General features: G+C 36.9%; 10 protein-coding genes, 6 long non-coding RNA genes and 1 other non-coding gene across 21 annotated transcripts; 11 read left to right on the top strand and 6 right to left on the bottom strand.

Moving 5' to 3' along the window:
• Positions 1-8,714: 8,714 nt before the first annotated feature.
• On the top strand, positions 8,715-11,928 carry LOC124645217. The gene is made up of 3 exons (XM_047184999.1): positions 8,715-8,771; positions 9,130-9,291; positions 10,070-11,928. The coding sequence occupies exons 2-3, from the start codon at positions 9,132-9,134 to the stop codon at positions 10,219-10,221; spliced, it is 312 nt and encodes a 103-aa protein (XP_047040955.1). The 5' UTR covers positions 8,715-8,771; positions 9,130-9,131; the 3' UTR covers positions 10,222-11,928.
• A 4,317-nt stretch (positions 11,929-16,245) lies between these two features.
• LOC124645112 lies at positions 16,246-18,035 on the top strand. Its single transcript, XM_047184859.1, has 2 exons — positions 16,246-16,521; positions 16,888-18,035. Exons 1-2 carry the CDS (start codon positions 16,368-16,370, stop codon positions 17,361-17,363), a joined length of 630 nt encoding a protein of 209 aa, XP_047040815.1. The 5' UTR covers positions 16,246-16,367; the 3' UTR covers positions 17,364-18,035.
• Positions 18,036-20,232: 2,197 nt separating this feature from the next.
• LOC124645280 (protein PXR1-like) lies at positions 20,233-21,907 on the top strand. The gene is made up of 2 exons (XM_047185079.1): positions 20,233-20,361; positions 21,081-21,907. The coding sequence occupies exons 1-2, from the start codon at positions 20,355-20,357 to the stop codon at positions 21,431-21,433; spliced, it is 360 nt and encodes a 119-aa protein (XP_047041035.1). The 5' UTR covers positions 20,233-20,354; the 3' UTR covers positions 21,434-21,907.
• Positions 21,908-23,945: 2,038 nt separating this feature from the next.
• LOC124645499 lies at positions 23,946-24,278 on the top strand. The gene has a single exon (XM_047185318.1). The coding sequence runs from the start codon at positions 23,946-23,948 to the stop codon at positions 24,276-24,278; it is 333 nt and encodes a 110-aa protein (XP_047041274.1).
• Positions 24,279-31,882: 7,604 nt separating this feature from the next.
• Positions 31,883-33,871, top strand: LOC124645225. The gene is made up of 2 exons (XR_006986189.1): positions 31,883-32,013; positions 32,106-33,871. It is a non-coding gene; the product is annotated as an uncharacterized LOC124645225 (long non-coding RNA).
• A 2,931-nt stretch (positions 33,872-36,802) lies between these two features.
• On the top strand, positions 36,803-38,869 carry LOC124645248. Its single transcript, XM_047185041.1, has 3 exons — positions 36,803-36,876; positions 37,443-37,664; positions 37,739-38,869. The coding sequence occupies exons 2-3, from the start codon at positions 37,445-37,447 to the stop codon at positions 38,038-38,040; spliced, it is 522 nt and encodes a 173-aa protein (XP_047040997.1). The 5' UTR covers positions 36,803-36,876; positions 37,443-37,444; the 3' UTR covers positions 38,041-38,869.
• Positions 38,870-40,895: 2,026 nt separating this feature from the next.
• On the top strand, positions 40,896-42,513 carry LOC124645036. Its single transcript, XR_006986140.1, has 2 exons — positions 40,896-41,044; positions 41,460-42,513. It is a non-coding gene; the product is annotated as an uncharacterized LOC124645036 (long non-coding RNA).
• Positions 42,514-44,859: 2,346 nt separating this feature from the next.
• Positions 44,860-45,742, bottom strand: LOC124645138. Its single transcript, XR_006986164.1, has 2 exons — positions 45,500-45,742; positions 44,860-45,268 (listed from the first exon to the last, which is right to left on the bottom strand). It is a non-coding gene; the product is annotated as an uncharacterized LOC124645138 (long non-coding RNA).
• Positions 45,743-50,419: 4,677 nt separating this feature from the next.
• Positions 50,420-53,092, top strand: LOC124645130. Its single transcript, XR_006986159.1, has 2 exons — positions 50,420-50,598; positions 51,769-53,092. It is a non-coding gene; the product is annotated as an uncharacterized LOC124645130 (long non-coding RNA).
• Positions 53,093-55,792: 2,700 nt separating this feature from the next.
• Positions 55,793-58,572, bottom strand: LOC124645246. The gene is made up of 2 exons (XR_006986191.1): positions 58,461-58,572; positions 55,793-57,171 (listed from the first exon to the last, which is right to left on the bottom strand). It is a non-coding gene; the product is annotated as an uncharacterized LOC124645246 (long non-coding RNA).
• Positions 58,573-60,705: 2,133 nt separating this feature from the next.
• LOC124645242 lies at positions 60,706-63,183 on the bottom strand. Of its 4 annotated transcripts, none has more exons than XM_047185037.1 (3): positions 63,160-63,183; positions 61,157-62,807; positions 60,706-60,800 (listed from the first exon to the last, which is right to left on the bottom strand). In XM_047185037.1, the coding sequence occupies exon 2, from the start codon at positions 62,803-62,805 to the stop codon at positions 62,281-62,283; it is 525 nt and encodes a 174-aa protein (XP_047040993.1). In that variant the 5' UTR covers positions 62,806-62,807; positions 63,160-63,183; the 3' UTR covers positions 60,706-60,800; positions 61,157-62,280. The 4 variants fall into 4 exon arrangements, with proteins under 4 accessions (XP_047040993.1, XP_047040991.1, XP_047040990.1 ...); XM_047185035.1 differs by lacking the exon at positions 63,160-63,183 and adding an exon at positions 62,898-63,070 and having other exon boundaries at positions 61,157-62,828; XM_047185034.1 differs by lacking the exon at positions 63,160-63,183 and adding an exon at positions 62,898-63,070 and having other exon boundaries at positions 61,157-62,822.
• Positions 63,184-63,970: 787 nt separating this feature from the next.
• On the top strand, positions 63,971-76,067 carry LOC124645239 (serine/threonine-protein kinase prp4). 2 transcript variants are annotated; one of them, XM_047185031.1, is made up of 10 exons: positions 63,971-64,140; positions 66,658-66,698; positions 67,684-68,743; positions 70,085-70,225; positions 70,534-70,863; positions 71,427-71,515; positions 71,983-72,129; positions 73,058-73,326; positions 73,806-74,182; positions 74,481-76,067. In XM_047185031.1, the coding sequence occupies exons 2-10, from the start codon at positions 66,688-66,690 to the stop codon at positions 74,685-74,687; spliced, it is 2,631 nt and encodes an 876-aa protein (XP_047040987.1). In that variant the 5' UTR covers positions 63,971-64,140; positions 66,658-66,687; the 3' UTR covers positions 74,688-76,067. The 2 variants fall into 2 exon arrangements, with proteins under 2 accessions (XP_047040987.1, XP_047040986.1); XM_047185030.1 differs by having other exon boundaries at positions 63,971-64,168.
• A 2,534-nt stretch (positions 76,068-78,601) lies between these two features.
• LOC124645244 (succinate dehydrogenase assembly factor 3, mitochondrial) lies at positions 78,602-80,620 on the top strand. Its single transcript, XM_047185038.1, has 3 exons — positions 78,602-78,762; positions 78,992-79,173; positions 79,531-80,620. Exons 2-3 carry the CDS (start codon positions 78,997-78,999, stop codon positions 79,714-79,716), a joined length of 363 nt encoding a protein of 120 aa, XP_047040994.1. The 5' UTR covers positions 78,602-78,762; positions 78,992-78,996; the 3' UTR covers positions 79,717-80,620.
• Positions 80,621-81,323: 703 nt separating this feature from the next.
• On the bottom strand, positions 81,324-129,904 carry LOC124645241 (calpain-C). Its single transcript, XM_047185033.1, has 14 exons — positions 129,801-129,904; positions 113,988-114,126; positions 104,808-104,877; positions 89,470-89,581; positions 88,836-88,976; positions 87,587-87,755; positions 87,050-87,115; positions 86,846-86,943; positions 86,291-86,523; positions 85,543-85,762; positions 84,549-84,888; positions 84,093-84,357; positions 83,657-83,715; positions 81,324-83,226 (listed from the first exon to the last, which is right to left on the bottom strand). The coding sequence occupies exons 2-14, from the start codon at positions 114,123-114,125 to the stop codon at positions 83,200-83,202; spliced, it is 1,938 nt and encodes a 645-aa protein (XP_047040989.1). The 5' UTR covers position 114,126; positions 129,801-129,904; the 3' UTR covers positions 81,324-83,199.
• Positions 97,517-100,849, bottom strand: LOC124645240 (eukaryotic peptide chain release factor GTP-binding subunit ERF3A-like). The gene is made up of 2 exons (XM_047185032.1): positions 100,753-100,849; positions 97,517-100,645 (listed from the first exon to the last, which is right to left on the bottom strand). The coding sequence occupies exon 2, from the start codon at positions 100,634-100,636 to the stop codon at positions 98,459-98,461; it is 2,178 nt and encodes a 725-aa protein (XP_047040988.1). The 5' UTR covers positions 100,637-100,645; positions 100,753-100,849; the 3' UTR covers positions 97,517-98,458.
• Positions 101,781-103,879, top strand: LOC124645245. The gene is made up of 3 exons (XR_006986190.1): positions 101,781-102,014; positions 102,427-102,836; positions 103,558-103,879. It is a non-coding gene; the product is annotated as an uncharacterized LOC124645245 (long non-coding RNA).
• Trnad-guc lies at positions 111,253-111,324 on the bottom strand. The gene has a single exon. It is a non-coding gene; the product is annotated as a tRNA-Asp (tRNA).
• Positions 129,905-130,984: the final 1,080 nt, after the last annotated feature.

Below are 130,984 nucleotides of genomic sequence, written 5' to 3'. Positions count from 1 at the left end.
GTACAGCGGCGCGTCTTAGGGTGGCCAGTTCATTTCTACAATGGACTCCAAAGAGGAAACATCACTGTTGCTCCTCCTTTTGTTGGTTCTCCTTCGGCGCCATCGACGTCGCATTCATAAAAATATGATCACGTCTCTAGCTTTCGCAGCACTCTCAAGTGGCTCCCAATTCGACTTCGCCGGAACACTCGCATTTTGTGTTTATTATTCAACATCCTCTATAACCCTAAATTTCCTTCGTACCTTCGAGAGCGGTTTTCCTTCATCCATTCTAATGATGCGCCTTGCAGGTCACATTTTAGAACGATTCTAAAATTCCCTTCCCATTCCACCGACTTCTATTCCTATTCCTTTACCGTTCACGCTGTTCGGTTATGGAATTCCCTTCCCCATGAGATTAGAGATTGCCAAACTGTTGGACTTTTTAAGAGAAAAGTTAAAGAACATTATCTGTCCATTGCATCATAGTTATTTTATTTATTTATATATGTATCTAGGTATATATTATTTTATTTTTGGGTATATATTATTTAGTAGGTATATATTCATTATTTATGTATTGTTTATGTAGGTATAATATACAATATACTGCTGTTTTCTTCCATTTTAATTTCTGTTTCCCTTGCTTTTTACACACTGTCTACATCTCTTTTATTCTCTTTTTCCTTTCGCAGGTATGCTGGAAGAGATTTCTTTAGAAATAAGAATTACCTTTGTAAATTCTTTCTTTCCTGTCATCTTTCTTTATTATGTGTGTGTACAAAAATTTGTAAATTAATAAATAAAATAAATAAATAAAAAGAAAAGAATTTTCTGGATTGATCCTTTATTTAGAAATCGACATGTGAATAATGATTATGTAATGATATTCAAAGTGTTGAACTAAGGTAGTAATAAAAAAATCTTTAATTACGTCAGAATGTCAAAAAAGTCTTTTGGTGAGTATTATACCTTCTTAAGAGTAGTATTGAGCGCCGCCATTTCGAAACAGCATTTCCGCAGAAGAAAGACTTGTATGTAATAACACTAAGGTAAGCTGGACGTGTTTGAATTTAATAACAAAAATAATCATATCACCTCGAAAAAAAGGCCATGAAAAAGATTTACATTTCAACACTTCTAAAACGAATTCTCCTGCCAAAATTACCTTACTGAATTATAAATTATGTCATTTTCTTAATTGTAAATTATGTCATTTAAATAGTTATGTAAATTATGTAAATTATTTTCGTTGTATTTCATGTCAATTTTGATTTTCTTGACTGTATAAAACATATATTTTTATTATTTTTAGTATATTATTTTAATAAACTCTTTTGCAAAAAAAAGACGACCTAAGCAAAATCTTGGTTTTAAGGACTATATGAAAGTTTCAATAGGTTTTAATTACTGGAATATTTTACTAGCATCAAAATGGTGAGCTAAGTATGCATGAGAGTGTATTCTAAATTTGAATTTTTGAAGAAATGCTAAGAAGGTTTGTAGGCGTTTTGAAAAGTTTTCGAGTTGACAGTTTTTATGTAACAGAAAGGTGCATTCATCATTAATTAAGTTTTCTGAAAATCACGTAAAAAAATAACATACAACAATACAAAAATAACTTGCCAAGTAACATTATTAAAAAGTAACTATTTTTAACTGAGGTATGTGTATGGAACTTGGTACTTATTCAGATCTCACTTCTTTTATAGGCGAAGGATTTCCATATTATCGAACTTGGCAGCCTTTCGCATTTTTGTTTTGGGTGGGATTTCATTTATTTTTGTAAGGTTGTTTATTTTATTTCTTTCTTATGATTAAGTTACTTAAGGAAATGTCTCATTTATACTATCTTTCAGATTTTTGAATATGCACTATGCTTCTTACAAAGAAATAAACTAGATTAACTAAATGGACTAGATTTACCAACTTACTGACATGACATGTTATCATATATTATGTTCGTGGATCAAAGTTACACATTCGTTATTTTCGAAAGTGACTCACACTTGGCCGTTTTCAGATTTTTACTTTGACTAAATACAAACTTTTGTAACGAATTTCAGATCGGTACGACCATTCGAAGATATATTATATAAATATAGATAAATTTAGTTCGTTTTAGTTCCTTAGGGGTATAAATTTACACCGGGTATACACCTTCATTATTTTGAAACTGACTCACACTTGGCAATTTTCAGATTTTTCCCTTTACCTTGACATAAAGACCTGCCTCCATGCCACAAGTCAATACGACCATTGGAAGTGGTCTAGGTTTTTGATGAGTGAGTCAGTGAATCAGTCAGTCAGTCAGTGAGTGTATAGTAAAAATAGCGATTTTCTGACGTCAATATCTCGAGACCTACAATAGGTATATTAATGAAATTTTGTATTTTAGATAAGTGAGGGGGTCTCAACAGATAGAAAGGACATTGTTCCGGCTCCATACATGTTCTGCCTAAGAACCGTTCGAATGGAAAGTGACTTCTATAAACTCTTAAAATTATATGGAATCCTATGAAATAAGTTTTCACGAACGGACACTTCAGGAAACTAAAATAATTACGAAAAAAGTTAATATTTTGAGGTTATAAATAAAAAATAACCAAGCTTGCGTGAAATATCAGAGTAGTATTATCAAACTACACTATACAAAAAATCAACAATACTATGTACAGCTCTATATGTTCTCTTCTAGATCTAGGAAAAGACTACTCTACTAGATACTAGGAAAAGAGATAGTAAATAGTCAAGTTTAAGATAATTCTTTGACAATGATCATTTTATAAAGTTGCATTTTCTGTCTGTCCCTTTGAATGCTTTAGATCTTTAAAACTACGCAATGGATTTGGGTGCGATTTTTTTTAATAGATAGAGTAGGTCAAGAGGAAGGTTTACACCAAGGTTTTACATTGCCACCGTGCGAAGACGGGGCGTGTGACTAGTTTTCATAAATGCTTAGAATTTTTATGAAAAACAACTACCTAAACGCTTTTGCTTTCAACGTTACGTTTCTTAATATATAGTGAATCCACTTTGGATTTGTGATAAAACGCATAAGTTTCCAAAATGGAAGAGTTCCATTCACCACAATTCATAAAATATCGATATTATTACGATGGAGAATTATTTATTTAAATGATTGTTACTACTTTTATATTAGACAGTTACCTAGCTATCTACATGCCATAAGGCGGGAATCGAACCCGCGGTCTATTACCAAGAAGGCACAGACCATACTAAAAATGTCATTACCACACAAAATAATTTAACAGTTAAAGTAAGGTTTACCAATAACAATGAAAGAGGTTTTCGAGGATGTGCAATAAAAACAATATTTATATTCAATTAAAGGTTTTTAATCATCAATATTTCTCAATAATATATCTAAGAACTGAGCTTTGGTATCTCGCCCAGCTTAAATACCAGATAATAGTCATTATGTGGGCACAACAGCCCACTGTTCTACGCCCAACGATACAATTGCAACAGTATGCCTGATGGTAGGAGCTTCTCACAAAGTACACAATTGCGTCCAACAGTGCATTGCATCTTATTATGCTCGACTGCTTCAGACCAACACGTCGTACATATAAGGTCATGAGCTTCAACCTGTAATAATAAATACAAAAAATCATTAGTAAATATCAAGTAACTTGCAATTGTGGCAATTGATTTGAAAACCGAGGAATTGTGTGCTTATGAAAACATAAGTAGGTAGTAACATTCTTATCAAAATTAGAAAAACACTTTCGTAGACCACTTACCATACGGGGAACAGTCCATTGTTGTATGCAACGAAGTATATCTTCGTTTTCTAATACCAAAGAACCTCCAGCAGATCCACAATTTATACAATATACTATATTCTGCATCCATTGTTGTAATTATAATATAACTAAATTCGATCACAGACAGAGCAATATCCGAAAATGCTAGTAAAATCCAGTTCTTTACACAAAGCCGAGTCTACCAAGTACGCAATCTAATCGGAGTCCGTAATCAAGCCAAAGTTGTTAGAATAAAACCATGAAACGCATAGAAAATCACAAAAGAAACGATAGTCGCAAAGCAATCAAACCAATCAAACTGACTTCTAGCAAACTGACTGAAGTACACCAGTGTTGCCAATTACGAAAACTATAATCCTACTCGAATGCCAAGCTAGAAATTCGCGATTCGCTCAAAACCATCTTAAAACATTATACAGAATACTAGCTTTTTTCTAGCTAGTCAGTTTAGGTATTTAAATGAATAAAGTGTTACCAACTAATTTTAATAACCGACTTCGGAAAGTAGGTTCTCAATTCGATCCGTATTTACCGAAATCCCGAAAACTTCCGAAACTGGCAGCACTGGCTGACGGAAACATTTTATAAGGCATCAATAATTGTGACCCTACTTTTTATTTGGAATTTATTTATTTGAAGTGTCCGTGGAATACTAAAATATGTTTCAAACAATATAAAAATAAATAAAAATTATAGTATAATTTATATTCACATCGGTTCTTAGGCCAAAATTGAACAATGTCCTTTGATATGCATAAATAAAATAGATTTTGAGTTATAGGGGGGTCGAATTTGGCCCGAAATGGTTCGTGTAATATAACCCACGGCCGGTGTGTCGCTTTTTTTGCTCGAACTTGGCGGACACACTGCCGTGTGTCTAGATACCCGAATGACAAGTTTTTACTTGATATATGCCTACAATTTTTAAGAGTTGGACCCGATTTTTTAAGGTTTCCATCATCAGACCCTGGAAAGGATGATAAAGGGACCATTTGGGAAGAAAGCCCTTTGGAAAATGAAATAATTGCTTAAATCGTTTAGGTAAACGCCGGAGTTATGCGCGTACAAACGTAAAAAGAATATAAACGAACTGAGAACCTCCTCCATTTTTGGAAGTTGGTTATAAAAAAGTTGTCGTATACAACACCTCGTGTTTGTCAATTAATATAATTCATTTCAATTAAGTTAGTATAAGTGGAATAGTTAAGAGTTCGTTAGCATATTTTTCGTAATATTGAGCAAGAGTCAAATAAGGTCTGGGTACTAATATAAGCCTATAGAACAGTATACACTATGCAGTAGGTAATTGTGGGCAATCCTTGAGCCCAACTTCCATACAAAGAATAGCATTGTCCTTTGCTCATTGTAAAAACGTTCTATTGCAAGACTAGCTCCAAGTCGACTGACAGCACACGGCTGCCGCGCTTCCGTCCAGTATGGACAATCAAGTGTCGCGCGGCTGTCGCGCTGCTCTTTTTAGTAGGTATGGAATTTAGCCGCCAGCGAACAGCGCGTCTGTCGCGCTGCTACAGCCGCGCTGCTGCCGCACTACTTGCGACTTAATGAGAAGGCACACTAAACGTACAAGCGGTCAGTTTTGTACGAGTCGCTATGGGAATTTTCTTCCTTGCTCCATGCTATTAAAATCTGTGTAAAAATTAACGATATTCCATGTACGACTCATCGCTATAATAATAATCAATTTTATTTATTCAGATAACTGAGATCCATACAGTAGTTAGGTACACAAACAATATAATTAATTTAATTATAATTAATATACAATAGTAAGCAGGGACTCGACTGTAACATCGTCAAATTTCACATCGAGGTATCCACTGCTCGACTAATCGAGAAAAAACTATATACTTACAAATCCTACTAATATTATAAATCCTACTATTTATATGTAAATGTGAAAGTTTGTGAGAATGTATGGATGTATTTTGTTATTCTTTCACATCAACACACCACGCGGGCGAAGCCGCTGGCGGAAGCTAATATAAATATTATTCAGATAGCTTAATAGGCCAAAACTATCCGGACTTACGGTACCGGTATGATGGTTTCCGAAGAGCTCTGACCACTGAGCTACAAGGTGCCTAGCACTTTCAGTGTCTTCGTCTAGAGGTGTGGTGTCCTCGACTTAAGTGTAAAAACATTTACCACTTTACAGGTGTAATTAAAAAGGATAGTGAATGTTTTTATGTTAGAAACTGTTTACAAACATTTTCTAACGATAATGTGTGAGCAGCCTGAAGATAAAAAATAAGAACCATTCAAATCACGTTCATGTAGATTGACGTTTAAAGTTCTTTGACGTGTCGAGTTCCTGCGGAGTTTTACATGGTGTTTCACGTGCTGGTGGAGGCTGGTCGCTCAGCCGTGTTCATCAGGCAGAGCATTCATGATGAACGGTATTGGTTCAGAAATAAAAGAATTTATTTGTTTTACTTATTTATTTAATATTTTACAAAATAATATAAACAGATACTTACCAATAGAAACCTTGGCCGCAGGGTAAGAATATACATAAAAATATTCATTATTGATCTATATTTAGCATTATCTACATTAATATTATATAGAGGAAAAATGTTTGTTTGTTATGGATAAACTCAAAAACTACTGGACCGATTTGATAAATTCTTTCACTGTTGGAAAGCTACGCTCTTTCCTAGCATCATACTAATATTATAAATGCGAAAGTCCGTTTATTTAACATAGGATGGTATGTAATATATACCTACTTTATTGTATGCTAGCCTTTTCCCGTGGTTTCACCCGCGTCATCTGAGAACTACTGCACGTACCGAGATAAAATATAGCCTACTAGTTGCCGCAAGCGGCTTCGCCCGCATGGTGTGTTGATAACCAAAAAAGTAAAGTACTAGGACAGCATAACTTACATGATCATATCACTACTCAATGCGATCGATAATGAATATGACACTACCTAACCTACTTAATATTTTAAATAAAATGAAAAACGTAAGTAAATATTCAATTCTTATTTGTGAATAAAAAACTAAGTGTTTTTGACTCTTGTCGATTTTGAGCAATGAAAAATTTCACAACTACCAGATCTATTTACGAAATAGTACAAAATATATCCACATTAAAAAAAATATGTATTTCAATTCCCTTTCTAGGATGACAATATCAACTGTGACAACAAAAGGGTTGAAAAATACCTAAAATATTGACAGTAGTACCACGGGTAAATTTTTCTTCCCGTAGTACTACCATGCGGTCTGGTAGTACCACGGGCAAGAAAAAACTACCGTACTACTGGTAGTACTATTGGTAGTACCACGGGCAACAAACGAACATACGATACAATATTGTACTCTTATTACTATTACTTATTAAAGCTATTTTTTTTTTGTTTTTCTTTGTTTGATTGAAAACACCTTTGAGAATCGTGATGCTTATAGGTACCTACTTCAGGCGTATTACCAGCAACCAGGTTGACATTATACACAATAGAAATAAGAATATTTATTTACAGAGACACGGTATTAGGTACAGGTGTTTTGGTAAAGTTACATAAAGTACATGCATATCTCACCGCTCCAAAGAGTAGACTGGTACATACTACATTGACATACATAAAAAATAAATATTATAGTGTCATATAAAAGTGTAATTTCAAACAATTCGTTAAAATTACCAACAATCAAGAGAATACAATTACAATCTATTTAATTATACATAACACAAATACATATTAAATTAAACAACGAACAATCATCATAGTGTGTTAGACACTTCTTAAGCATTGTATCATGCTTTTTTGTGATTAATAAATTCAGAAATCGTATAAAAACATTTGTCAAGTAACCACTTTTTAAGTTTGATTTTGAATTTGGATAATGGGAGTTCTCTTATTGTCTTAGGAATTAAGTTAAAAATCTGGATCGTCATGCAGCTACAGTTTTTCTTATACAGAGTTGTTAGAATTCTCGGCAGAGCTAATTTTGTTATGTCGCGTGATTGGTACCTTTTATTATCACTCACTTTTTCAAACAATTGACTGTGCTTTTTAACAAATACTCTTATTTCATAAGTATAAAGGCTACTTAGGGTAAAAACATTTAATCTTCTAAATAGTGGTCTGCACGACTCTGTTGGACTAGCTCCACAGATAGCCCGGATACATTTTTTTTTGAGATATGAATGCTTTACTGACTTCTGTAGAATTACCCCATAATATTAACCCATACCGGAGTACCGAACTTACATAATCGTGATGCGCTAGTAAAGCCGTTTTTTCACAAGTAAGCTTTCTAATTTTCCGAAGGGCATAAACAAATTTATTTATGCGAGTGCAGACACTCGCTACTTGAGCTTTCCAGTTCACTTTTTTATCTAGTGTATAACACTCCTAGAAATTTGGTTGTGTCCAATTCTTCAATGTTTTGTCCGCAGTATTCTAATTTAATATTTGAGGCCACACTATTATAATTTCGAAATTGTATTACTTTTGTCTTGGATATATTGGGAATAAACATTTGGAAACTTCTAACTACAGCAATTTATACTTACTTGCGCGTAAAGCTAAGAAAAGTTTGCATATAGGTATAACGTGGAATCAAGCAGTATAGTCTCTATGTAAACCTTCAATAGCATATAGTCTCATAAAAATTATCAGATATTGAAATAAATAATTGCAGATGAACAATTAATCCTTCCCCTACATTGAGCCAAACCCACAGACCTGCCAGTTGAAGCCTAATTTATGTTGGATACATAAAGTAGAATAACAACTTTATAAGTACATTCGGAAATGTGTATTTTCGGCGGCAACAGATATCATAAAGGCTTAACAGCCAGTCGGACTGCACTTGCGCAGTTCAGCAGTCCATCAATCAATAAAATAATTTCAGTTCGCTGCAGCGATAAGGTGTCGGGCTGTCTCGGCGTTCACTTCAAAGCTCCGGAGAAAAACTTATCGTCACGCGAGTACCTGTTGAGTGTGAGTCTAAGAAAAGATTAGCGGTGAGTACGACTCCTTGTATATTTATTAGTGCTAGTAATAGAATTTACACCATTCTGTTATGTGATAATATTGTTCAAGGAACAGCCTAGAAGATCGTTTTGTGAGTATAATATTAGGCTAACACAGGGTCAGTGAAAGTATAGATGTGACCTTAGTACCTACACTGACGATGCTGTGGTATAGTATGCCCCTAGAAGCAAATAGCGTTGATTGACGTCCTATCATGACGATCTATTTTTAGTGACACAAGAGTTGGTCACACAAGATCTTGACCCTACTTTAGCATAATTAGGTCACAAAGTAAAATATTCTCACTACCTATATAAGTTGTTTAACAATCAGCCTCTTTGTTCACAGCAATGAACTCGGACGAGCTGAACGATCGGAAGCAGAAGCTCAACAACATCATTAAGAAGATCACTGAGAGTCAGCTCCTGAAGATTCGGGAGGCAGACTCCAATGTCCGCACTGTCCGCCCCGACTGCAAGTTCACCATGAACCCTCAAGAACGAGATAACGGTTAGTACTATTTATTTGCTTATTATTATAATCAGGCAAGGTCACAGTTCCAGAAGGTAAATAAGGCATTCAACGTTTGTAGCCACCTCAAACTATAGCAGCCTTGATGCTCGTGTTACGTAAGTAAATCCACAACTGGGCTCATAACATAGTCATAAGCGGATCGATAGCAAATATGGCCTACGATGCTACGCCGCCGTAGCGGATACGTCTACGACGTAGCAACAATTATTCTGAACCGTTTTTTGCTGGTTACTTCTGACAGTTACTATGATTTATTTGTGTAATTTTACAATTTCATGGTGGCCTAGTGGGTAAAGGACCAACCTCTCAAGCATGAGGGCACGGGTTCGATCCCAGGTCAGGCAAGTATCAATTTTTCTTCAAAGCAACTCTTCTAAGTTTGAATGTACTTACTAAGTATATCTTAGACACCATTGACTGTGTTTAGGATGGCACGTTAAACTGTAGGTCCCGGCTGTCATTGAACATCCTTGGCTGTCGTTACAGGTAGTCAGAAGCCAGTAAGTCTGACACCAGTCTAACCAAGGGGCATCGGGTTGCCCGGGTAAATGGGTTGAGGAGGTCAGATAAGCAGTCGCTTCTTGTAAAGCACTGGTACTCAGCTGAATCCGGTGAGACTGGATGCCGACCCCAATATGGTTGGGAAAAATGTTCGGAGGATGATGATTTGTGTAATTTTGATGGTATTTTGTGAGGAATTTAAAACATATAAATGTAATGATCTATATTAACATTCTGAATGGTAACGTTTCAGAGATGCACAAGGCGATGTCTACGAAGATGATCAACGACAAAGAGCTGTGTCACTTCGCGACGAGCAGCGTGTCCACATTCAAGAGTGAGGTGGGCACGTCCGAGCTCCCGAGCGCGCTGCCCAAGCCGGTGGGGCCGGGCGTCACGCTGTAGCTCGCGCAGACACTGAAGCTGCTCATCAAACATGACGCTTCAGTACCCCGCACCGACGACAACTAAATATTCCTACAACTTTGAATATCTGCCCCCAGCGATGTATTCCATCTTTGTGTAATGTTGTAGTTTATTGTGCGTCCCCCCAAATGTCCTTAGCTTGACCAACACCGTTGGAAGGAAGTTTAAATTAGGTCTTTAGACTACAGATGCTCTGATTTAGATTCTCTTTGGGCTTCACAGTTCTATTTTGCCGTCGCAACTTATCAAGATTACTAAACTCAATAATATTAGCGAAATTGTTACAACAATACAGCGGTTCTGGTCAGGCTACATATAGTACGGTTCTCTGGTAGCTAATTAAGTCAAGCCATTGTTAATGTTATGGCATATCCCCATTTGTTGTGAATCATTCATCCTTTGTGTGAATGTCAAACGTTCTATCAAAAGCTTGCTAAAATTGTATTCTTTTTTTCATAGTGCCATTCAGAATTAGTAGAAAAGAAGTAGCGTCACAATGACTAGCAAAGCCCACAATAGTGGTTTGTTTTTTTTTCTAAAAGCTGAGCAAGATGTATGATAAGCGCCCCGCGATGGCTCAAGACAAGCTTCTTTGCAGTTTTTACAATAGGGCTCGCTGTTAAAAGTAACCTTTTATTTAATTGCGCGACCCCATGGTATCTCTGTGTTTAGTGATTACCCAAATGTACTAGAAAACTCATATCTGATAACTGAAAAGATATTATAATTTAGGCACAGTACCTATGTCATACTTTTTTTGATATTTCGAATACTATGCTTGCACTATATAAGAGGTTACTAAACATAAGCTTTATTCAGTCCTGTTATTTCGTTTCAGGCAATTTTTCTGATATTTCTGGCGTTGAGAGCGTAAACAGGGATTAACTATCAAAATTAGAAACTACGTTTAGACTCAATAATTTCAAAGCTTTGCATGCAAACATCATTATATGTGTATCAACATATCCATCGACTGAGTTTAATTAGTATTGTGATGCATAACATTGAAACCGATCCTGCAGTCCAAGGTATCAGTGTTGTTTTCGAAAGAACACGATATTTTCAAATAACAGGCCATTAATTTAATTCTTATAAACTAAAGATGAACAATTCCATACACATTTATGATGTTTGTATGCTGCATGTCCAAGAAACTTGCAGACATAACTATTTAAATAAATCACTTTATTTTATTTTACAAGCGTTACGCTTTTGTTTACATCAGGTTCATATAAGATTTAATTATAGTATTTCTCGGAGATTATTTCCTTGGTTATATCAATAAGTTTCTTGTGAATATCTGTCACTCTAAAGACATAACAATCACAGTGATCATTAGCTTCCTATTCGAATTAAGTGGAGATTTTGAGACTGTTTTACAGTTTTCTAGTAGCATAGGTAATGTTTAGACTCGTAAGTGACGTCCATTGTACTGTACTGAGCTTATTTACAATTATTTGCACCACAGAATTGTGTAAGAATATTGTTTTCGAAACTTTACGCTTATTACGACCTAAATTGTGAATCCGTGACTGTGTTAAGCTAGGTTTACACTGCGACAGAACGTGCGACACCACCAGATGTAAATGCTGCAGAGACTTCTTCATAAATGTCGTTGTAGACCTACCTGCATACATACATTTCATATACTAAAAGGCCGTGGGATTCCTTTCCCGTGGTTTGATTACAAAAGGAGATGGCCAAATTTTCATAGTAAAAAAACCCAGAATCGACAGCAACGAAAGGGGTACCAATGGGTTCATTATGATAGACCTTTGATGGTACCAAAAAATCCAGTCTGAAATCCATGGGGTATAGGAGCTATATCATATTTTCACAAAATAGGTTATGTTGAATTTATGTTGATTTTTAAGATCATTTACATCAAGGCACATAAAAAACAAGGTATACTAACATTATACAAGCCAATATTAATATCTCCATAGTTACAGACTTTGCCTAGAGATTAAAAGATCTTGATTTTGACCCCTACCCATTGCACTATTGACATGAACCACTCCAGAAAAGATTAAACACCGACCTTATCTACTTGGAGAGGTTTCCTAGCTATGTGCAACCTTCATAAACTGGCAAAGGTAAATAATAAAAATAAAAAAAACTATTATTATATAGGTGCATCGGCCCAGAAGTCAGTGTTTTTATAAAAAGTAGTTTAGCATATTCAGTCATTGAGTTCCCTCGATCTTCTCTTCTCTCCATCATCAAGTCAACTTAAAACCTCCACTCTTGTATAGTGCTTATAGACATACAGCTGAGTGTCAAGTTTTTACCCCATGCACGCCTACAACTTCGTAAGTTGTCCTCGATTTCTCAGGGTTTCCATCATCAGATCCTGACCTGACGACTATGGGAACATCTGGAAAGTATACCCTATCAAACAAAAAATAATTTTGCAAATCCCAAACGTCTAAAGAACAGCAAATAGTAAAGGCAAACTTTTTCATAACCTAAATTCTTGATCGAAAAACCGTTATAAAAAGAGAACCCCATGGTTTTCGGATGATATGAAATACTTTTTTAAATCCACACATTATACTGAATCCAATGATACATGTAAAGTTTCTGTCGACTCTGGGTTTTTTTTTGGCCATCTCCTTTAAAATCGGTTTATGAAATGCGCTCATATTAAGAAATTATCGAGCATTTCACGAAGAAAACCTATGACATACTCGTTCATGACATAGTACCCGAGTCGAAGTGTGCAAACCTAGCATTGTGTAAAACATTTAAATCATTAAATTAAATAATTAATGTGGATAAGTGTTATTTAATATGTGTATATTAAGTGTAGGAATATTGTTATCTGTTTTGTGTATGATTATGTTAGAAACGAAAGGGTTTTGGGAACGTTACGTTAAGCTTTATTAAGTTCTTAGTATTCATATCCTTGCCAACAAATAAACATACCTATAGTAATAGGCATGATGACAAATTTTTAAATTCCTTTGTATGATGTAGGTATACATCTATTTTATATGAAAAATTATTAATTTTAAGAAAATGCGAAGTTTTTTTATCAAATAATTGCATTTTTCTCTGTCCACTTTGAATCCGGCGCGAAAACGCTTGTCAGTGTCATGTCGTCACTTGTGACGTCACGACTGAAATTACAAGACGCAATTAAACAACGCTCGTGCAATAATTAAGTTTTTTGTGTTATTAAATATGAATTCGAAAGGGCATAGGTGTTGTGGGGTCCCCCAGTGTAAGAACACATCCAAAACAACTCCTGATAAGTTATTTGTGTACGTTCCTCACAATAAAAAAATACGAAACAAGTGGTAAACTTGCAAGGCGAGATTCAAAAGCAATATTGCCCAGGGTACAACTTTATTTTTGTGAAGATCACTTTGATGTAAGTTATTACATAGTTCTCTAGATTCTAGCATAGTTTATAATGTAAATAACTATTTCGAGGTTAGGTTTCATCTCTCATTGTTTTTTAATTAAACTAGTATACATACATGGAAGTTTTAACATTTCTAAATTCAGCTGAACAAAAATCTTTATTTGATGCCAAAAACTTTCCCAGCATTATGATATCAATTGCCTTGATGAATCCGGGCTCCATAACTCGTGTTATAAACAATTAATTAATTAAAAACAAAGATCGCAGTGGAAGTTCACAATAACGAAATGTGACGTTCGCGCGCTTTCGCGCGAGTTGTTTTGAGAGATGACGTCACGAGCTCTGATTGGTGTTCAAGATATCATGGCGGATTGCCTTATTTCGTAATTTTATTTTATAAAAATACATATTAATCACATTATTAATAAAGAAAACAATGCGCGTTTAATATTCCAAGCTTCAAGTTTAATTTAACAAATATATTATTTTAATGATTTTTGATTACTGTCATCATGCCTATTGCACAGAAACATAATGTGATGTTAATACTCTTCGAAAGACCCGTGAAACATAAAATATAATGTATGATTTCAACAATGACTTATGACATCACATTTGGTGAAAAATGTTTATATGTTGTAAATTAGGAACGATATACAAAACACATTGCTTGCATTATAACACCTTGTGTCATCATCTGCCTAGCCCTTTCCCAATTGCATTGTGGTCGGCTTCCAGTCTCACCGGATGCTGCTGACTACCAGTGTTTTACAAGGAGCGACTGCCTGTCTGACCTTCTCAACCCAGTTACACGGGCAATTTTCTTAAAACACTCATTTCATTTTCATACGAAAGGTACTGTGATCTAAAGATAATTCAGGTTTATCCTAAACTAAAAATTCCGTTCAGACAACTTTAGCCATAATTTCATTCACGTTACATGCGTTAGTAATTATTTTGTTGTCTGTTATGTTTGATGATATTTAATGTAAGAAGTGTAAGACTGCATTCCTTCGGTTCTGGCTCAAAACCGCTAATGTTTTTTCTTAACACACCAACTCGTATTTGCTAAATCTTTTGCTAAATCGTTGTGTACAAAATTCACCATTCTTCTTAATTTTTATGGTTTTTGTTACGATATTCCTGTACCTGTCCATTTACTACTCCTAGTACTTTTAAGGTTGTAGAATATTGATAATGAATGTACATATTTGATGCATACACTTGTGAGATATTAACGAATTAATGTCATATTTTTTGTCGAAATAAATGTTTATTGTGAAAAAGATCTTGAATTATTTATTTTCATCATCATCCTTTAAATTGTCCCACTGGCAGCAAAGGCCTCTCACACAGAAGGATTGAGCGGTGATCGCCACGCATGCTGACTTTACAGTACAGATTTCCTCGAGATGTTTTCCTTCACCTTTAATCAGTCATTTGGCGTTTAAGATATACTTAAGAAGTACATACAAACTTGGAAAAGTTTTATTGGATCTTGCGTGACCTTTAACTTTTTCGTCTACCCTCTCTTCATATCACTTTGGTGCAACTTTTATTGACGTTAGGTAGTCTGACGGCTAATCAACGGCGTTGTCTGCAAAAGTAATTCATTTCAAATGTGTTCACACTGTTTGACACTGATAATAACCTTTTTGGTTTTGTGATTTGATTTGATTATTAAATATCAAGTGCTGTGAACTATCAAGTGGACAGTCGTATTGAAATGTAAGCAAGATTAGTAGTAGTTTAAGTCTTTGTAAACATGTGTGACTTTGTTAGATGCGTAATTGTGAATGTCTCAAGCTGATTATATAAAGGTTTTTACATTATGATTAGGACGATATTTTTTGATAGGCATATCATAAAACTGCCAAAGGACAATGGGCACAAATATATGGGACCTGGTATACCCCACCAATAGGAATGTCATATATATCATTGGATAGGCCTTTTTATGTAGGACAAGATTTACTATGACAGCTTTGCTGAAATGTTTGTCCGTTCTGAGATATAGATCAAAAACTGTGCTAAAGTTAGAACTAAGTAATCTATTGATACCTCAAGTTTTTAAAGGAAAATCTAAGTACTAATAACTTTAAGTCTTGTAAGTACTACTGTGCCCGTTAGGATCCATAATTGTTACTATTATGTAGCATTTCAACCTTTTATTGTACCAACTGGATGTTGGGCGTAGTGAGAAACCGCACCAATAGGAAAGTCATACATATCATTGGATAGGTCTTTTTAACTGGTACAACATTTACTATGACAGCTTTGTTCTATTGTTTGTCCGTTCTGAGATATAGATAACAAACAATCTTAAAACTGATGCTAATCAATACTGTAATCTGATTTTCTTTCATATACAAGACTTACACTTAGTAGTTCTTAGATTTTCCTTTAAAAACTTGAGTTATCAATAGATTACTTAGTTCTAACTTTTGCACAGTTTTTGATCTATATCTCAGAACGGACAAACATTTCAGCAAAGCTGTCATAGTAAATATTGTTCTACATAAAAAGGCCTATCCAATGATATATATGACATTGCTATTGGTTGGGTATACCAATCTGCCCATTGTCCTTTAGAAGTTTATATTGATTTTAGGCTATAAAATTAGTTTTCGAATCAAATTATAGAACAAAGGATTTTGAAACAAAGGAAATAGTGCCGACTCATCTGAGCCCCGGCCAAAATCTAGGTCCACAGGTAAAATAGGTCACAATAAACAAAAATAATTGCACTTGCGCAATGAAGGTTTACGACCATCAATCAATATGTTGCAAAGTGGGAGCCCCAGCCAGTCCGACGCCAGTTGCAGCTGCCGCCAGACGCGCTGTCCTCTCCTCCCTCAAAGTGGAAGGCACCTATCTCTTTGTCTACGAGTGGACTCATAGCCAGCACGGTAAGGCACAGTCACATAGCTTATAATTTAACTTCGAATTAAGTATTACTGATTAAGGTCATTAGGTTTCCCAAGATCATGAACATTAATTAATTAATTAGTGTAACAATGCTAAAATCAGTGCAGTAGATACGCCTACTATTAGTACCGTTTTTTTCGCTATTTTGAAACATACGTAACTAAGATATCCGGCTAGACTAGAGCCGATAGAAAAGGCTCGGGAGATGATGATGATGTAGGTACGATAAACGTGAATGGGTCTGTGGATGGGACTGTACGTTGGATTTACCGTTGAAGCCTCCAGCGAAGCCTCCAGTGGGTTCAGTTAGTAGTAATTACTTTCTTATGATGAAATTATTTTTCCAGAAATGTCGACTGCTGGTGGTGGTGACGAGCCGCCGATAGACCCTCCCTTCGGAGATCTGTGCCCCAATCTGGTCGAGTGGGTAGAATCCGTCTTTGAAGATTGCATGTCCTATGACCGCACCATCTTCTGTTCGTGTAGACTCTGCGAGACGCAGTTCGGTAAAGGAAGACCTGTTGTCACAAGACCTGTTGTCCCACGTACGGATACGAGTTTGGAGGAATTTTACGACGAGCCTCCCGAGAAATACAGTTACCTCGGCTTTCTGAACGCTCGTCGCAAGGCCGCGTGGCAGCGGGAGATCGATCGCATGGATGGTAACGCTGAAGAGGAGAAACCCGCAGCAGACGAAGACGAAGACCTGGGGTTGGAGGCCTACCTCGAGGACGACGACCCGCAGGATGACGCCGACATGTCCGAGTCAGAGACATACGACCCGAACGACTTGGACAAGATAGTCAATGCGATACACCGTTAAGCTGTGTACTCATTGCAAATGTGGCGTACCCCTACGATTATAATTTAAATTGTCACTATGCATTAGATTTCAAGTTAAATATAGTTTACGGCTTGTTAGGTACGTCATATAATTATTATAAAAGTAGCACCGTGATTCTATGAAGTAGTTATACGCTTTAAATGTAATACCCTACCTACTTATGTCAAATTAATTCATTGTGTACATTTTGTTAATTTATTTTTGAGTAGTTTCGTTTACAAAAAAAAGTAGTTTTTATTGATTATTGATTACCGTCAAACGGTTAGTATAGTTTACTTTAGAAGAAGCTTTAATGATAAACTTCAGGTCCAAAATTTCACTATTAATTCTCTAATTCTGGATATATTTTAAACAAAGTTTTTGTACATCGGTTTTTCGGCCTAACTTTAACTATTGATCAATACAAAAACGAGCTTATTTTTAAAGTACCTGTTATAATTTAACATTAGATAAGAAATTGTGATGCCAAATTTTATACTGCTTAAACTTAAATCAGGATTGTATTACTGAAGGGAGAAAGGTTTATTAATATTACTTTAAAGATTTTGGACTATTTTCTATCTTTGTATTGATTGTTAAACTTACACTGTTTATTTTTTTACTATTGTGTTACTCCTTTGTGAATTAAATGTTGAAAAAATTGATGAAAAATTGTCGTTTTATTCCATCCCGGTATATTGTCTCCAGAATACAATATTAATAGTAGGCTTTATAAAACTATCAAGTTTCAATTAAGTAGTTCTTATACATTAGATTTCATTGACATCTAAAATACCCCAATTTCGTAAATGATGATCATCATAAATATTATGGTCAATGAAATTATAGAAACCTGAAATTTGGTGTGTACTAACATTAGCTATGTCAGTACAGAGATTACAAAAATATAAAACATTGAACTTTTGACCTCAACCCGTTAAATTAGAGGGTTACAATTTGTATGAGACAAATTTTGGTGCTAGAGGTCTGAAAATTGATGGGGTCCTTGTTATAAATAATAATAAACGTATTTTAGGATTTCAAGTAAATCAGCCTCCATCCGTTAAATTCAGTTCTGATTGATTTCGGTTTTCCTGAGATCTTTGGATTTGAGAAAACTATCGCTATATATAGAAGTATATCTACATTATCTCACAAATCAATAAAATAATATAACTATGTAGGTACAGATGACATTTGATATTAAAAAAAACATGATTAGTTATTTTTTCTTCGTTATCCAAAAAATATATGAACATTCCCTCTTTTTATCGGTTTCTTATAAAATTGTTATAAATATAACTCAGTATACTTAGGAAACGTGGAATTTAGCAAGTTACAAAAATAAATTAAATCCCACAAAAACATTTTCATGTAAAGGGTTGCCAAGACGAGACACTGAGAGACGCTCGCCATGACAAAGATCAGAAGAGATATCCCGCAGAAAAAAGTTTCTAATATGTCTACTAACTTCTAATTTTACACTCGAATCGCGGTGAAATACTTAAGAGAAAAATGAAATATAGCAAAACCAATGCAAAATAATTCATTCATTTAGGTCATTAGGTATCCTTAATGACAGCCAAAATGTTCACATCACAGGAATCACCAATATGTCAAGCCTTGCGTAACACGGCAGTCCAGATTTTTCCAGGATCCCGTTTTCTGTAGGATCCTGCAAAATGCTGTTCCCGTCGATTTGTGCAAGTCGGTTCTGTCACTTGAAACTGGATCGTTCGTCCAGTAAAAAGCGGAATCCCGTTTAATGACACATATATTTCTATATCAGTGTTCACACGGCTTCCTGCGTGCGGTTTTTTGCCGGATACTGTATTTTGCGGGAAAGTGACTTACAAAAATACCTAAAGTCGAGCGTTGTGTCACGGTAGGATGAACCCAGAATCTTCTATTTCGCTGCAAACGACGCCGATAATACCAATAGACTAGCAAAGTATTCACGTCCATTTCGCCTGATCAGTAGCGTAGCAATGGTAAAAAAACAGGATACAGCCCTTTCACACGGTAATCCAGTTTTGCGGGACCGGCCTTCCTGCAAAACTGAACTACGTGTGAACACAGCGTCCGTTTTTGCAGGATCCAGGGAAATGCCGGCCCGGAAAATCTTCACGTGGTGTGTTGACGACATGATAGGGTACAAATTTTGAGTTTCACCAGCTGGACACATTTGTGGTGAATTTAGTGTGGCAAGATGACGAATAAGCCAAAAAAAAAACGCGATTCGCGGTTATAGCTGCAATCCATCTGGTATATCTCGGTAACAGCTGCTTTTTCATTCATATTTTAAATATTGTTTACCTTTACATCAAAACCTCCTAAAATCTTAATGGATTTCAAAAATCCTCTAATCAAGGTATCAGAAAATTTACTGGAAGCTGTCTTCACAAACAAGAAATCCTTGTTTCGCGAGGCTAAAGCTTAAAGTCGTGGTTATAGCTCGGTCATAGCTGCATTCGCCTGAATTATTGTGTGCGAATATTTTAATGATATATGATTAAATAGTTTCGATTTCTGGCCAGATCTAGAATTCATCATATTCATGTTAATAGTATTTAATAGAAAATTTATACTCTTAGGACGCAGAACAGAATAAAGCAGGTAAAATCTCAGCTCAGCATCCCTAACTATTCATATTAATTTTTAGCCGTTCGTCTTTAAAAAGTCCCCAAAACAAACCAATTACATTTCAATTCACGCGGCATTTTCTAAGCTTCTCATATCAATGTTGCATTAAGATAACAACCCATTACCAGCTATTGTAGTCATTATTTTGTTAGTGGCAACCTTCCTTAGTATTTAAATCTACGTACAATAGTAGTATATGCACAACTCCGTACCTACTGCAACTGCGCGGTTCAGGAACGGACAAAATCAATAAATTAATTTTAGAAGGCGTTGTCTCCGAGGGCGATTCTGATCAGCTCCCGACTTTTGGTGTCCATTTGCTGTTAATTTGCAGAAAACCACCGAAAAATGTCCGGTAAGTACTTATTGTGTCTTTTTTAATACAGCTGTGCATAAGTTGTTAGTTATTCGATTAACTTGTAAAAATATGCTCGAGCCATCTCAGCCATCATTTTATATTGCCCTTGCGAGTGGGGTAAAACGCGAAACTTTAAAGTAGATGAGCATTATATGAATATGTACGTGTCGTTTGGGATTAGGTCAGCTATTGTACCAAAATAAGTATTTTTTGCCTAACAAAGAACTATATTGTATGATTAGGATACCCTGCCTCAAACTGTAAAACTGCCGCGGCGAGGTTTTCTTACGGCGAAGGATTCTGTTTAAAGTGATTAAGCGATAATACTAGAGTACAATGTGCTTCGAAAGCGCGGCCTCGCAGTACACGCCAAGTGCGATTTTCAGTTCTTTGTTCATATACTCGTAACATGGCGGAACCTAAGATGGCGACCACGCCTCTTTTGCGAAAATATTAATTAATATTAAATATTATTTCCGAATTTCCAAATATTTGGGTCCTCAATTGACTTTGATACTCGATTTAGAATATTTTACAATACAATTTTGAAATTATTTTGTTTGGCGAAATTTTCCTGAAACAGTGCTATTGAAAATAAATACCGCGTCAATTATAACTAACAACAACAATCTTTACATTATGAGTCTCTTCATTTTTGCAGTACTGAAAAGTGGTGAATGTTCAAATAACTTATCCAAAATGTAATGTGATTCCAGATAACGCGGAGAGTGTGGAGCAGTACGACGTGATAGTGGAGCAGGGGGTCCTGGACGAGGGACAGAGAAAGATAAAACAGAAATACGCAGTAGCTCTGTGCGTGGCGGCCACCTACGTGCCGGAGACTCACAGCATCCTCATTGCTGCGGTCTGCAAGGACACCGATATCCCTATCCCGCCGAAGGACAAGAAGGAGAAGAAGGAGAGGAAGGAGAAGGATAAAGATAAGAAGGAGAAGGAGAAGAAAGAAAAGGAGAGGAAGGAAAAGGAGAGGAAGGAAAAAGAGAGGAAGGAAAAGGAGAGGAAGGAGAAAAAGTCCTCAAAGAGAGGCAAGAAACACGGATCGCCCTAAATAATGTCGATGTGTGTGTGCGTGTGTGTATGCTTAAACGTTGTCTCGCAGAGTACGCCTCTTCCATGTCGTTATATTTCTTTGTTTACTAACACTTTGGCAAGCAATTCATAATTATTTCAGATTGTAATTAATTCACCTTTCTGCTATCATTGCTATCTAACACTAAAGTTGTTTCATCTTTTCAAAGAATGATTGTACACATTCTCGACTACGTCGTCATTTGCTCAACTAACAAAATTCATGTCAAAAATCGAATTAATTTGAACATATCAAGTACACAGCTTTTCTTATTCTTAAGTATATTAGAATTAATTTTAAGTATTATCTCAACAACCTAACAGGGTGTAAAATGGACTACTTACTTGTATTTATTATACTTTAAGATAACCTTGATATTTTTTTAGAAAAAAACTTTTTTGGTGTTTGTTATCTAATGTTTTCTAGTCGCCCTAGACCCTAATTTTTTTAATAAAAAAGGCGATACTCGCATGGTTTTATTTTGTATTTTCTAACCTTTCCCAAGGGTGGCGAGCAGGATGTAGGGATACATAAATACACTAGCGTAAGTAGGTAAGCATTCATTGTCACATGACAAGCGGGTGGTGTGCCCCTGCATGCACTAATCTTTAGTGCAAGTGACAGACTCAAGTGCAAATAAGCTATCCTGCTTATTATGAAATCATGGCTAGCTCGCTATACCTACTTTTGTTGTGTTGAAAGAGGGTTATAATTTTTATGATCTTCAAGTTAATTTCAATGAACAGAAAATGTAACCCTATTAGACGTACATAATTGGTGGCAGCAGTTACTTGTAAGTAAGTATTATTAAGTAAGTATGCGATGCCTTTATACCAAAATCTCAAGGTTTTCTTGCAATCTAATTGGTCAAAAGTATGATGTAATGTTGGGATAAATGTGAGACAGCTTATGGTGTCATTCTTATCAGTGACCACAGTATGAACAGACAGGACATTATGGCAATCTTCAAATTACTGGTTGGTAATGAAAACAAAGGGAAAGTAAGTACTGGAAAATGAATTTAGAAGCTGATCATTTTGAGTTATAGCCAAGTAAGGAGATGTTGAAGCTACTTTCATGGCAAAGTTCAGTTTTTTTGTCTATTAGCCATTGGAACCTGTGTCCAGTGTATAGGTATGTTGAGGAGTACTTGGAGATGGGTGTGTCGGCTTCCAGTCTAGCTGAGCTGAATTGCACTTGCGCACAAAGTGTGTGCATCAATCAATAAGAATTTCAAAACGCTGTGATTTAGTGATCGCTCCTCTCTTCTTTACTGAGTTTTTAGAAAGTATTTTTTACTTAAAAATTAACTCGTGTCTAGATTAAAAAGTGAAACGTTCAGCGTATTCAGTAAGTATACTTGTTTTGTATTTTGATCAAGAGTTGAGTATTCACTGTCTCGGCAGTGCTAATGTTCCTAGATCAATTAATCAGTATTGAGAGTGGTGTAGAGTGAACGTTAATTGCAATATGATTGAAAGCAAATTAGTGTTCGTGTAGTTGATTGTGACTGAGATAGGGGAATGATAGTTTCAGTTCTATTAAAAGAATAAGTTTTAAATTGAAATTTATATTATTGTTCTACTAAAGTGACCCGTTGAGTTTCTATGTGCAGATTAATAATGTTAATATTTCACTTGACATTAATAGGTAATTAAAGTTTGAAAGTTACTTTTACATTTTGAATCATAAAAATATAAGTTTCTTAATCAATTAAGTTTTCAGTAAATATGTATGTTAAATGAGAGAGTTAGAGTTGGATATGATGAGCCTCAAATTATAGTTAATCTTCAAGAATGAAAGTATTAGGTGTAACTGTCTATGTAACAAACACCTGGTACAACAACATTCATGTTACTAACATTTCCATCACCATCTCCTAAGCCTTCTTCCCAACTATGTTAGTGTTGGCTTCCAGTCTGACCGGATGCAGCTGAGTACCAGTGCTTTAAAAGGAGCGTCTGCCTATTTGACCTCCTCAATCCAGTTACCCAGGCAACCCATTATCCCTTGCTAAGACTGGTGTCAGAATTACTGGCTTCTCTAACGACTGGCAATGATGTTAATTGACAGCGGGACCTAGAGTTTAACAGGCCCTCTGTAACACAGTCTTTGTTGTCCAAGATATACTCAGAAAGTTCATAGAAACTTAGAAAAGTTGCATTGGTACTTGCCTGACCTAGAATCGAACCCACACACTCATAATTGAGAGTTTGGCTCTTGACCCATTAGGCCACTACGACTTCTTGACAATAACATTCTTGTGTTATACTGCTAATATTATAACTGCCAAAGTCCGTTTGTTTGCTATACTTTCACGCAAAAACTACTTAATCGATCATCATGAAACTTTGTACACATATTCTTGGTGGTACTAGAATGAATATAAGATACTTTTTATTAACACACCACGAGCCGCGGGCGGAAGCTAGTTTTATATATGTAGAGTATATGATAATTGCTAACAATGTCCAATCATCTAATTCCAGCAATGGGCACCATAACGCACCAGGACAACGTGAACCGAAGGATCCGTACCCAGGAGTACGCGATGAAGCACATGAACAGAACCGATGCTATCCAGGACGATGCCTTCAGCTACCGCAGTGACGTCATCCAGACCTCACTCTACTGCGCCTGCAAGGACTGCCTCAAATTCTGCTGCTACTCCAAGCCCATCAAATGCATTGATCCTTACCTCATCGATATGAGGTTCACTTACTGGATATATCAGGGACTGGTAAAAGCCAGCAAGACGCAGACTGCAGTCTCAGGGCCGAGTGCCAACGAGGACGAGCCAAAGGCAAAACGCCGTAAGGTTTAAAGAATTTTCTAACTTTTTTGGTGGCACGGGCAAGATGTTGTATTGTGGTTCTTGTCTTTTTCTATACTCGTATTTATACTACTTTTATTAAGAACTGATGACGTAAGGGACGCGTTTATGTACTCATTTTTAAAGTACTGAATGGGATTATATATGGTTTTTACTAATGGGGCTGATATTATTTTCATAAGAACCTACTGAAATATATAATATATCTCACTGCAGGTATAATAAGCTACGTGTTTTATAATCAACTATATTGAAAGGAACCTTTTTAAAAAACTCATGGTAAAAAATTGACACAACCGAATTAAGATTTGCTCCGCTGATATGATATACTTAGTGTCAGTAAAACGATTGATTTCAATAAAAGTAATATCCATGCGGCATTTATTGGGTATTTAAAAAATATTTTGGGTGTATTGTGACAATCAGGGGATTTCTGAGCATAACGCAATTAGGATTAAGATTTTTACCGAATTTTATATACTTATACTCATTTAGGATTTAAGTAATTTTTGCCATTAGCGTAGGCAATATGTGTGTACTTAAGGAAAAGCAATTTGTGGTTTTAATAACGAGAATGCTGTGAATAAGTTTTATTGTATTTTTAATGGTGATTCACTTTCTTAAGGTATTTCACAATTATGTTATTTAGTGTTTATTACGTAAGTGTTTTAAAAATATTCAGTGGACTGTATCAAATGCACAGTGATTTGTTTACGGGTATATTAATTTTAAGAAAACGAAGTATTTATGTTGCTATTGTTTGTTAAATAAATTTTTTTACAGATTTTTTGAGTAAGATAAATGTTCGGATAAGGAAAACTTTGCATGTTACTGTGAACACTTTTTATTCTCATAATTGTACGACAATGATGTAATTTTTATATCAATAAAGGATTTTGAATTTGGATTTTGAATGATTTTACTGATCAATGGTTGTTTCAATGGTTGGTTGTTGACAACGGGTGAGAGACCTGTGGTGTGTTGAGTAAATAAATAAAGTCTGGTCAAAGTAAAACAGTGGTTTGTTGTTAACAACTGTATAGAAGGAGTCACCTCTAATAGTGTATTGTGTCTGTAAATAAAATCTAGTAAAAGTAAGACAATAAATGGGTGTTTCTTAACAATCTGTAGTATGTATCAAAACAATAAAACGACTGATTATCACATCAAGATATATTTCAAAACTGTCAAGAATATTTTAACATCTTAGAGCAATAGATAGACATTTTAATAATGTTTAAACAAGTAATAAATACAGTAATATTCAACTATTAAAACAAAAAGGATCACAATAAGTAGGTACATCATGGCGATATTCGAAGATAGGTAATGGATTAGATACAATATCTTTTTCTCAAATTTCTAATTGAATAGATATAAGCTCAATAAAACTCCTCTAAAAGACCGAAGATACGACACAAACATCAAACACATAAATTTGACAATTCGAAGAATCATCAGTTGGACCTGCGCCTGGTTCAGTAATCCTCGCTCAGGGTGTTAAAGTAGATGATAATCTTGGAGCTCAAGATCATCTGGAGGAGGTAATCCAAACCGAGGAATACTATCAGGATGATCAGAATAACGATGAGTGTCTGCACATCCTGAGGATTGGCAGTGAAGTACTCAATGACGCGGTCCAGTAGGAACACCATCCTGACCGATCACTGACTTCAAAAACAATAGAGTTCGGCTAGGCCTACGTTGGTTTACATCAAAATGACAGAAGATGACAGAGTCAACACAATATTACACAATATAAGTATAGTTCAATCACTGTCGCACAACACCACAAGACCACAAGAGTTCTATATTCTTGAACACAAAGTGAAGAGCTGGTCTGGTTTCTTTGTCCAGGGCCGGAATTTCGAAGACTCCACAGGTGCGCTTTGTTTCGAACTCGGTGAACCAGTCGGCAGTCACGAAGAACCGCGGCGGTCCTCGGGTGGCCTCACCACTCTGTCCACTCAGATGTCGTGAAGGGCAGACGAGACAAAGGGCCGGTGATGTTGAAGCTCTCTCAGGAGGAACAGGGTGATCCCGGAGAAAGTTAACGAAGGCTGAAGATCTGATAGCTCTGCACTCTCCAGCAGTCAATCCGACGACAAAAAGCAAGAATTTTCAAGAATTTTCTTCAGATTTAAATAATACAGCGCTGAGATGGTCACTCCACGAAATTCGGGCTTTCAGTGAAAATTCGCGCATGTGTCCTGTATATCTATGTGTAAGGGAAGTAATGATTTTGCATCGTTACTATTTATATCAACAAATCACGATCGTTTATATTGACGTCAGTGCACAGTGATTGGTGTTCGTGAGTCACGTGACCTTCTGGAACATTCGGGAAGCTTCCAAACTATAGGTACTATAGGATTTCGCATTATGTATATAATTTTCCTGCGTAGAAAGTGCTGCCACACCGGAAATGCGGGGGGTTGTTGAACAATATTAAGGTGATTTCGACAGGACCTCTGGTTTTAGGGTAAATATACAAGGACTGTGACGTATTTATTGCCAACCCTGAATGTACTTGGGTAATCTTTTATGAGACATCAGCAGATCAAAATTAAATAAGAACAAGTCTCTGATGTTACTATACTCCTGTTTTGTTTAAAATGTTTTATAAATATTTTTATAGTCAATGATAAATCCAAAAATGTTTTAAACACTCATTACCAAATTTTGTATTCCGATTTACCCACTGACAAAACTTGATGGGTCAAACTTGCCAACCAGGATGACCAAAATATTAATGCAGTTGAGGGGGGCGCTTCAAACAAAAACATATATCACACACGGCCAGAGACACTTCAGAACATTTAGTTCCGGTTTTGGCCACCTACCTGTGTAAATTAGCATAAAGCGAATATTACCAGTAGAAAAAATATGGATTTCATTTTTCTGCCTAAGGATTCTGTAAATGTGAAAAAAGCATTGACTTATAAATGTTTTATTTAATCACAAATATTTTTTTTCTTATATGGGTATCTTAAGCCTATCAAATCAAGTAATTAAACCAAAGTTTGGATTACTTATTTTGATAAAAAGTTACAGCTGTTGAACTTTTGTATTCCTAAACTTTCATAAAATACTGATAACATGCTGTTCCTTCCGCGTTCCAAAGGAACTTGTTCCCACATCCAGAAAAAAAGTAGCCTATATCTTGAATCCTAGACTATCTTTGTACAAATTTCAGCCATTCAAAGCCGGGCAGGAAGATAGGGTTACTTTCATATCAAGTGCATAATGATTTGGCTCCTACAGACGACAGTATTTTAAGCAGTCTGCAGATTTTTGTAAAATAACTCTGAATAGTAAAACCATACAGCAGAACTCGATTTCGCTTATGCAAATTTTCATTTCATCTGATCTGGACTGCACTGAATTAGATTCAGAAAAAGATCTTTTAAGCAGCTTGTAGGGGAAACGCACCATATGCATGGCAGAATGCAAGGTGAGCAAAGTCGTGTGAGAGCGTGATATATGCGAGGCACGGACAGTTACTGCGCGCTGGTATGAGTGGACAGTTCGATCTGGGGGTTTACGCGAAATATATCCGGTATCCGAACACGGTGTTTCTCTCAACCCCCTGCGCCCCACGACCAGAGGTAGTGCTCAATTAGGGATCCATCCAACAAACGATCGCTAAAAGTTCAAGCTTGAAAGAGTGGCCAGTAATTCTAACCAAGTATAAATAATATACCAGTAGAAAGTACAACAGCCACATCTGGCACATCGTTTAGTATTATCGAGTCAGGCAGTTTTTAATGCATGCCACACTGATTGTAGAATTAACATAGGGTCTGCACTAGCCAAGCGCTACGCCCACAAATCAATAACAAGGTGTTTTTTGGCGAGCTTCGCGGCAGTCGGTGTAGCCAACTGAACTCAGCATACACTTGGCTAATTAAACGGATTTTCAGAGTGAAATAAGGTAAGCAAAATATTTAACTATCACAATTTTTTGTCATTAATGTAGTATTAAATGCTTAAAGATAAAAAATCCCTAGTGAACCGTAATGGTACATGATCGCTTTTTTGGAGTCTTTGACTAGGTCTGTGTTCCATCTTTTGAGCTAAATAATTGGGACTGAATTTTTTGACCTATACAATTCTGAGCAACTTGTGTCAGAGCTGCTTGTGTTCACAACAAAGACATAAACAAAACAAATGAACTTTAGCATCTGACCCTTTAAGTGTTTCATTTCTCGGTTTCAATCATCAAAGTCAAAACCATTTTTTTTATTTAATTTCATCTAGGTAGGCCTATTACAACCCTTTCGAAACTTCAAGCTAATTGCAAAAAGTGGGTCTCATGGAGAAGAACTGACAGACAACTCCGTAGCCTAACAATTAGGTTTAACCATTCCTTAATTCTCATTCCAGAAATGAACCTGGCGCAAGCAAAAAAGAAGGAGAAAGAGACGAAGGAGAAAGATATGGAGAAGAAAACCAAGGGGAAGAAGGGGGAGAAAAGAGCCAACTTCCATGTGCTGGTGGCTATGATATCACCGCATGATAGGGATGAAGATTCCGAGGTTGTTCCTCAAATCATCAAACATAAGGACGAGACGCAAAAACAAGAAACCATCAAGAATGATTCTAAAACCAAGAAAGAATAACCTCTTTTGGCGACCCTTTTGACTGACTCAATCGTTAAAAATGTTGCTTTTTATATTCCATCTTATTCATCGTATTATGTTGGTTGTGACTTTTTAAAATTGTAAGTCAATGTTGGTAAAACTTCATATCAAATTAAACCATATCAAAAACATAATAAAAAACCGTGAAATTTTGATCTTAAACGTAACATTTGCAACAAAATATGTAAGTTAGTAACGCACAAATTCAATAGTGATACGATACAGTTGTGAACCAATTAATCTAGGCACATTTGTCTGACTTTGACTTGTTCTAATGGCTACATTGTAATTTTATTGTCATTAGAAAAAACATCATCGTAGAACATCATTCTAAAATCATCCATCACTATGACTACGTTTTTCTTTTGTGTTCCTTAAGACTGCATCCTGTCCGATCCTCAAAGACTGTGCAATTTTAACCCCAATCTTTTACATTTGATATACTTTTTTTAATGTTTTATAAAGATTAATTTGTTGTCTATTTCTATAACGTATGTCATTTAAGACTATTAAGCTCATTTACTAAATGTTATCGTAATAAAACTCTTCAAAATCACTGTGTTTTCATTTACCTTACTTAATGGCATCTAAACAGATAGGTACTGAAAGAAAGACAACAGACTCAATTAGTACAACGCTGACATCTTTGTCTCACTACAATAGATATCTCTGATAGATATATCTGAGTGATAGGTTTCGTCTCGTGGTACAGCGTTAGCTGTATGTGAAACAAACAGAGCTATAGCTATGCTCTCAGTCAGCAGGCATGTAGGCAATAGCTCCAGAATCGATAGATATTTCGTGTAGGTGTAAAGGCTGTGGTGGACGCCATTTGTCCAACCTTTCCGTCTAGCCTACATCCCTGATACGATGTAAATAATTACAAACTAAATAGGTAGCAGTTATTGACGCGAGCTTGTTTATGTCTAGTATATATTTACGGGCCCTGATCAGTGGAAGAAGGAAATAATTTGCACTTGCGCACAAATACTTAGTGAATCAATGAATAAATAATATTCTAGTGTCTTTATTTGGGTGGAGCTGTGATCATGTTATTAAGAATAAACATTTCAGCAAGAATTTTGTCTAGAAGCAACCTGTTGAGTGAAAGAAGCCAGCCCTTTATGAAAGTACGACTTTTTGTTGACAATTTGCTCGCTGAAACGGCGACTTCAAGTGATAAAAATACTCCGCGAAACAGCCCTCCTACAGTAAGAAATTCATAAAACATAAATTAATTCTGATATAATTCCGATATAATTAATTAGCTATGGAAATAAATTAGAGTGTTTGTGTTTATGCACTAGTGCTATTCTGAATTTTAGTTTTCTCGAAAATAAACATTACAATAATTATTTCATAAATGCAGTATACGCTTGATGTTTCAAGATGTTTCAAAATGTATGGAGCCCCGGCCCACTCTTTGTACACCATTGTACAAAATAGGGAACAATAATTAAAACTGTTTTCGATTAGACAATTAATTTGTCTTTGTTTGGCTGAAGAACACAAAAATATGATACACTTGAGATTGCAACACCCAACACAAAACATCATGGCGGTAGGATAAATAATATACGCGGGATGTGCCAAACATGTGAAACGTCATTAATCAATTTACCTACGTCAATAACCGTCATTAAATTGATTAATGACGTTTAACATATTTATTTGTGTTAATTGTCAAATCTATGGATTACTGTCAGTTTTTTGGTCACATGGTATCTAAATTGCCGAGACGCCATATTCAAAGTCAATAAATCTCATTTTTTTTGTTTTTTTTTTTTTCAATGTCAAAATAATTTATTTACAAAGTTATATACATATTTACAACACAAAAAAAACTTTCCTAGTAGAACAATAAATCTCATTGATAAATAAGTAATTATTACAAGAAAAGTACGCATTTAAACAAATTTATCTGTATTTTTCCCGAATTCCTTAGAACTTTCTAAATTTTTACTGTACATATAGTGTGCCGTATTTAAAACATCTCCTTTACCAAAACATGTGGAAATATTCAGATTCTACTAGCATTAGACTTTTATCAGAATAAGATAGCACTGGTAAATGTATGAAAAACTAAGCACCTGTAAGAAAATGTAGCATAAAGGTGTGAATAAAGGTTCTTTATTTTCTTATCATATATCTTTACAATAAGTAAGTACCTAATCATCATCCCGATGACTTTGATGATGAGGTTGTATATAAAGCTTTGTGTAGGTATCTGATTAACTACAATCGCAACCTTTAATTTCGGACCTTCAGGTAATGCTTTAAAGATCAATTTTAATAAGTTTGTAGACAAAGCGACAGACAAAAGAATTCTAAGAACGGCGCTTGACATTCGGCGCCGTTCTTAGAATTCTATTGCCTGTGTTAAAAATGTACTGTTATTAAAAAGTAAATTATATTTGAAGCAAGATCCCTAAATTAATAATCCCTAAAATTTAATAATTGTTAAATCATCTTGGTAAGTTTTTTTTTTTTTTGTAAAATGGCTAGATAATTATCGACTAAACATAATCGAATTTGTGATTTTTTTTTCAAAAATTCAAGTTATGATGGGAGCATGTATGTTTATGTGTTACCTTTTACATTACCATAAATATATACAAGACACAAAAAGGACTAACCATTAAATTAAGACAGCTAAGTGTTTGGTTTACAAAGTTACTAAAGATTCAATTGTCTATCAATAAATTGTTACTACTGTATTTACATTTTCGGCTAGAAGTATTTTAATTTAAATCTGAGTTTTTAAATTAAAAGTCATAACCATACATAAGTGTCTATTCTATTCTATTTTTGTTTATGGCAAAAACATATCTTAATCCTACCTACTCGCTACGCGAGGGAATACACAAATACCCGCTTTTTTATTATTATATTTTATAAATGTGTTGTATTCCTATTTTAAGCAAACTTCATAACCTGCAACGTCATATTCGTCGTTTTTATGTTCACCATGTTATTCGTCACAGTATTTTGAATTTATTAGTTTTTGAATAATAGTTTGTGTACATCGAATAGGTTCCAGAACTACTGAGCCGATTGAAGTTATTCTTTCACTGTTGGGTTAGGTTAGTGGCTACACTCTCTGCGCTGAACATATCCTGGGTTTTATATTTTATAATTTGCCAGCTAACTCATATAACGACATTTCGTTTTACAGATCAGTGGTGTTCGTAAGGTACGTAGGATGCGTTCAAGCGAGAACGCGAGGAAGGAGATGTTGCCCTTTGAGGTGATTGTCACGACAGTGTACTGCAACTGTAAAGCCTGCGTCAAGTATTGCTGCGACAAGGAGCCAGTCAAGTGCATCGATCCGCGTCTCATGCACATGTGGAATACCTGCTGGATCACCCACGGTCTTAAGACCACCTACAAAACTAATAGGCCAAAAAGACTCAAAAACAACCTGAATCAAAACAAATCAAAACGTTTTAAACCTGAGCAACAACAAGAGAAGTGCAATCAATCCAATGGAAATTGATATGGCCTTGGTGTGTGCTGTTGTGCCGAAAAGAGAAGACCCACACACTGCAGACTAAACAGTCCACCATTTGTTTTCCTAGAATATATGGATTCCAATGAAGGTGCGTGAACTACAATTCATTTTCATACTTATTTATGATCACGAACTATAAAAGTTTGCAGAGTAAAAGAGTGCAGTACGGTAACAACGGGCTCCAATCATTAGTTTTATATTGCTATGTATTTTGTGTTTTTGTTTTTACAAATTTTATATTTTTTTACGCAAACTAGGTATGATAAAAGCGCTCGCTAAGCAGTATTTATCGCAGTTTTGTTAGTTCTAAGGTATATTTTTTGGTTTATTAACGTTGTTTACAGTTTTTATGTGAGCGAGTAGGTTTTAGTTTCTTTTATTAAGTAACTATATTTATATTTTTGCGAGCTGTTAGTAAAATTGTAACTATAGGTATATTGTTATTGTTGATACTTTTTATTGATTTGCATGCAAGTAATGTAAATAAAAAAAGTAATGTAAATACAAAACTTTATTCGTGTTAAAAAAATATTTTTTTTTTTTATGAGCACTAAGATGTTTCTACAATTTGAGGTTAAAGGTAAAGCAAAGAGTTAAGGTAAGATATGTCAAACTACATAGTATCTCAGATTTCCCGCCTTTAATGTAAACTTTCGAAGGGCTGATCAATGATCTCAGTCACAAACATGTAAGTTATTGTTAAGTAATGTTATGTTTATTGAAACCGCTAAGTTTGTCGTGTAACTGGTAGCAGTTTTACCTGTCCCTAAGACTGATTAGTTAATTTTAACTAATGTTAATTAGTTTATACTAACGAAAATAATCCGTCAATGTCCCTTTATGAATATTTTGTATGTTGTTTACACCACTAATGTACTAAAGGGTTAGTTAAGTATTTACTCTGTCTACTGATACAAGACATTTAATAATGTCCGTCTGATGTACCTGCAATTTTCATGCAAATAGAACAAATTTATTCATATACATATCTACACAGTACTCATTAAGATTTAACTATAACTGTCTCACTATAACATATGTCTTAAGAAATGAAACTTGGTTCTCTCATATATGACATATCTGATTTTAAACTGAGACTTTTAAAATTTTAATAGATTATGATATCACAGATGACTTTCGGTACTCAATAATGTAAAAAGTAATACTAACATTCTGTTGAATAGTTTTTGTTCGTTTTTTTTAAATCCAAATCAAATGGATCCAAATTTAGAACGAATTATTATAAAAATCTGTAAACCTTAATTTAAGCAAAAGTTTGAAATGTTTAGTCACATTATATTTTTGTGTAACTATTTTTAAAACATTATATATATGTAAATGAACATAACATTTTGTCGTTGATGTTATCTGTTTCAGCTGTGTACTGAATAAACTGTTGTTACTGCATGGCCCTTGATGTGGCAAAAAGATTACTATCGTTTTATTGCACCCTTTACGTTCTTCCAATGATTTTAAACGAATATTTTTTTTTTAAGTCGTGGTGGCCTAGTGGGTAAAGAATCAACCTCTCGAGTATGAGGGTGTGGGTTCGATTCCAGGTCAGGCAAGTACCAATGCAACTTTTCTAAGTTTGTACGTACTTTCCAATATATCTTAGACACCAATGGCTGATACAAAGGTGAAGGAAAACATCTTGAGGAAACCTGGACTATTAAGTCTGAAATCACCAACCCGCATTGAGCAAGCGTGGTGATTAATGCTCAATCCTTCTCCATGTGAGAGGAGGCCTGTGCCCAGCAGTGGGACGATAAAAGGCTGTAACAGTACTTAACAGTACAGCTTTGGTTTCCTAGGAAAGCGGTACCGTCACATAGCGGCCGTAATACAGCGGTGAATGACGTCACCAGAACGTTGTCTATGTAAACGAAATGGGGCGGTTTCCTAGAGAGCGGTAACTGACGCCGTAACTTCAAAAAGCGGTGCCGCCATTTGCATGACGGCCGTCTTGACGGTGTCAGATAGTTTGGTGAACGTTTTATTGAAAGCGGTGAAGCTTTTTTAATACGTATTTGTGTGTTTTTTTTTCGGAACAACGTCAAAAATTAGTTACAACTCTTGGAGCAGCGGGAACGACGAAATTTCCTCGTTATTTCGTTCGTAACCACGAAGCAATATGTAATATAAAAAGTAAAGATTACAGAAAAAGTCAACTAAAACAGAATTGGTGTCGTGAAAGAGAAATATTAAATAAAACAGGTTAGTAAGTATGATACAACTAACAAAAAGTTTATGACGGTGTGTTAAAACGGCCGTGGAACTTTCCACATGTCATCACCGTAAAGACGACCGTCTATTTGCGTCCGTAATATGACGGTCGCTATATGACGGCACCGCTTTCCTAGGAAACCCAAGCTTTATGATTTTAAACAGTTTAGTACTAGGCAGATCATCTGCCTAGCTTTTTTTTTGGTGACATTTTGAGTGAGTACACACGTTATTCGATGACCATTAGAGGTGATTTTATATGTTTCAGATTAATAGCAAACATGGCAAAATTAATTTAAATTAATATTCGTAAAGTTATGAAATGACAGGAGACAATTATATCGTTATACTCCAATCACAGTTTATTTACACGACTTTTTAACTCATCACTGGGGTTTTCATTAATCAAGTTACCTATGAAATAGTAGTAATATATTTATTAATTAAATAGTTGTTGGTTTCGATAGCTACAAATACTTTTCAACCGACTTCCCAAAAAAGCAGGTTCTTAGTTCAGATGATTGTTTTTTATATTTGTTCGTGAATGTCTCCGTCGTTTACCAACATGTTTGAAATGTTATTGTTGAATTTTTCAAACTTCCCAAATGATCCCATTGACATCAGGTCCAGGATCTGATGATGAAAACCTTGAGAAATCAAAGGCAACATGGGGTTACAACTTGACAGTCAGATGTATGTCTGATAAAACCATGAAGCAGTGAAATTATGGAGCTGACCTGATGATGGAGAGGAAAGAAAGTCGATTGAACTCCGCAACGGTGCGTATTAACTACCTACCTCGTTAAGGTTTATTTTATTCATATTCATGAGAACTTTCCACTAATGTGTATAATGAGAACTATACACTTATATTATAACAGAAAATTACAAAATAAGAAATCGGTGTCTAGAGGATGCAGCTATTTTATTTTTATTTCATTTAGTTTTTTCTTTCTTTTTAGTGTTTTAGAAAATGATTTTATTTTTGCAAAAACTTTTTTTATTTAGTTTTAGATTTTAATATGGAAGTTGGAAGCTAGATCAAATATTCTTATCATGAAATGTAGGTTGTATAAATTCCATTTGATAACCTCTTAATAATAAATAAATAAGAATGCCCCGCAGGGCATCTGAGGCGGATGACGGGGAGTAGCGACCCCGCGGGGCTATATATCCGAGTGCTCCAGGGAGAGTATACTGTCCCCCATCTCCGGCCTGCCGGAGTGAAGCATGACGGGGGATAGGTCTCCCGCCTCTTGGCTTGCCTTCATCGGCCGGTCAGAGTGGAGTCGCTAGAGTAGGGTTAGCAGTCCACTCGGAGGGTAGGTGCCTCGTGGTAAGTGGCGAGTGGGCCGGTGATGCTGGATCCACAGGGAGCGCGTGATCTGCATTTAAAGTCCGCCGAGGTATCCTCACCCTTCAGCCGCTCATGTACCTGTTGCCCTCTTGTTGCTATTCAGTGACTGATTCCCGAGGGCCCAGTAAGTGAGCTAGCGAGTCTCCACCTGCCATTTTTACATGTGCAAACATTGTTATCGGCAGGTGCCATAGTTCCCATAGTCTTCCCATTCCTAGTCCATTAACATCCCATCACAATAGCCCAAGTAGTTTTCTTCCATAGTTAGCCATAGTTTAGCACAGAACCGGGGATTGTCGTTGGGTACATTTCTATAGTGTATACAGGGATAATCGTCGGTTTTGTGTCGCCATTTCATTAAAGTTGTCTCAAAAGGGCTTCAGCGTGTTGGCTTCGGCCCCACATTCGCCTTCCAAAAATCCGGGACTCTGTAGTGCCGTAGTCGGTTAGAGACATACAAGTTTATAAATAATTAAGAATAATATGTTTAAGAAATATTGAAATGTCCTGATATGTTTCCATGCCTGAAGTCCAATTTGACTGACAACTTAAACATCCGTTTTTCTTGAACGACTGTTTACTTTGACAATTGACCGTAAACAGAGGTTTTAGGAAATCTGCCGTTCAAGTTGTTGGTGAACTTCGGCCAAAAAGAGCTAGATGTTTCAGTGTGAGCGAGTGCTGACATTGCACTTGCGCAATACTACCCTGCAGTAATCAATGTATTGATTGCATAACGGGGGCAGGTACGCCTTTCAGTGCGCCGCGACCTCCCATCCGCCCGGACATAAACGCTTCCGTGCGTCCAATTAATAGCTTCAATTCATTGTGACTTGATTGAACACCCACCAGGTAAGTGAGAAAGCCCCGTATCATCACTAAGACAGCTGAGCCCTATCGACAGCGACACCATAATTTACTGATACATAATTTTGTTCTCTGCGGCTGAAACCTGTTACTCCAGCAATTGACCCAAATTTTATAGAACAGTTTTTTTATTTGGTGAACAAAATTTTTTTTTGTGCCACGCAATAACTGATGACGGAAAATTAAGCTAGCGATTACATAACAAGCAAAGCACAGGACATTGGCAATATAAGTGATGCCTTGGGCGATGATTGATTCATTTGTCTTGGGCGACATTATTTCTTGTAAATTGCGCCGGCTCGCGCGAAGTGCCTCAATATTTTGGCACTAAGCATTGCTGTGTCAATATTCATATGATCCGGTGACCCAAAAAATATTGATTATGTAATAGCCAACTGTTGCGCACAAGCTACTGCTAGGCGATTTTTCTTAGTCTCTTCAGCGTTTAAAAACTTCAATATATTAGCTGTTCCATCAAAAAACACGTCAGTTCTTAGAGGTGTAATGATGACTAAATCAAAATATTCATATAGATTGTTTGTAAATTCCAGACATGAATAATCACAACGCATCAAGCGTGGCTAAAGACACCCAGTGGCGTCACGAGCTCATGATGAAAACCATTGAGCAGATAACCCACCCTGACTTCATTCGCGAGAATCAACCGAAGTACCAGAACCAGGTGCTCGCCAGCGCCGCGGTGTGCTGCGACAAGGCCAACTGCGACCGGGAGAAGATAGAATCCATGCCCGAGCACTACTTCCGTGACCCTGGTAACAACACTTCCCTATCACAGACAATGTTCTAATATCGTCGTGTGAACATTGGATTACACATGTTTGTATAGACATCATATTTGTTGCAGCTCAACCATTCGGCGTGACTGCTGCCTTCCCGCCCCCGGGACATGGCCCCGCGCCCGAGCGCGCCCCGGCTCCCGCTCCAGCGCCTGAGGTCCCGCCGCCTCCCAAGAAAGAATCGCAGTGCATGGCCCTGGAGCCCTACGTTCCTCCGCCACCATTTTGCCCCTGCGTGGTGAATAGGGGCCACTTGGTTACTATTTGCTGCCACCGCCGCGACTGCGAGGACTCTTCAAAGGTTCAGGGGCGCGAACGCAACAACAAGAACTTCAGCCACTTCAAATATTAAATTTCTCTCTATCGGTGTTGTGATGTGAAAACCCCATCCCTTTACCTTAAAATCACGCGCTGTTTATACAAAATTACAAGTTTCGGTAGGAAGGCAACTAACTGTGCACACGTTTTCGCACACGTACTTGTTAATATTTAGGCAAAGGTTGGAACCAAAATTCAAGGTCGTATTGAATTTAGATGAATCCTTCTATTGGGGATTGTCACACTCTTTACAAGTCAGGGGCATAAAGTTTACTATTAAATTCTAGGTAGGTAACTATAATTCAGGGTTCACTTGTTAGACACAATTGAAAAAGCTTCCAAGCCGGTTTACGTTTCTTTTGTTCCTACAGATGATGCGGTATGAGTCTCGGCATTCTATCCTTTGATGTTACTGGGTGTTGTTGTGTCGTATCGATGTTTTCTGACCGTATATTGAGAGTCAGGTTAGGATAAGGTGACTACATTATTAATTTGGGTTGAAGTTTGATGAGTAGGGTGAACTGCAACTTGAGAAGCCCGTAGTAACAGAACCGTGGTGTAAATCGGCCTACTCGGCAATGGAGGCAAAGGCTTTACCTATTTAAACTTTTTCGACCACTTTACATTGAACCTAAGAATCTCTTGTAAGCTATTTTTAATTGTATTTTCAAGTGTTAAATTTAAGTTTGATTTAATTTATCATATCATTGTTATTTATATTTAAAAAAGAACAAGTTTATTTTTACTCTTCTATAAAGGTATTTTTCTTAGAAATTTTACTGAATGTTGGTATTATTAGTATAATCCACAATGTCTACACGTATATACCAATTGTAGTTGTGGTAATAAAAATAAAAAAAAAACCGGCTCAGAATTATTTACCCTTGTCATAAGTTTTGGAAAACTTATTTAAATTAGGTAGTATTTTCCGAATATGGTAAGTTTGTTATGGTGAGTATGAAATTAGAAGACCCAAATCGACCGCCTAAAATACAAATCTGCTCTAACACTGCTAAAGGTTTATGGAGTTGCCTGGGCAACTGCTTGAGAAGGTCACATAGGCAGTCACTCCATGTAAGTACTCTGCTGAATCCGGTTAGACTGAAAATGTACACGAACTTTGTTGGGAAAAGGCTAGGCAGAAGAATCAGGTTTAATCCCCTAACAAGCCCTGATGTTAGAGTTTTCTCAAATCCGTCTACCGGTCTCTGACGTGGTAATGTAGGTGAATCAGTCAATGTAGGTTCAAAGCTATTAGAATTTTCATGAAGCTAAACAATGACAATATGATGGCACAGGTTAGGAGCAGGTTGTTATTTCCCATTTTTATAAATTTTGGAGTTTATAATGTTCAGTTCATCGAGTTCAAAGAGGAAGGAGTTTTGTTTGTTTGACATGAATAGGCTCCGAAACTAATTGACCGATTTGGAAAACCCAGCAGTTTTCATTAGCTAATAAAATAATACTAAATTTGTAGTCTATATATAATTAATTGAAATAATATGATTTCTTATCATTGGCAAACAAGGACGACCATTTTCATGTCCTCGTTAATTTTCCCTCATATCAATTTCGACAAATCAGTGGGATGTAAGTCATAAAATATTGAGTCTTATATAAGTACATTAACAAAGAGCAGACATCGTGCCAATCAATAAATCCCGAGGGGTATCAGGGGGAGGTAGACCCTACCATCAAGGACGAAACATCCGCATAATTGTTCCATTTGTACTCAAAACGCCATTAAAATATTCGATGCCACTCTTCCTGCATTCCAAAATCATAGGCATGAAAGAGATGACTACACCCATTTATGTTTTGATTCATAATGCACATACATTGCTCGTTTTCAATACAATTTGTTTGCAAATCCGGCTTGCAGTCTATCAATGGTTGTCGAAAACCAGCCAACATTTGGTCCAAGGAGGGCGTTGTCTGCTGCATTTCATAGACAAGGCCAAAAATGAAGCGCGTATTTACAAAGTTGCAATATGAAAAAAACATTAAGTTGATTTTTAAGATAGGTTCAAAAACCTGACTCGAAAATTTTGATTAACTGACAGCTAAGCCGTCAAGAGAGTGAGGTATACCCTGGCAAAAATATTATAGGGGCTTTCGTAGTACTTTAAAGTAGCAGTACTTCACTTTAACCCGCTTTGAAAAACAGTTAGTACTTTGAAAAAACAAGGAAAATCTGTCAATACCTTGTCAAACACAAGTACCCACTCATGTCCTAGCATGATATAATACCACTTCCTTTCAAACTTTTGAAACGGGGAAAATATCAAAAGAAACCCGTTTTCTGCAAACTGACCGTATATAAAAAGTTATTTTTTAGGACTGGATCGGGATGGATAAGATTAATTTAATGCACTAGGGCAAGTAAGGGTCTTCATCTGGCCTGACCTGTATACAAAAAAATGCTTTGCTTTCACATTCGAAAGAGTTGAATTGTGAGAACTATTACAAAAGGAGATGATACAAAAGACGATGGGAATCAGAAGTTGGTGCATTTGAATTATAAAAGCAAAGCATAAATCCCTTTAAGTAATGACCCGCAATGCAACACATATTCAAACAGCCAGGCACAGAAGATTTTAAATCAAAATATTTTTCAGACTCGAACTAGCATGTTGCGATTCTTGTTTCAGAACGCACCAAAAATCACCTCTATATAGATTTCCAAATGCGCACCCCAGCCAGACAACAAAGACTTTAACATACATCAATGCTTTAGTATGCCTTAGGAAGCCTAACTGTAATAAAGCTAATAGCAAAGCTTCAATGTACATCAAAGGCCGCACCCATTTTCCGTAGGGCGTGGTCGTTAGGGTTGCCAGGAGCGCCTGCATTAGTGCATAGATATAAGACCTATATGCCTAGCAGGAAGGGGTGGTGCGCGAATCAATGGCGCAACTCGACCTTTCGATCCTGACTCGTCGGCCTGAGCAGACGAACTCGGAGTCATCGCTTCGAAAAATAGATTTTCGAATCTAAGTGCAGCTTTCTCGAGTCTGCGAGCCACCGCATCACCACCAGTAAGTACGTAGGGAACAATTTTAAATAATTTCCGAGTTTTGCATAATTTTAATACAAGACTTGTTAAATAAGTCGGGCACACCCAGAGTTCATGGGGAGCCCTTTGTATTGAAAAATTACGCAGTCACTTTTTGAATATCATTGCCTATTGAAGTGTTATGAGTCAATTAAAACGTAAAATCGTTTTTTTTCCTTGCCGTTATTCAGTCACTTTGAACTATTTTGTTTATATTTAACTAACTATCGTCTACCCCGGTTTAATCCATTCCAATACCATTGGTAAAATACGTATTTCGATATCCGGGAAACCATGCTTTCTGGAAATTTCGGGACCACGCCCTTCACCGACGCCATTACCGTACCATCCGCCATTTTGATTGCGTATGACTAATGGGTTTTCCCATCTCATTTCAGGAATGAACCAGCCGTCCGAGTTGCCCACCAAGTCGGCTACCCACGACTACACCGTGGAGAATCTGCAGAAGTTGGCTGAAGAAATGCTCAACGATCCGGAGTTGGGGTGTCGCAGCCGCGTGGTGTCGGCCTTCAGCGGCGACGGGGGCAGCTACACGGCTGGCCCCAACACCGATATGATGCCGGACAAGCAGCTGTACGACTTTGATTATATCATCATGTCGATCTAAATTATTATCCATGTAACCGTAGGTTTTAAGTAAGTGTCGTCATGTGTTTTGATGTTGTCTTGTGATCCATGTCATTTTCTGCTCTCACTTAGTATTAAGTCATATCGTTCCATTGTATTAGGATTAAGTAAGTACGTACACTGTTGCGCTTAGGATTAAGGATTGATGGTGTCGAGGTTCGGAGGTTCTTCATGTATTTCACATCGTGTCATGTAAGGTTTCTGTGTTTTTAAGATATCTCGATGTAATGTCTAGGTTTAATATTGTCGTGTATTTGTACTAAGGTATTCATGTGGTTTCGTGTTGTGTATCGTCGTCGTCTTTGTGAACATTTTTCAACTCGTTTATTATCCTTACTTTAAGCGTGTGCTGAGGTGTTTTTAATGACTTTATTAAGTGTAACTTTTCGTCGTCTCTAGGCAGTGATTGTTGTACCCTTGTCAAATCAGTATTACTATTAATAATTTGTATTAAGATTGATCATGGTGGAGAGTAAGGATTAAAATTAATTGAAAGGAATCGCGTTAGGTCTGAGGTTAAAAAAAAACAGAAATGGGTTGAAATTATTGTAATATCTTGCAATTTTGAATGTATTAGGTCTAAAGTTAGATAAGGGTTTCAATGATTTTCTAATCGTATAATATTGTTGATATCTGTGCCAATTACTTTAATTATGTAAGTGTCGTGTCGTATTTCGTATATGTGTCTATATTGTATTGGGGTGTTCAATGTGCGTGTGTTTGGTGTTTCGGTGTTGTACTGTCCAGGGACTTATGTATTTGATTATCTTTTTCTATTATGTGGTAATTAAATTCTTCAAAAACCTAATGGCCTTTCATTTTAGATAAGGACCTTCCTGATTATAATCTTTCTCGAAAATTACTGATTTAGTTAAAATTTTGAGAGCAGCAATAAATACATACCTATATAAAGAAACTCTGACTTTGTGGGTTTTAGGAAAAGTTTCACAAAGCGGCCCGGAGTCTGGGCATTGGTCGTGAGAGACCCATATCATGTTAAATACGTGTATAAGAAAGTGTAATAAAAAAGTGTAAGACTTGCACCTGATATCTCTCCGGTCGTGTACGATTGGAGTACCTAAGATAATGAGGATGAGGGAATAGCAAAGGCCTAGATCTGCCTAGCCTTTTCCTAACCAAATTGGTGTTGTCTTCCAGTCTAACTGGATGCAGCTGAGTACCAGTATTGAACACGGGGGGACTGCATATCTGACCTCCTCGACCCAGCTACCTGGGGAAACTGATACCCATAGCCAGGGACTAAAGTCGCCAAAGGCAAAGAAAAGATGGCAAAATATTACATATTCTGGACTGATAAGTCAAAATTATGATAAGTTCATATGCTAGTTAAGATTATAGAAGAATTAATAACCCCACAAAAAGTTAGCTTTTATCATACACTAAAAACGGCGACATGTTTTTGTCCTATTGATTTTCCAGATTTTGATAATAATACAAGGCCCTTTCGACTGAAGAAAAAAAAGTAAGATCAAAATAGTAGTATATAATAGTAGTAGTAAGAACAAAAGATTTTATGTACATTTCATGTTCGCCTGAAGTATTTCAAAACCGATGTAGAAAACAGAATAGGTATGTCACGAAATCGACATTGTTGTAACACTTGGGTGATTAGTTTTTTCTAACCCAATGTAGATGGTTGAACATTAAAAACAAAGAAGTTTTGTGCCACTCATCTTTTATGGGCATTTATACCTAGTTCGGGCATTTTAGTGACTACCATGACCACTTGTTTCATTTCCATATGAAAGCTGGAAGTTTTTTAAACAGACGAATTGACAAGAGTTCATTGTTGTACGTTTATCTGATTGTAAAGTCACAAGTACGGTGTGGACGGCACTTTACAATTATTGCACTTGCGCAGTTACGAATCCGAGTGCGAATCAATAAGTTTCCTGAAAAAGCGTCAGATACAGTGGGAGTGTCGGCGAGCGACCCATCTTCTCATTAGCTGCGAAGAAATCAGGCTCCGCGACTATCAACTGAAATACAAGTAAGTACAATAATCCTCAATAATACATTGCACGGACTTTCTTTTGTTTTTCTTAATGATTTTAACTTTTATCACCCGTAGCCTCCGCCCTTTACCGTAGCAAGATCTCTTCCAGTTACGTAATCTTAAAGTTAATAGAATCAAACATTTTTACGTAAAACGAATTTAAATTATACTACCTAATCACAAAATATTGAACGAGACAAAAAATCTTTGTGATCCCAACTTACATCAGGGCTTAACGCTCCCCTTAGCCTTGCCCTTCAAAGCCGGCTGGGGTGGCATTGATCTATTTAACATCTTCACCGACTACCCCAGTTCGTCCCCTACCCTTATGTTACAAACGAGGGTCATGAACAAGGTCACTGCGTGCCTTATCTACATCCACTTGAACGAACCCACTAACATTACGTTCCCTATGAATTTCAGGATGAGCTGCAGTGACCAGCCAAACGAGGACCCTCAAAATCAAAAGCCGTACCAGAAGATCTACACTATAGAGAATCTCAAGAAGCTGACGGCGGAGCTGATGATGACGGACCAAGATACGAAGTACCGCAACTTCGTGGTCTCGACTGCGTTCAGCGACATGCGTCCTCACGAGGACACTGCTGACTATGGGCTGGAACAATTACACGACAAACCACGCTTCGACCCCGACAAGGCCATGATGTCTATCTGAATGCCCCGATCTCACACGTCTTCACGTTAAATTGATGATTTGATATACACTTACTGATTCTACTCTACTGCTCTTGCCTTCTGGAAATCTTTACAACTGTTTCATGTCAAGCTGTCAATTTAATACACAAATATATTACTCAGTAGTGATTGTAGAATTTTGAACTCGTGCATTGTAGCAAATAAAAAATTGAAAAATGTTGTCTTATTTTTATTGTGTTGAATGTAGATTAACCCTGGTTCAAAAGGTAACATCTTATACCTATATTACCTACTACTACTACTTTTCAAAAGTAACTATAAAAATAGTAGGTAATATCATGCATATTACCTACTACTTTTACTATGTGCCTAATCATGTTAAGCTATTTAGGGGAAAGGGGGGTAGCCCCGGCCAATTTTGTTTTTTTGTTATTGTGATTAAATTATGAAGGGAAATACAACGAAAACTACGAAAAAATAATCAACACAATATTTATTCGTATTAGAATATTGAAAATTTGAACAAAAATAATATCCAATACGTTTTAAACCTACTTCAAATAGTGGTCAAATTTTGATATCTTTTAAAAGTGGCGGGTAGCTCCGGCCACCTACGTAATTAGTGGCCAAATCGATTTTTGGCGACACACACATCGTAGTTATAGTACAAATCCGATGGATTTATATCTACACATGCCTCGTGAGCCCAATCTAAATCCAATCTTGACCCAATCCTGCAGAGAAGTTCGTGGAACGTCATACTGATCTGCGGCAGCTCTCTCAGAACATTTTTTCTCAAGCACCGCTTGAATGGCTTTTTTCATGTTTTCTTCACTCCAGTTTCCGCGATTCGTAGTTCTAGTTTTAAATTTCGGCATTGTGACACTGAAAAAAATATATTTTTTTAAATTAAGACTTAAAATATTAACCTCTATATAGACTAACATATGGCCGGGGATACCCCCAAAACTAATGGCCGGGGTTACCCGACATGACTTTGTTCGAAAAAAAATAAAAATAAAAAAAAGCAGCTAATTATACGTTGAAATAAACTTCAAAGTCCAAAATAGAATAGTATTCCATTATGTAAACAAAATCAAATAAATAATTACTTACCTTTATCCAGTGAATAACGGTTTTCGAAACAATTGAAGTCACGCGGCCGTCGATGACGAAAAAGAAATTCACTCTATCACGCCCGAACGCAGCGGTCAATCGACTTCAACTGTTTGCATTTGACGAATTACTCTTAAACGCACATGGAGATCACACGAACTTCAAAGTCACGCCGCGCGAAATACTAATATTTACTATGGCCGAGGCTACCCACCGGCCGGGGCTACCCCCCTTTCCCCTAAATAAAAAATATTGGTAAAACGCTTGTGATTGCTAAGCTTTGCTGAGCATACATTTCATTACATTCATTTTTAAATATTTTGTACACGCTGAATCATGCCAGATACCCCTCATTACTCTCAATGGCAAACTCAATAAATTAAAAAAAAACATTTTAGTAGGTGTTTCGGTTCTTTGATGCCTAGTACAATATATTATCTACCATAATTAAGCATTGTAGGAGGTACGTTATCCGTACGTGTCATAAAAAAGGATCATACAATGAGCAATCCCAAACGTGCGGCCATATTAGACAATTATTGATTCTTCAAATATTAATTGATGTATATAATAGGTAGGTACAAGGCGTGGCAAGGCGTGTTCGGAGGTCAGACCAGGTACATTTTAGCTTTATATCATAGTCCAGGGCAACTTTCGAAAACTAGGCATACGCAGGGTGAAAACTTGACACTAAGGCGAAAATCTCCTGACGAATAATCGAAACTCATACGAATAATACATATAAGCCCAAACACGAGGTAGTTTACACATTGAGTTGTCGAGTTCCCCCGACCTTCTCTGGTCTCCTTCATCAGGTCAGCTCCAAACCTTCACTGTTGCAAAGGTCTCGTCAATACGAATAATATAAGTCCAAACACCCGGTAGTTTACACATTGAGTTGTCGAGTTCCCTCGACCTTCTCTGGTCTCCATTATTAGGTCAGCTCGACAACTTCACCATTGCATAGTGTTATCAAATATACACCTTAGTGTCTAGTTTTCGGTGATCGGTTAGGTAGTTTTTTCGCATTTATAATATTACTAGCTTCCGCCTGCGGCTTCGCCCGTGCCGAGTTCGGTTTTATCGCGTTTTCAAGAGAACTCTTCAAAAGACCGGAATAAAAACTATTCTATGTTCTTTTTCACGTTCAACTCTATTTCTGTACCAAATTTTATTGAAATAAGTTCAGTGGTTTAGACGTGAAAGCGTAACAGGCAGACAGAAGAGCTACTTTCGCATTTATAGTATTAGTAGGGATAGAAGGATTTTTAAATTGTGGTGGGGGCTAACCTAGTGGGTAAATCATTCAACCTCTCCATTCTCATGTATGAGTGTGGTCGATTCCAGGTCAGGCAAGTATCAATGCCTAGGTTTGTAAGTACATACTTTGTTTCTACATCTTAGACACCGATGGCTGATTAAAAGGTGGAGGAAAGCCTCTCGAGGTAACCTGGACCATAAAGTCTGAAATCACCAACTCGCATTGAGCAAGCGTGGTGATTAAAGCTCAATCCTTCTCCGTGTGAGAGGAGGCCGCAGCCCAGCAGTGACACCAAGGGGAGAATGGTATTCATTGCATATTTAACATAAAAACTCCTGAATTAGTTCGTACGAGGAGAAGGGTGCAAGATGCTATACATATTTCATTATTTGAATATAATCAATGTAATTGGTTTATAATTTTTATAATATATCTAATTAAAATTATGAAATTAACAAGATGCACAGTTGAAATGTATAAATAAAGCCTGTCATGGTGGAAAGGGTGGAGTCATAAATTATATTGATCTATGTCGGACCTCCTGCCTGCCTCCCATGCCCCCATGGGAAGGGCTCATTGCGCAACTGCAATCCCCAGATTTTCTAAGGACTAATTTACATGGGCTCCAATTTTAATGTATGTAGTAACCCGCATTATTTAATAATAAATTTAATGTCTTTAGGGTTCCGTAGCAAACTTATAGTATCGACACGACATGTCTGTCCTTCCGTCCGTGTTTCATTAGGGTTGTTCTATACCTAAAGTGGAGAGTTTGTTTTTTTTCATTTCGCCCCCTAACGTGTGATATATCGTTAGATAGGTATTTAAAATTGAATAGGAGTTTGCCAATATCATTTTTTGATAATATTAATGTTTTCGGAAATAATCGCTCCGAAAGTTGAAAGTTCACGCGGAATAAAGAGATACAGAAACTATTAAAATGTGATTTTTCGGCTCAAGAAAGCTGCGTCAGAGTTCATCTCTCGTCAACTCAATTTAAATTCCCAAATAATACAACTATGACTATAAAGAGGAAACATTTTTGTATGTTAACATGACATGGCAGACAGGCAACCATATACAACCTGGAAATTTTCCCTTGTTGTTGAACAACGCGAGTGTGGCGTTCAATCGGTATAAAACATTATTAAGTTTTGCATCTCTAAATAAAATGATGGATGGTGTCAACAATTAAAACTATGAATTCATTATGATATGAAACTGTCATTTGTTTATCTCTTTCACAGGACTTAATGGGCCTGTAAAAACTTTGATTATTTCACGATAAAAAAAATATATATTAGTGCTTCTTCTTATGAAACATAGCTTCCATCTTGTCCCAATTGATTATAGCGTAGGGTAGTCTTCAATAAGCAACCGATAAAAATATGATAAAACTGAAACTCTTGCAGACCTACTCCAAAAGGTTAAACGAAGCTAGTGTTAGCTATTTATTCTATTATTACTATAATTTTTTTATTTTTCAATTGTTGAATTAATGGATTTGATTTTAAAATAAACTGTTAAAAGTTGTGAAACGATGACACTCGGTCGGCCGCCATCTTGTTGTTTACGTCTATAAAAGCAAGCGGCACAGCAACCGAGTGTCAAAAGTCCGGTTAAGCAGTACACGGCCTCCTAGGCTGAACTGCGAGATGCCATACCAAAAAAAAAAAAAAGAACCGAGTGTCATATCGCATAGACGGCACTCTTTCTTCGGCCCACCCTATAAAAGCTGACGTCCCACAAGGCTCGGTACTCTCCCCCATCCTTTTCACGCTATACACTAGCGATATTCCTAAGAACAAGCATGTTCAATTAGCCCTATTCGCCGACGACACGGCAATCTACTGCTCAGGCCGCAGCCCAGCCGCCATAGTGAGACATCTCCAAGCCTATTGCAACACCCTAGGTGTCTGGACTAGGCTATGGAGAATCGAACTCCACCCCGACAAAAGCCAGGCCATACTCTTTTCGAGCCCTCGCCGTAGGCTTCCTCCCGCGCCCCCGTCAGTCACCATGTTTGGTAGGCCGATTCCTTGGAAGGAGCATGCCAAATATCTAGGTGTAATCTTAGACCAGCGCCTCTCATTCGCCGAGCACATACGTAAGGTGCGCTCTAGAGCAGCCTTTGTGTACGGCAGATTGCACTTCTTGCTCAATTCAAAGAGCAAATTATCTCTTAAATGCAAGTTACGCCTCTACGTATCGTGCATACGCCCCGTCATGATGTATGCTTGCCCTGTGTTCGCACAGGCAAGCCATCGCCGCCTTCACAGAATGCAGGCCCTTCAAAACCGTGCTTTACGGAAAATCACAGGAGCTCCCTATTATGTTCGAAATGAGATTCTTCATCTCGACTTAAAAATCCCTACCATCCGCCAGTATATGAAGCGTGCCGCCATACGGTACTTCGAACGCGCTGAGAAACACGATAACTCACTTATCGTGTCAGCCAGTAATTATACTCCCTCCCGCATCAGTAGAATTCGCCGCCCTAGGCATGCCCTTCTAGAACCTGACGATGAGATAACTGTCCTCCAAGAGAGTAGTAAACTCACTAGCACCCTACACAAACACAAACCGCGTTCGTACAAACCTCGCCGCCGAGGTCCGCCGCGACGTCCCGTTCTCTGTCCTCCCGACCCTTGCTCATCGAGCCAGCCCGCGAGCTGAGCCAGTAGCTTTAAATTCCCCATTTAATAATAATGATCATATGATCCAGCCTGTCCCTTTGCTGCCTCCCCAGCGACGCCCTAAGCCGAGGTCCGACCCCACAGGGGGTACCCTTAGCGCAGTCGCTTAGTTTATAAGTTGTTTTACGCCCCTGGCTGGAGGCCTTAAATTCTAGGCATCCACAGGGAAAAGTCCGGTTAAGCAGTACACGGCCTCCTAGGCTGAACTGCGAGATGCCATACCAAAAAAAAAAAAACCGAGTGTCATTCGTTACTTGAGCGTCGCCTTGTACACATCTCGTAAGTACTTACTTTCTTTGTTTTGCGTCATTTATGCTGTTATTTAATAATCACCTAATATTAAACTATTTATATTATATTGTATTAAACTGTTGCAAATAGATAAATAAGTGTTATTACTAGCTTAGAAATATATATATATTTTATTATTTTACCATCTGATCACTTTTAAACTAAGGGGTCTGACAGTAGGTACTATTAAATAATTATATATTTCAACAATTTCAAATTAGTATTAGGTAACTTTATTGCCGAAAACCCCAATGATATGTTGAAAAAGTCGTACGTTTAAATATGTTACTGAATCACTAGCTTCTATGTACACATCCTAAGAGTACCCGCACACTGCAGAGTAAATATTCGGCCCATAGTTGACCCGAGACGGTTGGCAAATATTTTGTTTAAGAAAATCTTGATTCTTATCAAAGTTTTCAGTCGGTCTGGTACCAGCTAATATTTGTAGTGTACTAAGTACCATTCATCTTCATACTGACTTATGATCCCTAACAAACTATCGGCCGACTAAAAGTTTGCAGTGTGCTCTTTTTAGTCGACTATTATTAGTCGATTTAATTACGTTTACTAATATTATTTGTACCTACCATACTTTTCGATATTGCCAATTCTTTCGATTATTTTTTGGCGGAAATCACATTTAAAGTTATAAAAATAATGCTGAAATTATAAAGGTTTGAGATGTTATATGATATTGTTTCAGATTTCACTGCACTTGCGCAGAAGTTCGGGCGGGCCCAATCGATACTGCAGAAAGTCTACCCGTGACGACGGACGGACCTCTGTTATCTGAGTAATTAGAAAAATTGTTTTCTTGCCGTGTTTCGCCGTTTCGACCATTGAAAAAGGTAGGTGCAGCTAGGTACTCCTTCTCCTAACGTTTTCGCGATCCCAGTTTTGATTACTTATTTAAAATCAGGACATTGATATATTTCCTTTGTTCACATCTTTTGATAAATATTCTTTGTGATTAAATTAAGTCAAAGTTTGCTTTTTCTAAATAAAGGTATCGCGTATTAATGTAACAATATATCAATTTTACGAATTTCTGGTACTAGTTACCTTTTGAGCCGCGACTTTATTTGAATAACATACGAGCTCCCGGGGTCTAGATTTCGTCTGTCTAGAAAGTTCTTTGAAACGTATTCAGATAGATAATTGCCAATAAGACAGTTTTCTTAATTTCCAATATTTCATGACACAAAGAGGACCACGCCCATATCAATAGTACATGGGCGGAAAAGGATTCCATGACCTTATTTAGAATTTTATTACTAAAAATAATAATAGATATGCAAATTATCTTATGGATCTCTCATATTTACGACGTGAAAATAAGATTTCTTAATATTTAATTTGGATGACTACGTACGCACTTCCTGTCCGCCATTTTGACATGGGCCTCGTCTGTGCTATTATTATTATTTTATTAAAAAAATATAAAGAGAAAAGATATTATTGTTGGCTTGTTTTCAATCGAATGAACTCCGGAACTACTGACCAATTCGAATAATCCCTTCGTTTTTAGCAAACTATAGGTACTGTCGATATGTTTTATCCGAGTACGGGAAGATATTCCCGGGACAAGGGTGAAACAGCTAGTAGATTTATATTCTTCGCTGGTTCTATTCCACATGTCCACATCCTGAACTATCACTACAAATAAAACAAAGTCGCTCTCTCTGGCCCTAATAATCCTATGTATGCTTAAATCTTTAAAACTATTTACGCAACGGATTTTGATGCGGTTTTTTTTAATAGACGGAGTGATTGAACGGGAAGGTTTATATGTACATACATATAATATATAACATCCAGCAACACCAGCAAAAAAGACGTTACACAATGTGCAAAATCGAAATAATCAATTAACTTTAAACTAACTGCACTAGTTTCAACCTGTGATAGTTCGACAGTTTTATTTAAAATTGACAATCCTTTTACCTCTAAAACGAATCCTATTTTATTTTTAAATGGAATCCAAACGATAATCTGACATGAACCTATTTCAATTCCAGGCGGATTCCCCCACTACTGCTGATGGCATAATGTGCTATCGGATTCCTACAGAGCAGATACCGATTGGACACACTGTGATCAGCAACTACACCCCAGCCCCGCGACCGCGCAGCGTGCTCGTGAGCATCTACTTCGGCGAGCCGCAGCCCGACGCCCTGCTGGGAGTTCGCGAACGCAACCACCCTCGGCGTGAGTTCCAAGGCCGCTGCTAACTCTTCGCTCCACCCAACACTAACTACCAACATGCCTGTCGCCACAATGGTGCGTGAGGCCACCCCCCAAAATGAGGGCATCTGGGCTTGCATCAAGGCCATGTTGGAGTCTTGGAAACAAGAAATCATTTTCTCCTATCGTATCATTCAAAACAATTACTCCCCCTTCACCCTCATCTAAATGCTCACTTGAATCCTACCTTCATCATTCATGTTATTATTGTTTATCTAGACTCAATTTGTATCTGTCAGACTTACGAAAACAATCTTACCTAATAGTTCAAAAAAATATTTCAAAATTATTTATTCATCGAAAAAGTTACATCGTATTCCAAAGCAAAGCAATTTCATCTTCAAAATTCTAGCGGCAGTCATTATTCGCAATGAATTAAAAATTCCCATTTTTTGAATGACGTAAGTCTGACAGATACAAAGTCTTAGCTCACCCTAATATTCCTACTCACTCCTATGTGTTAGTGTTTCAATATTTAATGTTCTTCTTACGATGTTATGATAATTGCATTGATTTGAGTAATAATGTTATGTTAATTATGTTACTAAGCTAATTTACTTAAGTAACAACGAAATAATTTGGACCGAAAGAGATATTGATAGATCAACCCGTGTGACCGACGTAAAGAACTGTGACTCATTTTGTGTACGTAAATAGTTACCAAGACCTATCAAAACCTGTTTTCGCTATGGATTGCCGTTGGACAGAACACATTAGTCAAAATATTACCACTTTATTACCACTCAAAATTGTAAACATGGAAAGATGCATTGTAACATATTGGCTTTCGCTCTCATTGCCGATGGGCGCAAAGCAACTTTTAACTAACGCTAGGTCATTTGTAAAATTGAATAAAAATATTCAATTTCAAACATTCGCATTTAGGTTTGATGAGACTGGTAAGATCACAAAACACACAACACACACACACAAAAATGAATAAAGCACGCTAATAATTTTTAATTTTGTTTAATCGATTTATATGATTTGTTAATATTTAAAATACTTTATAAGTTATCTGTTGTAATAATTAATCAAGTTTTTGTATTTTAACTTTATACCTGTTTCAAATATACTTGTTAATTTTCTCTATCTAAATATACTATTTTATTTCTACCTTTACCACTACGCACCACTGTGCTACTTTCAGAGTAAGTATTACCCGACTTCGTTAAGGGGTATAATATTTGTTTAAAGTAGCCTTAACAAATAAATATATACCTTAACTGTGTTTGATATTTTATATCAAAATTCGTATACAAATAACTTCTAACGTAATGTAACATATAATACTAATCGCACTCAATATTATAGTACCTACACAAAAATTACATAATTAAATAGTATAGATTACTTACATTACTTCATAATTGGAGTAGCTTAGAAAGTTATAATATAATATTTTAAATAAAATATATTTTTATATAGAGTAGGATTTAGTTTGAAAGACACCATCACTTTGTCACCACAATTGTGATAATGCACCACCGTGGTCGGTTCGAACCCTTGGGGTGCTTGCGAGCAGGCAACTTGAGCAGCCTTGTGCGCAGTCGTGAGAATTTATTTGGGCCATGTATTGATTAGTGACAAAGAACCGAGCATACTTAAGTATTTGCAACTTAGCAATTTTTTTTGCAGAATTCTTCGTTACACTTTACCCCGCAGATGCGGTATTTTATCTTCATCGTAAAGATCAGCTTGTACCTGAAAACATCTAGGTTCCTAGACTGTGTCCTAGATTTTGTCAGGTATGAGTGGCCAAAATTATCAGTGTCCACTGAACAGCATTGTGTGCATAATGTAGTAAGTATATATTTTTATATGTAGGATGTTTATGTTTTATTTTATTGTACTTTGATTTGTACTTACTCCATATGGAAGTGTCATGGTTTCAGCAAAAACAGGATAATTATTAACCCTCATATATTTAGGTATTTAATACTGGAGAAACGCATAAATAATTATATAGGGACTTTCTTTTGTGAAACAATAGGCATTTTTTACTGTATTCTGTAGATGTCAACATTTGTAAGCCTGACCTTAATACTTATTGTAGGTACCCATATTCACACATGTGAATGTTTATTTTTTGCTTATGTTTAAGTAACAATTTGTCCTATCATAATTAGCATCAACGGAAACTATTTTCAGAGACATAGGTTATAATATTTTTTTTTCTAATGCAAAAAGGAACCTGAAGAATGTCCCTGATAGTATTTAGCTAATCCACGCATTACATTGGCGCAGTGCGCATGCTCGATGTTCGGCGTTGGCACTAGTCGGCAGTCCCTCAGAGCGTGCGTCAGTCAGCCCATAGATTATACACTATAATACTGAGTCAGCCGATAGCATGTGCCCTGGACGGTCACACATGCTACCAGCTGAACGGCGCAAACATCTGACACAACTTACCCTAGCTTTACCTACTGGTCATATTTTTGGCACATCCTTGGAAGTTAATTCGTTTGGATATATCGAATGAAAATATATCCATATCGAAAAACCACACTGCACATTTTGTTAATATTTTCATGATTTACTTACAATTTTGTTCTAATTTTCATTTTTGTTAAATTTATCTACTGTTTTACAAAAAAAAGCCAAAAAACTCAAAACTTTGATTTCTGATGAAAGATGTCTTCATAAGCACCAAAATTTAGTTTTATGGGTATGTATGTAATTGTTATGTCTAAATTAGCATAGTAATATTCCGTTAAGGTACCTATAATATAGTCATACTCCTATTTTATGATGTGACTGATCCAAGCATCACAGGGACGCAGTGCGCATGCTCGATGTGCGGCGTCGGCAGTCCCTCAGAGCGTATGTCAGTCAGCCGATAGCATGTGCCCTGGGACACAGATTACTATAATAGTTACTACGCCCAGAGCGTGCGTCAGTCAGCCGATATCATGTGCCTTGGGGCCCGATTCTCCTAGGTTAATATCTAATGTCATTTGCAGACAAAATGATTCATTATTTATTGAATGACAGAAAAGGATAAAAACGTTTATTTAAAGGAAAAAAAACGCTTCAATCGTAATTGAGTCGTGATTGGATCTCAGTCGAATGTGAATCGTGTGTCGCTTAAGTAAAATTAGGAGAATCGGGCCCCTAGGCTGAAATTCAATGTCACTATTTCTTTGTATAAGTACAGTATCTACATTGTTGTCTATTGATTTATGAAGTGTGCCTTAGGTACCAATTATTTGCTGCGGGTTGTTCGAAAGAGATACCGCGGCCCTGGTACATAAAAGGCCTATGACGGAACACGACCGTTTTTAGTCAGTAAGAGTCTGACACTCCCTCACCGCTGCTAACCCACAGCGGGAGGTCTGCGTCAGGACCGCCGTCACAAATCACCGATCCTCTCGAAATACATATAGAGAGTTGCTACCTAATTGCTACCAGCTACCATTAGTTGCTACCAATTGCTACCCTCGTAGTTTAGAAGATATTCAGTATCCAAAGGTGAGATGACAGCCATTCTGATATCAGAATCAATCAGATATGAATGGCTGTCATCTTTGGATGTTGAATATCTTCAAATCCACGAGGGTAGCAATTGGTAGCAACTAAGGGTAGCTGGTAGCAATTAGGTAGCAACTCTCTATATGTATTTCGAGAGGATCGGTGATTTGTGACAGCGGTCCTGATGCAGACAGCGGGAGGGGTCATTTGATGATTTTTGACGTGGTTAAAAAAAAAGGTACCAATTATTACACCGCAGCACCATTACCACCAGAGGGGTCAAAGGAATAAGGTTTAGGTGTAGGTGAATAAAACCAAAAACACCAATAAAAGAAAGACGTTTACTTAAATCAGAAGATATTACTAATCTAATACAGTAGACATAAGCGGGACATAAGTTTTTACTACTACAATATTCCATCCAATCTTAAACGAGGCATAAACCTTATAAAAATTACCATCACGCGTTTTTAATTACATTTCAGTCTCGATAATCACAATCCAATATACACATTTATAGTTACAAGTACCTACGATAAGTTAGGAAATCTTAGCTTAGTACACTGAGGTTATAACCTACTCAATATATGGCCACACATAAAGAGAATACATTCAGATAATATCCAGAGTTATAGAACAGTTGCCAATAACATTTACGAGTATTTTAAGAAGATATCTTAGTGTAATTAAAATTGTACTTCAATCCATGCTTGTGGCGCAGATTTGTTACCATCCACCGAAGTGGATGGAAATTCAAAGATTTAGACTTTTCCTGCCAGAAAGAAAATTTCTCCGTCAGGAAAAATTCTACATCTTGTAAACTTCAGTCAGGCTACAAATTATATTCCTAAAACCAAACTTACATTCAAAATAACTGTTTGCGGCTTTTTTAGATAGATAACTTTAATCTGCAAAATAAGTTGACATATTTTATTTTAAAAATCTGCCAAACTGGGTAACTTATTATTGATATTAAAGTTATCTGATGACTAAAAAATCGCATTTAATAACTTATTAATACTAAATTAAGAGTAGATTTTTAAAGTAATATAACACAACCCATTTTTCATACAAACTTAACCAAATGAATATAAAACGCATATAAGATCAAACTGATTTCCTAATCATGAAATAATTAAAATTATACAAACTGGACAGGAACATAGACATTAGAAAGGTGCACGTTATCACAGCAACTGTTTGGCCCATGAACAGTCCATTCGTTTAGATATTTAACTAATATGAACCCACTTTCGAAAGTATTCTATCTAGTCAATTTGATAGGTACCTCTTACAAAGGAGGTGGTGGACCTGTAGGTAGATATTTCATCACAGAAGTTAAATAAATCTAAATGAATGGATCCTTTACTGTCATATGGACGACACCCAGCCACCGACAACATGCGTTTGAAATAAAAACGACACAACCGATATAAATCGGTCAAAAACAAAAGCCAATCGATTGGGATAGTCCATTATATCATTGCCTGGGTCATAGGGAAAGCAGTTTCGTAGGGTCTTTGGTGAAAAAATAACAGAACTAATAAGCCTTCGTCAGTCATTCTTCTGAGCGGTGAAAACGTGGCGACGGTAGCAGAGGCTGGACCAGGGATCTTTGAGTAGCTTTCCAGTCTGTGGGTTGATATTCTTCACCGCACCTTCCGGGCGAGCCTTCACTGGTTCGGTGCAAACTGATGCCTCCATACCTGGAATTGAAATAAATTATGTGTGACAACCTGATACTGACTGCACTTACACACAATACTTTTGAACACCCTACGCCCTTACTATCAGTTTTCTTTGCTCACAATATGACAACATGTCACCAGGGGCCCGATTCTGCTAAGTTAATAATGTCAAAATTGAATAGAAATTGAATCGCAATAGCAGTTTTAACCATATCGGGCATAAAAATTAACCAAGTTCTGTATTTACATATGGACTCGTAAAGGTTACAAATTTTATCAATTTACGTTGATAAGTAATATAGATATTTTTGTTGGAAGACCATTTTAGAGGCAAGTCTAAAATTTTTTGTATCGAGAAAATTTTGCGAAAACGTGTTTTGAAATTAACAGGGTTCTCAGAAATATGCTCAAGATTAACATATACCTATTTTTTTCGCCGTCAAAAACTGTATAGTTTAGGCCAAAAAATTGTTTGAGACAAGCTAATTTCGACATTCAGCCCCTTAAGTAAAATTAGCAGAATCGTGCCCCTGATGATGGAGACGACGGAAAACAAAAAAACTACGAAGAACTGCTGACTCTCTAAGCTACAGGCCCACACCTAGGTAGCTTAGTCAAAGTATTTACCTTATGTATATTTGTGACCATAATAAGCCTAAAAATGAAAACTATGAACATGTATCATGGTTTTCATTCCTTTATGAAAAAAGCCTGATTCAACACAGATAATTGTAACTTTTGTCACAAAATTACAACGAGAATTCATATATCCTGCGTCAACGCGGATAAAGTCGCGAGCGAAAGCTTGTCAGTTACAAAAAACTTAATAAGAATTTGCTCAATTGCATTTGCGAGAAGCTACTGAATTAAAATTGTGCATTTCGATTGATCTATTGATCGAATGAGTCACGACAAAATGGCGGATGGACAACGCCCTACTCATATCACAGCAAAGCATGGAAGTCGTCTCGAGTCGTTGCGATATTAGTTAAACAGCTAGCTTTAATTAATAGAGTATCTTTTTAAAATTTATAATTGCATCACAATACTTCGCGGCACAGGCCAAATGGCAGGAGCATAAAAAATATCCTAATTCACTATTGCACCATTTTCGCCAGTTCTACCCGACAATAGGTCAAAGTACCTAGGTACTCATTTACCTACACACCAATAAGAAAGACACTTGGCGTCAAGAACCCAAGGAAAAGCAAATGGACAGGTTCACTTACCTGAAACAGTAGCCATACGTAACACCTGACTTCAGCCAATTTAAGATCTAGAAAAAAAATCAAAACAATTCAACTTACCCGCCGACATCAAGGACATCGAGAAGGCGTTCCCTCTCCTAACTTCGTTCAGGCTATCAAGGCAGCAGAAGCAGCAGCAGTGGACACGACCGGTCGCTCCAGGGGCAGCCGACGAAAGGACCCATCGATTGCTGCTCATACAAGTACTGCGCAAGTGCAATACTGTACTACCTAGTTGTATGTAGCGTACCTACCTGTAACGGAGACTACGCACTGGCTTTCATTAGGTACGTACGTAAAGAAAAAGGAGCTTAAAACAGTTGGGTTTGGACCTATAATTGGAAATTAAATCAAAATCGTTTAATCAAAGGGCTGAAAACCAGTTCTTTTCGAAGTCAGAATTACATGAGACAGTCCGTTAAGCACTCACCCTTCACCCCTTCCCATGTGCTGTTACTGCGAAGAAGAAGTAGCTCAACTAACTCCCTAGCAACACCGACCGTCTGTCTTATACAAAATTATGTCACTCATAATCTATTAGCAAAAACTTGATGTCAAAACAACTCCAAGTGAATTTACCAGTTTTCTTCAGTCACGCTTTCCTGTATCTTGGCTGTAGCACCCTCGTTCGCTGTCCGCAGTTACCATAAAGTGTGCCAACATGCATTCTGCCTCGTTAGTCTAGTGGTCGCAGGCACGACTGCTGTGCACAAGGTCTCGGGTTCGATTCCTGGTGCGGGCCGAAATCGCTTTGCAAATGCAGCTCGAAGTCGCACGCTGGAAGTTGTTGATTGATACACCCGTGCATCTCTTCGTGGTCGTGTCTTATTTTCTGCCCCATTGGATTATGAGAGTGCACTTGTGTCTGCGCAAATGCTGGTGGTACACTATAATATGTCCTGCGCAGCTGACAGGAATCGACCTTGGTCGCCGTTAATATTGACGAATAAGTTTTCACGTTAAAACAGCTGAACCTATTAAAAAAAAATAAGTATGTAGGGCTGATAATGATAAGGCGTAACTGTAAGAAACAGCAAGTAAAATATGGCACTGTCTAAAAATATTGTAAGTTTACGTAGGTATCGATGAAAGGTAACTTCAGATACCTTCAGGTACCTATAGGTAAGTTTAACAGGGGCGATGTAAATGCTTCTTTAGAATGCATTACCCCACAGGCGAGGGGTTGGGGCCGCTCCCTGCTTTTAGGTTTACTAGGTACCTAAGCTTATACTCACTAATATGTAGGTACTGTCGGCCAAATCATAAATATCGCGTTTTAAAAAATCAGCGATAACTTCTCTTGTTTTGGAGGTGATGATCACTTTTTTAAATAAAATATTACATGTTCTCTTTAAATGACATGCACCCAGAGAATAACGTTGATTAAATCTTAATGTATTTTCAGTATCAATTGAATATACCGACAATTTCTTAAAAACACAAATTTCAAAATTTACTTAACACCCTAATGTTCAAAAAAATCATACTAAGGTAACATTACGATGATTAGTAGTTTGGAAATGTAGATTTGTTCAGCTACTTTTGAAGCTGACTGTACAGTCAACCGCACATCAGTGGTAACTGTCATGCACCTTAACTTAATAGTAATAAGTACGATTTTCCTATAAAACTGTTACCACTGACCTGAAGTTGACTGTACCTCCTCCAGATATCGATTCACTGCAATACCTACGTACTCCAGGGGCACACTGAAAGCCTCCCCCCCCCTCCCCCGCCTCGTTTCAATATTATGTGCAATTAATAATTATTATTTGTGTGAGAGATAAAAATAAGTCCAGCGATATAGAGCGAAAATAAAAAAATTCAATTATTTGATAATGACAAAAATATTTGTCTAAAGTACAATAGAATAGAAGTATAATAGAGGAAACATTTTATGGTTTGTTTGTACCCTAAAGGCTCCGAAACTACTAAAACGATTTGATTTGATGAGATTTGAAATTCTCAAGTAACATGGGCATTCATTCTCATACTTCGTCCCGGTACTTGCGAAAAGGGCTAGTTACTTATACAAATATAAATTATTGTTGTGTTCCATAATCTGTTTAGCCTTTTCTTTTTCCTACCATCTTACTCCACTTATAAAGAAACAGGTAAGTTGAGACAGGTAAACAACCTGTTTCTTTATAAGTGAGTGAATAGGATTGTATTGAAATATTATACCTGCACTGATCAGTGATCAAAGAAACCTGTTTCTTTATGTAAGCACCCTTAGATCGGCTTCCAGTCTAACCAACTACCCCTAACGAAGTCTATACAATTCTAGTAGAAATTAAACACCTTATTATAATAATAATTCCTTTATTACCTCTTTGTACAAAAAAGCACATAACTCACATCAGTTTTGTCAAAATAATACCTTCACCAATACAATATTCACTTATAATACCACAAGAGCTTCAAAATTATCGGGTATTTTCCGATAATTATGAGTCGTCAAGTTTTTCAGGAAAAATCACTCGCGCTTCGCGCTCGTTATTTTTTAACCTGAAAAACTTGACTCCTTCATTTGTTTGCAACGAACCTATCGGAAAATACCCGATAATTATGAAGCTCGTGTGGTATTCGGGAGATTATTTTTCCGTCCCAAATGTCGGCCACAACCTGTCAGTTTGACGTAGCAACGACCAGAGAAAATATTCAAAAAATTTTCAGTATAATACCATGTAGGTTGTACCACGTGACGTCGAATGGTGCAATTCTATTGGTCGATATTTGGGTCGGAAAAATAATCAACTTAAAATTAAATAACACAGAAACATTATCTATACATATAATAATCATAACTATAAAATTTATTCTTAAGTCAATAATATACAGGGTGTTACAAAAGTATTTAAAACGATCGTGGTCAAAAACATCGCCAAAGCGTAGAAAAGATAAATTACTGTAACAGAGAGGTTATCCAGCAAGGACTTGCACTTTAATGAAAAATGTTTGTTTCGCAGTATGCCAAAAATCGATATTATGATTTAAAAACAATATTAATTGACTCCTCATAAAGGGTACTTTTGTAACACCTTGTAGAAAGACTCCAACCCTGTAGGTGTCAAAGACTAGTTAATGTATTTTATTTAGGACTTCTCCGGCATTCATAGTTTTTATCTAGGAATGTGAAGCCAATAGATGCAGATAACACGTGGGTAAAAATTACACTTTAAAAAAATCATCATCTGCCTAACATTTTCACAAGTGTATTGGGTTGGCTTCCAGTCTAACCGAATGCTGTTGAACACTAGTATTTTTCATGGAGTGACCGCCTCAATCCAGTTACCCGGGTTAACCAAAACGGTTCGTTAAGAATAATAAAAAAAGACAAAACAAAGCAAGGCTTAGCCCGAACATTCATAATTATAATGGAAATGCCAACAGAGGAACTTTGTTATTTAAACTGCTTAAAACTACAGTTACTGTTCATTATTATGTTTACAGCTCCTCATTATATTAAATGGTGACATTAATATTTTTAATATGCCTTATTCGGTTGAGCTGTGTAACTATGTAATGGAATCTAAGTAAAATGCATATCAAATAATATATCAGTACAAGGCAGAGCCTAGTCATTTTATTGCTTGGTAAGAATGACAAGTTATGAATTTTTACCATCTATTTGCTTTGGAACTATTTAGAGAAAATTAAGCTGAATGATTGATTCAATCATAATCTTCATCATAAAATACTCAAGATACTAGAGTCCTAAATTGCATATAATTAGTGGATATTTAATTAGTCTTTAGTCATGATTAGCTTATAGCTCTAAAATACATCCACAAGTGAGATTTCTCAAAAGGGTCAATAAACCACTTGATCTTATGAAATAATTTATAACCCACACCAAAGGTTAAAAGTAAATGTGTAATTAAATTGTTAGACCCCTAATGTAACCATAACGGTTACGTCTCTGGTCTTGTAGCTGACCGATTTTAGATGCAGTGTCACAATCCCTGCAAACGCCACAGAATGTGCTCGTGACTACATGAAATGGGCTTCGGTAATACAAATTGGGATCTTTAAGTGATTTATTCTTTTTGTGGCAGCGGACATGCAGAAAGATCTCCAGCATCATGAGAATAACGCAGAAAAGGCCTGAGAATACCATCACGGAGGGTATTAACAGCAATCGGTGGCTGATTTGATTGGAACCAGCAATAATGTTAGCTTTCAGAGATTGGAACTTCTTAGTCTTGCTCATGTAGCCGCGGGGGAACTTCATATACTTGGCCTCCGGTTCCGGTGCTTCTACAGGCTGTCGCACGTCCAGCGGTGGTGACTTGTTAGCTAGTAGCAACTCGCCAGTCTCCTCGTTCACGTCGTATGTAACAATTTCCCCAGTTTCGTCATCATAGCAAAACCTCCGCGCAACACCTCTGTTTGTTGTATTCATCTCTGTAAATAGTACACCTTTTACTAAATTTAAATAAAATATGCAAAGGCAAAATATTTGTCAAAGTAACTTGGTTTCTGATAAAAACTTACTTGTCTGTCTTTTACTAACTACTTAATCCTCTGCGCACGAATTAAGTTAACTAGGTAATGGAATTAAAATACTCGCATGTAAAGAATGAATTTACAAATTACTTGTGACAAAAACAGAAATTAAATTATTAAAAATGACAGAACAACAGAATTGACAATTTGACAGGGAGACATTACTTCAAAGCATAGACAGGAGGGATTTTATTTTTATTTTTTTCTACTTGCCAATGGCTCACGTAGGTAGATGTAAATCCTCACTCACACGTAGTAGTAGGTCCAGCATCTGGCACTGAGTTTGAGAACTATTTTTTTATATTCTCAAAAAGAAAACTTGGCATAGGTATTGACGCTATCATAAAAAAGCATTGTTCAAAACTACAATAAAATATTGAGCAATTATTAAAATCAAGGTGCAATCTTCAATGTCAACCTCAAACGTCAATTTTTTGCACTATGTAAATATTTATCATTGATATTTATTGGTCGTAATATTGCGCCATCTAAGGAGTGATTAAAACTAATATCAAATGTTGCTTTACTTAGCAACATTTACTACATACAATCGTTTTATTTTATTGTTTACAGCTTATGAACAGTTTCAAATCTCTTTTTTTATTTGTTTGACGTACTACACATATAAGCGAAATATTACGAATTGTGCAAAATTAAAATTTGAGTAATATCATATGTAATTATTATTAAAATTAAACTAAAATTAAAAGTAAGAAATCTACATATCCTAGGTTTTTATATTGATGACTTCTAGCGAACAAAATTTTAAATGCTTACCGTCTTACCACAAAAACTTTTAAATGTCAGTTTATGCCTTGTCTAAAAAAATGTCAAATTATGACGTTGACATATGGTTCATTTTGCAACCAACATTTTATTAGACAAGTGTAAAACAGGGTTTAAAGTTTTTGTAGTAAGGCCCTTAATATTTTCATTGTCACATTGCGCAATATTGTTGTACGTCTGGGGGTCGCCTTAGAATCACATGCTACAATATATTTTTCTATTGGCATTACAAGACATTTCTTGTGCCATATTCACAAACAACGCTCAAAAGAAAAAAAACTTCTTCAAGCAAGATCTTTATGGGACAGACAAGATTAATGTCACGTTTATTAGTTTTTGTGAAATGCTTTTGTTAATAGTAAAATATATAAAAGTTGTTTAAGAAGTAAAGAAAAAAAACTATTTATAAAACTCTGAAGAATAAGTCATTCCCGACGAATAACTGGTAAAGACAAACAATTTTAACTTGAAAGGTACTGACCTTATATGTTTGGTGAAATTTTCCTAATTTATTGTATTACATTGTAAATATTCAGTTAATATAACCTCAAAACTATTATTTGAGCATGTTAGTATTGTTATTGTATAATTGACAATGCGTTAAATACAATTGTGCTATTACTTTGTTAATTTCAGTTGTGATTTAGTTGTATTACATACTACATACTCCTCTACTTTTCCTGTGTTCAAGTGGTGCTCACAAAAATGATTCTAACTCTGCTTCTATAAATTCTATTTCATCTATGCTTGGTAATCATCATCATCTCCCAAGCCTTTTCCCAATTATGTTGGGGTTGGCTTCCAGTCTAACCAGATTCAGCTGAGTGCCACTGCTTTACAAAGAGCGACTGCCTATCTGACCTCAACCCAGTTACCTGGGCAACCCAATACCCCTTGGTTAGACGTGTCAGACTTACTGGCTACTGACTACCCGTTACAACTGCCAAGGATGTTCAATGACAGCCGGTACCTACAGTTTGACGTGTCACCCGATACACAGTCATTGGTGTCTAAGATATACTTAGAAAAGTTGCATTGGTACTTGCCTGACCTGGAATCGAACCCACTCCCTCATACTAGAGAGGTTGGTTTGTTACCCACTAGGCAGCCGTGACTTTGCTTGCGTATTGTACAGCTTTATTTTTAAAGTACAATTTGTTTCTGGGGCCTGATTCTCTTAAGTTAATAATGTCAAAATTGAATCGCAATAGCAGTTTTAACCATATCAGGCATTCTGCTACTAATAAAAGACCAATCGAAAGCCATTGAAATACGATTGGTCTTTTATTAGTAGCAGAATGCCTGATATGTTAGTAGGTTAGAAGGAGTATGACCAATCATATTCCAATGGCATTCGATTGGTCTACCATTTGGTCCTTTACGGTAGTTTGCTCTACAATCATATTGTTATAGTAAATAATTTGTAGACAATATGATTCATTATTGAAATTCATTATTGAATCACAGAAACGGATAAAAAATATTTCAAATTGGTCCAGTAGTTTCTGAGCCTTTTCGTTTCCTATTTGCTGTTCTGCTTTTTATGAACTTGGCGTTTCATTTGTATTTTAAGTCTATATTTTAGCCATCAAAATTATTTTTAGTTGTTTAAGTTTTAGACAGCTTTATCAAATTTAGTTTTAAAATATATTAAGTGTATATTTTAAACTGGTCTAGTTGTTGCATACTGCAAACGCTTTGCACGATGTCTTGGGTTCGATTCCCGATTCAGACCAAAATTGCCTTGTGGGTTGTAGAGATGTCTTGACAATACATTCAATGAAGCACCTTTTAAAATGTAAAATAAGAAAAACCATTTTATTTTAATTGTGAATGATGAAATCTGTAGAATTGTGACCAAAAAAAGGGTTTGCTACAAACATACTACAAGTTAGGCTGTGTACTTATAAAATTATATCGTAACAGCCGCAATTCCCCTTCCCCTTAATGATATGGCTTCCTTAAAACGTGATTTGAATTTTGATTTAAATGTAAAAATAACAGGAAACAGAGAAATCACGTAACTTCGTAATAGTTACTTTCGTTATTTGGTTCTAATCTGATCGATATGTTTTGACTTCAAAAGATAAAGAACGTGAGCCTAATGAATACTTTTTACTTTAGCTGTATGCATAATCGCATTTTATGTGAATTGAAAACAGGCTTACCATACGAGCGGTACTTAAAAACTTTCTGGTTATTTACTTATATTTGCTTTGCGCTTCATGCTGTGTTGCTTTTTGCGAAAAACTACTATAACAAACTTACTCTGCCCTGCGAATCATTTCATATAATCTTACTAGCGACCCGCCCCAGCTTCGTGCGGGATAACAGTATTTCCCCACTATTTAATGAGTGTTATTATACATAATATATAAACCTTCTTCTTGAAACACTATCTGATAAAGAAAACCACATGAAAATCGGTTGCGTAGTTTTGAACATTTAAGCGTACAAAGGGACATAGGGACAGAAAAAGCGACTTTGTTTTATACTATGTAGTGATAAATGCGACTTTTACGGATTTATGCAAGTGAAGAATCACATATAGCGTTGTGTTTATCCGTGTGCGAAAAAAACTTCCCTCTAGAAGAGTGTGTGGACTATTGTCGTATGAAAAACATTATAATAGATAATGCATTATGAAGTTCCTTGGGTTTCTAAGTTTCTATGTACTTTCTAAGTATATCGTGGACACCAATGAATGTGTTTCGGAGGGCATCCTTGGAAGTCGTTACGGGTAGTCAGCCTGACTCCAGGCTTACCAAGAGGTTGCCTGGGTAACTGGGTTGTCTGAGTAACTGGGTTAAGGAGGCCAGATAGGCAGTCTCCTTGTAAAACTCTGGTACTTAGCTGTATACGTTGAGACTGGCCATAACATAGCTGGGAAAGGGCTTGCAAGATGATAAATGCTCTACAAAAGCTGGAATTGGTTATAATACAATTTTTATCTGTGTTTCAGAATTGTCCGGATAGTCAGTCATAGAGGAAAATGGGAAAAGAGTAAGTCAAAGCCTATTTACAATTATGTGTTCCACTATGATTAATTATTACGCTTTAATAGTTTCATTTTCATTGCCAGATTTCCGGGCTAAGATTAAATAATTGTGCTCGTCTTATTGTTCTCTACAAAAAGTTAGTAGATTAGTTTTATAGCCTCTTTAGTGCTATTAAAAACACTTTTTAATGTTCTATGTTGTCTGTGACGATCTTTTTGACAGACTTCAGTTGCACTTGACATTTGTAACTTTGTGAAGTCCAAAAATCCACATTTCTTAAAGTGTAGTTTATCAAGCAACGCCATGTAAATAAAATTCCGACATGGCTCTCAAACATCTAAAATAATAATTTCCTTGCCACTATGAGCGAATCAGAATTTATAATAGACATCAACATTCAATTAGCCAATACACCTAACCTACACGCAAGGTATCTCAAACTTTGTCGGTTACGATCAACGAACGTATTTTATTTATAAAGTATAGTCATCATAACATGTTCCGGACATGACTGCATTGCAAATAATGCAAAAATATAAAACTAATTTAGTACCGTCTTTAAAAACATTTTTAAAGAAAGTATTGATAACTGTTCAACTTGTTTAGAATACACGAAATCAATAATATTCTACCGTGCTACCCTGGTTATCATCTTATGTCCTGTAAAGAATACTAATGTTTGATTCTGAAACAGACACCGCTGTGCTACCTTGTGCAGTGTGCACCCTTCTATTCAATATTTACTCCTGTGTCGAGATGAGATGAACGCAACTTCAGCCAATCGAGAGCTTTATCAATTTAACGCAGAGTTCTTTATTCTCTTCGTCTATTCAAACGTCGCTGTATCGTAACCACAAAGTTAAGGTTAAGTGAACCATCGCTGATGTGCTCATACGTTGCAGAATTATTCGATATGTTGCGAAGGAAACAGAATTGGAAACCACTAAAAATACAGAAGTAGTAAGTATATACCAAGTCCTTTATTACAGAAAGAAAGCAGAGACGGAGTCTGCGAATGGCGACGCTGTGTACGACGACAGTAAAAAGAAGAAGAAGAGCAAGAAGCACAAAAAACACAAGCGCGACGACACCACAGTCGATAAAACGATCAAAAGGAAAAAGAAAACCAAGAAGGAAAAACATAAGAGCCCTAAACAAGAAAGTGAAACTTCTCTATCAGACGTAGAGGAGCTGATACAGAAATCGGGACGACAGCAGATCAATAAAAGACCTCCAATCGTAATATCTAAAGCCAAAAATGGTGACGCATCTCACAAGGGTCATAGTAAAACTACCTACGTTAGGAAAGTGGAAGACCAAGAAACTTTAGAGATTATTTCTTCTAACTCCGAGACTGAAAATTATCAAGAAGACTGCGCAAGTCCAGAGCTAACGCTTATTGAAGATGACTTAAACCTTGAAGACCTCATGAAGCAAAAGGAGTTACTACAAGCTCGTCTCGTCGCTTATTACTCAGAGAAAAGTGACGATGAATCAAAAGATGACAAATATAACGAAGTCACATGTATAAACGATGATACTAGATCACCCATTCTTAAAAGGCCAAGGAAAGATAAAGATCACGACCATAGAAGGAGCAGTAAACACAAATCGAGCAAAGATCGGTCATCTGAGAGAGACAAATATAAACCCAAGAGACAAGAAGAAGATTTAAGAGAGATAATTAATAGAGAAAGTAGAAAAGAAATGGAACGGCGACTAGAAGAAAGGGAGTATAGAGAAAAAAAGGAGAAGGAGCGTCGGAAATTAGAAGAGAAGGAACGGGAAAAGAGAAGAGAACGAGATAGAGAAAGAGAAATCAGGGAGCGTGAAAGGGAGCGAGATAGAGAAAAAGAACGGCGATCTATAGAACAGCGGAGAAGAGGGGATAGCAGGGGAGACCTGTTGAAAATAACGCGGAGGTCACGAGACCGTTCGCCGAGGAATGCGCGCCGCGAACATAGGCACGTGGATCGCGAGCGACGTTCCCGAGAGCATCAAACGGGCAGGTGGGAGAAGCAGTCGCGGTCCGACCACAGGTCTAATAAGGTACAGACGATCAATACAGAAAATGTAATAATGGTTCATTTTTTTTTTGTATGAAGTTTTTTAATTTCTACTAAAGATATTATTTTAACGATATATTATTTAATGGTGTTTTTGAATTGCTTGTCAAGATTTGCACACTTCATGTCGGCCTGCTGCATAAATCTAAAATAAAAGAAATCCATGCAGTGTAGTTTATCTATGCATACACTTCGCCGAGACCCGAGGCGCACCACTCCGCCCCGCTGCTGTCTAACATGATATGCACGAATCTGAAATCTGCTTTCTTTTTCATTACTCTTTATTTGTTTATTATTGTCCGTGCGTCTAGAAAAGCGATTTTCTACTAGCAACATTTTAGCGAAAGTAACAGTAAGTACGCGAGATGATTTTGCGACAAAAGTCACGCGTACATGCGAGTCTGAAACCGCTCCAAAGGTGACATCCATTTTACAAGCTTTTTGTAACCTAATCAGTGAAGTCAGTCCGAAATCATTCGAAAATGAGTTATCAACATCACAATCACAATGTCATAGTTGACTTTTCGCTTTACGGGGACGACATTACGTTTTGTTATTTTTTATTATTATTTGTTGATGAGTAACATTGTTGTTGTTTTTCAACTGATGATAGTCGTGGTGGCCTAGTGGGCAAAGAACCAACCTCTCGAGTATGAGGGCGCGGGTTCTATTCCAGGTCAGGCAAGTACCAATGCAACTTTTCTAAGGATGTATGTACTTTCTAAGTATACCTTAGACACCAATGACTGTGTTTCGGATAGCACGTTGAACTGTAGGTCCGGGCTGTCATGGAATATCCTTGGCAGTTTTTACGGGTAGTCAGAAGACAGTAAGTCTGCCATCAGTCTTCCTTACCAAGGGGTTGCCCGGGTATCTGGGTTTGGGGGGTCAGATAGGGTAACCGCTCCTTGTACTGGTACTCAGCGACATCCGGTTAGAGTGGAAGCCGACCCCAACATAGTAGGGAAAAAGGCTCGGAAGATGATGATTGTTGTTGTTTTTCCCAATCTAATAGAAGAAGTGAAGTACGTGCCCTTGTCTGGTGTTTGATTTTTCGGGTACTCCTTTTGAAACGGGGTATGTTTGGGTTGGTACCAGAATAACTAGATCGCAGATTGAACACGGGCAATAAATACAATTCTTAATTAATAAAATAATCGATCTTTCACAAAAAGCGGTAATTTTTGATGGCACTTAGGTGCTCCCTAGAATCGTTAATCGGTTTTTCAAATGTCATTCTATTTTTGTGTCACTTCTTTGTTTTAATGGACATAAATAACGAATTGGGACTGCTGAATTAATATTGTTTTATTTTTAATTACAGAACACGTCCAATGAGGTAGCTCAAATAGTGCCAAGCTCTAGCGATGAGGAACTCAACATATCTATTAACACTGATGATGAAGAGGAAACTGAAGAACAGATCATTGAAAGGCGGCGGAAGCAAAGAGAACAGCTTATGAAGGTATGGTTTTATAACTATAGCAAAGCCGTTTTTGATTTGCCTTTGATTACCTGGAGCTATAAGGTTTATTTTATTTTGCCGTCAAAATTGAGGAAATTCCCGAAAAAGCTCAGGATGACTTAAATTGTCTTTATCAATGGTTTCCAGATAACTTGTTAACTGTAATTGTTAATTATAATCAAATGACATAATAAAAATCCTGAACTTCTATCCATATTTTCACGAGGTCTTAATATATCTATGTATAATTTAATAATTGCTATAAGTACCGAGTAGCCAAATTTATTATATCGTTATCACTTTTACAGCGTCTCGGTGGTGAGAACACAGACCCCAAACCGAAACCTGATGAGACCCCAATAACATCACCCCCACCAAAACCTGAGCATAAAACTGACGTGCAAACCAAGACCAGCATCAGAGTTGGTTCCGATACTCCAGAGGTTCGAGTAACGAACAAAGACTCCGTGGATACCAAAGATAAGAAGAGCGCCAAGGAACCGAAACCAGATAAACCTTCAACCGAGTTCATAAAGAACGCACAAAATGAATCGAAGTCCGAAATTAAATTGGAGAAGTCAATTAAAAGCGGGGAGTGGGATATGTTTGCTGATCAAGACAACTTTGACAGTGTTGATGTAAGTTTATACAACTGTTTTTTTTTTTCAATCCCATAGATAGATAGACAGATAGACAATAAGATAGACAGCGATGTCATACATAAAGCGAAGTGGAGAAGAAAAATTAGGAAAGCTAACTGTGGAGTCAGCTTTCCTAATTTTGGCACCATGACGGATAAATAGTATCTAATATTGTTTGAAAATACTTTAGATCTTAAATGCAGACCTAAAAGCCTGTTATGAAAGAGGTATTGATTAATCATGAAAGCACATAAAAAGTATGTATCATAGACTTATATAATACACTTGTTCCTCAAGGTTTCATCTGCATCCTGTGGAAACTTCTTCCCATATCTGGCTTCCTAACAGTGAAGTAACTATTCAAATCGTTTCAGTGCATCTGGAGTCTGTTTGATGCAAATTAACAAGCAAATCTTACGTCTTTATTTATTTATTAGTATATTGGTATAGAATAGATAATCTGATGCTTCAAACCTAACATACATTTAAGAATTGCATTCATTATGAGTTCAACCAATCCTTCTTAGAAAAACATAGTTATTATTTTATTGTGTTTTCAGACACCTACAGCCGGTAAACCGAAGAGTAAAAATGCAGCAGAAAACCCATCATTGACTGACAATTGGGATGATGCTGAAGGATATTATAGGTAAGTCCTTTGTAGCCACTTATGATCAGAGCCATTCCAGGTCAGGCAAGTACCAATGCAACTTTTTTAAGTTTGTATGTATGTACTTTCTAATTATATTTTAGACATCCTAGACCCCAAAGACTATACCAATGCAACTTTTCTAAGGTTGTATGTACTTTCTAAGTATATCTTAGACACCAATGACTGTGTTTCGGATGGCACGTAAAACTGTAGGTCCCGGCTGTCATTTAACATCCTTGGCAGTTATTACAGGTAGTCAGAAGCCATTAAGTCTGACACCAGTCTTGCCAAATGGTATGTTGCCTGGGTAACTGGGTAGATGAAGTCAGACAGGCAGTCGCTCCTTGTGGCTCCTTTTCGCTCCACTGTACCAGTGGTCAGCTGCATTAGGTTAGAGTATAACTCGACCCAACATAGTTGGGGAAAGGCTAGGCCGATAATGATAATTTGTTGTATGTTTACAGAGTACGCATCGGTGAGATGCTGGATAACCGATACACGGTGTATGGTTACACGGGACAGGGGGTGTTCTCCAACGTGGTTCGCGCGAGGGACCAAGCGCGGAACAACAGCGATGTGGCCGTCAAGATCATTAGAAATAATGAGATCATGTGAGTATACATTTTGGATGTATGTTGACTTATCTATAATATAAAAATGAATCGCAAAATGTGTTGGTAAGCGCATAACTCAACAACGCCTGGACCAATTTGGCTAATTCTTTTTTTGTTGTGTTTGTTATTGTCAGGAGAAGGTTCTTATGAAAAAAAAATAGGGTAAAGTAGAGAAGTCATTTGAAGGGAGCGAAGCCGCGGGCAAAAGCTAGTGCATGATATAATTCACAGTGAGGCCCACTAGGGACAAAGCCTGCCGGGACAGTGTGTTGTTCGAAAGAGTTACTGCCTCCCTGACTCCCTCCCTATAGTAACAAGAACAAACAGCTGTCATTGAACATCTTTAGCAGGAGTTACTTGTAGTCAGAAGCCAGTAAGTCTGACAACCAGTCTTGCCAAGTAGTATTGGGTTGCTCAGGTATCTGGGTTGAGGGGGGAGATAGGCAGTTGCTCCTTGTAAAACTCTGGTGCTCAGATGCATCTGGTGAGCTGGTAGCCGGTCCCACAAAATTGGTAAAAGCGTCTTGAGATGAGTAATAAGAACAATGTAAAATATGATTTGATTTTACCAAAAATTGGCTATACTGTTAGACTATTACTGTTATTACTATTACTGGCTATATTGATAGATCATTATAATCAAATTATGAGTTTCGATAGGAGCTGGTCTCAGTTGTATTGTTTTTTATTGAATCACTTGCTTTAACCCGCGGTTTCACCCTCGTCCCGAGATAACTGCTTCCCGTAGCCGGACGTTGACAAAAACTTTCTTATGTCCCTCTCCCGGGTCTAACCTCCCCTCTAATTTTCAGCGTAAACGGTCCAGCCGTGTAATATATAATATAATTTAGATATAAGGATTCATTTATATACGTATTTTTATAAATAACTGTGATATGCTATATAAATCTGTATATATTTTCAGGCACAAGACCGGTCTTCGGGAGTTAGAAATCCTGAAGCGACTGAACGACGCGGATCCCGAAGACAAGTTCCACTGTCTGCGCCTATTCCGTCACTTCTTCCACAAGAGACACTTATGTATGGTCATGGAACCTCTCAGTATGAATCTACGAGAAGTTCTGAAGAAATATGGCAAGAATAGCGGAATTCACATCAAAGCTGTACGCAGCTACACTCAGCAGATGCTTTTAGCACTAAAGTTATTGAAAAAAACCGGTATATTGCATGCAGGTGAGGGACTTTGAAACTTATTTCTATACTAATTAGCTGTTTTCCCGCGATGACATCCGCGTACCGTGGGAACTATTGTCCGAAACAGAGATAAAATATAGCCCATGCTACTCGAAAAAAAAAAGAAGAGAGAATGAATTTTTCAAATCGGTTCGGCAGTTTTGGAACTTAAATAAAACTACTTTTACGGATTTTATCCCAGTTATATTAATATTATTTAATCCCTACTTAATAGTTTTGGAACTTTTAGGGTACAAACAAAAAAAAAATGATTCCCCTTTGTTATATCTATACTAGTGTAGCAATATAAAAAGGAGGATTTTTTTGTTTGTTTGTGAATTACTAACAGTACAAGCAATGCTGCTTTGTCATTGCATGTCTTGCTTGGTTTAAAATAACATTTTATCTTGGATATCCAAGATTGGTTTTGGCAGCTGTATTTTTATAGAACTTACAATAAAATGATTAATCTATTCCAGATATAAAACCGGATAACATTCTTGTAAACGAGAACAAATTGATGTTAAAACTGTGTGACTTTGGCGCGGCCGGCCACGTATCTGACAATGAAATCACGCCCTATCTCGTCTCAAGATTTTACAGATCTCCTGAAATTATACTAGGAGTCCCGTACGACCATGGCATAGATATGTGGTCAACTGCATGCACCATATACGAACTGTCCACGGGAAAAATCATGTTTAGTGGAAAATCAAATAACGAAATGTTAAAATATTTTATGGACCTTAAGGGGAAGATACCAAATAAGATAATCAAAAAAGGCTATTTTAAGGAACAACATTTTGATGCTAATTGTAACTTTTTATATCATGAACTGGATAAGATTACTGAAAGGGTGAGTTTAACAGTACAATATAGCAATAGTATTTGTTGATTCTCGATATCGACCGACTACCTGCCGTCCCTAATATTCTATCTATATATTGGTAGGTTACTAGAGATAGAATGTTGACATTAACCTCAAACAACTAGTGTCAAATTCTTAGCTCTAGTCAGCAAAACAACCGAATAGATACAATATTAGAAACGGGTATACATCAATTTTAGCAATGGAAAATGTTACAGTTCCTTTAACGTTTACTCACGACAACTGATTTCACAAGCATTTTTAACTGATTTGCATTTTTTTACAGGAAAAAGTAGTTATAATTTCAAGTATAAAACCGACGAGGGACCTTCAAGCCGAACTCGCCCCACCACATCACCGCCTGCCGACTCCCGAAGCCAAAAAGATCACACAGTTAAAGGATTTACTCGAACGCATGCTCATGTTAGATCCCGCTAAGAGAGCCTCGGTCAACCACTGCCTCGCACATCCGTTTATACAAGAGAAAATCTAACAATACCCACGACCTCCCCCGGGCTACCGGGGCAGGTCCAGAAACCGCTACAAAACTAGAAAATAGAATAACTTAGCCCAAGAGCCAGTGCCAGTGCCCAAGAGCCAAGACCTTCGTTATTTTATAAGGGCTGAAACTTTGTGTGTGCATAGTCTATCGTTTATACCTACTGTAAGGCAGATGCACACACAAAATTTCAACCCTTATAAAATAACGAAGGTCTAGCAGTAGCTGGCTCTCGATCTAACCCGTCATTTTACGTGATTACAGATATATTAGTAAATTATAATGAGTATCACTTCCGTGATACAAGGACTGCTAAGTTCCGAACACCGTAAATTGTTATTGAATGAGTAATGAAAAGTATTTTAGCTGATTATGTTATGCGTAAAGGGATAGACAATTGAATCCGTAGTCACTAAGCTCCAAGTTATAAATCGTTGTTTAACTACAGCCTTTGATAAGGATTATTATTGTTTGTGACATTTTAAACCATTCACAAAGTTCCATTACTAAAGGGGGAGTACAACTGTGCAATAATTCCAATAGAACAAATAATTACTGTTCATAATCGACTTATCATGTTCAATACATGATGATGATGCCATTTTTATATCAAGTGAATAATATGTCTCAAAAAAGTGTTCATGAAAAAGTTGCATCGAAAAATTAATCATTACAAGTAGCTTAGTACTTATGTTTTGAATTTACAAATGTTTTTAGATGATAATTACTTGGAAGAGCGGTATTACTTAATTCATTCATCTTTTATCAGTACCTACTGTAAGAAAGCCTTTTACTAAAAACTGTTGTTGTGCGAGTTTTCCATATTTATAAATTCAAAATGAATTCAAGGTTTATGTTTTTATACGTCCTAAAGAGCGGTTATACTTAATGAAAACTTCCAATGTGATTTAACTTTGCCTTCCATAGTAGTTCAAGTAAACATTCACTTCTGTCAGAATTTTAACTTATCCTACTCTGTCTGTACCTCGCATCAACGAAGCCTACTAATTAGGTGCTAGGTGGTTCATGAAAGGTTGTAATTTTTTTATGATTGTTCCAATCTCTGTAAGTTCATGACTAAAAATCTTCCTTATTCCATGATAATAACTACAGACAGCATGTATACCCTTAAAACAAGTTACGCCACCTAGTAATAGTCTTTGATACATCCCAATTAGTCTTTTGTAAATAAAGTTTTATTAAAAATAACGACAATTCCTAGTAAATTGATTGTTTCAGAAAGTAAATCAGTAACGGAAGAAGTGGCGCAAGTTATTTCATGCTTGTACCAGTAGTGTTTGTGTTCCACTACTGTGGTACAAGATTGTTGAACTTGCATCGAGTCAATGATGAGAATAAATTATTTAGGTACCAGTTGTTATTTTATTTCTCCTTTTATCTTTTGTACACTATTGTGGGAAAGACATATTCTTTGATAGTTGAAGTAAATATAATAATGTTATACACATGAATGTGTGTTTGCTTGCTCCGTTTCCATCCCTCGTCGAGAAATCGCTGCTCAATATTGCTATTGTTTTTAGTCACAAATTATGTCACACCTACATTATCGAGGAAATCAAACGGTTTTATATTGTAGGTACGTTTTACACATGAAACTAAGGGCATAAACTGCGTTAAGCGTGCCTCTCGCGTGTCCATACAAAAACGACCCGCGCGTGCCCATGCGCGTGCACACGCTCGTGAGCCCGTCGCGTGATACTTCCGTGCAATGGGGCACGCATGCACGCGACGTGATCACGCATCACGTTGGACGGGTCCACGCGCGAAGCCCGCTAGCGGGTGCACGCGCGTGCTTGTTCAGTTGACAGCGCTATCTCGAACCGACCGCACGCGCGTGCCCGGCCCATAACAAAAAATGACAAATTTTGTACTGAGAAAACTGCGTACGCGGATGCACGCGCCGATGCCCGCGCATAAGCACGCGAACGTGCTCACGTGCGTGCACCAGAAGCGTGGCCCGCGACGTGCTCACGTGCGTGCACACGCTTAACGCAGTTTATGCCCTTAAGCTAACTAAACACCGAGTACCTAACGCCTTGGCTAACTACTGCATCATTATCTATACTAATATTATAAAGCTGAAGAGTTTGTTTGTTTGTTTGAACGCGCTAATCTCAAGAACTATTTGAAAAATTCTTTCAGTGTTAGATAGCCCATTTATCGAGGAAGGCTATAGGCTACTTTTTATCCGGGTTCGTGCCGTGGTTCCTACGGGATGCGGGTGAAACCGCTGACAGAAGTTAGTCTATACTAATATAAAGCTGAAGAGTTTGTTTGTTTGTTTGAACGCGCTAATCTCAGGAACTACTGGTCCGATTTGAACAATTCTTTCGGTGTTAGATAGCCCATTTATCGAGGAAGGCTATTGGCTACTTTTTATCCGGGTTCGTGCAGAGGTTCCCATGGGATGCGGGTAAAACCGCTGGCAGAAGCTAGTCTATCATATACAGTGGAGTTTTAAATTATCAGCCGTCCTTTAGAGGCCACATGTAGCAAGTACCTAGGTGTAAACATGCTAACCGAAAAATTTCATACGACCACCTTATTATGGTGTTCTTTACTATTCAGATAGGAGACAAATGATACAAATTGGGATAATAAAAGCAGATTTGTAACAATGAGTTTTTTTATTTAGAACGATTTAGTTAGTGTTTAAATCCTATGTTAAATTAAGCTTTACGATTCTGCGTATATTTTGACCACTCCCACTACTGGGCAAATGCCTTAGACTTTGTAAAGTGATTATCTATGGAGAACATTTGAAACCGTTTTCCTCGGGATCGCAGGGTGCGATTCCAAAAATATTTTAATTTCGTGTTAAAAGTTTTATTATTATGTGTATGTCTTTTCCAGACCTCGGGATTATGGAGTCCCGGATTTTTGGGAGGCGAACGTGGGGCACAAAACCTTCGATTATCCCTGTATGCACTATAGAAATGTACCCAAGGACAATCCCTGGTAGCGGGGCCCAGCATGGCCAAGGCCTGCCGGGGCTCCCGGTTGTTCGAAAGAGATACCGCGGCCCTGGTACATAAAAGGCCTATGACGGAACACGACGGTTTTTAGTCAGTAAGAGTCTGACACTCCCTCACCGCTGCTAACCCACAGCGGGAGGGGCATTTGACGATTTTGACGTCGTTAAAAAAAAAAAAAAGGACAATCCCCGGTTCAGTGCTAAACTATTGCTAACTATGGATGAAAACTACCTTGGGCTATTGTGATGGGATGCTAATGGACTAGGAATGGGGAGACTACACAGGAACTATGGCACCTGTCGATGACAATGTATTAAACCACCACCACCTCGCTTACTGGGCCCCCAGGAATCAGTCGCTGAATTGCAACAAGAGGGCAACAGGTACATGAGCGGCTGAGGGGTGAGGATACCTCGGCGGACTTTAAACGCAGATCACGCGCTCCCTGTGGGTCCAGCATCACCGGCCCACTCGCCACTTACCACGAGGCACCTACCCTCGAGCAGGGCTGCTAACCCTGCTCTAGCGACTCCACTCTGGACGGCCAATGAAGGCAAGCCAAGAGGTGGGAGACCTATCCCCCGTCATGCTTCACTCCGGCAGGCCGGAGATGGGGGACAGTATATTCTCCCTGGAGCACTCGGATATATAGCCCCGCGGGGTCGCTACTCCCCGTCATCCGCCTCAGATGCCCTGCGGTTATTATTATTAAATTTATTTGTAGGCATTATGTTATTTTTTTATATAAATGTCCAATGTGTACAGATTAGAATGGTTACACTAGTTAGAAAGAGACGAACCAAGATTTATGACCTCTCACTCGGCGCGTGCTTAGTCGCACAGTAGGTAGGCTTTCCAGTTGTACGTAGTACTTATTAATTCCATGTGTGTAGAACAAAGTTGACAGTTGACGTGCACTTGACAAATCCTTCTCTGTCAAACTGACAAATGTTTCAGGTTTCCAAAATTCCATAATAAAAGGCTTCTGTAATACCTACTACATAAATAGGATTTTCTATTATTCAAAAAACATATATAACATAATCTTGAATATTTTTGTAACAACGTTGTATGTAAGTTTCAATTATTAAGTCCTATGAATCTTTTTTAGGTTATGAAAATGTTTTGATCCCAATTTAACTATTGCCAATAAATGTACAAAAACTTCCTTTTCGACGAATTAACTCCATGAAATCGAATGCGAGCTACAGTTTCTGTCATTTTGACGAATACTTAGAAACGGTTTTCAACTATTACCCCTACGATGCATTTCATGAATGGTTGCTTCCTGATATTTTTCAGTACCTATGACATCGTTGGAACATGCAGCCCGTGTTCGTCGGCTTTATAAGCTGATATTCAGAGTCCATAGAGCTCTGCCGCCAGAGCTTAGGATCATGGGTGATAACTATGCAAGAGATGAATTCAAAAGGCATAAGAAATGTAACCCTGAGGAAGCAAAGATATTCCTCAACGAATGGACGGTATGTGGCCTTAGTTATCACCTATTGTTATATAATAAAGAGGAAACATTTCTATATTTATTTGTACCCAAAAAAAAATAACTTAAAAATTCTTTCGCTATTGGAATGCTGCCCAATTCCCTAGTAATCTAGGTTATATTTTATCCGGGAATGGGCAGAAGTTATCCCAGGTCAGTGGTAAAACTATGGCAAAACAACTAGTTTTCAAAAACTTTGTAATTGACACAACAAAGTATGTTGATACCACCATTTTTAAAAGTTGATTAATTCCAGAAGCATAAACAATACCTGATTAATTATTATCCAGATACATGATGTACTTGGGGAGATAATAAAATCTTTCTTATTCTATTTCAGGACTATGCAATAACATTAGCTAAGCAGATGAAACCCCTACAGCAAGTGAAGAAGAAGAAAGTAGGTGAATACCTAGACCCTCAACTTCTAGACCACATGACTGATGAGCAACTAGTTCAATTGTATGAACTCCACAAAGCAGCTACGGAACCCACTAGTAAAAACGACATTGAAGATAAGAAATGATTTAAGTTTAAGTAATTTTGTTTCAGTATCTGAATTTATTGAGATATTTCTTATGGATTGAGCTTAATTTGAAAGAGGTTGAAGACAGATCATCATCATCATAGATTTTGTGTACAGATATGACATATGCTAGATTATTGAGAGCATAAATCATTCAGGAGATTACTGCAGCAATAGGTGACATGCCTTTCATTAGCTTGAAACCATTAAGACCTTACTTAACTCTCATAAGTTTTAAACTGATTCAGCCTTGCTTTTTTCCAACAATGTTGATATTGACTTCTATAAGTCTATCCACTTGCAGTGGCATACCTGTGTTTAGCCTCTAGCAATAAAGTTCTAATTTTGTGTTTACAAAACACAAACCATGGACTTAATTTGTAATCTGGAATCCAACCCATACACTAATACTTCAGAGATTGGTGCTTTACCGACTAGGCCACTACCCTTCATCATGCATCTTTGCTGAAAGACATTGGGAGAGTAAATTAAATTCATCGCATAGTTGGATCCATAAGAAATAGTTTACCCCGTTATTGCCTCCAGTTTGCTTTGTAATACACAGCCGAATTCCCAAAACTGCTGCTTTCTAGCATTTGTGTAGTCAAGCAATTTATGGACTCTGTGAATTCAATCAAACTATTTGGTCGGTTTAATATCGCTCAGATGTGTGCATACGTGCATTACGTATTCATTTATGAGCCCTGTTAAATGCGATGTGCAGCTGTTTTGGGAATTTGGATATGACACAATTGTATAGTGACTTTAGCATTGACTGTACCTAAATAGATTGCCGTTCTTGCTGTGATTTGGTGATTTAATCGTGAAGTTGCTGTAAATAGTATTATGTAGTTGAGTTTGTATTATTTATAAGTAGAATAATAATAGATCAATTTGTTCATCAGAGTCATTTTTATTTATCCTACAAAATGTATCTACAGATTATAGACATATTTAAAAAAAAATGTAGTAAGTATGCTATGCTATATAAAAAAAAAACAAAAATTTCTTCGGCTTATATATATATATAAGGCTTTCTTCAACGGGGAATCGAACCCCAGTCGTGGAATTAAAACAGCTGTACAATTTGAGTCAAGTCCACAAAGAAGCAAAACCTAATCACGGTAAAAATTACCTTGTATTTTCAATAACCGCAAAAATAAAAATGCTATACCATGACAGTAAAAGTGCATAGCAATTATTTAGGCCCTTTCACATTATCAACTCACCTGCCGTCCGCCAAGCCTTTTCTTATGTTGAGTTCGGCTTCCAGTCTGGGACTCGATTCTGCTAATTTTACGTAAGCGACATACGATAGACTCCTACTTTAGGGTAAAAATAAACAAAAAATCTAAGTAGGTAGATATACTCACCTCTTTACTAAACTTAATATGTATTAGTAACACAGGTACTATACTAATATTATAAAGCTGAAGAGTTTGTTTGAACGCGCTAATCTAATGAACTTTTGGTCCGATTTGAAAATTTCTTTCAGTGTTAGATAGCCCATTTATCGAGGAAGGCTATAGGCTACTTTTTATCCCGGTATGGGAAGTAGTTCCCAGGGGATGCGGGTGAAACCGCTGGTCTAGAATAAAACAACAAAATAGGTTTTATACAAATCACTTTATTCGTCAACCAGATATAGGTATTTCACTTACATGCAATGAAAACAAAACCAAAAAATAGGTACGTACATTTCAATTTCCGTGTTTCGAAATCAATTATGTAGGAACCTACACTAATTCCTAACTTATGCAAGTACCAAGCCGGTGGATTTACGATTCTATTATTTACACCTAAATTTAAAAAGGCTAATTATTATTTTGAGTTAAGCGAGATCATTACAGCTTAGGTATATTTTGTGTTCATAAGCTAGGTATGGAAAATTGCTACTCGTGTTCGATGAACTTTATATTAGGGCGCCCACACAAAACAAACTTTAGTGCACTGCGGAATAAGTGCTTTGAATACATTTTTCGCTGTTCGAAAGTTCTTCTTCCTGAGTAAGGCTATATTTTATCCCGGTACAGAAGGTATTTCTCGTGGGACGTGGGTGAAACCGCGGGAAAACGGCTGGTTATTAACAATGGACCTCTGATATCGTATTGAATAAATTAATTTGAACGTTGAACAAATTTATTTTGGTTCAATCATGCATTATCAAGATAATTAATTATTAAATAGAAAAATTAAATACACTCTGGTGCAAAAAAAGTTCTTAGAACTTTATGTTTGCTTCAAATGGTTTTAATGATTGGAATATGTTAGTAGATTTTTTTTTGCAAAAGAGTTTATATACGTCGCTTGTCTAACACCATTTATTATTTCTTCTTAGTTTAGTGTTCAGTGGCTCCTCCTTATAAGACACATGTTTCCTAGGCCGCATCGCATCGCAGTTTTGTGTGGGTTCCCTAAGAGTAGGTATATCAACTTAATAGTTATTTTATCTCCATATAAATATTTTTACAGAAAAGTTTATAAAAGGTAAATGTGAATTTAAAAACCTAATACAAAGATACAGATATTAATTGGAGCATTACTTTAAGCAGTAGGTAGGTACTTAATTTATTTGTTTTATATGTAGGTGTTTGTGTAAAAAGTTCTATCAAGATTGTCTACTGTTAGTGCAGCCATACTCATCCTGCGACCTGCCGAGCCTTTGTGATTGACCCACCTGGATCAGCCCCAGATACAAAACATCAAAGGGTGAAAGGGGGATTTGAAACGACCAAAAAAATAATCGCGCCCTTCATTTATGTACTGGTCTGTGCTTCGATGTATAGTACTCGAACCCCTCGTGCGCGATTCCAACTTCGTCGGTTTTTTTTCACCAATTTTTTTGCGACCTGCGCGTCTTCTTTGATTTGTCTATGGTCCATGTGGCCCCGCCAAAAATTTAAAATTGAGAAAGGTTGAGTGTGGCTGCTTTAGTGCTTACTTAAATAGAGAATATGTAGAAAGTACCGCTACATAAACTGTCTGTGCCATCGTCGACCTATGTACGAACCAGCATGTTGTCTCAGGCACCTATTTATCAGTACCTAATGTTTACTATTTCACTATACTTTTAAATTACATTTAAGCGCTAAACATTTAATGATTAGTGGTGGAAACGGTTCTTCGTTTTCCTGAAATCGTATCACAACCCAGTAGTGAGCTACTTAGTTATTAATGGCTACTATGTAAACAAACATCTTTTATGAGCTTTAGTCTCCTCTAAAAATCTGCATTGCCTTCTAAATTACTAAGTCAGCCACCGTCTATGGTCCCATAATGATTTTAGGTGCCTAAATACTTAACCTAAGTATTATCGACTGATGGTTGTAGTACAAACTAAGAGGTAATCGGAATAATAGCCGAAACACTGGTTATAAAATACGTCCAAAAATATAACGTAATCACAACACGCAAAGTTATACAACATTAGTACACCTATTCCTTCCTTTCTGCATTACCGCTAGCACTTCCAGTCTTGAATTCTTAACACATAAAAGCATTCTTCAGCCACTGTAAACAAAAATGATTAAAATTAATATTTTATTAACTAATCATTTGCACCCGCGTCCGGTCACCATCACCCTAGCTAGAGGCTTTCCAATAGAAAAATAATTTTCAAATAGGATTTTTCTACTTTTCAATGCATTTTTTTTACATTCGATCAATTACTATTCTGTAAGTGAATATGGAACTAGCAATTGCGCAAAGACTCATCGTCTGTCCGGTCGTTTCCCCTTTATGTTGGGGTCGGCTTCCAGTCAAACCGAATGCAGTTGTGTAGGTACCAGTTTTTTTACAAAGCAAAACGCGCTAAACTTAATGACAGCAATCATTACCCAATTAAAGTAGAAACACAAAGTAGCTACAATAGCACTATAGATAACAATTCTAAGGTGATGATGATTCTATTTAATTTATAATAATAATTTTAAGCATTTACCTCTGTTAAATTCATTTGAACGCCTTCCGTTCGTAGGCTGTTGCTTCTGTGGTATATTTCTGGGAAAAAAATTACAACATATTAGGTACTTACCTACTTAGGAGATTTCTTTTTTTAGGGAGTATAAAAAAATGAGTGTACGAAGTTATATAAAAAACCAGCCAAGAACGTGTCGGGCCACGCTCAGTGTAGGGTTTTGTAGTTTCCCGACAATGACTGTCGCGACCCCATCAACTCAGAAAAATCTAAACAGTGAAGTAGCCCAAACTACACTACTAAAATTATTTTCCTGGAAAGTCTTTACAAAGTTCTACTTTTGAGATTATCAGCGGACGGACAGACAGACATGTCGTAACTATAAGGGTTGGATATAACTACGTAACCCTTAAAAAGATAGGCAGGAAGGTAATTATTGGGCTAATATTTGTGTTCTTACCAAACGCACGATGTAGATGCATCACAGCCGAAACGAAGTCACCGAACCTGAGCATGCCGTCTTTTCTCATATACCTCAGAACAAGGAGGTTCATCACTTTCTCGGGTACTATGAAACCGACGTCACGGAGGGCGTCACGAAACCTCTCAGCCCTCAGGACACCCATCTTTTCTAGAGCGTGCGTCCTGAACACGAGCTGCCAGTGCTTCAAACTACACATGAGGTCTTTGAAGTCAGATAGCGTTATTCGACCTGTGCCTTTTTTCTGTGGTGTCGGTTAAAGAATTTTATGCATTTTTTAATTAATTTTAAAATTGTAAAAACGTGATTAAATAACGAATTAGTAGAAAACCAAGAGAAAAAAACAGTATCTAACTGAGAAAACATTGGTCAGTCGCGTGCCTATAGTCAATACATTAATCACGAATCAAACAAAAAAGAAATTGAAAAGGATACATCTAACGATAAAACGATCTGTCTGCACGTGTCTATAGAAGCGCAACTCTTGATGTAGTCATTAGGGAGACACGCGTCAAGCAGTTCTTGCAGTTCAAACGGGTCTATCGACTTATGTTCATCAGCCAATTGGAGGAATATAGCTTCGTATTGCTTAAAGCTATTCACTTTTACTACCGGGAGAGCCTTTACTATAGCAGTTTTCGTCATCTGCGGCGGATTGTCCAGCAACTTCATCTTGATCGGTTTGCTTGAGAATACTCTTAAAGTGAAGTTAGCTTCATCGCGTGGCTCAAATGTTGTAGGCATAATTATGAAGGCACTTGCTTCTAGCCGTGATCTGTGAAATGATAGCCATTTAATAATTAATTGGGACAGGAGGTCACAATTTTGTGCGGAAAAGGACCTAAGAAAATTGTCAATCTTAACCATAGATTTAGGATCCCGCTACTGTTTGATAGATTTGCAATGCGTAACAGATACTATATGTGGCATGACTACAAAATGCGGACACTCTAAGAGGCAGTAAGCAGTGGTCCCGAATATATCAAACGCATAACAACGAAACCAGCGATACTTTGAAAAATGTTCTATGATCAAAATAAAGACACAGCAAATACCGATTTCAAAGTTGATAAAAGCAGGTATATTTACTAACACATGAAAAACTCACTCAACAGACGTAAGTACTTAGTTAATTTTTGGCGACACGTTATCGCTCGATTGTCGATCTATTTACTATTTTAACTATTTATTCATATGTGTCATTTCATGACAAAAGGTTCCTTATGGACTTTGGTGCTTAAGTCATTTGGAGATACAAATTCTACAATCTTGCTTAGACTAAAAAAACATAATGTCGTAAGTGCCAACAGGTACCTTTTACCGCGAACTGACACATATGATCTTAATGAGACTTTATGTAGGTACAATATCTATTGATTTCTTAATTCTAGTTTATACATTTTAAATAATTTTAAAACTCATTACACACCTGTGAGTAACTTGTCGACTATTTGTGTATTGAGAATTTATGGTACTTTTCACTTTTCTGAAAAATAAGGCTCTTGCAGTCTCGTTCAAAGGTGCAGGAATTTTGAAAATGCTGAAGCCGATGACTTTGGGTTCCATAGTACAGTGCTGGTTGAGAGATATGATGACAGTATCCGGTTCTGTTAGGACTATTTGGATTTGTGGGTTGGTGTGAAAAAAATCTGCAATGTACATAAATAATGTAGGTAGGTACATATAGTTGAAAGATTTAATTAAGGGATCTATCAGACAGAGAGCGGTCACGTCACGCGTTCTGCGTTCGAGCTCTACTACTAGTTCTACTTGACTGACGCGGTCAGAATGCAAAGCTAACCGCTTGACCGCGTGACCGCTTCCTGTCTGATAGATCCTTAGGTAGGTATTGAGTTAACAAAGGTAGTACCTAACAGCCTTACTTATAAACGTGAATTAAATATAAGTAATACTTAAGGGCTGTTTAAGAAAATTCTTACTTATAAACGTTGCTTAAGCATGTCTTAACTAAAATTTAATCACTACTTAAGACTTTAAGTAGTGATTAGTTAAAATGTTGCTTAGAAGATGATTAGTGATTTTATAAGTAAGGGGGTTAGTAGTTAACATTAACGTATCTGATAGGACTTATTTATATACCTAATTCGAAGGAACACCTGTTCTTTTTTTTCCTTTGATAACCGCAACACTTCATTGTACATTCAAAAAGTACTCACTCGTGTAGTTCCGACATCCTCCAGCCGAGACTCCTCTCTTCCAGGCACCTTGGTGCATCTTCATCTGCCACTTTGATTTGTCAGCTAAAAATGGTTCTGCTCTACAGGTCTCTGAGTCCAAGTGCACTACTTCGATGCGTGTGAAAACGCGTTGAAATTCCGAGAACAACATCCATATGCCTTTGGGTGTTGAGATAAAGCGGTCTCTTTCTTGCTGAGGGATAGTTTGCCAGCTGAAAATCGTGAGTTTTATATTCACACTTGTAGAAGTATATTAGAAGAAAGATCACAGTTGGGGTAGTTCTTAGCTAGATAAACAGGTAAGTAGATTCAATAGAATGGTCCCCCAACTGCGACACCTTATTTATGTTCTGCCTTTACGGGTCGTTACATGAGATTTTTAACATGGTCGGGTTTTTGTTTTTAAATAATATTTTTAAACTAAGTGGAAGTAAGTAGAAAGTTGCAGGTTTACACTGTGGTTACTGAATGCCCTTGTGCGTCGAGTAAAACAGAGTTCCGAATGAAATTCATGGGGAAGAAATGATAACTTACGAATCTGGGTTCAATACTATGTAGGGCACGGGAACTTCTCCTATGCCGAGCGGCCGAAGTACACGCACGACGTGTACTAGACCTTTGGTGCTTTCCACCTGCAAGTTAAGAAGAAAATCCAAGCTATGAACTGTAGAATAGTCTGACATCTCGAAAAAACAAATTTAAGAAGAACCTTATAAAATGTTATAAGTTATCTCTTACCTGTTCCACGTTCAATACAACGTAATTCATTTCGGATTGAAGCTCGGGAATTTTATCTTCAGGGGCCTGAAAAGTTTTGTTAAAATTATTGTTTACGTAGCAAACGACTCTTTTTTACCTATTACATTAATTTTTTGAGAAAATTCTGTCAAACTTTAAAAATAACATATTCGTGGGTGAATACGTAGGCAGGCTTTTGGTTAACCAAAAGTTATACGTCCCTAAAATTATTTCGCAGTGACACGGTTAATTGGATAACATTCGCATCGCACAAAGGACTTCTGAACATAGCACTTTCGCTGCGATTATGTATATTTACACTTAATTTTACACGATAGACTTTAACAAACACTACCTACCCGTCAAAAGAGGACCATAGAAGGATTTTCCTAAGAAGATTGTTAAATCTCTTACACTCGGAGACATTTAATGATTACTTAAGTCACTCCTTAGTGACGGGTTGCCAAAGAAATGGCTTACGTAACCATTAAATGTCTCCGAGTGCGGGAGCTACTACAGGATAGTATGAATACTTACAGTAGCCACATGGTGTGCAGTAACGAGACTGGTGTTTTTTAACAAACTCCTCAGGGTCTCGGCATCAGTCAGTTCGGTCATCTGCAGCGACTCGGTGATGCCCCCCGTGAGGTCCGCCAGCCCGTCAAGTAAGCTCCCGTATTTTAGAGCCTCGTAGGATCCGTGCAATCTGAAAAAGAAAGATAACATCTATACATGCTTGTTAATATTATAAAGCTGAAGGAAAAGTGTGTTGCTTGAACGAGCTAATCGACAACTTTTCCGAATTGAAAAATTCTTTCAGTGTTATATAGCGCATTTATCGAGGGAGGCTATGAGCTATTTTTGACCGGGTTTGTTGAGCAGCTCCCACGGAACGCGTGTGAAACCGTTGGCAGAAGCTAATGTAATATTTTAAATTACGATTATCGTAGGCATATCAATGCATGATATGAGTGAGCCAAAGTAACTAGTCAGCAAAGATTTCGCGAGACAAATCTGAAAGAAATATCTGCCTAACATTTAAGTGTAGGTAGTTAGTGGAAGCTCTATTATTTAAAATGGATGACGAGAATATTTTATAAAATTTTTTTTTTTAGTGTTCTCCGAATTATTATCTTCAGTTTGCTATTCTCTACCTGTATTTAACAAGTTGGGAAACTAGCCTTGATAGCACCGTTACTGTCAAGAATATCTATCAGAATCCTTGTCCAATTTTATTAATCATCTCACTCGTTTGCCCGCTGATGCGGTCGTGCAAAGCGGGGAGTGGTTTGTCTTGGAGAGGGGAGGGGAGTATGACATATCGATCGCTCCATCACTAACATTAAAAATACATACAAGGCATGACATTCCCCTGACACGAAGAGCTATAGTGGCTTAGTTAAAATCGCGCGGATCGATGCATCATAACGCTAGCCATATTATCCTTGGCACCTTGGCACCATCTTGTCATGACGAGTTCTTTCCAGTTTTGAAGGTTCGATAAACTATTGGGTCCAGGTGGTCATTTGTAGTTACGGGTAGTTAGAAGTCAGAACGTCTGACAATCAGTTTTACCAAGGTTGCCCGGGTAACTGGGTTGAGGAGGTCAAAAAAGTGGTCGCTCCTTGTAAATCACTGGTACTCAGCTGCATCCTGCTAGACTTGAAGCCGACCCCAACATAGCTAGGAAAAAGGCTAGGCAGATGATGATCCACCTGACCTAAAGCACAGCTAGGTCATACGTGAACAAAAAACTAAATAAATTTACAAATTAAGTCAAACCTACTTAGCATAAGCCTTTTCCAGTAGTGCTGGCCACATCTGTTCCGTGTGATTGCTCTGTAGGAATGCAAGTTTGCCGTTCACGGTTGGCAAGCGATCGTCCACGAGCACTTCTAGCCATTGTCCACACCACCATAGACGAAACCTGCGAAAATAATCGATTATCTACGTTAAGTCCACTTTGTAATAGGTCCTCGTAAAAAGTTGTTTACGAAAGATGTGGATACTTATTTGAACTGTTTAATTTTCCTTGGATTTGAATACAAGTGCAAACCACCCACGAGTGTGACACAACGTAATCAGTAGGCGTTGAAAACTTCACATTATTTACTTATATGGTGACTGATTTTCTACTTATGTGACTAGCCTTTTCCTATGAATAGACACATACCGTCTTACCACAAAAACTTTTAAACGTCAGTTTAAGCCTTGTCTAAAAAAATGTCAAATTATGACGTTGACATATGGTTCATTTTGCAGCCACAAAATTTTTAGACAACTGTAAACCAGGCGTTAAAGTTTTTGTAGTAAGGCCAATAAGATCTAAGCCTGAAAGATAGAGGCTAGGTAGATGAAGTTTCCAAAAAATCATTTTATTTCAAAAACTGTGCTATCAACATGTTCCCTCAGACCCTTACCTAAAAACGCCAGCGTAGGCTTCGTCGACTCTCTGGTCGGCGGGAACGACTCTGTAGAAAAGACCCTTTGTAAGGTACAGGACGCCCAAACAGGAAATCATCCATTTGTCACCTGCAACAAGAGACTTTGATAAAAAACTAGATACGTCGGCTATCAACGTGATTAAATGAAAAATTGATTTTATAAGGTCAGCTCAAGATCTGGTCGACGAGTACTTTAAAATCTAGTTATGATCAAGTAAAACAACTTACACGAAGAAAAAAATAGTAGATAAAACTAATAGGATAGCAAAGCAATGACGCATTGAAAATAGACTATCATTCGCAATAACAATGGTACTAATACAAAACCCGAGTATTCTACTGGCCTTATAAAAGCATTATATTGATCGTAGGTAACTCAAGCTAGATCGTTCTATATCGTAGCCATTCAAAGCATGCGCCGACGCAAGTAGGCCGTGAGAATGAACGGTGTTTATTATGTAATTATGCACTTCCTGACTTTTATTCACTTACTTTCTTTCCCTTTCTGAACATCGACGTGTTCTAGATCCAGTAGGATTGATCAGATCATAGCGCGGTTTAGGGGGATAATAGTATTAACTTTTTCGACTTGTCCTTTCTTTGACGAATAAATTAGATCAAAGTGCAGGTGCTCATGCGGTTGCAATATTATTTTCAGACAGGACGCTTAGACATGAAAGACTATAGACCTCTATAGTCTTTCATGTCTAAGCGTCCTGTCATGTCAAAGAAAAACTGGTGGCTATAAGGATAGTTTTGGCCATATGATATTGTTGCCACAGAAGTGTCAAGCCACGCACCAGTCTGTATTTCGGTTCAGTGGATTGTAGGATCTTTATTGAACATTCAATGAACGCACTAGTCATTCAATTAAATCGCAGATTAAACCAGATGACTGAGACAGACACTTAGGGCGCCAAAGCATTAAAGCTTTAATAAAGTACTTAAAACAATTAAAGGTATTTTGATAGACGACAGTTAAAGATGGTCTTCTTCTGAAGAATTTCGTTACAAATGGTCCAAATACTGGTATCTATGGCGCAAGCACAGCTGAAATTAGTTTCCGATCTGCGCTCAAGTAACCCTTATATGGAGATTCAGTCGAGTACATGAAAATAGCTGAATATTCCAAATGTTCAGAATTTTGCTTATTTCTTGTTATCTCGTATCGTATTTTGTCCGTACATCTACATAATTTTAATTTTAGCCGAACAATTCTCAGCGAATAAAACAGACAAAAAGACTTTCTTTTCTTATAATATTTCATCTCCCAATTACTTTTAATTAAACGATATTAAAAAATTCTAGACAAAATATCTGCAATTGTAGGTTTTTAACTTTGGGTATTTATTACCGACAGATCACATCTCGCGCTACCACTCGGAGCGCGGGAGTGACCCGTCTGACGCTCTTAGCGAGTGATTGTCCCTCGTTCGCCCCAATAGGCCAGTGCAATGCTATCAAGGATTATATCGACAAATACAGCATTGCGAATAGATACGCCTCCTATTAACAAATACATTGATAAACCATGCCAAAATATATATAATTTTCCTAAGTAGACATAGTTCGCGCGACACAACTTTGCAGTTATAGATTTTTTGTTACTATGTAAATATGCAGGATTAACTACTTATTATTATGTACATACATGAGGACATACCTAACATATTTTTAGAAGTTAGTGTTATCGTTATTGCAACTTATCGATACGGTTTCAATGATAACCATCTCTACTAGTAGTTAGTATTTGCGACATGCGCAGTGAGCGATTCACACACGTTAGTACTTGGTACCCTATTATAAGTGGATATTATGTATCCAAGATTGTACAAATAAATATATGTGTAGCAGATTTCGTGATTTGTACTTGCACAGCACAAAATAAATCAGCGGGCGGTACCATACATCATGAATACTTAGTCCCCGCACTTAGTAAACGTAAAAATATAGATTTTAGAATCACTGAAAAAAGACGCGCGCGACACTAAAATCAGTCGCTAAATGCCTCTAGATGCCGTTAAAACAAATTATCTGGTGACATTGTATAATTTATTAAAGTAGGTATGGTCCCCATTTTACCTCTCTGCACCGTCATACCCATCTTCTCCCATATCACCTACTGACTAGAACGAAGGCTATCTGCCATCAGAAGCCGCCAGATTGGAATCAAAGCAAAATTTAAATAAAAAATGGCGCCGAATATAATTATTAATTATCTTAGCTCACAAGTCACTTTGTAAACCTACTGTATAGCCTTCGCCAAAAATACAGTTTCTTGAGAGGTTTCTTGTTACATTAGCCCCTTAAATGAATAAGAGAAAGCCCTCAAAATATGGATCATCTTTATACAATTATATTATTTTATTATATATATGTCATGTTGATATCTTGGACAATGGACATGCATGGACATCGCATCTCTGGCTTATATAGGGTCGTTGTGAATGAAACCCGTAATGAAACCATCTAGTAAGGAAAACCGAATTAAATACAACCCCTATTCTTATTCCTTGGTACTGGTTTTTTAAAATGGAATTTTAGGAAAATACGTGTATGGTAATTCCCAAGTCATGCAAATCTACTCATAGTCCTCAAAAACCCTTTTTAGCGTTCCATACCCAAAGGGTAAAATGGGACCCTATTGTTTTCGGCCCTCTGTCCGTCCGTCCGTCCGTCTGTCACCAGGCTTGTATCTCATGAACCGTGGTAGTCAGAGAGTTGAAATTCTCACAGATGATGCATTTCTGTTACCTGCTACAACAACAAATACTGAAAACTAGAATAAAATAAATATTGGGGGGAGGGGGGCTCCCATACAACAAACGTGATTTTATGCTAACGGCAACAGGTAGATGCTTGAAATATTCATGCACTTGGCCGGTTTTTCCATTCTCCGACCGATAAATATTTGAGACAATAAGTTAAAAGAATCTAAATACCGGAATTGGTTAGGTATCTCTACTTGCTAAATAATCTAGACAAGCTTTTAATGTGGGTCAATTGTACGTATGCACTACGTACGTCGTACATTTCTGGCAGTGTTTTACGCGCGATCCTATTTTAAATCTATGGTTTTACGTTTAGCCAGAAATGAGGTCTGTAGGTCCCGGCTGTCATTGAACATCCTTGGCAGTCGTTACGGGTAGTCAGCCAGTAACAAGGGGTACTGGGTTGGCCGGGTAACTGGGTTGACGAGGTCAGATAGGCAGTCGCTTCTTGTAAAGCACTGGTACTCAGCTGAACCCGGTTAGACTGGAAGCCGACCCCAACATGGTTGGGAAAAAAGACTCGGAGGATGGATGGATCGGATTGATCGTTGTGGTAGGTTTGAGGAGGTCGAAAAGGCAGCCGCTCCGTGTACCTACTCAGCTGCACCCGGTAAAAGTCGACCCCAATATAGTCGAGAAAAAGGTGATTCCGTTTAGTGTACCTATAATAATAATTATACATAATTGCTAAATGTTCCTGAGTGTATAACAATAGCGTCCTAAGGGCGTCGTCAAAAGGCTTGACTAAACTGACAACTTGAGTCTTTTTTTAGTCGGTTTAAAAACGTATTTATTCTTCCTCTAACTCTAGGAAGTCGGTAATTTTATTTTTAAAGCTAGCAAGAACCTTAGGTACATACAGAAACAGAACGTGTTCAGGTAACCAAAAGACATAATTTGTGCTTTTCTTTAACTTCAGATCATTTTAATCGTAGCATGCATCGTTTGTCCGGTAGAGGCGCCACTTATGCAAAAGCTAGTATAGAGAGGTCAAACCAAGGTCATTGAAAAATCCTTATTCATATTATAAATGCGATAGTAACTGTATGTTTGTCGCACTTTCACGTCATTGGTCAGTTTTACTCATGTGCCGATTCAAATTACTTTTGGGAGGTACAAAGACACCTAGTCTAGTCTGGAACCTGAGAAAGGTCCTGGAAGTACCTATTTGTCTCGGGACGCGGGTGGAACGGCGGGATATAGCTAGTTAATATAATAATTATTTTGTGAGAGTATTTGATGAGAGTGCAACGCACAGAGATATATCGGCATTGCACTCTCGGGAATGGGAGGCGAGGGACGAGGCTCGCAATATTGATTTATTACGAGCCGAACTAAATATAGATGCACTAGGTAGAGACCTACCTATGTTGAATTTACCGGGACAGCGTTATTGCCTCACAGTTGGTTTTATGTAGGCACTCACTGTTAATTTAGGTACTTTCGTTATAATATGACACTCCAGACATCTTTTATGGTTTGACACTTAAAGGCCTCTGGCACACTTTCAGATTTTTTAAATTTTTAAAAATTAATATTTTCAACCGTCATAAATATATCTGATCGGTCTCTATTGCAACTTAATAAATGAAAAAGATAGGGCCAGATGGAATACCAGTGGAAGTGTGGAAATTATTAAAGATGGATGGATGGAAATGGCTGGCTTTATTCTTCAATAAGTTGTTGCAAGAGGAAACTATACCAGACGAGTGGTGCAATAGTTTCCTGGTGCCCATTTTTAAGAACAAGGGTGATGTGTTGAATTGCAACAACTATAGAGGAATAAAGCTAATGTCACATAGTATGAAAGTGTGGGAGAAAGTTATTGAAAGGAGGCTGAGAGAAGAGAGTGATATCGCACGAAATCAATTCGGTTTTATGCCTGGTCGGAGTACAACGGACGCTATATTCTGTATTCGCCAATTGTGCGAAAAGTACAGGGGTGCACACAAAAACTTGCATATGGTGTTCGTTGACCTCGAGAAGGCATATGACCGGGTGCCTCGTGAGGTTTTGTGGTGGGCCCTTGAGGAGAAAGGTATACCAGGGAAGTATGTGCAGTTGATCCGAGCGATGTACGGCAGATGCCGTACAGAAGTCCGGTCCGCAGCGGGCACTACCACCAGCTTCAGTGTAGGTGTTGGCTTACATCAGGGGTCGGCCCTCAGCCCGTATCTCTTCCTGCTTGTAATGGACGCGCTTACGGCAGAGATACGGGAGGAGGCACCCTGGTGTATGCTTTTCGCCGATGACATTGTTCTGGTGGGGGAGAGTGGGCCAGAGGTCCAGAGTAGACTGGAGGCATGGCGGCTGAGACTGGAGACAGTGGGTTTAAAGGTGAGCAGGAGTAAAACCGAATACCTTCATTGTGATTTTGGCGGTATTTCGGGACCCATGACCATAACCCTAGCCGGCATGCCCCTACCAGTTTGCTCCGACTTCCGGTACCTTGGTTCACTCGTCCAAAGTGACGGTGAGGTGAACAGGGACGTTACGCATCGGATCAATACTGGATGGATGAAGTGGCGACAGGTAACTAGCGCTATTTGTGACCCGCGGATGCCCCTCAAACTGAAGGGCAAAATTTACAAATCCGTCATTAGACCTGTCGTCCTGTATGGATCGGAGTGTTGGGCATTGAAAAAGACGGACGAGAAGAGAGTGCATGTAACAGAAATGAGAATGCTGAGATGGATGTGTGGTGTTACAAGAATGGATAAAGTGAGGAATGATTACATTAGAGGAAGTCTGAAAGTAGCGCCAGTTACAGAAAAGATGAGAAGTAGAAGATTGTCGTGGTATGGACATGTAATGAGGAGGGATGATACGCATGCAACAAAGTGTGTGCTAAGTATGAATGTAGATGGATGGAGAGGAAGAGGAAGACCTAAGAAAAGATGGATGGATTGCCTGAAAGATGATATGAATAGGAAGGGAGTGAGTGTCAGTATGACGAGTGACAGGGGAAAATGGAAGAAAATGACATATTGCGCCGACCCCAAGTAATATTTGGGAACAGGGCAGGAGAAAGAAGAAGAGGTGCCACCTATAAGATTCCAATTGCCATCAAAATTTGAAGGCGGGCAAATCACATACCTATTTAGGCCACAGATTACTATAATTATTGTTAGAAAATAAAATAAGATATAAGTTATGGTGGCCTAGTGGGCAAACAACCAACCCTTTAGTATGAGAGCGCGGGTTCGATTCCAGGTCAGGCAAGTACCAATGCAACTTTTCTAAGTTTATATTTACTTTCTAAGTATATCTAAGACACCAATGACTGTGTTTCGGATGGCACGTTAAACTGTAGGTCCCGGCTGTCATTGAACATCCTTGGCAGTCGTTACGGTTAGTCAGAAGCCAGTAAGGCTGACACCAGTCTAACCAAGAGGTATCGGGTTGCCCGGGTAACTGGGTTGAGGGGGTCAGATAGGGCAGTCGCTTCTTGTAAAGCACTAGTACTCAGCTGAATCCGGTTAGACTGGCAGCCGACCCCAACATGGTTGGGAAAAAGGCTCGGAGGATGATGAATTCTTTTCAAAGTTAAAATAGGTACCTAAATGCGTGTAAGGTGGACAAGATATACCTACATAGATACACGCATGTCCTTTATGTAAATACCTATATGAAGGTAGCACCGTACGGCGCAAGCTCACTCGAGCGCCGGGCGCTCCGGCCCGGGCCCTGATTCGAGCTATTTCCAGGAACACGAGGTTTAATAAACTATGTACCTGTATACAATTTTAACGCCGTGCATATTATTATATACTTACCAGAGAACGGCAATGCATATTTTGTGTACGTACCTACCTTGGGTAAAGATTATGTTGTTATGTATTTAGGACCTAACCACTCTGACGTTATAGTCAAAGCTATTGAATCTGTGTTCATAGGTTACAAAGGTTAAGTCTAATATTAAGTCTCACTATGCCCTGCTCGTACAGATATAATTAGTAACTAAAACTACGTCATTCAAATATCTTCATGTACAAGATAATTTCCCATGAAGACATAGGTAATACCGAAGTTGCTTGCCGCAAATACTCTCAAGTTAAGCGCTGGCCAGGCGAGACCCTCCTATTATTTGATCTTTCCTAAGAGGTCACACTAACAAATCCTATTCCATTTAGCGACAGTGTACCAATATTATTTAAATTGAGTTTACAGTGACTCTAGACTGTTCTAACTCTAAAAAATGCTGCTGGATGAGACAGGTGTAGGTAGCTGAGTACAGTCAACATCGAATCCCTGGTACATTCGGTATATATACCTACCACAAAACACAGCACGAGATGTCAATATATCAGACAATTTAGGACAGTGGTTCATATACCCGGAAACCAGGCCAAGGCTTTGATGCACTTCGGCCCGTGACGACCGCTTCCTTGCCAGAAACCTCTTAAAAATTGTTTTTACACAGCTGCTGAAGCCTGTACGCGGCGTAACCATAAGAAAAATAACGGTAGAAAGTAACCTAATAGCTTTCCGACCAGCTCTTGCGCTACAACTGCCCGTGCAGCACCGTAAACTTTTATTTGCGAGATAATATGCTGATTGAACTATGAAAGATTGGACGTACCTACTGTTTTCACATACGAGCACATTCTGCTCTTAAAAGGTCTAGACGTTGAGTTCGACAGAGGCGGTGTCGACGCGAGGAGAAAGTTTTTCAGCATCATATAATGCCATTCGCACCATTTATTGGAGACAACTTCTAGGGGACATCTTTAAAAGACGTACCTGAGCAAGAGACCTCTACGACCCTAGGAGAGTTCAAGACGATGAGATAGTCTGCGATATAGGAGTAGGACAATTTGCCCCAGTAGACTATCCAGGATAGCTATCTTCCTATCTTACTATTCAGGATAGCCAAACCCACTCCAAGAAGTCTTTAGAGCTCGAGGTGGCAAGAACCGTTATAAGTTTTAACGAAAACAATCTAAGGGGTCTAGATTTTTCGTAGTCTAAAATTATACCTTTATGTCGACGTTTCATAGACAAGTTTATGTATTGGGTAATTTTTCAGCTCTCTCCAAATGTGATCCTAATTTAGCAACTTTTTTGTAAAATAAAAGAAATACTAGGTAAGGTTAATTGTGCACAGTTACATTCTGAAGCTCGAAACGAGTGGATCAATTTTGATGTCAATACTTATGGAAATGGCCTGGACTAGCCTATATGGAAATAACTCCTTATCCCAAAATCCCAATGTAAATCCAGTCACTAAAGCTAGTTTATTAAAAAGCCAGTTACTTCCAAAAAATAGTTTTATTTCCTATAAGAGTATTACATTCGTATTTTTACGATTATTTTTAAAATCACATCAAGACATTTATGAATTACATTCAATAATGCGAACTTCTTAAATAATTTATCATAATCAATATTGAGATCACCACGACAACAGAGTACCTACGAGTACTACATGTGTATCCAATTAAAATAACATTTTTCAAAGTTAAGAACAAAATGCAATATAATAGGTAGTCAAGTCCCTATAATATAAACAGCTACAAAGTCTTAGTTCTCTTAACTTAAAGTTATATAAATACATACATTATAATATATAGTTAAGTTACATCAGAATGTTTTAAACATTGACATTAATTTGGTAAATTGAGTAATATTATTTCTAGGACTACCTCTACTTCGTAATTTTGGCACAAAAATGCTTTTTAGCCATGAATGAAATAAATAAATTATCAAGCTAGACAATATTCACACTGGCAGGTTCAACCATAGGCATGAATCTGAATAACTTATTTTTAGAGCAATATTACTTACAAATACAAAACAGGTTTCTACAACCATTTAGGTATTTAAGAAAATGTTAAATCATGATAATTTTTTACTTTAAATAATCAACACCTTTAGGTAAATGAAAATACATACTTAAAATTATGCTTATTTATACAATTTTAAAGCTTGAAAACGATAAACTCATTAAATATTTTTCTATCTGAAGAACCATTTAAGTATTTAAGAAAATGTTAAATCATGTTACATTTTTACTTTGAATAATCAACAGCTTTTGGTAAATGAAAATACCTACATAAGTACATAAAATTTGATTAAACAATTTGCATATTTTTAAAACTTGAAAACAATAAACTCATTAAATATTTTTTTTGTCTGGAGGTAAAGTTAGTAATTTAAGTGCATTTTGATATATATTTTTTAATTAGTTGAGTTTAACCAATAATTTTTAAAATCTTACCAATTGCTATGGTTTTGTTTTCATCTCTCAAAGTGAATCTGCCCATTTGAGCAAACTCTTTGAACAAACAGGCACAAACAATCTCTGCACATTCTAGCCTCATGACTGCAATCTGTTCCTGCTTTATATAACGAGGCCTTGTTGTAGATTTCTGCCCAGTCTTTTTGTCCACTAAGCAGATAAGTGATATGACTGTGACTTCTTCATGTGCACTGTGAATATGCATGACTGCAGAATAACCAGCACAAATAATAGATTTGTGTTCCAGTACTACCACTTGTGCATCAAACACTTTCACAATTGGAATAGGATTTGTAATATCACAAAGAACGAAGCCAGATGAGATTTCCTCCTCTTCTATTCCTTTTACTTTTATTTTTACATTTTCTCCTGGGGCAATTGTTGTTACTTCAAGATCATCAGACCACATTTGGTCCACAATAACTTGGACTTTGTTAGGCATGAGCAATAGGGCACTTCCCACGCGGATTACTCCTGCTTCCACTTTCCCCATGAGAACAGTACCCATATCTTTAAATTTATCAGCAACTGGCATGATGAAAGGGCCATCCATTTTGCGGCTAATTGGGGGTAATTCATCTAATAGTTGAATGAATGATGGCCCACGATACCATTTGCAGATATCCTCAGGTACTTGATCTAGTATGCCTTGTCCAGTTTGGCCAGACACAGGTAAAAAAGATAAATCCCTTCCTAGGATGAAGCCTAATCTTTTGAGATATGGTAATATTTTGTCACGACACTCATTATATCTTTTTTCATCCCAGTTGACAGTAGGGTCATCCATCTTGTTAACCACAGCGATCAAATGTTTGACTCCAGACGATTTAGCCAACATAGCATGTTCCCGAGTTTGACCACCACGGTCAAACCCAGTTTCAAATTCGCCTTTACGTGCAGAAATAACTAAAACTGCAAAGTCTGCTTGGGCTGCACCTCCAATCATATTAGGCACAAAGCTCTTGTGGCCAGGTGCATCAAGAATAGTGAAATGCTTCTTTTCAGTCTCAAAATATGCTCTGCCAACTTCAACAGTTTTACCCCTGTCACGCTCTTCTTGATTAGTATCAAGAGCCCAGGATAAATACCAGGACTCTCTGGATTTTTCTCTTGCTTCTCTTTCAAGCTTATCAAGAGTTCTATGATTGATCATCCCAGTAAGTGACATAATTTGCCCACCTAATGTGGATTTTCCAGCATCAACATGCCCAATAAAAACTAAATTGACATGTTCTTTCTTGCTGCAGTTATCTACATTGCGAGCCCGTCTTTTTTTATTAGTTCTCTTGGAGACTTCACAATCTTCTTGGTTTTCTATTTTATTTGGTTTAATCTCATGAATCATTTCAGGTGTTTGTGTATTATTTGTTCCAAAAGGTTCCCAGTTTTGGTAGACAGCAGTTGAAGAAGGGTCTGAGATAGATAATATTTGAGTAAGTGTTGATGCAGGTTTCGGGGCAGTTGGCATGGGAATATCTTCCAAGAGTGTTGGTGGCATGATAGGAGTTTGATAATTGCCACTGAAGTGTAGATTTTCTGCATAAGGAAAATAACAATATAGCATTGTGTTATCTTTCGGTGGCTCATAGAAATATGCTGTTGATACTGAAGGACCATATATAGCGGGTAATAATGGAGGATCTTGAGAAGCAGATAAATTTGCATCAAATGATGAATTTGATCCTCCAAATGCGCTTGGGTACAGCACATCAGTTTCCATTGCGAACATTTCATAGTCGGTGTTTCTATCAGGAGGCGGTAAAGGTGGCGGCGGCCCATCGAACTGAGGCGCTGCCATTGCGATCTCACCATAGCAATTTTCATCTATTTCGACACTGTCTTGATAACAGACATATGGATTGCCTTGCAGGTCCAAGGAGATATCAAGTCCAACCGGCATAAATTCTTGGTAATGTAGGTAATGTAGGTTTGCAGCCTGTAATTGTAGTTCTAATTGCTGTGCGTCACTCGATGGTACAAACACGAATGCGTTCACATTCAATTTGGACATATTTGCAGTGATTTCGGTGAGTGATTCGCTGTTATTATTTTCTTGAATATTGTTGGTATCCATTTCTTCCTGCGGATTCTGCGACGTTGCAGGCAGATGATCTTCGGGATTATTCGACATTGTTTCGATCTAAAAATTACGAGTCACAAATTATCAACAAGATCGTTCTTGGCGTCATGTAAAACACGACTGACTGGACTGGGCGCCTATCTGTCTGTGTACAGTAGTATACTCACTCAATGTAGATTGAATACGAAACAAACAATGCGCAACGCAATGCGCCGTGTTTTATTTAACAAAGCCGGGGGGCAGCGGCAGCAGTGAGTAGGCAATTCCCGCGCTTTGCTATTATGAGAGCAAAGACAAAACTAATGTTGCCAGATTTTCATATATAAATTACACGATTAATCTTTGAATAATCTGGTAAAATGATTCGAAATTCTCACTAAAAAAAAGTGACTCTCTCTGCAATCCTTTGACGGTTAATCCCTAACTTCAAAGTTTCATAAATATTTACGTAAACATTCTGTTTTAATCCTTCAGTGTCAGTAAGGCGCTTTCTAGACAGTTAATATAAATGCGCAATATCACTATCAAAAATATTGTACAATTAAAATTTTGATTGGTCGCAAAATAAATCATTGCGATATTTTGACTATTAATCCTAAACGTCAATAAATTTGCGCAATATCGTAATTTTGCAGGATTATATTGCACCTCTAGGGAGAGCAGATAGATAAACAACTGCACAGTCTAGGGAAAAAATTATGTTGGTATGATTTACCTACTTTGCCTAATATAGACAAGCTGCAAAGCTGAATTCTGTTTACCTATATTTTATGGTGTGTATGTTTTTTTAGTATTTCTGAATAGATAGTAGAATACCATAATATTTTGGTGTTGGATTCTTTGAATTCACTCTAGGCAGAATCAAGAAATGACGATGATAACAAAGGTGAAGCGTGAAGCTTTTAAGTTGATCTTATTAAGCCAGAAACGTGCATACAATAAGTACATGTCAATTAAAAAAATTATAAATATTAAATCTGGTAATGCTTCGCGCCGTTGAACAGTATCTAAGATCAAACATAAATAAACCTTCTTCTTGTACCACTATTTATGTAAATTGGTGGAAACCTCATCATGCTTAAATTAAATATAAAATAATTTTCCAATTACCCCAATCTGATGGTGAATTTTGGTAGCAGGCAAGAGTTTCCATATTTTTACTGTATACAAACAAGACACTTTGTAATTGAATTGTAAATTATCTTCCGGCAGATGACTCTATTTAAAAATGCAGCTTTAAAAAGCAATGATATACTCTTAAAATCGGAAATTATAGGAGTTATCCAGTTTTTCGGTTATTTTATGAACTGCTAGCAACACTTGAACGAAATGTCAGAATCAATGACTACAATTTAATATCAGAATATTTAACATTGGAATCAAGATTCGACAATCGAAATGTAATGTAAACAAACAAATGAAAGCATAAGTATGTATAACTGTTGTTATTTTTATGGTTCTTATATGACTACTAATTGGATACCTAGCTAATAAATGAACGTATTCTTCAGTACGGAAAAAAAACTCAATCACAATTGTGTGGTATTTCGCAGTACCTTATTATAAACAGGGAAGAGTAACATAGTAACAGTACCTACTGTGTGTAATTGTTTTATCCATACTAATTCACCATAAGTTTAATACGATTACTAGATTATAACTTCAGGCATAGACCTGACCACAATAAGTAGAACCAAGTTCTGCAGATGAAAAGAGAAATAGTAAAAGACTTAAAAGCAGTGAACATAAGTCAGTCTTTAAAAAAATGTAATTTTTGCCATGAATTATAAGATATTTTCCTATTGTCAATAGCATTTCATTCCATTGCATTATGGTTTCAGTATGGTGATGAGGGGTTCCAGATTTCCGCAAGCTAAGTAAGTAGAAGCAATCACAAGTGTGACTACTGGATTGGATGAACCTCGGACAGTATCCAGTTATTCACCATAAATGTATGATAACAACGGGCTTTAGTATGAATGAAACTAAAACACAATGTATTATTAATGGGATAATATTTATTTGAAAGGCCACTGAGATTTCAGCAATAAATACTCTGCTCAATGAAGTATAAGCATGCTTCCAACTAAGTATAATATGAATATAAGTATTACCACTTATAGAGAAACTGTTTAGTTCAAAGAACCATTTTTAACTGAACAACCATTGACATGAAGAAAACCTGGAAATAGCATGCACGAAAGTGCTCTGAAGTCAGGAGTGTCACACAAAATTGTAGCCTCCAATACATGTAAGTGTGTATATAGTTTGTTTGCAAAACAAAATAAAATTAACATAAAAGATTCAATGGCATTTTTGAGAGAGAGTGAGCTTAAGTAATATAAAGAACCTCTGTGGAAAATCATTCAGTAATATCTTGTAATCCAGAATTGAGACTGAGTAAATGATGGACTTGTTATGGTATGTATATGCTTCATATAAAGCATTACAATAGCATCATAAGCTTACAACATTGTCTGTCTTGGTCGTACATGTAATCTAAGATTAGACACTACATACTCCTTTTTTTAAAAATTTTGCAATTTAATGTTTAAGGGTGTTTTCAAGAGTTGGTGGTTGACTGCTGCAGTGTCATACCAAATGTCTTGATGCAATAAATGAAACAGAGCTATGAGTATTCCTACAATTCATAGAACCATTCTAAAATAGTAAAACAAATATCTGAGTGTGCTTTTAATCTTGGGTAAAGTGTATAAAATTACAAGTTTTATAATGTTAAAAAAAAAACATTTGCAATGCTATAGTTTTTTTTTATTAATATTGACATTGAGGAAAAAGGGTAACACTAATGTTATGTCTGTGCTTTTCTCCTGACTGTTTTTGGACTGGGAAGGTATGGTGGAAGTCTTTGTGGTGTTTGGTTAGAAGAGGGAAACGCTAGTTAGGCGCCGTTTATGTTTCTTCAGTAGCAAGATAAGTGGCAATAACTCTCCCCTTTCTTTAATTTTCAGAAAATTAAATGGGTCCTCCATGGTCTTAGCACCAGATCCTGACTTGGTGACAATGGAACTACATGCTCATCGTTTTTATTGTGATTTTTTTACTTAAGCTAGAAACAAATGAAGGAAACAAAAGTGCAGCAGTAATGACTACCTAATGCTGTATCATCTGATAAACAGTTTAAATACTTTGCATGTTACAACAACTTTACCTTACAAGGTAAAGTGTATTGATACCATATTGAGACACTAGAAAAAATTCCATCCTATTTCTAAACATTCATTTTTCGCAAATACAAATGATTTCTATTTCTAATAAATTGTTTGGTCTGTACCATTTTTGTTTGATTCTTAAGTTCTTCATGTGTATTATATTTTATGGGAGGTTTCAATCGATAAATTCATCATCGATAAAATCAATCATTTATCTGTGGGCAGGCAGAGTGCATGTTGTAGCAAGATATTGGATTCAGAATGTAAGTAAATTGGGTATGTCATGTCCCGTTCAACCAGTTCTTTTGTCTGTACTGTTATAGTATGAAGTAGTATTAGAAATAGCTTATTATATCCACAGACCTAAGGACGAAGATATGGTATTATTTCAGTGTGGTAGGTTTCACTTCCTCGATTATTTCACGACAGTTCCATTATGCAATGAGTAAATATAGGCAATTTTATGTTACGCTAGCTTTGTCTTTGAAATTGCGAAGCGATATAATTTGCAGAGCAGCATAGGTTAGGTTCTATCATCCATATCACCTCTTTGTGGGCGGTACTATTTGGTGGTTTTGTAACGCCAGCATAGGATACTTACTTCATTGAAATCAGCATAGGATACATGGAGGCATGTGATCCTGATCATCAGTGAGAAATTCCATAGTTAAGAATTGGTTACCTAATTAAGGCGCTAGGCTGGTTACCAGCTTCATGGGTATAGGTAAAAATAGTTATACCCACGGTCCACTGCTTAGGCCTACCTACCCATATATCCCATTTAAGGTACTTATTTATAGCGTGTGATTAAAATCATTAAGTACTGTGCTAAGTGTTGACACTTCCTTCACCACATCTTAAGTCGCAACGCAATAAAATAAAATCAATCATTCGCTTTAGAAGACAAGATTACCTACATACTTACTAAAGGTACCTTATTATCAGTTCCTAATAATTATTTACCTTATAACTCAGATACCCTAGAAGTTTTGCTCAGAAAATCGCAACAGTATACTTTTCCATCACCATTTATTTACCCTTGTACTCACCTAATTTACCGGGTATGACGTCAAACACTTCGTTTCTATCGTGTATAAACGATGGATTCTGGTAAATTTCCTGAAAACAAAAATAAACATGTTTTAATTCATATTTACTTAATTGAAGCGTTTAATTTTTGAGCTGTACTCAGATGTCAACTTTTGTGACTGACATTTAGGGTTGCTAGATCCAGTTTCCCAATATTAATTTAATTTGTTAGATTTCCTTTCCCGTCTTCCTGAGGTGCATCAAACAATACTACAATTGTAAAACGTTGAAGTGCGATTGTTTAATTCTTCTAGGTTATTAATGGAGACCCATAGTTTTTTTTTAAACATTAGATGTCAAATTCAGTTTAAAAGAATTGTATAATTAATCGAGATTTTTAATGAGAAACACTTTGAAATGATCAGTTTACTGTAAAAATAGTTTGTGGTGCTTAAAAACAAAAATGTGGTGCAAAATCGGACTATTATCTTAAATAGTAAAATCTCCTCTTAGGCCGACAACTCTTTCATCATCTGAAATTAAAGAGTCAGAGTTTGCTCAAACGCCATCTACCAATCCAGCTAGGTACTACATACAGTCTAGGTATATGGGTATGATGCGTTAATTGCGGCAAATTGCCATAAAAAATGGGTAAGTGTAAGTACCTATGTTGCTTCAGTCGCTAAGGTTGAAGTTTCGACTGGAACTGGATAGAAAATGAAGTATGGGTAGCAATCTGGTATTTAACTAGGTCCAAAATACTTTACCATATTCATTTGGCAAAGCATCTTAAAATAATGGGCTTGTGTTTAAACACCACCCAAAAAAGTACCTATTTTACTACCAAAAAAATTCTAAACGGTTACCAAAATGGATAAATGGTCACCAAATAACGTTTCCAAAAATATTATTAGGTAAAACCATTTTTTCGTATTATTGACTACTAAAAAAATATATGGACGCCTTTAAAATACACTTTAGACCAAATATTATATATTGTCACTACTTAGATGTTACCAATTATGTAATACCATTACTCCTAATTTGGTCATTTTTGTTAGACTAAAAAAGCTAACGATCGCTAGAATATTTCCCAAATACCAATTAATATACTGGGGTTCCCAAACGTACGTCGCTTATTTATTGTTATATGAATTTGTGTGTAATTCAGTAGTAAAATGTAAGCACGAAACATGCAGCAAGCATGGCTTCTGTCACGGCTCCGGCACTGCGGGGCTCCGGCGGTCCCATGCGAGCTTATCGTCGCAGATGGTTTTCACGCTCACCACCGCAGCTTCGGCTTGCTGGCCGGCTCAGCCGGCCAGCCACAGCCGCGGCGGCGAGCCTTAAAAACTACCTGCGCCTCAGCTCGCAGGCCGCCTCGCCCCTCTGCGCCTACGCGGATTTTAATTGCACTCTAGGGGTAGGGCAGACAAGACTACGTGAAGTCGGTTTTGCAGCGATTCGTTTTCGTCACTAACTTTGATTTTGGTAGTAATATTAATCTTTTAGTTGGATAGAATTTGGTGACCATTAATCCATTTTGGGAACCAAAAATAATATTTGTGCAAGATTTGCGATTTTTCTGATGTTATTTTATTTTTTTGGATCATAATATTATATACTTTAGTGCCCTTTTAATAAAGTCAATTTATTTTTTTTGGAGTTGTTTATTTTATTTGGTGCCTCAGCTTAGAGTCTTAAAAATATTTTTGGTGATCGCCTAAATTATACCCAAAATAATGTCCCTTTCTTTTATCGTTTTGATGGATTAATTAATTTCTTTTTTATTGATACCTATTATATTATTATATGTTACATAAGCACTAAATAAGTAAACAGTTTGCTTGCGTTTTCATATATATTGCATACCTGCCTAGAAAGTAACCGTTTTTAGTATCAGTTCAATAAAAGTTATCAATTTGACACGTTGAAAACTACGGTTTTGTAAAAAAAAAATATGATCTCATCTACAAACCGAATCTGTAAAGTTATTGAATAGCAAACTATTTAGGTTAGATACAAATCTTTATTCTCATCTTAATTAACTCGTACCTAATGTAATATTTTAGGGTCCGTTCAGATAGACCGGCTCGGAGAGGAGAGTAAATTCTTAACGCGTTGAAAATCGGGTACTTAGTATTTGAAGTAAGGTTTATTTTTGCATGTGCACTGCTTTTGTCATTAAGAATGCTCGAAAGCGCTCGGAGCTGGTTCTCAGTCTTGCAGACGTTTAGCTCCGATTGCGTGTCACGCAGCCGATCGGGGCTCATCGGAGCCGATTCCGGTCTGTGTGAAAAGAAAAATGCGCGCCGATGCTCTCCGAGCCGGTCTATCTGAACGGACCCTAAGCGAATGAATACAATTGGTTATTGTTATTGTCAGTAGATATGTACATTCTTCTTCTTCTTTCTGCCCTGTTCCCAATTTTATTCGGGGTCGCCGCAACATGTCTTCCGCTTCCATTCTTCCCTGTCACTCGTCATACCTACTGGCACTCACTCCCTTCTTATTCATGTCATCTTTCAAGCAATCCATCCATCTTTTCTTAGGTCTTCCTCTTCCTCAGTCAGTAGATAAGTAGGTACATATTAGATGAAATCTAAATGCTTTTAAAATGTAGCCCAAGGGTATTTAACAATGGGAAATAATAAGTGTAGCCACAAAATTATTTATTGGACACATGATTAAACTTCTAATTTTATAACTAAGCAACGAGGAAATGACATAGCCTCTAATAAACTAATTCGTCTTTTTTACAACGCCAACTACTAGAAAGCTTCAATAAAAGATCATCAATTATTGTAACTTGTCCTTCTTATTTATACATTGTCATCTAATTTACTTACTCGGCCTCATTTTTCCAAACGAGATCAACGTTTTTCTTGGCTCGTTTTTTTTTGATGGTAGAATTTAATTTGGATTCATTTTATTTAGCATATTGCCATTTGTAACCTACAATTAAAAAACATTGTATTAAAAATTGAAGTTAGTGACGAAAACGAATCGCTGCAAAACCGACTCCACGTAGTCTTGTCTGCCCTACCCCTAGAGTGCAATTCAAAACCGCGTAGGTGCAAAGGGGCGAGGCGGCCTGCGAGCTGAGGCGCAGGTAGTTTCAGCGCTCGCCGCCGCGGCTGAGGCAAGCCGAAGCTGCGGTGGTGAGCGTGAAAACCATCTGCGACGATAAGCTCGCATGGGACCGCCGGAGCCCCGCAGCGCCGGAGCCGTGACAGAAGCCATGCTTGCTGCATGTTGCATGCTTACTTCCATGCTGGGTCAATTAATATGGGATGTGTTATATTTTCAACAAAAAACTCAGTAGGTACGAGTTAAAAAATTAGAAGGTAAATAAATATTTTTATGATGTCATTTAATACTATTTAAGAAGTTTACTGTTAGAATGCATGCTACAAATTTAGATGCAAAAAAATAACCATCATGCTGAGTTGTATTTAGAGTGGAAGATAACTCGTGGCTAAGATAGTATTATTTAGATGCTCGACGCTTTATTAATTGTGGCTGACTGTGTGACTTAGTAATTTAGAAGGCAACATACATTTTTAGGGGCGAATAATGATATTAAAAAGAAGCCTGTTTAATTGGCACCCTTTAACAATAGCTACCATAGAGTTTGAATATCAATAGGTTTTATTTGATATTTTTAATTCTGGCCGGCTTCATTGTTTTATTTTATTTCGAGGTAAGTCAAAAAATTATATTACGATTTAAAAATATGGTCAACTGATTTTCCCTTTCGACTATACGTCAATCGGCTGTACGGTCTTTCGTTTACCAACATATTTGAAAACTTTTGTTATGTGAAAGGGTTATATGTACTTCTCAAATGGTAACATTTAAGTCCAGGATCTGAGGATGGAAATCTTGAGAAATCGAGGTCAACCCCCAAAAAATTTAGGTTTGCATGCTTCGATGGGTAAAAGTTGACACTCCGACGTATGTCTGACAACAGTTTGGGGATGATCTGATGATGGAGACAAAAGAGAATCGAGGGAACTTCACATTGGTATTTGTTTACTGACTGAGCTGTTGAACGTGTTTGGGGTGCATATTTTTCGCACGAGTTTCCATTAATGTAGGTGGTGAATTGAGAAGCTAAAAATAGTTCTGGATCGATGTTAAGAAAAGTATACTTGGATACACGATACACAATAGTGCTTGCTATAGTTGCTTTTTAGTAAAAAAAATAATATGGTGTAGTTCTAGCCAAACTTAATGGCATGTAGCCTACTTACATATTAATAGTTTAATAATTGGCTTGGTAGTTATTTTTTAAACAGTAAGATTCATCATGTCATTTAGCACCTCGACACAAATGAGTGTTAATTTTGAAATCCGCCCAATACAGGTATCAATGAACTAGCAAGATAAGCATCTTGTCCGTCTGTGGGCAGCAAGGACGACAGCCGCCCACTGGCAGCAATATACCTCTTACTCTCACACATTCCATATGAAACATTTTACTATTATAGAAGACCCGTTAAAAATGTTTCTATAAGTACTAACATTACAAAGAGAAATATTGCAAAAAATATTTTTGTTTGTTTGTTTGTAATGGATAAACTTAAAAACTATTAGACCAATTTTAATAATTTCTTCACTATTAGAAAGCTACATTATCTGTGAGTAACATGAGCTATATTTTATCTACCGGGATAGTTCCGGCAGTAGTTCCTACATATAGGACGCAGATGAACCGTGGGAAAACGGCTTGTCTTTTATTACATAAACAATTTACGTAATGATCATCTTTTTTACATTGGGGAAATTAATATTAATTGGTTTCTGACCCAGTCATCCCTAGGTTTTATCGGAATCCTAAAGTAAAATTCACTACACGCATAAAGATCAAAAATCGGTCGTCCCATACCATCACTATCCTTCCACTGTGGTGCACAAAACATTCTTTATAACAGGATCTTCAAGATGTATGACATGTCTATACCATAACACCTGGTTTGCATAGGTATAGTTTTTCCGTCACCGCTTTCATACTTCCTCTCAGGGGCCCGATTTTCATAATTTTACTTAAGCAACATACGATTCACGTTCGACTGCGATCCAATCCCGACTCGATTACGATTGAAACGTATGTGGCATTCCGCTATTTTTTCTTTGAAATAAACGTTTTTATCTTTTTCTGTCATTCAATAATGAATCATTTTGTCTGCAAATGATTAATTATTGCAATATGATTGTAGAGCAAACTACCGTATAGACCAAAATCACCAAAATAGCAGACCAATCGCAAACCAATCGAATGTCGTTGGAATACGATTGGTCTTATATTAGTAGCAGAATATCCGATATTAACTTAGGAGAATCGGGCCCCAGATCTACCAAGTACCAGTGCAATAGCTACTTTCGGCTTTACCCAAGTACCTAAATATGTATAATTTAGAGATAGTTTGTATTAAATACATAAGCGCTATCGTTGGTTTTCATAAAGGTGCGAAATGTACTTTGAGTTATGTATTGCCTATATACTATAGGTAATATAGCTAACTAATATGTATAACCTATATGCTACAGGTAACTACATTATGTATGTAAGCAGTTTGTGGGATAAGTACATATTTGTGTAAAATATATTGACACACAATATATTTTAAACAAATATGCACTTATTATGAGCTTATAGCTCATTCAGAGCTTAAGCAAGTTCGGAAGGCTTTGGTATGACAGCGTCAATATTGCACCCCAAAAAGTCAATTTTGTTAATAATACATGCTCAGATTTTCCTGCGAATTCTTCGTGGAGTCATTTTTTAGTACTTACAGTTTTAAATACACGCCACATGTGGATTTTGCGATCTTTAATTAACTAACACTTCATCTACGTTACAATGAAAAAAAGGCACGTAATTATTTTGTTTTCTTAGTCATTATGAACCTTTGGACGCGTAGGAAACTCGCTTTGCTATATTGAGTAATATTTAATTAAAAGCCTCAAAAGATTCAGCAGAATCGTACATATTTGGTCGATGCTGCTAATGTATTGCAGACAGTCATCATCTGCCTAGCCTTTTCCCAACTATGATGGGGTCGTCTTCCAGTATAACCGCATATAGCTGAGTAGCAATGTTTTACATGAAACGACTGCCTATCAGACCCCTTCAAAAACCAGTTACCCGGGCAACCCATTGTAAGTCTGGCTGTCAGACTTCGGCTTCTGACTACCGAACCACGTACTCGTATTGCAGACGTGCGAGTCAAGATATTAATATGCCAAATGTCTTAAGTCATGAGCGTCGAAGAGTCTGGTCTGAAGAAAGGTCTCTCTAATCAGTAGAAATTCTTCGCCGGTCTCAAGTTGAACTGACTTGAAGAACAAGGGTTTTAATTCAACTTTTTATTTTGGAAACCCTTCTTGGCAGTATCATCATTATGTAGGTGCTGTGGTAGGTGTAAATATTTCTGAATTCAACACAGGAAAAAAGCTATCCTCCCCGGCGGGGGATCGAACCCCGGTCTCCCGCGTGACAGGCGGGGATACTAACCACTATACTACCGAGGACTCTGAATACTAGCTTAAATAAAGCTTTACATACTACGGTCTTTGACAAAACAACGAATTTTATGATGATAGGGGCCTCTAAAAAACCAACTTGAATTTCGCAAAGCTTGAAGAAGTAATACGCATACCCAGATAGCAATTATCATGCTTTTATTTCCCAAAAACTGAATTTTCAATGTAACCTGAAAATGCAGTGCCACCCTATGGCAGCTCAGGATAACGCGGAGCCAACTGCATCTTCAACGAGTATCAGCTTTGCTCGCTAGGTGCAGTTGCAACCGCGTTACTATTGAAATACAGATGGCATGGCAGAGCTTTTAAAGCTTTCAGAAGAGAGCAAATACAAAAAATAATTTCTATTTACTTAAAAAGAAACATGCCTGTGATGTTTTTTAGATTCATAATAATTACTTCCACCAGTTGTAAGCACTTATATATATTTGGCATACTCGTGTTCCAAGTACCTACCTATATAATGTATGGACCAAGTATATAATTAAAGCCTTCGCTATGTATCAGGGTAGGAATACATGACATTCGCTCTGCATTAAAAACTAGAGTAACTAATTAAGGGGGTCAAATTAATTAGTATAGTTTTAAGTTAAACTTGTCATTTCGATAAAATTGAGATGCAAAACTATATCTCCACGGCGGGGGATCGAACCCCGATCTCCCACGTGACAGGCGGGTATACTGACCACTTGTACTACCGAGGATTCGATGACGTAATTGAAATCAGGGTCCTTATTCGTCCCTGAAAACATATAAAGTCGATTTTCTCTTTGGAAAATGACCCTAGATTTTTGCAGTCAAGGTTTCGGCAGTTTGGGGCATTTTCTGGACTTTTCTAAGTGATTTTCGCCAGCAATTGTGGAAGGTAAATTAAAGAGGTCTCGGTGAGATTTGAACTTCTGTCATGGAGTTCACCTCAACCATCGCCTACACATCAGGCCACGGTCTCAGAGGCTTTACCTTGCCGAAATAGCTAAAACCTTCTAAGTTCTGATGCTTTGCCTCCTACTTAATTTCGCCGTTTGCTGTTCTTCCTCTCGAATTTTTCTTTACTCATTAAAAGATTTGTGGCTTTGTTTTAAACCTGATGTGACTAGTTTACTGATTATTGGGGATTTATTACTATGTAGGTATCTAGTATTTTTATGCGCGGTAAAATCGGTTTTTATTATTTTGCCTTTTCGTGCAATATCGTGCAAAGGTTTTTGTACGGTATGAGTTGTTTGCAATTTAATGTTAATGTTATGATACAAATTTTAGCTGTTTTTATTTTATTTAGAACATGAAAATGAGTTGTACAATATTTTTTCGAGGAACAATGCCTATTGTGACGTAATGTTTTATTTCAATATGTTGGCAAAACAAAGGTTTCACTTTTTTTAATAACAAAACATGAGGTGAAATTAAGAGATGGTAAATACTATTGTTCATTATATCACTCTTTCGTAAATAAGCAACGTTTTCTGCATTAGTTTGAGTCAAAAAATATAATTAGGCATTTCTGGATCTATTTTTACTGACCATAGATTTGGTATAAGTTAACACCCCAATTAATAGCCTATAACGATCCTCTTGACCTAGTACGAAACTAAAATGGTTACAAACATATATACATTTCCGTAAGAATAGCTTGAGGAGAATTGAACAAGTATCGATATTAAGCTACCAAAGCAAATAGTCTTATCCGAGTATCCGACGAACCACTCTTAATTTCGATGCACCACGCAATTAAGCAGCTTTATAACTAACGGTTCTACATCGCGTGTTTTCAATACGAGGTGAGATTTATGTATATCGATACGTCATTATATTGTATTCTTTTGTATAACGTTTAGGTAATACCTACATGCATTTAAGCAATTGCTTTGTATCTTGACCTTGTGACGTCACTCACGTCAATGCGATTGGTTAGGTGAATGTAATGCCGAATTTGTTGGTCAAAATGGACTGATGATATTGGTCAGCTTTTTAGTAAATAATTATGTATATTCATCATCATCCTTCCTACCCTTACCCCAATTTTATTTTTGTATGACAATAACAGCATTCAAAGTTATTATTCGTAACAGTATACAGTTTTGTTGTGTTCTCGTAACTTCCTTGGACACTCAGTTTCAACAAAATGGATCTAAAACATTTGGAGTATGAATATTAAGGTCATGCCACATATGAACGGTACAACACGATTATCAGATAAAGTCCAAACCTTCTCGGTCATATGGACTCATCCGATGTACACACGAATATTAAGTTTACACCCTATGTTTACCTACAGTTGCCTCGATTTCTCAGGGTTTCCACCATCAGATCCTGACCTGGACAAAGTACTCTTTTATATTTCGAAAGAATTTTCCAAATCGGTCCTGGCACCTTTGAGAAATCGGGTAACAAAGACAAAAAAAAACTGATGACTTGAGAACCTCCCCCTTTTTTTCAGTCAGTTTATAAAAGGATCCCACTCCTCGATGGCTTTTCCGGTACTCTTCCGCTAACCTCCCGTGCCTAGTAACCCAAGCCAACGGCAGGGTGACAGCTGCAAACTGTAGCCGTCACCCCGCCGTGCCGTGACCTGCCTTACCATTCATGTGCCATGACCTTTATGAAACAAGGAAATTAAAAATCTTGACAAAAGTAAATGACTAAATACGCACCTTCGACCGCTTCCACTCGAAATGAAAAGGGGGAATCTGGTGGTAGAACACTGAGTATGGGCTAGCGGGGAAGTCGGGGTCCTCCCAGAGCTCCCCCTTTTCCAGGCAAGTCTGCTTGATGCGCTCGTAATCCGTCATCCTGGGGAAGAGAGAAATAACATTTAAAAAAAGAATGCCTCGGATTTCAACCAGTGACACGTCCGGCAACTTAGGACATGTTTTTTTTTTTTTAATTTTATATAATTGATAGAATTTTAATTAAAAACTATTTGTTGCTTAGTAACAAACGTTGCGATGAACGGGTTTTAAAGTAAGATAATAGATATTGGCAAATCTTATGAAGTGCATTTTTTATTAATTTTGCTGATGGTGATGTTAATGTTTTTATATAAAAATAAAACATATAATCGACAAAAATACGTATTTGATTGATTTTTTCAGACCTTTATTTTATTTCTGCGTAATTTCAGAAAATGAAATATATAATCGTTTTTTTTATTATATTAATTTATCGTAAAACTATTAATTTATATGTGTTCATCACTATAAGAAATGAGTTTTAAAACATGAATTAGAATTTAACGTGATATGCATTAATGCTGTTGGTCTGTAAATATTACTGCTTTACTGACACACTGAAGAAGTGGAGCGTAGTAAATAAGTGGTTTCCAGACGTCCGCATAAACATATTGAAATACCGTAGGGCAGGTATTGAGTATTCTCCAAGTATTCACTAGAATCCTACATATTTGTTTTTGGCTTCCAGTCTAATTAGTCCCGTTTTCCTAACTAGATGGCGTTGGGATCGAATTGAATCGCGCTAAGAAAGAAAGAAAGAAAGAAAAATTTATTTGTCAAAATGTAGTACAATTATAGGTGTTTTATATATATTGAGTGGAATCTCACACATTCTACCGCTATGGTTTCGTTTTCTCCACCCCTATATAAAGAAACCCTTTACAAACGTCCTTTACACGTTACACTGTGTATAATCAAACTGATACCCTGTCATATTCAGATTTTTGTGAGGGATTCTCTTATTTATTTTAAGAGTAACCCCTAATGTAACAAGAAACTGTATTTTAGGCTTAGACAATACAATGTGACTTGAGAGCTAAGATAATTTTTATTCGGCGCCATATTATGTTATTTTATTTTTGCTTTTATTACAATTTGGCAGCTGCAGCTGGTAGGCTTTTCGAAAATGTTAGAATGTGATAACCCGAATGACGCATACAGTAAGTGTATTGTGATCGTGTATTGTTTAACAACCTGCATAACTATATGTACACCCATGTTTTTTACAAATAAAGTATCTTGTATCTTGTATTGACCTTTTTTGTTTATTATACGATTTATGCTTTCCTTACAAATTAATAAAAAAACGTAAAATGGATTTCGCGTTAAATAAAGATTTGTGATAAAAGAAAAGGAAATCTACTTTGAAAATATAGAAAAGCTCCTTCGGATGAAAATAAAAATATATTTAAAAACTAAAGACAATAATTAACCTTACACAAAAAGTACAAAACAATTACTTAATTAATAAATTACAAAACAAAAACAAAGCTTCATGGCAAATAATTATAGCTAATAAAAATCTAGATACTAATTGAACCAATACTACAAATCAGTAAGGAGAATGAATTAGTCAAAAATCCTAAAAATGATATATATATTATTATGCCAAAAGCAGAAAGTATTCCGAAAAGATAAAAATATGAATGTGGCAATATTTGATTTCTGAAAAGTAGTCATGAATAACATCGACAAGAAAATCCAGTACGTTCAATATTTACAGATATGGCAAAGGCATTTGACTGACGATGGTTTACTGTATTTTTTTTTTTGGCAAGTGAGTATCTAAATTGTCGAGAAGCCATACTGAAAGTCAATAAAACTCATTGATAAAGAACAAATTATTACAAGAAAAGTTCGCATTTTAGCAATTTATCTGTATTATTCCCGAATTCCATACATTTTTTCTGGATTTTTCGAGGTACTGTACTGTACCTACATATTGTGGTCCGGATTTGAGACATCTCCTTTATGTAGCATACATTTAAGGTAAATAAATGATTTATGTTTCTATTGGGTTTTGTCAGTTCAGGTTTAGAACAATAACTTCGTTCGAGACGATGGTTTATACATGATACTAAGGCTGGTACTTTCTTAGGACAACATTTTATAATAAGGCGGTAATGGTCAGACACTCCTCACGCTGCGGGACGGGCATTTGTTTTCCCGGCAATTAAAAAAAAACAAACATCAAAGTGCTTTCAATTTTTCCAAAATGAATGACGTCATCTACAGACGCTATCACTAGCTGGTTATCTGAATCGCGAGCGTAACCACAGTTTTCTCTCATTCCATTGGAAATCGTTGTTTATTGTTTGTGACTACAATGGAAAATGAATTTTAAATAACATCGGATTTCAATGGGATTCCAGTTTTTATAATGCACTTTCGACGTGAATACTTAAGATCATGGTCGAGGCATGGGTCTTGTTTGTTTACTCGGTGTTGGGGCATGATTGAGCGATATTAGCTTGGTGTGACCAAGCTTACGTAGCTAGTCCTTGCCAAGGAGATGGCTAAAAAGCACCTATCATCGATCAAATATTTTTCGATCAAGATTTTAGTTAACAGAAAAGTTTAACTTTACTGTTTGCTGTTCATTAGACGTTTGAACTAGGTGAGGCATCATTTGTTTTTATTTTTAACCGACTTCCCGAAAAAAGGTGGAGGTTCTCAATTCGTCGGTACCTTTTTATTTTTAGGTATGTATGGTTAGGTTGGTAGGTACGTTTACCGATTGCTCAAAAACGCCTGGATCGATTCCAAAAATGAATGCATTTTTGTTTAATATTGTATACTTCCCAGGTGGTCCCATAATCATCAGGTCAGGATCTGATGACGGAAATCTTGAGAAATTGAAGGCATCTTTCAAAAGCTATAGGCAAGGATAAACACCTGACACTCAGGTGTATGTCTGCTATACAAGACTAGCACTATACAAGAGTGGAAGTTTAGAGTTGACTTGATGATGGAGACGAGAGAAGGTCGAGAGAACTCAGCAACTGTACATATTAACTACCTCGTGTTTGGGTTTCTATTATTCGTAATGGCGAGAACTTTTCACTAATGCTTTGAGTGAAAACTATGCTTATCACTCCTAGCTAGAAATAAATAACTTTTAGCAAAAAAAAAAATTTTTAGAGCGCGTTGATGTCTTTATTACGAAGCCACACTTTTATTTATTACTTTAGAACTAAAATAAGTTAAAGAACAAACGTCAGATTGTCAAGCGAGATTCAATAAAAAAGAAAAATATTGAACGAATAATATATAAAAAAAACTCGAAGCTTAAAACGTGATACGTATATACTTTAAACTTGGTGTATACTTTAAACCCTAGTTACGTTGTCGGTGTTCAGACGAAACGTAGGAAAAAAAATCGTAACTATACATATTTCTATTAATATATTGGGTATAAGTCCCGACTGTTTATAAATATCGTGAAAATAACGAACAGGTTCTGTAAATATGTCTCGAAAGTTGAGAGTAACGTGTGTCACGAACGAGTTTCAATTTGGCAATTTAAACTACATTCTAAGAAATAACTCTTTTCTATTGACTAGTACATATCAATTCGAAGCCGGTTTTATAAGAGTTCATTTCTTTTTTAAACGAGTATACCTTTATTAACCGTCCTCCATGGTCACTGGTCACCCATCCTATCCATAGACAGTCTCAATTCAACGTTCAGATCACATCAATAGCACATATCTATATTATTATTTATTTTCATTCTTATCTCATTTACCGCGTTTGTTCTGTAAACAAAAAACTACTGACTCGTAAATCAGTGTGAACGTATCTCACCGAACATATTCTTCTCATTACTCGTACCCCTTATAATAGATACCAGTATCAAATGCTTCGGTACCGTTGAGGAGTTTAATTGACCGAAAAGTTTTCATGCACAACTCTATGGTAGATATTTTGACCTGAATAGCATGGAGGCGGAGCGATATCTTAGGCTCGGCGCGAACGGGCCCACGGCCACCGCTGCCATTGTGGTTCTTGGCAGTACAGGCGGCTCGCTTATAGATAGCCTAAGAGTTTATCGATTAACGCAATGGTGTGGACGAATGAAACAAAGTTAATTTATGTGATGATGATAACTGAGTCATCGTTTTAACCTATTGCTATCATTCATCATGAAGGTATTCGTTTACTCTTAGGTAGTCACCATCTATCCACAGTCCGTTACCTTCTTTAAATTGTCGCTCCGTCATCCAACAGGACGACGTAGCTTCCGACTATGATTTGATTCCTACGTCACCTATTTTAAATTATAATTAAAAATGATTTTAAATTATAATTAAAAATGTTTTTTTTTTTCTCTTTTGTTGCCACTGTCCGGTTAGTTTAGCAATAAATAATGTATTTGTTTTATTGGATACTTTTGGCACACTGTACAATGCTGGACTCTACACCTTAGGCATTTTCTACCAGTCCTGCAGTATAGAAATATGCTAAATGCAAATATGTTGTCGTATCAGAGAAAAGCGTGGACAAATGAATTTTCACTTTGTTTCTAAACTTGGCTGCGTGTCAGTAAAAATCTTTTTAGGTAGAAACTTTCTATCAGGGGGAATTTATACGATCACTTTCAGATCCTGGATCAATACATAGATAATATAATCGTAGAGGTTTCAATTTACGCCTGTCAAGTTTGTGGCTAAGTAACTAACAGCCTTACTGACCGACCATAAGGTTAAGCAACGCTCAGCGAGGTCGGTCCGCGGATGGAAGTCCGTCTTGTTATGAAGAGTTGTATGAGAGTGTTCCTTAAGTCATGTTGGCTTATTGGACGATTCGCACGAATTTAACTCGCACAAAACGTGCGAATCGACTCCTTTAAAACATATTATTTTTTCTGTAGTCGATTCGCACGAATTTCATTTATTGGCGTGCGAATCGACACCCTCACAAATATGTAGTAGGCTATTCGCACACATGTTGTTTTTTTATGAAATGCAGTTACGATAAAGTACAGTTGAGCACAGAAGTAGTAAGGTCAAATATGTTTTACTCGTAACAGAGAGAAAATAGAAACACAATCTATAATCAACAATTTACAAGAGTATGGTCAGACCTGCTGTCTTGTATGGATCAGAGTGCTGGCCCAAACCAAACGACCGACCCCCAACAAAACGAATGAAAGACAATTGCATGCGGCAGAGATGAGAATATTAAGAGGTATGTGTGGCGTTACGCGAATGGATAGAGTGAGGAATGAGTATATAAGAGGAAGTTTGAAAGTAGCGCCGGTATCAGAAAAACTGAGTGGAAACCGGCTGTCATGGTATGGGCATGTGATGCGGATCAATGAGAATCATGTAGTGAGAAAGATGATGAGTATGAATGTGGACGGATATAGTGGAAGAGGAAGACCAAAGAAACGATGGATGGATTGTGTGAAAGTAGATATGGTAAGAAAGAATGTTAATTGTGAGAAGACGGCAGACAGAAGAGTACGGAAGGAGAAAACTTGCTGCACCGACCCCAAATAAAATTGGGATAAGGGCAGGAGGATGATGATCTGTATTAAAATTAAAACTACTGAATTAAGTACTGAACATCTTCTAAGTTCGTGGTTTGAGGATTAAAAATGAGCAAATATCGAACACAGAATAATAAATAAGTGTCACTAACAAACTGCTACTCCACTAACCGCGTAATCTATAGGTACTAATATTATAAAGCTGAAGAGTTTGTTTGTTTGTTTGTTTGAACGCGCTAATCTCAGGAACTACTGGTCCGATTTGAAAATTCTTTCAGTGTTAGATAGCCCATTTATCGAGGAAGGCTATAGCCTATATATTATCATGCTAAGACCAAAGGTAAAAATTTACATATACCACGTTTTAAGTAATTATTATTATCACGTTATTATTATGTATTTATAAATATGTATATATGTAGCTATATGTAGTTTATCAGTTGTGTTAGCACCCATAACACAAGTTAATAAATAACTTACCATGGGGCTAACCGACCGTGTGTGAAAAAGGTGTCCCGACTTATTCCATACAGATCTTTCTTACTTTCAAATAAATATCTGCTGTTTAAACTTCGATTATTTTTTTTTTATTATTTCAGTGATGGCTGAATATGACTGTACTTTAATTTTTTTAAACCTTAAAATGAAACGTGTGCGAATAGCCTACTACATATTTGTGAGGGTGTCGATTCGCACGCCAATAAATGAAATTCGTGCGAATCGACTACAGAAAAAATAATATGTTTTAAAGGAGTCGATTCGCACGTTTTGTGCGAGTTAAATTCGTGCGAATCGTCCAATAAGCCGTCATGTTAAATGGGGGGGTCATTTTACATACAAAAAGGGGTTATCAGGTTTTCCAGGTAACTGGGTTGAGGAGTCAGATAGGCAATTCCTTCGTGGAAAACACTACTACCTAGTTTCAGGCGGTTAGGGTGGATTCCCATCCTAACGTAGTTCAGAAAAGACAAGGCAGATAATGAGGTTCAACCATGAATGGCTATTGAAGATCTTGAGGCCATTATGTGTACATAGGTATGGTATGCAGTGCACAAGAACATAGAAACAAATGAACATTTATACGCATTTCTAGATAAGAAAGATTCAATGGGTAAACTTCCGTCCAGGCAAAATATTCATTTAATATCCCGATTTTTGTTACCATTCGTCAAAGCAACTTTTAAGTCAGTGTATTAAATATTAGCCGTTTGCCTGCGGTTTTACCCCTCGTCCCGTTAATACTATTATCGGTATCGGAATAAAATATAGCTTATGTTACCCCGGAAGAGTGTATCTTTATAACAGTGAAAGAATTTTTCAAATCCGTCCAGAAGTTTCGGAGCTTTTAGGGCGTTTATAAAGAAACAAAAAAATCCTCAATATATCAGTATACCTACTGACTCACAGAGAGTGACTAGAATATGTAATTACAAAATAATGTTCTGTAAGCCGTAACTAAAGTGATTTGATAAGGCATAATATAATAACAGTTTTTGCTAGACTGAGCAAAATGCATAAACAAGGTAAAAAGTACAAGGACAATATGAATTTACTATCTTTTAATATTAAACTTAGTAGAGTTAGTTTAGTATCTTACAAATAAATAAATAAATGATTATCTAACAAATAAATATAATTCATTTTTTTTAATGAAGTTTTCTACGGTTTCACTCACTTCCCGTGGGAACTACTGCCCCTTGCCGGGTATAAGCCTAAGTTACTCGGTGATAATGTAGCTTTCTAACAGTGAGAGAATTTTTGAAATCCGTTCAGTAATTTCAGAGTAATTCGGAGCCTTGTGTACAAACAAAAAAAATCATCTATTATCATTATTATATTAGTACTAGTTTCGCCCGCAGTTTCTTTCGCGTGGTATATTGGTAAAAAATAGCCTATGTGTTAATCCAGGGTATCATCTATCTACATACCCAACAAAATCAGCTCGGCTGTTTTTACACGCTTTTTATTAGCTTCACCTGTATGTTTGTAGGTTTGTAACCGACTTCTTTGGGCGCGATTTTGACCCACTTTAAACGGCCAGATTTCGTTCAAACTTTGTAGATTTATTGAGGACCGATGACAATACACTAATTTGATAAAATTATTCCATTTTTAACCGACTTCCCAAAAAGGAGGAGGTTACACATACACATCGATTACTCCGAGGTTTATAGACCGATTTACGTGATTCTTTTTTTGTTCGACTCGGAATAGCTGCCAGTTGGTCCCATAGTCATCAGATCAGGATCTGATGATGGAAACCCTGAGAAATCGAGGGCAACCTTCGAAAGTTGTAGGCATACATAGGATAAAAACTTGACACTCAGGTGTACGCCTAAAAGCACTATTCAACTGTGAAGATTTGGAGCTGACCTGATGATGGAGACCAGAGAGGGTCGAGGGAACTCGACAACTGAATATGTAAACTACCTCGTGTTTGGGCTTAAATTATTTGTATTGACAAGACCTTTGCAACACTGAAGGTTTGGAGCTGACCTGATGATGGAGACCAGAGAAAGTCGAGGGAACTCGACAACTGAATATGTAAACTACCTCGTGTTTGGGCTTAAATTATTTGTATTGACAAGACCTTTGCAACAGTGAAGGTTTGGAGCTGACCTGATGATGAAGACCAGAGAAAGTCGAGGGAACTCGACAACTGAATATGGAAACTACCTCGTGTTTGGGCTTAAATTATTTGTATTGACAAGACCTATGCAACAGTGAAGGTTGGGAGCTGACCTGATGATGGAGACCAGAGAAAGTCGAGGGAACTCGACAACTGAATATGTAAAATACCTCGTTTGGACTTATATTCTTTGTATTGATGAGAACTTCCCACTTGTATGGATAGTGACAACTATTCGTATCACTGAAAAGCTTTAAATAAAAAACTTTTTTACAAAAAAATTAAACCGGCTTCCCAAAACACTAAAAAGCAAAAAGAATACTAATTTTAGGTACATCGGCCTAGAAGTCGGTGGCAAAATTAACTTAGTAACATCCATTAGACACCGACTTGTAGGCTTTTCAATTTGCAAAATATGATTTTTGCTAATTTATATAATTTTTATCTATAAGGTAAGAAAATTAATTAAAATTTTCTATAATTTTTCTCTACAGTCGATAAGGCAGGACTCGATGTTAATTTTTATTTCCAATAATTATCTTTAGCCGTTTTCTCTAATATTGACAAATTTTATACTAAAGAGAATTTTAATTCTACAAAACAAATAATAGTTTTAAAACAAACTAAAAACTAGAAAATAAATAATAGTTTTAAAAAACTAAAAAACACGCTTTTTATAGAAAACCGAACTAAAAAATAGAAAATAAATTTTAATGAATTTAAATTAAGAAAATAGTGTTAAAAATTTCAATGAATATAAATTAATAATAGAGTGAATACAAAAAAAAAATATTTAAAAAAAGCGTGGGGTGCTTTTTAAGGTATTATCGAAATGAAAATCACTCTACTCATATCTGTCAATAAAATATTTATAACTATTGACACCATGCACCCCACGCTTTTTTTAAATATTTTTTTTGTATTCACTCTATTATTAATTTATATTCATTGAAATTTTTAACACTATTTTCTTAATTTAAATTCATTAAAATTTATTTTCTATTTTTTAGTTCGGTTTTCTATAAAAAGCGTGTTTTTTAGTTTTTTAAAACTATTATTTTTGGGTGAAAGAATAACAAACATACATTCTCACAAACTTAAAAATAATATTAGTAGGATATTAGTAGCTTTCGTAGGATTGCATAGGGCAGGGATGGCGAACCTTTATTGACTTACGTGCCAAATTAAATAAAAAACACAATGCTTTTAATAGAAAAAATAAAACATTTATCAAGAAGGGACTTGTTTTTGATTCGTCTATTAAAATATTTGAACATCAGCTCAGATCTCTAAATAAAATAGGCTCTATTCTGAACATGGGAGTTCCTATGTGATCCAGTTGAATCCACGAGCAATATTTAATAGTACGTCGTTATGGTCATAACTACAATTGAAAACTTGCAAATGAATGGCGTGCCCAAATTATTTAGCTACGTGCCACCACGGGCACGCGTGCCATTGGTTCGCCATCCCTGGCATAGGGCTGCAAGCTGCAATTGAAACTTTCAAACTAGGCACTAAAAGAAGTACCTACAGGTCACTTCGCTGAGAGTTGCTTGGTAACTTATAGTTGCACAATGTTATGTGTGTCAATAATGCAATATAAATTATCAGTTTTAGTGAAAGTGAGCTAACTAATTTAAACCGTTGAAGGTCTGACGAGGTAGACGGATTTAATGTCCGAATGGTAAATCTGATTACACTTTTTAATGGTCTAGTGGTCACGCTCAACAAGAAAGCGTTTTGTTTCGAGTACTTTTCGGGTTCGTATAGGAAAACCTTAACAGTAACTTTCTTAAAAAGATAGATAATGATCGGAGATTATAGCGCTTACGCTGTGTTATGAAGTTCTCTGGATCTTATCGCGAAATCTAGTCCCAAATGCCTCGTGTGTGTCCTAGAAATTACACTTATTTTTATAATAGAATAGAAGGTGTAAAAATGTAATATCTTATCCTCGTACGAATTTTGAACTACATAATCGTTATTGGTGTTATTAGGTACCATTCATTACCCTTGGTTTAAAAAAATGTCGAATTAATAATATACGCAGGCGTTAAACTAATTTGCGAAACTAAAAATAAATAAATTAAAGATTATTCGTTAAATCAAGGCCAATTAATGTTAACGGATCACCTAAGGTCAATGACCTGTCCTCAAGTACCGGTGATCAGAGTACAGACCTGCTACTGCGCTCTTCAAACCAAATATTTTATTCTAAACGTGCCTTCTTGTACCTGTGGATTGTGACGTCATTTGTCAGTACCGCTTGAAGTTCTACTTACGACAGACCATTACGAGTAGTTCGTACACAATGTTTATTGTATTTGATCGAGAATTTTATTCTAAAGTTATCGTAGTTTTGTTTTAAACCTTTTTATATATCATGTTGTAAAGTTTCTTTGTTTAATTATTTCAAGTTCACTGAATTTAATTTAAGATAAGTTTGTGTGAGTTAGTAAATTAACATTTTAACACGCCATTAAAATGAATAAATCGGAGCATATAATTTAAAGTAATTATTAATTGATTGAGTAAAATAATACTTAACATTATTATAATTTGTAAAATACACAGACATAAAGTAAATAAATCAGAATGTAATACGTAATTTACTCGGAACAATGTCATAAAAAAATTACGAAACTTTGGTTAAAAATTGAGCAATTGAAGTCGATCGCAAAATCGTTTTATCGTGCCTAATAATGCAATAGTTGGACAAAAGTTACGGCAATCGGTGCAATCAATGGTTAATCAGCATCAATTATATTCAAGTCATACTGGTTAGCTTACTAAGAGTGCAGATTTTCTTGTCTGTTTTGCTAAACATAACGAAAGTAAAGAAAACCGCGCATTACTGAGTCCGGTGCTACCGACCCAGTTGTTCAACTCTCCACCGATTTAATGTGTGCGACATTCGTATGATACAAACAATAGGATCTAGCGGGTAGGTATACATGCTTTACTTAGTACCTAGTATAGATATTTCTTTTATCGTTGTTAAAAGCTAGTGGAGGTCGAACAGATGAGGACGTTATTTTAAGTGACGATTTTCACCAAATATGTTGTCGTTTTGCATATCTAATCGAGTCTTGAAAATTAGCCATATTTTTGGAGAATTTTGGGTAGTTTTAGATGTTTTGCAAATATTTTTTTAAGCAGTTTAAAAAAGTATACTTACGTGGTGCTAAAATTTTAAAGATGTCCTCCTAGCCACGACCACGGCAGCTGTTCTTATATTTGAGATCAGCCAGCTACGCACGGCATATTATACTGCACAGACACAGGTGCACTCACTATTCCTTCACTCTCATAGCCCGATGGGACGGCAATCCGACACGACCGGAGAGAGATCAGGCGCAGGTCGGTCTTGCGCCTGATCTCTTTCAAAGTGCTCTTGTGCTAACATACACTACATGTCAGTTTCCCCGCTGCCTCCTGTCCCAGGTACCACGCAATTTAACAAACTACCGGATGTTAGCTCCGTCGTGAAACGTCACCATTCATATACGCTGTGAACTGTTACGCGGTTGTTTTTATATCTTTTCATTGTCAAGGAACGTTTTAATATATCGCAGGTTTTTGCTACATCACGAAAGTAGTTATGGAGTGCAAAACGTTGATTTGGCGAACCTTCTACGGTGTTAGATGAAGATAAAGTATTCCGTCTTTGACCTTAAAAGCGTTAGGTCGATGGTTTTATTTTGGTGTAGGTATTTGGGATATGAAATCTTATTGAGGAGCTCTTATTTTTTGTGGGAAATTAAGCGAGTCTTTTCTATAGTGACCTTTTATTGTATATCTTTAAATAAACTTTGTATCTAGTTTCCAGACATGTAGATATCTAAACTGAAGCTTATTCCAAAAACCACTAGGCGTAGAAAAAAGGAATCGCTATTTAATAAGAACCTGGCACTCGTATTAAAAAAAATAAAAAATTAGTAATTATAAACATAAAGAAATAAAATTAAGATTGTATGATTCACTGACTTTGATCCGAATCATTTGAAAGTGTTGCGATTAGATCTAGCCAGTGATAGTCAAGGACTGCTAAAAGTGTATTTTGTTACTTATCTTTTGAAAGTACGGTCTTGCCATTTGCTGTGTTTTTTGTCACTAGCAAAAGTGGAAAACCCCGCGGTTTCACCCGCGACACGGTATAAACATGTACTTCCGCGATGTTTGGTAAAATTATACACTGTTGCTATCCCAGCCTCGATTAAAATTAATGAATTCCATGAAGGGGTATGATATCAATTTATTTACATCGTGTTCATGTGAATATTACGAAAATGAGAGGTGTGAATTCTCTATCGCTCCGTCGCCTTCTCTACCTGGACGGCTTCGCAAAGAAGCGACGGCATCCCACTCCCTCTCGTCCCGGACCATGGCTTGAAACAAGGCCAGCGCAAGAGGTGCCTAGTGCGCGTGTCGTACAGGCGCGAGGCAATCCGGCAAGAAGACCAGGCTGCTTCAAGGGATATTGGTACCGGTACCCTCGGATTAGCTCAAAGGCTATCACCCTTTTGCGTTATGTTCAGGGAGGCCGGCGCGCAGCACCCAGTCTTACCCGAGAACGGATCCCTGTGGAACACCGCACGTCATCTCTCGCCGGTTCCATTTCCCATTGTGCCAGGGGTAAATGACGATCCTATCCGACAGACAGGCCTTGACCACTTGACAAAGGTAGGTCGGCATCCGGTGGTACCGGAGTGCGTCCCTAATGCAACGTCAGAGACATCGCCAAGACCTCGATAAGATACCACCCCGTGACAAAGCATCTTCTGTCATGAGAGCTCTCAAGCGTGTGATCGCGTCCACTGTTGTGGACCCCCTGCAGAAACCAAATTGGTGTTCTGCAAGGTCCGGCCCCATCTTCCAAGGTGGTCGACAAGTCGATTCGCAACTGCTCTTTCAAAGAGCTTGCCCACCTCGTCGAGCAGACAATGGGCCGGTATGCTGAATGAGAGTCCGCAGGCCTTCTGACCTTCCTTATGCCATCTCTACATAGTTTTCGTAGACCAATTAGTTACTTGTTAATTTATTAACATGTTACCTACCTAGTATAGTCAATGGTTATTCCGTTTAGTTTTTCACATTAGTTCAAAAATAGAACGTTTGTCTCTTGTGATTTATATCGATTATATTAATCACATACAATATTTCTTCTTACCGGAGAAACTGGAATATTATTTCATGACATCATGCATTTTTGTTCTAAAATAGATATTTTCAAGTCAATGTATTACATCAGCTTGTCTCTATTTATACTAAAATATAAACAGGAAATTTGATTGTTTGTAGATATGTTTGTTTACATCGAATAGGCGAATGTAGATCTATTGAAGCGTTGTGAATATTCTTTTCACTGTTAGAAAGTTTCATTTTCGCACTGAACGTGGGCTATGTTTTATACAGGTATGGTAAAAAGTTTCCTTGGGTCGCAGGTGAAACCACGTGGAAAAGCTAGCATATTGAAACGGGTGACAATCCCGACCATGTGGATACGAAATAGGTGTCTATATCTATTCATTACCTATGTTATAATTAACAGTTTGAAAGACTAGAAAAACACGCTTTTACATAGGTATATTGGCGCTAATCGTGGTCAAAGTTCTAACAAGACTTTTCTAACAAGTCCAAACACAGCTATGATATGATGTTCCATCATTAAGTTACAGTTTATCTTCCGGCTCCATCATCAGATCAGCTCGACAGTACCAAATTATGGTATTGTAATCAGAACTACGATTGTTGGAATGTGGTTAAATTAGTTACCTTAGATTTTATTACATAGTTACTTAATCGTGGATTAAATAAATAAACTTTTTATAAAAAAAAAAAACAGGAACCGACATCGGTTTCTACTTTTTAGTAAAGTTTTCTATTTTACGTCGCCAATTTTTTATTCCCAAAATGGTAGTCATGACCCATAATTGTGGAAAGTCTTTATCAATATGTATAGGTAAATTAAGTATGCCGAAACAAAAGGTATCAATCAAGTAATATCAACAGTTAAGGAGTTCCCTGAAATGCATTTAGCCTTAATTGTCATGTCAGAAATGGTAGTCATAAGATATTTTTCATACGAAAGAAATGAGCCCAAATACTTGGTAATTGCTGTATACCGATGAGGAGTTCTCTTTATTTCTGTCGACTCCGTCATCAGGGAAAGTCCAAACCTTGACTGTTATGTACACTCTTCCAATACACACACGAATACCAAGTTATCACCCGATGCTTAACTACAATTTTCAACAGTTGCTCTCGATTTTTCAGGGTTTCCATCATCAGATCTAGACCTGGTGACTGTGTATATTCTTTCATATAAAGAAATATTTTTCCCCTAGGTCTAGGTATCTTCGATAAATCGAGTAACAATTTATTTTTTATTTGATTTGAAGGTAACCTTGAATCCGGTTGAAAATATGATAATCCGGTTGAGAATGCGTTAATTAATAAAAAAGAAAAAACTAGTCATCAAAAATAGGACCTCCTACAACTATTATGGAAAACGCTAATCAAAATAAATGGGTATGCGTTAGCAACTTATAACCACCCATTATCATCTGCCTAGCCTTTTCCCACGAATGTGGGGGTCGGCTTCCAGTCACCCCTTTCATAATGTTAGGTTGCTTTACCCACGTAATGTACCACTTGCAAGTAAAAGTAAACATTGCATTCCAAAGACTGGTAGGGCTACCTACATAAAAAATAATAAATTAGCATTTCAAATCAGGTAGAGAGAGTGGATTGGCAGCTATATCGTTAAAGCAACGTTTTGCATACATACACCTACTTACCTAGGCAGAATTATTATCAACTAAATACCAACTTTATTAGAGGTCAACCAGTCCTTGACCACGTGGTTTATTTCAATGCACATCTCTCTTAACGAAAGTTACGTACCTAGTTTTTTTTAGAGGACTAAATCAGAAAGCGTGTTTAACCGTTTATTACCCAATCACTTCGAAACGCCTCAACAGATTCCGATGAAACTTGCAATGAAGATGAATCACAATATAGACAGCACTCTATTTTGGTGTACTAACACGAGAGAGTAGTGCCCACTAAGTTTTATCCTTTTTTCGAATTTAGTTTGCGATAAAATCGATTTCGCAAAGCTGCAGTGACAAGCTTATTGTGGGTTACTACGTACTTTTGTCCGAAAAAAGAATATCCTAATGTGTAATATTTAAGTGATAAATATTAATATGATATAATAAGTAAGTATCCAATACATTGATAAGCCATTAAGCTATGCATATCCTGGTAAATAGTGCAATCCGCAAAACAATATACAACGTAATGACGTCACACAATCGTTTAACGTTACCATTCACACATTAACAACACGTTTTTAAGGCATAAAACCATTTTTCACTTACAAAACGGTACCCGATTAAGAAATTGCTCTTACAATGTACATAAGTAAATATAGCAAACTTTAAAATCCAGTAGTTGACTAACTCGGTCGGCTCGCAAAAGTGGTTTATTCCTTAACCGGTTTCTGTATAACGTAATTTTGTATGGGTTTTTAAAAATGAGAAAGCGTTGGTAGGTGTGATTATAAAATAAGTATGTAGTATTAAGTAAAGTGTGAATTACTAACCTGGATGGAACATGAATTGTCACAACACTCACAGAAACACTCACGCGCACGCAAGATGGAGTCTGGCGGTACACTGCCGTCCCTCCCCGCGGTCGACACCTCCCCCGCGCCTTGCAAGGCGCAGCGACTACTACAAGATAGCGGATGTCAACACACGTTGTTCACGCGCGAACCTTTTATACGTTTAAATGTTGGAGCTTACGAATATGAAAGCTAAAAGTTTATTAATTTACAAAAGCTTTCAGTAAGTAATGTTTTTTTTTTTTCAATTTAATTAGCTAAAAGTTTTCACAAAATAAAACAAACTGACTTCTACCTATACCCAGTAAAAACTTAAAAAAATATAATTTGAAGTCCACTAGAAGCTTTTTTGCTTTTAGTATTTTTCCGTCGTGTTCCGTCATAGGCCTTTTATGTACCAGGGTCGCGGTATCTCTTTCGAACAACCCGCAGCTCCGGCAGATTTGACATACACCTGAGTGTCAAGTTTTTACCAACCATACCAACAACTTTCCTCAGCTTTCATCATCAGATCCTGACCTGACGACTATGGACTATGGATCACCAGGGAACTGTACCCTATCTAGCAAAAAAATATTTTGCAAATCGGTCCAGGCGTCTTTGAGTAAACGGTGAACATAAATAAAATATTTAAAAAATTATGCCGACGATGAGAAGCTCCACCTTTGTCGGTTAAAAATGTTTTTTAACTCCTGTAATACGCAAAAGCTTTAGTGTAGTTAATTATTTGCAGGACAAACCACATCTAAACGTTTAGATACAGAAGGATCTAGGTACTAGGCATAGATAGTTCTGACTAGGTACAGAAGATTGGTTGGTTTATTACTATCTCTACCAGACCTCGGGACTATAGAGTCCCGGATTTTTAGGAGGCGAACGTGGGGCCGAAGCCAACACGCTGAAGCCTGTTTGAGACAACTTTAATGGAGTGGTGACACAAAACCGACTATTATCCCTGTATATACTATAGAAATGTACCCAAGGACAATCCCCGGTTCTGTGCTAAACTATTGCTAACTATGGATGAAAACTACTTGGGCTATTGTAATGGGATGCTAACTGACTAGGAATGGGGAAACTACGGGAACTATGGCACCTGCCGATAACAATGTAATATATTCACGTTATTACTATTAGGTATTGTAAACACTAATCTCATTCCT

Source organism: Helicoverpa zea, chromosome 31 (genome assembly GCF_022581195.2).
Source record: "Helicoverpa zea isolate HzStark_Cry1AcR chromosome 31, ilHelZeax1.1, whole genome shotgun sequence".
Lineage (NCBI taxonomy): Eukaryota > Metazoa > Arthropoda > Insecta > Lepidoptera > Noctuidae > Helicoverpa > Helicoverpa zea.
Note: the sequence above shows the minus strand (reverse complement) of the source record. Positions and strands in the feature narration are given on the sequence as shown.

What these genes read in the sequence shown, in the direction of transcription:
- LOC124645217 (XM_047184999.1), top strand. Translation starts at nt 9,132, where the DNA reads ATGAACTCGGACGAGCTGAACGATCGGAAGCAGAAGCTCAACAACATC. An exon ending in CCCTCAAGAACGAGATAACG is followed by an intron (nt 9,292 to 10,069) that starts GTTAGTACTATT and finishes GTAACGTTTCAG; the next exon opens with AGATGCACAAGGCGATGTCT.
- LOC124645112 (XM_047184859.1), top strand. Translation starts at nt 16,368, where the DNA reads ATGAAGGTTTACGACCATCAATCAATATGTTGCAAAGTGGGAGCCCCA. An exon ending in GTGGACTCATAGCCAGCACG is followed by an intron (nt 16,522 to 16,887) that starts GTAAGGCACAGT and finishes TTATTTTTCCAG; the next exon opens with AAATGTCGACTGCTGGTGGT.
- LOC124645499 (XM_047185318.1), top strand. Translation starts at nt 23,946, where the DNA reads ATGGGCACCATAACGCACCAGGACAACGTGAACCGAAGGATCCGTACC.
- LOC124645248 (XM_047185041.1), top strand. Translation starts at nt 37,445, where the DNA reads ATGAATAATCACAACGCATCAAGCGTGGCTAAAGACACCCAGTGGCGT. An exon ending in GCACTACTTCCGTGACCCTG is followed by an intron (nt 37,665 to 37,738) that starts GTAACAACACTT and finishes ATGTTTGTATAG; the next exon opens with ACATCATATTTGTTGCAGCT.
- LOC124645242 (XM_047185037.1), bottom strand. Translation starts at nt 62,805, where the DNA reads ATGAATACAACAAACAGAGGTGTTGCGCGGAGGTTTTGCTATGATGAC.
- LOC124645239 (XM_047185031.1), top strand. An exon ending in CCGACCACAGGTCTAATAAG is followed by an intron (nt 68,744 to 70,084) that starts GTACAGACGATC and finishes TTTTAATTACAG; the next exon opens with AACACGTCCAATGAGGTAGC. An exon ending in AAAGAGAACAGCTTATGAAG is followed by an intron (nt 70,226 to 70,533) that starts GTATGGTTTTAT and finishes TCACTTTTACAG; the next exon opens with CGTCTCGGTGGTGAGAACAC.
- LOC124645244 (XM_047185038.1), top strand. Translation starts at nt 78,997, where the DNA reads ATGACATCGTTGGAACATGCAGCCCGTGTTCGTCGGCTTTATAAGCTG. An exon ending in TATTCCTCAACGAATGGACG is followed by an intron (nt 79,174 to 79,530) that starts GTATGTGGCCTT and finishes ATTCTATTTCAG; the next exon opens with GACTATGCAATAACATTAGC.
- LOC124645240 (XM_047185032.1), bottom strand. Translation starts at nt 100,636, where the DNA reads ATGTCGAATAATCCCGAAGATCATCTGCCTGCAACGTCGCAGAATCCG.
- LOC124645241 (XM_047185033.1), bottom strand. Translation starts at nt 114,125, where the DNA reads ATGACGGATTACGAGCGCATCAAGCAGACTTGCCTGGAAAAGGGGGAG. An exon ending in AGTCGACAAGTTACTCACAG is followed by an intron (nt 84,889 to 85,542) that starts GTGTGTAATGAG and finishes ATCATTTCACAG; the next exon opens with ATCACGGCTAGAAGCAAGTG. An exon ending in TTCAAATGAATTTAACAGAG is followed by an intron (nt 83,227 to 83,656) that starts GTAAATGCTTAA and finishes TTTTGTTTACAG; the next exon opens with TGGCTGAAGAATGCTTTTAT.